At 38.7% G+C, this 144,179-nt stretch overlaps 1 protein-coding gene and 1 pseudogene across 1 annotated transcript; one reads left to right on the top strand and one right to left on the bottom strand.

Moving 5' to 3' along the window:
- Nucleotides 1-17,614: 17,614 nt before the first annotated feature.
- Nucleotides 17,615-17,733, bottom strand: LOC145091008 (5S ribosomal RNA; annotated as a pseudogene).
- Nucleotides 17,734-34,469: 16,736 nt separating this feature from the next.
- Nucleotides 34,470-101,381, top strand: LOC145089373 (uncharacterized). The gene is made up of 4 exons (XM_079027817.1): nt 34,470-37,729; nt 95,628-95,921; nt 96,015-96,498; nt 101,343-101,381. Exons 1-4 carry the CDS (start codon nt 34,470-34,472, stop codon nt 101,379-101,381), a joined length of 4,077 nt encoding a protein of 1,358 aa, XP_078883943.1.
- The last annotated feature ends 42,798 nt before the right edge of the window (nt 101,382-144,179 follow it).

Genomic DNA, 144,179 nt, shown 5'->3' with positions numbered 1-144,179 from the left:
TGTAAAGTGTACTCTTTCTCTGTCTAGTCTGTATGTACTGTAATGTCCTGCGTGTGCTAGCTGTAATGTGTGTTCTCTCTCTATCTAGCATGTATAGTAATGTACTGTAATGTTCTGCGTGTGCTAGCTGTAATGTGTGTTCTCTCTCTATCTAGCATGTATAGACTCATGAATGAACTGACTCGTGGTATGATTTCCGCATTCTAGTAATAGTATAAGTATCCTCCTAAACTACCCATATGGTAGTTTACTAGTAATGTAACTGGTACGTATGAACATGGAAGTATACCACCCAAGGGTATTGAACTGACTGGAAGAACCTTTATGACTATATATGTACACATGATATATAACTAATATTTAAACAACCTTCAGACGGATACCCGATACCTTACGAGACCACATCCCAATGGGGAAAAGGAAATAAAGTGGGCTAACTTTCCTAAGTCATTTAAACATGATGCAAACCCACAACTGTCAACAAAGGATCCAATTCATATGCCAGATGGACCAGTTACGAGGGCACGAGCTAAAGCATTAAAAGAGGCTTTAAATGGATTGATTAGAGAAGTTTGTACTCAAGAAAGTGTATGGAGACCCATTGGACCCAATCAAAGTTGGATTGCCATAATTCAAGTCCAAGAGTGATTTACAAGATCCAATAAGAGCCTTTATAAGCCCATTTCGTTTTTTCTATATTTTATTATGTAATTTTCGTTTTTATATATCCTAAATAAGTGTTGGGGAGATAAAAGGGTCTTAGGTTACATGAACCTTGTGATAAACCATGTCTAGGTTCATAGTTTTAAACTTGGGGGTTAAATGCCTTAAATTAAAGACACTTCTTTAATTCATGGCTCTTTAGGTGCTGATATGATTCATCTAATAACATTGTGAAAATGGACCACTTGCAAAGGCACGAGCTATAAAGCATTCAATAAGGCTTTAAACGGGCTGATTAGAGAAGTTTGTACTCAAGAAAGTGCATGAAGACCCATTTGACCCGATTAAGGTTGGATTACCATAATTCAAGTCCAAGAAAGATTTACAAGACCCAATAAGAGCCATTAACAAGCCCATTTCAAATTTTTATAATTTAATTATGTAATTTTCGTTTTTATTCTCCTAAATAAGTGAGTAGGAGTTGTAAGAGTCATATGTTACTTGAACCCTGCTCATAAGTATGTCTAGATTCATAGTTTTAAGTCATGTAATTTAATGCCTTAATGTTGATTGAATTAAAGTTGCATCTTTAATTCATGACTTTTGAGGTGTCTCCAAATCGCATATAAATAGGTTGCTTATGTTCTCATTTTGATCAATCAAGTTTAGAATAAAAACAATGTGAGTTTTATACTCTTTGTCGTTCTTTTTGGAACTTTAGGAACTTATCAAGTTATGTAACTTGTGGCGTTCAAAACTTATCAATCAACTTGGTGGGTTGGTTGTGGCGTTTCTATACCAAGGTTCTTGTCTCTTTATAGGCAATGGGTCGCGGTTTCCACCATCACATTACAACAACCAATAGAATGATCGGGCAAAGTGTGTTCAAACCTAGTTTTCGGGTGAGATCACATCATTTGGTATCAGAGCCAGATCTATTGGTTTGCATATCCCTTTTTTTTGTTTTTTTATCTTTCTTATTCTCGATTACATGGAATTCAAGATACACGTATTGGTAATGGGTCTTGTCACAGGTTGGCATGGTTCTTACTAGTGTTTATTGAATATCTAAGTTTTCATCTCCTCATCTATATTTCTTTTTATTGAATCAAGGTTCAAGTATTAATAGTGGGTCATATCACAAGTTGGTGTGGTTCCTATTATTGGGTTTTGGTTCAAGTTTTCTTATTTTTTTTCTTGTATTTGTTGAAAAGAAAAAAAAATCGATGAAAAAGAATGTCCGGAAAAAAAAAATAGAATAAAAAAAGAAAAGAAAAAAAATGTGAAGAAAGAAGATGAAGAGAAAAGAAAAAAAAGAAAGAAAGGGAAAATGAAAAAAAAGAGAGAGAGAAAGAATAAAATTCCAAGTACAACTTTTTTTTTTGCATGATGAACCATATTGAAAAAAAGGAGAATGATATGAGATGATTCGAGTACAAACAAAATGCTCAACATTATTTAGATTCGAGGTCGAATCATCTTCAAGAAAAGGGGAATGATATGATTCATCTAATAACATTGTGAAAATGGACCACTTGCAAAGGCACGAGCTATAAAGCATTCAATAAGGCTTTAAACGGGCTGATTAGAGAAGTTTGTACTCAAGAAAGTGCATGAAGACCCATTTGACCCGATTAAGGTTGGATTACCATAATTCAAGTCCAAGAAAGATTTACAAGACCCAATAAGAGCCATTAACAAGCCCATTTCAAATTTTTATAATTTAATTATGTAATTTTCGTTTTTATTCTCCTAAATAAGTGAGTAGGAGTTGTAAGAGTCATATGTTACTTGAACCCTGCTCATAAGTATGTCTAGATTCATAGTTTTAAGTCATGTAATTTAATGCCTTAATGTTGATTGAATTAAAGTTGCATCTTTAATTCATGACTTTTGAGGTGTCTCCAAATCGCATATAAATAGGTTGCTTATGTTCTCATTTTGATCAATCAAGTTTAGAATAAAAACAATGTGAGTTTTATACTCTTTGTCGTTCTTTTTGGAACTTTAGGAACTTATCAAGTTATGTAACTTGTGGCGTTCAAAACTTATCAATCAACTTGGTGGGTTGGTTGTGGCGTTTCTATACCAAGGTTCTTGTCTCTTTATAGGCAATGGGTCGCGGTTTCCACCATCACATTACAACAACCAATAGAATGATCGGGCAAAGTGTGTTCAAACCTAGTTTTCGGGTGAGATCACATCATTTGGTATCAGAGCCAGATCTATTGGTTTGCATATCCCTTTTTTTTGTTTTTTTATCTTTCTTATTCTCGATTACATGGAATTCAAGATACACGTATTGGTAATGGGTCTTGTCACAGGTTGGCATGGTTCTTACTAGTGTTTATTGAATATCTAAGTTTTCATCTCCTCATCTATATTTCTTTTTATTGAATCAAGGTTCAAGTATTAATAGTGGGTCATATCACAAGTTGGTGTGGTTCCTATTATTGGGTTTTGGTTCAAGTTTTCTTATTTTTTTTCTTGTATTTGTTGAAAAGAAAAAAAAATCGATGAAAAAGAATGTCCGGAAAAAAAAAATAGAATAAAAAAAGAAAAGAAAAAAAATGTGAAGAAAGAAGATGAAGAGAAAAGAAAAAAAAGAAAGAAAGGGAAAATGAAAAAAAAGAGAGAGAGAAAGAATAAAATTCCAAGTACAACTTTTTTTTTTGCATGATGAACCATATTGAAAAAAAGGAGAATGATATGAGATGATTCGAGTACAAACAAAATGCTCAACATTATTTAGATTCGAGGTCGAATCATCTTCAAGAAAAGGGGAATGATATGATTCATCTAATAACATTGTGAAAATGGACCACTTGCAAAGGCACGAGCTATAAAGCATTCAATAAGGCTTTAAACGGGCTGATTAGAGAAGTTTGTACTCAAGAAAGTGCATGAAGACCCATTTGACCCGATTAAGGTTGGATTACCATAATTCAAGTCCAAGAAAGATTTACAAGACCCAATAAGAGCCATTAACAAGCCCATTTCAAATTTTTATAATTTAATTATGTAATTTTCGTTTTTATTCTCCTAAATAAGTGAGTAGGAGTTGTAAGAGTCATATGTTACTTGAACCCTGCTCATAAGTATGTCTAGATTCATAGTTTTAAGTCATGTAATTTAATGCCTTAATGTTGATTGAATTAAAGTTGCATCTTTAATTCATGACTTTTGAGGTGTCTCCAAATCGCATATAAATAGGTTGCTTATGTTCTCATTTTGATCAATCAAGTTTAGAATAAAAACAATGTGAGTTTTATACTCTTTGTCGTTCTTTTTGGAACTTTAGGAACTTATCAAGTTATGTAACTTGTGGCGTTCAAAACTTATCAATCAACTTGGTGGGTTGGTTGTGGCGTTTCTATACCAAGGTTCTTGTCTCTTTATAGGCAATGGGTCGCGGTTTCCACCATCACATTACAACAACCAATAGAATGATCGGGCAAAGTGTGTTCAAACCTAGTTTTCGGGTGAGATCACATCATTTGGTATCAGAGCCAGATCTATTGGTTTGCATATCCCTTTTTTTTGTTTTTTTATCTTTCTTATTCTCGATTACATGGAATTCAAGATACACGTATTGGTAATGGGTCTTGTCACAGGTTGGCATGGTTCTTACTAGTGTTTATTGAATATCTAAGTTTTCATCTCCTCATCTATATTTCTTTTTATTGAATCAAGGTTCAAGTATTAATAGTGGGTCATATCACAAGTTGGTGTGGTTCCTATTATTGGGTTTTGGTTCAAGTTTTCTTATTTTTTTTCTTGTATTTGTTGAAAAGAAAAAAAAATCGATGAAAAAGAATGTCCGGAAAAAAAAAATAGAATAAAAAAAGAAAAGAAAAAAAATGTGAAGAAAGAAGATGAAGAGAAAAGAAAAAAAAGAAAGAAAGGGAAAATGAAAAAAAAGAGAGAGAGAAAGAATAAAATTCCAAGTACAACTTTTTTTTTTGCATGATGAACCATATTGAAAAAAAGGAGAATGATATGAGATGATTCGAGTACAAACAAAATGCTCAACATTATTTAGATTCGAGGTCGAATCATCTTCAAGAAAAGGGGAATGATATGATTCATCTAATAACATTGTGAAAATGGACCACTTGCAAAGGCACGAGCTATAAAGCATTCAATAAGGCTTTAAACGGGCTGATTAGAGAAGTTTGTACTCAAGAAAGTGCATGAAGACCCATTTGACCCGATTAAGGTTGGATTACCATAATTCAAGTCCAAGAAAGATTTACAAGACCCAATAAGAGCCATTAACAAGCCCATTTCAAATTTTTATAATTTAATTATGTAATTTTCGTTTTTATTCTCCTAAATAAGTGAGTAGGAGTTGTAAGAGTCATATGTTACTTGAACCCTGCTCATAAGTATGTCTAGATTCATAGTTTTAAGTCATGTAATTTAATGCCTTAATGTTGATTGAATTAAAGTTGCATCTTTAATTCATGACTTTTGAGGTGTCTCCAAATCGCATATAAATAGGTTGCTTATGTTCTCATTTTGATCAATCAAGTTTAGAATAAAAACAATGTGAGTTTTATACTCTTTGTCGTTCTTTTTGGAACTTTAGGAACTTATCAAGTTATGTAACTTGTGGCGTTCAAAACTTATCAATCAACTTGGTGGGTTGGTTGTGGCGTTTCTATACCAAGGTTCTTGTCTCTTTATAGGCAATGGGTCGCGGTTTCCACCATCACATTACAACAACCAATAGAATGATCGGGCAAAGTGTGTTCAAACCTAGTTTTCGGGTGAGATCACATCATTTGGTATCAGAGCCAGATCTATTGGTTTGCATATCCCTTTTTTTTGTTTTTTTATCTTTCTTATTCTCGATTACATGGAATTCAAGATACACGTATTGGTAATGGGTCTTGTCACAGGTTGGCATGGTTCTTACTAGTGTTTATTGAATATCTAAGTTTTCATCTCCTCATCTATATTTCTTTTTATTGAATCAAGGTTCAAGTATTAATAGTGGGTCATATCACAAGTTGGTGTGGTTCCTATTATTGGGTTTTGGTTCAAGTTTTCTTATTTTTTTTCTTGTATTTGTTGAAAAGAAAAAAAAATCGATGAAAAAGAATGTCCGGAAAAAAAAAATAGAATAAAAAAAGAAAAGAAAAAAAATGTGAAGAAAGAAGATGAAGAGAAAAGAAAAAAAAGAAAGAAAGGGAAAATGAAAAAAAAGAGAGAGAGAAAGAATAAAATTCCAAGTACAACTTTTTTTTTTGCATGATGAACCATATTGAAAAAAAGGAGAATGATATGAGATGATTCGAGTACAAACAAAATGCTCAACATTATTTAGATTCGAGGTCGAATCATCTTCAAGAAAAGGGGAATGATATGATTCATCTAATAACATTGTGAAAATGGACCACTTGCAAAGGCACGAGCTATAAAGCATTCAATAAGGCTTTAAACGGGCTGATTAGAGAAGTTTGTACTCAAGAAAGTGCATGAAGACCCATTTGACCCGATTAAGGTTGGATTACCATAATTCAAGTCCAAGAAAGATTTACAAGACCCAATAAGAGCCATTAACAAGCCCATTTCAAATTTTTATAATTTAATTATGTAATTTTCGTTTTTATTCTCCTAAATAAGTGAGTAGGAGTTGTAAGAGTCATATGTTACTTGAACCCTGCTCATAAGTATGTCTAGATTCATAGTTTTAAGTCATGTAATTTAATGCCTTAATGTTGATTGAATTAAAGTTGCATCTTTAATTCATGACTTTTGAGGTGTCTCCAAATCGCATATAAATAGGTTGCTTATGTTCTCATTTTGATCAATCAAGTTTAGAATAAAAACAATGTGAGTTTTATACTCTTTGTCGTTCTTTTTGGAACTTTAGGAACTTATCAAGTTATGTAACTTGTGGCGTTCAAAACTTATCAATCAACTTGGTGGGTTGGTTGTGGCGTTTCTATACCAAGGTTCTTGTCTCTTTATAGGCAATGGGTCGCGGTTTCCACCATCACATTACAACAACCAATAGAATGATCGGGCAAAGTGTGTTCAAACCTAGTTTTCGGGTGAGATCACATCATTTGGTATCAGAGCCAGATCTATTGGTTTGCATATCCCTTTTTTTTGTTTTTTTATCTTTCTTATTCTCGATTACATGGAATTCAAGATACACGTATTGGTAATGGGTCTTGTCACAGGTTGGCATGGTTCTTACTAGTGTTTATTGAATATCTAAGTTTTCATCTCCTCATCTATATTTCTTTTTATTGAATCAAGGTTCAAGTATTAATAGTGGGTCATATCACAAGTTGGTGTGGTTCCTATTATTGGGTTTTGGTTCAAGTTTTCTTATTTTTTTTCTTGTATTTGTTGAAAAGAAAAAAAAATCGATGAAAAAGAATGTCCGGAAAAAAAAAATAGAATAAAAAAAGAAAAGAAAAAAAATGTGAAGAAAGAAGATGAAGAGAAAAGAAAAAAAAGAAAGAAAGGGAAAATGAAAAAAAAGAGAGAGAGAAAGAATAAAATTCCAAGTACAACTTTTTTTTTTGCATGATGAACCATATTGAAAAAAAGGAGAATGATATGAGATGATTCGAGTACAAACAAAATGCTCAACATTATTTAGATTCGAGGTCGAATCATCTTCAAGAAAAGGGGAATGATATGATTCATCTAATAACATTGTGAAAATGGACCACTTGCAAAGGCACGAGCTATAAAGCATTCAATAAGGCTTTAAACGGGCTGATTAGAGAAGTTTGTACTCAAGAAAGTGCATGAAGACCCATTTGACCCGATTAAGGTTGGATTACCATAATTCAAGTCCAAGAAAGATTTACAAGACCCAATAAGAGCCATTAACAAGCCCATTTCAAATTTTTATAATTTAATTATGTAATTTTCGTTTTTATTCTCCTAAATAAGTGAGTAGGAGTTGTAAGAGTCATATGTTACTTGAACCCTGCTCATAAGTATGTCTAGATTCATAGTTTTAAGTCATGTAATTTAATGCCTTAATGTTGATTGAATTAAAGTTGCATCTTTAATTCATGACTTTTGAGGTGTCTCCAAATCGCATATAAATAGGTTGCTTATGTTCTCATTTTGATCAATCAAGTTTAGAATAAAAACAATGTGAGTTTTATACCCTTTGTCGTTCTTTTTGGAACTTTAGGAACTTATCAAGTTATGTAACTTGGGGGTTAAATGCCTTAAATTAAAGACACTTCTTTAATTCATGGCTCTTTAGGTGCTCTTCCTACACTATAAAAACGTGGTATTTGTATCAATTTGAAATCAATCAAGTTTTGAATACAATTTGTGAGTTTTTAACTCTTTTTCGCTCTTTGTGAACTTTAGAACTTATCAGGTTTTCATAGCTTGTGGCGTTAAAACTTATCAATCAATTTGGTGGGTTGATTGTGGCATTTTATACCAAGGTTCTTGTCTCTTTATAGACAATGGGTCGCTGTTTCCACCTTTGTTTTACAATTCTGCAACCAAAAGAACGATCGGGCGAAACGTGTTCAAACCTCAATTTTGGGTGAGATCACATCATTTGCTATCAGAACCAGTTCTTTGTGTTGCATATCTATTTTGTTTTGTTTTCTTGATTACTTGAGTTCTAAGACGCATATTGGTAGCGGGTCTTGTCACAAGTTGTCAAGGTTCTTACTAGCGACTTTTGAATTTCTAAGTTGTTAAACTTCTATATTCTACATTTCTTTTGTTTCCATTATGTTTTCATTTGGCTATTAGTTTCCTCAAAAAAAAATCAAAGGTAAAAAAAACGAAAAGAAGCAAAAAAAAAAGAGAGAGAGAGAGAGAGAAAAAAAAAAAGCAAAAAAAAAGGATTTACAAAGAAAAAAAAAGAGAAAAAAAAACAAAAAAAGGGAAAAAAAAGAAAGAAAGAAGAGGAGGAACAAGTAAAGCCTTTTTTTTTTCTATAAAGTCAATTTGAATTGCAAGTGTAGTCATTTTTTTTTCAAAAAAAAAAATAACCCATTGTTTGCTTCATAATTAGCAAAGCCAAGTTTGTTTGGTTTTCTTTTCGTGTATTGAGGTTACTTTAATTTGGATACAGTTTCTTTTGATTTGTTTGGTAAGTTTGAATTACTCAAGGCCACAAGTTCAAATTTGATAATTGCTTCTTTAGTTTGTTTAGAACTTTAAGAGTTAAAAGGGAGTGGTAAAAGGTTGTGTGGTGAGACTAAAAGAGGGTAAAAGCCATTCGAGGGATACACGACGGTTGAGTGAACTATTTTTGAGAGAAACACGTGAGCGAGTGTTGGGAGGAAGTAATTTATTATTATTTTTTTTTGTTTGGCAGAAATATAAGATGGGTGATCAAAACCCCCCACCAAACCTTCAAGTTCAAGCTGTGATGGATGAGATGCGACGTTTGATGACAAATGAATTTAACCAAGTACATGAAAGAATGGACCGAATGGAGGCACAAGTACAAAGAACTCGATCTCGAGCATCATCACAGGTTTCTAACAGGGAAGAGGAGGATGATGGTTGGGAACCTGAAAGGCGACCAAATAGAAGGAGGTCACGAAGAGATGACAATTTAAGTTCTATTAAAATGAAAGTTCCTTCTTTCAAAGGCAAATCAGACCCGGACGCGTACATTGAATGGGAGACAAAAATGGAGTTCATATTTGATTGTCATGAATATTCCAACCGTAAGAAGGTAAAACTAGTCGTAGTTGAGTTTTCTGATTATGCACTAACATGGTGGGATCAACTTCTAATCACTAGACAGAGAAATGGAGAAAGGCCTATTGAGACATGGGATGAAATGAAGAGTGTCATGCGAAGACGGTTTGTGCCAAGTCATTACTTTCGTGATCTCCACAATAAACTTCAAAGCTTAAAACAAGGCAACAAGTGTGTTGATGATTACTTCAAAAAAATGGAGGTTATGATGGTTCGTGCCAATATTGAGGAGGATCCTGAGGCAACCATGGCCAAATTCTTAAATGGCCTAAATCTTGAAATTCGTGATCGCGTTGAGATGCAACATTATGTTGAAATTGAAGACATGGTCCATATGGCTGTTAAAATTGAAAAACAATTAAAAAGAGGTGGCGGGTCTCAAAATAACACTTGGAAGGCTAGTACTTCAAAAAAATCAGAAAATACACCTACTTCTTCTTCTAATTCCAAATCTGATCCTAAAACAACGAACTCTTCAAAAGGAAAAACTGATTCTTCTACTTTTAGGAATCGTGACATAAAGTGTTTCAAGTGTTAAGGAAGGGGTCATATTGCGACTCAATGTCCAAATAAGCTTACCATGGTGATTAGAGAAAATGGCGAGATCGAAACAGATGAATCAGATTCTATAGTTTCACCGGAAGATTGTAGTGATGATGAAGAGGTGGCTGTTCAAGGTGATTTGTTGGTTGCAAGACGAGCTCTAAACATTCAATCCAAGGAGGGAGACGATGCCCAAAGGGATAATATATTTCATACTCGTTGCTATGTTCAAGGCAAGGTATGTAGTGTTATAATTGATGGTGGGAGTTGTACTAACGTTGCAAGTACTTCCATGGTTGAAAAGTTAGGTCTACCCACGATGAAGCATCAAAAACCATACAAACTCCAATGGCTCAATGATAGTGGTGAGGTGCGAGTTACAAAACAGGTGATGGTTTCATTTCGGATTGGAAGATATGAAGACGAGGTGTTGTGTGATGTTGTTCCTATGCAAGCTACTCACTTGTTGCTAGGTAGACCATGGCAATATGATAGGCACGTAAGTCACGACGGTTTCACTAACAAATACACTTTTGTTTACAAAACAAAATCAGTAACTCTTGTACCAATGTCACCAATTCAAGTTTACCAAGATCAAGTAAAACTTCAACAAGATGCGAAAAAAGAGAGCGAAGGAAAAAAAGAGAGTGAGAAAAAAAAGACGATGAACAAAAAAAATGAGTGAGAAAACAGAAGAAAATGAACAAAAAAAAAGAAAGTGAACAAAAAAAAGAGAGTGAAAAAAACAAAGAAAACATGAAAAAAAGAGGGAAAGAAAAAAAGGAAAATAAATATATTGCACTGGCAAAAAAAAAGTGAGATAACAGAAGCTTTTAAATCAGAAATGCATTTTGTGCTTCTTTTGTTCAAAGAAGCTCCAATAGCCACTAACATTTCGGCCGGAAATCTTCTGAGTGATGTTACCTCTCTCTTGCAGGAATTTGGAGACTTGTTTGCTGAAGATGTTCCAAATGGATTGCCACCAATTTGTGGGATTGAACACCAAATTGACTTTATGCCTAGGGCGTCTATTCCCAACAAACCAGCATATAGAACAAGCCCTGAAGAAACCAAGGAGCTACAAAGGCAAGTTAAAGAGTTACTTGCAAAGGGATTGGTTCAAGAAAGTATGAGCCCTTGTGTCGTTCCAGTCTAGTTGGTGCCAAAGAAGGGTGGTTCTTGGAGAATGTGCGTAGATTGTCGTGCCATCAACAATATTATGGTAAAGTATCGTCATCCCATTCCCCGACTCGATGATATGCTTGATGAGTTGTATGGAGCAAAACTTTTTTCCAAAATTGATTTAAAAAGCGGGTATCACCAAATTCGCATGAAAGAAGGTGATGAGTGGAAAACAGGTTTTAAAACAAAACATGGTTTATATGAATGGTTAGTAATGCCTTTTGGCCTAACTAATGCTCCTAGTACCTTCATGAGATTAATGAACCATGTTTTGCGTGAATATATTGGCAAATTTGCGGTTGTTTACTTCGATGATATTTTGATTTATTCAAAGTGTCTAAAAGATCACCTTGAGCATCTAACATGTGTTTTGAGTGTGCTTAGGAAAGAAAGGCTATATGCTAACTTGAAGAAGTGTACCTTTTGTACCGACCAAGTCGTTTTCCTTGGGTATGTGGTGAGCTCCCAAGGAGTGGTTGTTGATGAAGAAAAGGTAAAATCCATCCAAGATTGGCCAACTCCAAAGACTATAAGTGAAGTTCGAAGTTTTCATGGCCTTGCAAGTTTTTATCGCAGGTTTGTCAAACATTTTAGCACTTTAGCATCACCACATACAAAAATCATCAAAAAGAATGTTGGGTTTAAATGGGGCAAAGAACAAGAGCATGCTTTTCAACAACTCAAGTTTCACTTAACTCATGCTCCTTTGTTGTCTTTGCCTAATTTTGACAAAACATTTGAAATTGAATGTGATGCATCAGGAATTGGAATTGGTGCTGTTTTGATGCAAGAGGGTAAACCTTTGGCATATTTCAGTGAAAAATTAAGTGGGACAACTTTAAATTACCCAACTTATGACAAAGAGCTTTATTCTTTGGTCCGAGCATTGAAAACATGGCAACATTATATGTGGGCTAAAGAATTTGTAATTCATTCAGATCATGAGTCCTTAAAGTTTCTAAAAGGACAACACAAATTAAACAAAAGACATGCTAGGTGGATGGAGTTCATTGAGACATTTCCTTATGTCATCCGATACAAGAAAGGTAAGGAAAATGTTGTGGCTGATGCTTTGTCACGTAGACACTCTCTACTTTCTTCTCTAGATTTCAAAATTTTAGGATTTGAACAAATCAAGGAATTATACCACAATGACGTTGATTTTGGTCAGATTTACCAAGCTTGTGAACAATGCTCTTTTGAAAAGTTTTTCTTACATAATGCTTTTTTGTTCAAAGAATCAAGACTTTTCATTCCTAAATCTTCCTTGCATGAGCTTCTGGTTAGAGAAGCACGTAGTGGAGGCCTTATGGGACATTTTGGGATCGCAAAAACATTATCTACTTTGCAGGAACATTTCTTTTGGCAAAAAATAAAGGTGGATGTTGGAAGAATTTGTAATAATTGTATTGTGTGCAAGCAAGCCAAATCCAAGGTTCAACATCATGGTTTATATACTCCACTTCCGATACCAAGTGAACCATGGGTTGATATTTCAATGGACTTCGTGTTGGGTCTACCAAGATCCAAAAGTGGAAAGGACTCTATTTTTGTGATTGTTGATAGGTTTTCTAAAATGGCTCATTTTATTGCGTGCAATAAAACTAATGATGCATCTCACATTGCTGATTTGTTTTTTAGAGAAATTGTCTGGTTGCATGGAATGCCAAAAACCATTGTCTCATATCGGGATTCTAAGTTTTTGAGTTATTTTTGGAAAACTTTGTGGGCAAAATTAGCGACAAAACTCTTGTTTTCAACAACTTGCCACCCACAAACGGATGGTCAAACAGAAGTGGTGAATAGGACCTTGTCCACTTTGTTGAGGGCTTTAATAAAGAAGAACATCAAAACATGGGAGGACTGTTTGCCACATGTTGAGTTTGCATACAATCGTGCCACTCATTCTGCTACAAAAATGTCACCATTTGAAATTGTATACGGTTTTAATCCTTTGACTCCTTTGGATTTATCACCTTTGCCTTTTCCTGAGCAGGTAAACTTAGATGGAAACAAAAAGGCTGAATTTGTGAAACAGATACATGAGAAAGCAAGACTAAATATAGAAAGAACAACAGAGCAATATTCAAAACAAGCGAATAAAGGGCGACGCAAGATGATTTTTGAACCTGGTGATTGGGTTTGGTTACATATGAGAAAAGAACGATTTCCAGCCCAACGACGTTCAAAATTGCTTCCAAGAGGGGACGGCCCTTTCCAAGTTTTAGAGCGTAGCAATGACAATGCATACAAATTGGACCTACCGGGTGAGTATAATGTTAGTGCAACTTTCAATGTCACTAATCTAGCTCCATTTGATGTAGGTTCTAATTTGAGGACAAATCCTTTTCAAGAGGAGGGGAATGATGCAAACCCACAGCTGTCAACAAAGGATCCAATTCAAATGCCAGATGGACCAGTTACGAGGGCACGAGCTAAAGCATTCAAATATGCTTTAAATGGATTGATTAGAGAAGTTTGTACTCAAGAAAGTGTATGGAGACCCATTGGACCCACTCAAAGTTGGATTACCATAATTCAAGTCCAAGAGTGATTTACAAGATCCAATAAGAGCCTTTATAAGCCCATTTCGTTTTTTCTATATTTTATTATGTAATTTTCGTTTTTATATATCCTAAATAAGTGTTGGGGAGATAAAAGGGTCTTAGGTTACATGAACCTTGTGATAAACCATATCTAGGTTCATAGTTTTAAACTTGGGGGTTAAATGCCTTAAATTAAAGACACTTATTTAATTCATGGCTCTTTAGGTGCTCTTCCCACACTATAAAAACGTGGTATTTGTATCCATTTGAAATCAATCAAGTTTTGAATACAATTTGTGAGTTTTTAACTCTTTTTCGTTCTTTGTGAACTTTAGAACTTATCAGGTTTTCATAGCTTGTGGCGTTCAAACTTATCAATCAATTTGGTGGGGTGATTGTGGCGTTTTATACCAAGGTTCTTGTCTCTTTATAGACAACGGGTTGCGGTTTCCACCTTTGTTTTTCAATTCTGCAACCAAAAGAACGATCGGGCGAAACGTGTTCAAACCTCAATTTTGGGTGAGATCACATCAAAACACTACTTATGTATATATATATATATATATATATATATATATATATATATATATATATATATATATATATATATATATATATATATATATATATAGGCATGCAATTGACAATATAAAAGCATAAAATAAGTTTTGTAAAACCATTTAAAGTAAACTGTTTGGTAAAATAGCTAAAGAAGTAATAAATCCTTTTGTATGCTACTTATTAATCACATGTGATTAATATAATAACTAGCATGATTCAACTTGTGTCCCCCCCCACATAAAAACAATTAAAAACATTTAAATCATTGATTAAAGGGGTATGAACGCACCTGTAGCGAGTGGATCGGATGGAAGTGTCGGACAAGTGCTTGGTGTTAAGTGAAGACTTAAACACACACAATGGTCCTAATAACATAAAACAACATATGTATATATTCAATTAGTGACTATAACACTAATTTGACAAGTATAAGCATTCTAAGGCGTGGAAAACACTTTAGTCAAAGTGTTAGGATGCTATCGGGTTGCAACAAAGGAGTGTAAGGCTTTGTAAGTGAGTTTATGGTCCATAGACCATACTTGTTGGATTTTACGGCCCAGGGGAGTTTACTCCTGGCCGTAAACTCTCAAATGGGTCACCAAATGAAGCTTAAAGATATGATATCTTAAGTGGTTAGGTGTTCCAAGGCTTAAACAAGAGGATATGTGAGTTTAAGGTCCAAGAATGACCTTAACTTAAGTTTGCGGCCCAAGTACGAATTCCCCATGAGTTTATGGCCATAAACTCATGGTAGGAAGTACCATTTGATGTTTTTAGGTTCCTAGCTCATTGGTGATTGGTTCTATGTTAAGTTCTAGCCATGTGGAAGCATTAGGGGCACAATATCACCCCTTTATAGAGTTTACGGCCTAAGGACCAATCCTTATGAGTTTACGGCCGTAAACTCTATGGGAACATGGTTTCTTGGATGCTTAAGGTCCTTAACACTTCAAGGATATGATCTAAGCTGGGTTCTAGGCATAAGGAAGGAATTAAGGTGCAATTTGCCCCATTTATAGGGGTTTACGGCCCAAGAACATGTCTTGGCCGTAAACTCCTTTGTTCTTGTGTTTCCTTATGATTTCTAGGCTATAAACATGTTAAACCTAGTGTACAACGAGTTAAAACAAGAGCACTTACGATCTAGAAGCTTGAATGGTCGTTTCTGGCCAAGTACACTAGTGTGTGTTCTTGGTGTAACTTGAAAATCTACAAAACGGAAAGATTTCACGGATGAAATCCTATAAGATCACTAGATCATCTAAGATATCAACTAGTTAGGGCAAGATACTTACGAGTTTTGAAGATCGGGATGATACTTGAGAGGATTTGGGCCAAGGAAATGAAAGAAATGGACAAATGGCCTTCATCTTCACCATATAGGGTGAGTTTACGGCCCACATGGAGTTTACGGCCGTAAACTCCCATGTGGTGGCCATGAAGTCGTGGTTAATGTGCTTAAGGCTCGGTCTTTGTGCTATAAATTCAGCAGATAAACCCCGACACTTCTTCCTTAAGTGTACAAGGCTCATAACTCTCAAACGGACTCTAAATTGTGCTGAATGATAGCAGGAATGAGTTTGACTTTCTATTGACTTGGTATGTTGTACATAATGGAAATTTCGGGTTGTCACATCATCCCCCTGTTAAAGGGAATTTCGTCCTGAAATTAGAATTTTAAGTAAGGAAGTAGGCATGAATAATCGAGCAAGGAGATGGGGAACTTTCTAATCGATTTGCCTTCGTGATCATAAGTGACATTGGGTCCTCGGTTGGTATCCCAACGAACCTTCACTAATGGGCGATGGCGTTTGCCTCGTCCGTTTGACCACTTGGTCGAGGGTCACTACGGTTCTTCCACGAAGGCGAGGATCTTGTTGATCTCGATCTCGTCGAGTGGACTTACGAGAGTCCTAACGAAAAGGTACGGTTTCAAGTTTGAGCTGTGAAGGGTAAAATGTACGTTAGTAAGCTCGCGGAGTAGGTCTAGTCTGTGAGATACTGGACCGATTCCGGTAAGAATCTCGGAGGTCCTGACTATCTTGGATTTAGCTTTCCATGCGTTACGAAGCGTATTAAGCTATTCCCAGAGTGAGTTTTCCTAAAGAATTTGGTCTCTCACTAGGAATTTCAAGGTTTCTTGCTTATCTTCCCAGTCAAGGGCCACCCTCTGCTGGGTCAAAGTCGTAAGGGTTTCTGTAATTCGCGAGGAGTTCTGAATGGACTCCCGACAATAAGTCGGCGAGACCTAAAATTTGGCGAATTTCGTAAGCGTCTTCAGTGCCAACAATTTCTCAACGGTTTTGGATAAATTGACAAAGTACTCAAGAATTTCTACATCACTAATAGTGTGTCTTAGGAATTTGACTCTTCAATTCCAAAACTCGTGTTTAGAGAACTTCGCGAAAAGTTTCTTTGAGGGTAATGTTTCCATGGGTTCCTTCTTACTACGAGGGTAGATAAGTAAGTCATTACAAGGAGAATGACGAACTAATCCAAGTAAGAATGGCGTACCCTACCCATTAAGCTCATGAATGCTATGGGCGTATGATGTGATCTCACCCGAAAACTAGGTTTGAACACACTTTGCCCGATTGTTCTATTGGTTGTTGTAATGTGATGGTGGAAACCGCGACCCATTGCCTATAAAGAGACAAGAACCTTGGTATAGAAATGCCACAACCAACCCACCAAGTTGATTGATAAGTTTTGAACGCCACAAGTTACATAACTTGATAAGTTCCTAAAGTTCCAAAAAGAACGACAAAGAGTATAAAACTCACATTGTTTTTATTCTAAACTTGATTGATTAAAATGAGAACATAAGCAACCTATTTATATGCGATTTGGAGACACCTCAAAAGTCATGAATTAAAGATGCAACTTTAATTCAATCAAATTTAAGGCATTAAATTCCATGACTTAAAACTATGAATCTAGACATACTTATGAGCAGGGTTCAAGTAACATATGACTCTTACAACTCCTACTCACTTATTTAGGAGAATAAAAACGAAAATTACATAATTAAATTATAAAAATTTGAAATGGGCTTGTTAATGGCTCTTATTGGGTCTTGTAAATCTTTCTTGGACTTGAATTATGGTAATCCAACCTTAATCGGGTCAAATGGGTCTTCATGCACTTTCTTGAGTACAAACTTCTCTAATCAACCCGTTTAAAGCCTTATTGAATGCTTTATAGCTCGTGCCTTTGCAAGTGGTCCATTTTCACAATGTTATTAGATGAATCATATCAGCGTACTGGTCCTATCCGAGGGGTATCACTATGGACTCGAAGTGTCCGCATCGAGTTTGGAAGGTAGTCTTCGGGACATCCTTCCCTAACACTCGAAATTGCTGATATTCGGATCTCGGTCCATTTAATGGAAGTCCTGTCAAGGCATGCACCACAAGGATTTCCCAAGGTATCACCCATCCTAGTATTACGCTCGCCCAAGCACGCTTAACTGCGGAGTTCTAATGGGATCCGGTACATTAGTGTTGGTATGATCGCACCTACTAAAGTCTGTCTTCTTGAAGAATAAGGCTGGAGCTCTCAAAGGTGAGGAGCTTGGTCTTATCATTCTTATTGTTGAGTAGTCTAATTAGATACATTTGTATATCATTTCTTATCCGGGGTTGACTCCACGTTGAGTATCAAATCTAATGCACATAGTAAGTAAAGTAAACAACCATTACATTACATATATAGAAGTTTACATTTGTTTCAAAAGTAAGTTGTACAAGTGATACATAGTATATATGAACAAAATAAGACGTGTCTTGAACGCACTCCATCTTCACCGAAAGGAATCATCGGGTACCTGTCTAACGCGAACCTGAGAATACAAGCAGTTTGAAAATCAGCATAACGCTAGTGAGTTCATAAGCGGTTTTGTTTTGTGAAAAATGTACAAGTTCCTTTTCGTTTCTGAAAATGTTACACGCCAAGAAAATCCCATATTTTCTTAAAAGTTAGTTATTAAATCCCAAAATGTAATGTAAAGATGTACACTGAAAACATGTTTACCCTTAAGAAATGTAAAGTTTATTTATCTGGTTTGTTACACTTTTCTGGTTATGTACAAATGTTCCCCAGGAAAATCCCATATTTTCCTGAATGTTGGTTACCAAATGTGAAAGATGTATACTGAAAACCTGGTTATCCTTGTGAAATGTATTAGTTTTAACACATATATAAAACTAATATTTACAAAGTAAATTAATTACTTTATTCATTATTACTATTAAGTAAATCTCTGTTATCCTAATTGGGAGTTCCATAACCATATAATAGACTAGATATGGCAATAAGTAGTCCACATCACCTTATGACTTTCATCACCCTTGAACCATTTCGGTTCGGCTGTAGCTAGCAGCGAGGTGCGGGGTAGTCAGACCCATATAGATCTATACACTCAAGTCACGCTCCCTATATAAGAGATTCTGGTTACAGATGCGGTCCTCCACTTGCGTATCTCTGTGGAGTGTTCACTGAGGACGTGTCTCCAATTATATAGGATTAACAAATTTACTAGTAATAATACAATAATCCCCCACTCGCGTATCTCTGTGGAGTGTTACCGAGGACAAAAACAGTGTACTAAATTTTATGTTCAAATGTTCAAATGTCATAGTTTTAACTGATAAAATATGGAAAACCATTTGTGAAATATAAAACATAACAGCTTATAACTAATTTCACAAATAATGTGTATGACTTTCCTGCATGTTTCAAACGGTTATCTTTTACGGTTATTAGTGTTAAAAGCATATGAATTATGAAACACACATATGTAAAACAAGTTTTTAAGTACAAGTATCCCTTGTACTTTGCTTGTATTCCCCCTGAAAACATTGAAAAAGGGTAGGGGTATGAACTCACCAGTCGGGAAAACGTGACGGTTTGGATGCTAGTTGTTAGTTCGAGGCTTGATTACGCGCGAGGTTCCTATGTAATATGAAATGATATACAAATGTATCTAATTAGACTTTGAACCACTAATTAGACGTGAATATGCACTCCAAGACGTGAAAAACACTTCAATTCAAGTGTTAGGAGTGATCCGGGTAGCATCTAAGGGTGTGTAGGGCCTAAATATGGAGCTTACTCTTCAAAAGTAAACTCCTTGAGGAGTTTACGGCCCATTGACCATATCCCCATGAGTTTACGGCTGTAAACTCATGGATGGTGGGTTCTTGGATGCCAAATGGTCATACAATGCACATGGAAAGGTTCTAGGGTTGATTCCATGGCTTAGGAAGTGATCGGGACTTGAAATGGCCTTGGGAAATTAGTTTATGGTCTAAGGTGATGTTCTTGGGGAGTTTACTACCTTAAACTCATGAGTTTAAAACCGTAAACTCATGTTTGTCCATGAATCAAGGGCTTTGGTGGTTGTAATTCAATCACATGTGATTCTAGGTCCAAAACCAAGTTATTCAAGGGGTTAAAGGCACCTTAACACCCTTTGAAGGGTGTTTACGGCCTAAGGAGGTGGGTTTACGGTCCAAGAATGTTCTTGGGCCGTAAACTCAAGTTTATCCCATTTGATGATTTCACCCCTCAAATCTATGTGTTTAAATGTTCCAAACCCGAAATAGCAAGCCCCTAATTTATGTATTAAGCCTAAGGGTGGTTTGGGAGTGTTTGGAACTTGATTTTACAAGTTTAGAGGGTATTTACGGCCTAAACATGTGCTTGGGCCGTAAACCCTCTTTTATGCCCCAAAATTGATTATTTTAAGGTGCAAACACTCCTAGGCTAAATCCCCAATTAGTTTCCAAGCTTTTAGGGACAAATTTGGGTCATTTTGGCCTCTTTTTAGGGGTTTACGGCCTAAGGAAGGTCTTAGGCCGTAAACTCCAATTTAACAGCTTATAAGGTCGATTTTTGGGGTATAATCACAAGCCAAGATGTTTAGAATAAGTTAGGGTAAGGAGACTTATGATTTAAAGGCGTTTGGTTGCGGATTTGAGACGAAATCAGGCTTTATGAGAGAGAGTATAGAGAGAGAGTGAAAAAGGGGTGGAATGAAGTCCATTCCCCCTTATATATGGGTTGATGTTGGAGCTCAGTGGTATTCTACCCGATACTGCCGTTAGACGGGGCTTTTGGTCGCACCCAATTTAGTGGTCGTAATAAAATTTAACTTTTCCAAATTAATATGGAAATGTAATCTAAGTGTTTTTATTTATTTTATTACGACGAATAACGACATAGAATATAACTAAATAAAACCTTTATTTATTTTACGACCTCAAATTAACGGAACTTTTATAACGTGGAATATTCCGTTAACGGAAACGGGGTAATGTAACGGAATAACTTTGGGTTGTCACATCATCCCCCCGTTAGAGGGAATTTCGTCCCGAAATTCAGGTCTAGGCAAGGTAGTAGGTATGAATGATAGAGGCAGGAGGGTACTTCCTATTCGGTTTGTCCTCGCATTCCCAAGTGAATCTCTGGCCTGTGTTTGTCACTCCAACAAACCTTCACCTACGGGATACAGATTGCGTCTCGTGCAGTTTCCGACTGGTGTAACTACGAGGTTAGGGTTCTCAATGGTTTCTTTCAAGATGAGTGGGATACGAAGAGTGACGTCGGCAACACATATCGAGTCAAAGAAGTGGATCGATCTGGTGTGAAACTTGTGGAATATCCGAAAGTAGTAGTGGTCTGAAAAGGGTTGGACCAAATCTCCGTAAAGGATTTCGGATGGTCCAAAGCTCTCGGAAGGGTAGAGCTTTTCAGTACTTAGAACTTAGTGTACTTCTATGGTAAGATCATCACTGGCGTGACCGCCATTCCGAAGTTCCTAACGTTCTCTCATACTGGGAGTGTAGTCCTTCAGGTTGGTTCCTAGGAAGCTCGGGTTGTCTTTGGTTTCGCCTTTCCTGTTAATTGGCTTTTAGGGGCTTTCTAGATCATCGAATGGGTTGCGTGTCTACGGTTATCTGTTTGTTGTAGAGTGTCTATCTCGAGCTCGTGCAAAATGAACCTGCACTTCTGATGCTTGAGGTATTTCTAATGGAAACCCTCAGGGCCAGGGAGATAGGGTTTCACCTGAAAAGCGTTGGACTATCTTTGGGGTGATTCTACTATCTCTGCGTGAAATAGTATTCATGGAACACCTGATATTCAAATGAATCTTGTGAGACATGCCCAAATTTCCAAGGCGTTAGTTTATTCTAGTACGGAAAGCGCGTGCTCCTGTATAACCCATCGACTAACACCTAGAGTGGTGTAAAGTCTATAATATCTTCGGGATCTGGGTTATAAGGCTTGACGCAACTACTTCCACCTTTTGACCAAGTATTCTTGGCTGCGGAGGTTATCCTGTGGTTCTTGGTATTCTAGTGTTCACTTCGGAGAATGAAGTCTATCGTCCACAGGGCGACGACGATTTCCTCCATGCAAGAGGGTGGAGGTCCTAGGCACTGCTCGTCGGTAACAAGTGGACGAAGTGCCTGAGTAGTGCAAGCATCTACTGCAACTACTCTTCCGAAGGTTCTAAGTTTTCTTGGTCTAGGTCAAATCTAGTGAGTATAGGGTTCCATTATTCGGAACTTTAATCTCTTCACTAACTGAGGGTGTTAGTTATCATGTGAGCTTAACCGTTATGACAACAAATTTCGGATTTGTGTCATTATAGTAGCTCAACCCGCAGTGGTTATCTAGACTCCAACTCCTATTTTATGGAATAGGATGAAGGGCTTTACTATGAGGTTCATGGTAGAGCTCATACTTGGCTTAACCACTAATACTTGGTGTATGTAGGCTGTATATAATTGAGGTCGGCAGGATGTTCAGTTGTGCGACTCCACCCCAAACCCACAACCAAACGAGGAACAGGGAGTAGAGAGGAAGCACACATCTTAAATCTTTTTGATCTCAACTATATACCACCTTTATGCATATACCTGGTTATAGTGGCCAGTCTCATGAGTTCTATCCTCTGGGTTCACGAACCTGATGTGCGAGGTGCGAAGGGTCTTTCTGGGGAATCTACGAAGTATGCTTCGGATGGTTATCGTCTTCTGGAGTATCTTGTAGTGTCTTTCGCTTCAGTTTCCATATGACTAAGAGGGGTCGGTCAACAGCGCGCGGTACCCTTCTCTTGGGTACTTCGGAAGGTTTGAGATAAGAGGGACGACTGATGGATCGCATTAGGTTTGATTATTTGTATTATGTTTAGGTTCAGAAGAACCTTTATTTGCCGACATGGCTACAGAGAAAGTTCTTTTTACATAGCACTAGGGATGTACACATGGTTGCAATACGTCAAACCATGATCGATGGAGTCGTCGAAGTTGGCATACCTCGACATGGTATAAAATGAGGATCGATAGAGTCATGTGCCGAACAGGCACACAAGTTCTAGGCGTCTCGGGTTTCGTCCTTTGTATCACTGCCCCGGATACTTGGACTGATAGAGTCGACGCGGAACTATAGAGAGTCCTAAGTGTTTCCGAGTAGAGTACCTTTTCATGAATGGATTCTCACGAGGCATTTCTATAATCGCCTAACATATACTAGTCATGTATAATTAAGGTGGGGAGGACTGTTGACTGAGCGACTCCGCCCTAAATCCAAAACCAAACGAGGAACAGGAAATGAGGCGGCATTCACTCACTCTAGGTCTATCCATCTTAATTATACATGGCTGTAATGTATATGTTTAGTCATTATAGTTTTACCTGATGAATTTTAAATTTTATAATAGTGCTGCGACTTTCGCCTTAATGGGGAAGATATTTACATTTGAATTAGTCTTTTAATGTTTTCAGTTTAGTTATCTGAGATCGAGAGACGTACCAAAATCTACCGGGTTCCTTGATGCTTCTCCTAAGCAGTAGAGTTAGGCTCCTCCTGTTTCTTTGTTGTTTCCTTCTGTTGGGCAATCCTTCTTGAAGTGTCTAATCTCACCACATAAACGGCAAACTAGATTGGTCGTCACGTTGGTGATTGATGCAATACGCTCCACCGGAGTTCTGCATAGCGAGCAGTATGCCCCTTCATGTTGCACCTAGCACATAGGAGTTCCCGGCAAATACCATGATGATGGTAGCTACACTTGCCGCAGTGGGGAAGGTTTCCTAGGTATGGTCTTTTTGAAGTCAGGAGGGAAGGATGGAAAGGGGTATTGACCGCCTCAGCTCGTTGCCCTCCGGAAGGTCCTTGAGTCGAGGTACCTCCCTCCTCGATCTTGAGTTTTCTCTTTAGTGGAATCGGTTGAGGTTCTTGGGTGGCTGGGTATGCAGGGGTTGGTTGCTGTTGTCCATTGCTAGGATCGGAATTCCCGATAAGGCCCTTGCTAACATTGGCGTTGCTAGCATTCAGGTGAGCCATGACAGCTGCTACGGCTGCCGAGACTGCAGCTTGGAATGTAGCTTCATCGAATAAAAGAGTAGGTTTCTTGCTTGCGGACTGGTTATGCTTCTTTCGTGGCATGGTTTTCCCTACACGGAAAGGAACACAAGATAATGAGAGGCGATAGTTAACCCTGGACCTATCAGTCTTGTCTGTATTAGGTGTAAATTTTTCCCGTGCCTCTGGTACTGGTTGTCTGAGTGTCGACCTACATCCCTATGATGTAGTGCTGGTAATCAAGGTAGGAGTATGAGTATCGGAAAAGGCCATAAGATGCGAGTCGTTCCTACTACGTTACCTTTATACTGGGAAAGGTTTCACTCTCCGGCCTGGAAAGATTTGAGAATAGTTCGGAACGAAACCGCAGAAAGAGAGGCTAATGAAGGTTTATGGCTAAATATTCTCAATAGAGGTGTGGGGATCCGCTCTAATCGTGTGACTGGCGACGGGAAACGACGATTTACCTAACACATAGCGTGAGTAGTGTAACCACTAACTCACTAAATTGTATTATTTTAAGGGTGTATTAGCGTGACGAACACGAGGGTAAGACACTTCTTGGGTTCGATGTACTGGCTCCCTCTGTCTGCCTCGTATCTTTGATTGGAATCAGCGTTGGTTTCCTTCGGGTAGTTACCTAGGGTTCTTTTCTCATGAAGACACATTGAATTTCTACTCCACCTTACTCCCGAATCCGACTCCGGGTGTCATCACTTCATGATGGATGACTAGAAATTTCGAAAGTTTAGGTGAATTTCTCACCGATGTCCCTAAAAAGATATAGGCACTTGGTGAATTCAATAGTCTCAACCCAGTTCATTTATTTCCGAACAGTAAATCTTCTCAATGAACCTCTTCTGGGTCTGCATCAACTCTTCTGTCAAGCACTGAAGTGGATAGGGTTGTCTATAGGGTTCGCGCGAGAATGGAAATGTCTAAAGAATCCTAAAAGATTATTAACATTTCACTGGATAATCCATATCGAGTCCTGCTATGATTACACGGGGTATACAAATCATATATAGCTTAGATCCGATAGGCCTTCGAATATGTGATACTACTCTATATCCACATCGCAACGAGGAAAAGGAAGTAGAGCGAAACCACACATTCTTAGCCTATGGGATCCTTATTATATATAACCTTGGGAGTACACTCTCTGTAATTGTAGGTATATCAATAAGGATCTTTTTAGTTCTTCACACAAGGTTAGTTATGGATCCTAAAATACCCCTATGGTATTTTAATTTCTTCTTTGGTTCTTATCTTCTGAATATGGTTTTGGGATTAAAGTGAATCTTTTAGTGTTCCAAAATACTCCTATAGTATTTTTGACTTTATGTTTGGCTCTAGCATTCCTAGTTGGTAAGTTTCAGACCAGTTGCAACACCACTATCACTCCCAAGCACATGTTCATCGCATCTCGAATAAATATAGTTGATTAGGTTACATTTATTCCAGCTCACGATTACATAACTGCCCAGGTTTGACGGCAATGCTCAACATCCGAAGACTTTTATTATCGTTCTTCTTGTGATACTTGTGTTCGAGTGTTTAGATTCTGGATGTTCTTATACTTTGGTAAAATATGGTTATATTTTAAAGTATAATTCTTAGTTAGAGTGTTTTATCCCGTTGTATATATAGGCTGTATATCTTTTATGATTTGATATACTTAGCTCACTATAAACAATGCTCTGATACCAATCTGTCACACCCCAAAACCAGAATGGCGGAAACGTTCTGGGGTGGATGACATCATGTCAAGTATCACAACACATGCATTATAGTAATCAAATTACAACAACCATTGCATTAATAGTAATAGTTTTACATGGTTTACATTACAATACATCAAAGTAATACAAGTAATAATAATATGACATGGTTTGGAGGTGTTTATGGCCTAAGTATATGATTGAGGGGTGAAATGGAGTTTACGGCCCAAGCATATACTTAGGTCGTAAACACCTCCAAACCATGTCAAATGGTAGTTTTAATCCCCCCAAATGGCCTTATACTTCATTATAAATTACTAAGATTGAAATAAGGGCCTTAAACTTCTATAAAATCAAGGGATAGGAGTTCACGGCTGTAAACTCCCATAAGGGTGGTTCATGGGCCGTAAACTCCCATATGGTCCCTTTAAACACCTTAAATCCACTCATACAATTTAGATTTGGACCTAGCAAAATTCCACAATCAAGATAAAGCCTTTAAACATCCTAGAAACCCCTCACCATGAGTTTACGGCCGTAAACTCATTGAGAGTTGTCCCAGGGCCGTAAACATTATAAGGAGAGTTTACTCTTGGAGAGTAAACTCCATTCCTAAGCCATTCAAGCCCTTAAATGTTACCCGGGACACCCCTAACCCTTAACCAAAGTGTTTTCCGCTCTTAGGGTGCGTATACTTGTTTAATTAGAATTAAATGTACTAATTGTATGTGAACATATGTTATCATATGTTAAATAGGTCACTAAGTGTGACAACCGTCAATTTTCAGTCAAGTCAAAGTCAACTAAAGTCAACAAGTCAAACCGGTCAACTCAATTTGCCCGTAGGTACTAGAGTTTACGTTATGTAATTTCTAAACAGCTCTCTATTCTAATGAGAGATCATAAATCGAAAAGTGCGTACATCTAGATCTCCTTAACCTAAAACTGTGGTATGTGGCGAGCCAAACCAATAAAACAATGTATACTCATCGGGAGTATGCAAGATCCTTAAACAAGGCTTAACGGGGTTTACGGACCTTGCATTGCGAAGTCGGACACTCACATTCGTCACACACAAAACCGCTCTCAATCGTTTTCACTCCATCTCCTCTTATCGGAAATCTCTCCCAAATCTCTCTTTGTATGAGAAATCTCTCCAAGAATGTCAAATCTCTCCCAAATCTCTCTAAGTACGTGAAATCTCTCCCAAATCTCTCTTTGTATGTGAAATCTCTCCAGGAATGTCAAATCTCTCTAAGTATGTGAAATCTCTCCCATATCTCTCTTTGTATGAGAAATCTCTCTAAGAATGTCAAATCTCTCCAAAATCTCTCTAAGTACGTGAAATCTCTCCCAAATCTCTCTAAGTATGTGAAATCTCTCCCAAATCTCTCTTTGTATGAGAAATCTCTCCAAGAATGTCAAATCTCTCCCAAATCTCTCTAAGAATGTGAAATCTCTCCCAGATATATCTCAAAATCTCTCTCAACTTTCTATAATCACTCGGGGCATTCCGACCCTCGAATTTGGCGAAAACAGCCCAAAAGCGGAAGTCTATGCGAAAAACGGACTTGAGGAACCGAAACCCCTCTTAGGACCCGAAAGTCCTCTTAGGAACCGAACCCTTTTGAGCCAAAGGCTGCTGAACCGAACCCGAAAGGTCCTCTCGGGCCCGAACCTCGCCTACACACCCGAACCCGAACGTTCGGCACATTTCGGGTCTGATCACTTTCTCTTTTGAAGACCGAAGACCGAGCCTTTGCTTCTGAGTACACCGAGCCCTCGCCCCTTCGCTTCCTCGCCCCCTTCGCTTCGCGACAAGCAGTCTTAGGGACCGAACCCAGCCACAGGAGGACCGAGCCTCGGCCAGGACCGAGAGGTCTCGCTGGGAAGCCTCTTTTCTTCCGGTTTTCGACTAATTTTGCGTTTTAAGCCCGTTTTTAATTGTTTTAACACGGGGTTTTCACCCAAAACTTTATTTTAACATATGAGACCCCTTAATTAATGATTAATCACATTTTAAGGATAAAACCTTATCCAAAAGAGAGTAGGTGAAGTACAAGGGTAGAGGGTTGACTTTACCTTATTTTATGACACAAGCAACCACTCCCACACCCACTCCATGTCACTATTCACCACCAGCCCATCCCTAGTCACTTCATAAGTCCTTTCTCATTATTTTCAACCATTCCCACGTTCTTAGGGCTGGAACATCCACCCTCTCTCCTCACACTTCATTCATTCTCTCATTTTTCACCAAGAACCACACTCCAAACTCTCTCATCTTTCTCTCCAATTCGAGAATTTCAAGGCATACTCCAAGACTTTTCTCCTACAATTAGTAAGTATCATCATCTTTCTTATGATTATTACACACCCTCCTACTCAAAATCATAGATTGCTTACACAAACATCATCACATTCTTGTTAGATCTTCGAATCTTCAAGTGATTCTTCAAGTGTTCTTGGGTTGAACACTTCTCTTCTTCAACACTTACCTACTGAAATCACTCAAGGTGAGTTCATACCCCTACATTTTCATGTTTTCTCAAGTTTTTAGGGGGGGGGGGGAATACAAGTTAAAACACCAAGAACATAACTAAACTTTTTCTAACACCCTTCATCAGAAACGTTCAACTCCATTCACGGACTGTTTTGGACAACTTAAACATTTTTGTTTTCAAAACTGTTTTAGGTTTAAGTAGCTCAAGTTCTTAGATTTAAAATGACTACTTGCACATCTCCATACGATTTTTCTACAATTTATGGTGATTTTTACAAAACTGCCTATCATTTCAAACACCAATCCGGACCAGTCTGTGATTATGGACTATTTCACCCAAGTTGGAGGTTATTAAAAATCATGATAAAAATTATGAATAAACTAGACACATTTTGGGAACTCTCAGAATTTACGGATTTAGTTTTCGACTTCGTATGATTTTTCTATGACTTTTCTAAAACAGTGAAGAAAGGTTTAATTTAGTTAACATCATATAACTTTCATAACACTTTGTATTATGTTGAGCAAAGTGTATAATAATAAGTTCTAAGTATTGAATGTGTTTCTTTGTTAATTTTATCATCATAAACTGAAAATTTGTCATTCATAATAAGAATATTCATTCATTTGGGACACGTATATTAAGCTATAAAAAGCCTAGTTTATGGATTCATAGCACAAATGCGTTTCATAAAAGAGTTCTTATACATTACAAACGTTTTGGATAAACTATAATAGGTATAGTTTATGTATTATTTACTTCTCAAACTTTTTACCAAAGGTTTTCAGTTTAGATCACGTAAATCTGTTAATGAATAAATTTGTGAGTCATTCGCTTCGGGTTACTTCCAAAGTAACCAAATCAAAAAGTCATGTAAATTGTAACCAGAGTCTCTTGTGGGGAGAACGTGATAGTTGTGTATAGATCTATATTGGGTTTGACAAACCCACACCAGAGCTGCTTGCAACAACTAGACCGGTAGGTCTGTGGTGACAAGTGTCATTTCAGTTTCGCGACGCCTGAAGAACGTCGCAATTAGGAGGCCGTCTAAGTCAAGTATGCTTATGATAGCTCACATGTGGTATTAACAAATCATAAGATTTACGGGTTCTAACTTTAAATTAGTGAGTTATGTCGATTTAGCTTTCAGAAATTACTTTAAGTATGGGAAAAATACTTGTACGTCTTCATATTAAAAAGGGTTTTATGTTCATTTAAAATCACTTTTTATATCAATTACAAATATCGTTGTATATTTTCAGTCTTAATATTTAAGACTACACACCATTCATTACGAGAGTTTTTCTCAAATCAGAAAGAGTTTTACGCCAATTTGAAACCACTTTTATATCTTTAAGTATGACAAATACTAGTTCGATTTCGGTACTGGTATTTAGGACCACATAACTTATGTAAGGAAAATATTGGATTTTTCTTGGTAACATACATCTCTTTACAAAGATCGATTTTCAAACTCTTACCGTCAAAAGCTTATGAACTCACCAACCTTTGTGTTGACACTTTTCAAAACTACTTGTATTCTCAGGAATTCAGTGAAACAGGAAATCAACCACGTTTTGAGGATGGGATGTTAAATCATCAAACAGGTCATTTTGTATCATAATGTAATTGATTTGAATCATGTAAACATATACTTTGGTGTAACTTTTTTTTATTTATATTTATGATGGTTGTATTTACTTTGAGTACTATTATACTCGTTGTTGTGATACTCTACATGAAGTCCTCCACCCCCGGACGTTTCCGCCATCCTTGGTTTGGGGGTGTGACAGTAAGTGTGTCCAAGTCTTTACTTGACACCGAGCACCCAACCGGCACCTTCGTCGGATCCACTTACACCAGGTGAGTTCATATCCCTGAATGAACCTTTTAAATGTTTTTACATGTTTTATAGGGGGGATACAAGTTAAACATGTCAGTTATCATATCAATCACATGTGATTGATAACCCGCATGCACAAGGATTTACCACACTGTAAACTGTTTTACCGAGTAGGAAACTATAAATGGTTTTCTAAAATGTTTTCACTTGTTCAAAAACTCTTACTTATACTGTTTTATCAAAGTTCATTTTAAACTGGTTTATGAAAGGTTTCCAAAGAATTTCTAAAGGTTTTCAAACTTATTTTACCAAAGAATACGAAGTTATGATTTTCTTAAGTATAAAGGTTTTTTTCAAGGTTTTCATCAAAGTTCTCTTTCATGCCGTATACTCTTACTTGTTAGATATCGCTGCTTCGCTTTTACTTAGTTTAAACTCCTACTTGATAACATTTCCACTTCGTGATACACTTATATTTGGTAGCGCTTATACTTTACGATTCGGTTATTCACACTGTTCGCTTCTACTTTACGATTCGGTTATTCACACTGTTCGTTTACACTTCACAATTCGGTTATTCCACACTGCTCGTTTACACTTCACAATTCGATTATTCCACATTGTTCGTTCATACTTCACGATTCGGTTATTCCAAACTGTTCGGTTATACCTCACGATTCGCTTATACATCACGATTCGGTTATACTTCACGATACGTTTCCATTTGTTAAACACTCAGACGTAGTTAGATGTATGTCTGTGCTTGTATAGATGCATATAAATAATGATTGAAGGACTTAGGAAGGCTTGTCCGCCCTATTTCCTTTTCTTCATTGAGATGTGGTATGGTGGGATCGGATGGCTGTCCGAAGGTCGTTTGATTCATTAGTTATATATTATGTATGCAAGCATAGACATATAGGTTTACATTAGTCGGTTCAGTTATGAGTCTCTACCTCTAGTTCAGCACTTATATTGGAAACCCACTACCCACTATTTGGGATGCATCTTCGGGACACGACCTTCTCCGTCGTCTAGTTGGTAACCAGAGTCTCCTGTAGGGAGAGTGGACGTTGTGTGTATAGATCTATACGGGATTGACACCCCCGCACCCTGACTGCTAGCTACAGTCCACGGCCTACCAAGCCAAGGGATGACAAATGTCATATTTTATATAGACGCTTGCAGGGCGTCAGGTACTTTAGTGTCGGTTAGTATGGTTACGAGTATCCCAGGTTACCTTATAATTCATGGCCTTAAGGTAACTGTATTTTACACTGTATGCTGGAAACCCACTCTCAGAGTCACACGGTTTTTAGACCTTGCTAGTTGTATCTTTCATTTGATACTGTCTGGGGTCTGTATTCTCTGTTTTTAGACCTTACTAGCTGTATCTTTCATTTGATACTGTCTGGGGTCTGTATTCTCTGTTTAGACCTTGCCAGCTGTACCATTCATTTGGTACCGTCTGGGGTCAGTGTCTCCCTTTGTTAGATTGAGCCAGGCGTGTCGTTCGTCTGATACTTTCCTGGAGTCTATGATTCCTTTTGCCTTAGTCAGCAGTCTTCACTGCTGAGGCACATGTTATTTCCCTGAGTTCTCTTGCTTTCTTTAATAATCAAATTCTGCATTTTGATAATGATAGCGATTAAGGGAAAACTACTTTTTACCACATAACTCCGTCCAGTCTTGGTAGAAGACTGCTTTTATTAAAGAAAATAAAGGATTTTCTGGAAAAGACACTAATTTAATGGATACTCTAAAACTACCACTTTTATTAAAGTTATTTGTATAAAATGACACTAAATACTTATGAACTCACCAGCATTTGTAAAAATGCTGATACTCATTTTTCAAATAACTTGTATTCTCAGGTCAGCATTAGACAGGTACATCCCCGGAGCTTCTGACGAAGACAGTTTAGTACCAAGCTACACCTATTATTATTACCTGTATTACTTTGATGTATTGTAATGTAAACCATGTAAAACTATTACTATTAATACAATGGTTGTTGTACTTTGATTACTATAATGCATGTGTTGTGATACTTGACATGACGTCATCCACCCCAGAACGTTTCTGCCGTTCTGGTTTTGGGGTGTGAAGGTGTTTAAGGGCATTTTGACTCATTAACATGAGTTTATGGTCCATGAATGAGGGTTTATGGTGCAAGAACATGCTTGGGCCGTAAACTCATGTCCATACATCATATGATACGATTTTGGGGTCCTAAGCTCATGCATGTAAGTTTCTAGGCCGAATCTAAGCCCTAGAAGTGTTTTGGAGGGGTTTTGAGGCTTCAAAACCCTCATGTGAGGTGTTCACGGTTTTGGGAGGGTCCCCAAACCGTAAACACATGTCCATGGGTGTTTTTGAGTGATTCAAAGATAGATTTGCATGTCAATCAAGTTAGATAACAAGTTAGGGTAGATTGCTTACCAAATTGAGGCTTGAAAGGGGTTTTTCGAGTTCTAGAGAGAGAGTGTAGAGAGAGAACGTTTTTAGAGAGACATTAAATGCCTCAAAATGATGTCACTCAATCCCTTATATAGGGGTTGAGTTTGTGGCCAGGTGGAATTCTACCCGATACTGTCGTTAGACGGTGCTTTTGGTCGAACCCGATAAATTTGCCGTAATCACTATTTAAATGAAAATAATAATTTTCCAAAAAAATATGGAAAATATTTTAATGATTATAACACGTCCCGACACTTACGAAATCAAAATAAAGGTCGTGATAAAATTAATTTAACGCAAAGGTTAACGGAACAAATTGAATACGACGGTTTTATTCGATGGGAACGGTTTTAGTGACAGAATAAATTACAGGTTGTCACATATATATACTAAGAGTAAATAAACAATCGATTGTGCGCATTTGCCCTAAACTCACAACCCAACGGGGAACAGAAAGTAAGGCGGATAGCACACATTACATTGGTTGTTAGATCGTTGTCATATATAACCCTGGTGTATTCACTTGTTACTAATGGAGTTATTTGTAATGGTTCCTTTATATCTAATGAAGAGTTCTTTTAAGAAAACCTATATTTCTTATAATAAAATAATGACTACGGTGACTAATTTTATAATAGCTTTGGTTATACTGCTATATATAATCTGATATCGGGTAGAAAGTTAACTGGGTGAATCTGGCCTAATCCCACAATCCAACGGGAACAAGAAGTAAGGCGGAAAACACACATTTAACTATCTATTGGATGTTAGTTTTATATATAAACATGGTGTATAAACTAAGGTGTTATAGAGTTACTCACCTATAGTCTCTAAAACTGTACTGGCTTAATAAAAAGGATTAACCCTTATCTGGGAAATCTCTAGTTTTCTATACCAAAAGTACTGACTCTGAAAAGTATGTTTTGTACTAGAAAAATTGTATGTTGACTCTGTGTCCTATGACCTGATACATATCTGGTACCCTTATGATGACTTAATGTATACTAAGCATAAGTATATATAGATTCGGGTAGATAATAGATTGGGGGAACTCGGTTCAAGACCACAATCCAACGAGAACAGGAAATGAAGCGAAGGCACACATCCTATTAGCTGTCGGAATCTATTAGTTTATATGTATCCTATACTGTATACAATAAGGAATCATAAGATTAGCATTATGGTCCTAACTTTTAAAAGAAGCCTTCTACCAAGACTTGACTGTTTTGAAAGTAGCCTTCTACCAAGACTCGACTGTTTTGAAAGTAGCCTTCTACCAAGACCCGACTGTACGACTATTATTAATTTAATCTAATCTACGTCTCTGATTATGTGAATATGACACATGGTAAAGGTATTAATAATATTGAAACTGGAATTTTATATCCTTTTGTAATTGTCGTATTGACAGTGTAAGTACTATAGTATTTGTAATAAGTGACTACTTTTAGTACTATTTTGCCTTAATTGAGGGTTAAGGCATAATGTGATCGCTTGATCCTATGCTAGACGCTCCCTTGTCAAGAGATTCTAGGAACTACACGCGACCCCTGCATGAGTGCAAGCCACGAACATCCACATTACTATGATCATGTATACCGAATATAACTATTGATCCATGCATGGATCATGAAAGCCCAAAATGTGATGGATTAGTGATTACTAGTGGGCTAGAAGGTGGTTTGGGCTCAATGGTTGGGTTGTGCATGGTAACCCACAAATTGAATTAGGGTTGCATGAAGACTAGGGCAACATTTTTAAGGCTTCATAAGTGCTAAAAACGTTACTATTTGCTTCATAAAGCCTCCTAGCCGTTTTTGACACTCTTTGGTGGATTAGGGTTACACTTTAATGCTTATGATGACTCCTTAATGCTTCTTATGGCTCCTTAATGAAGCATAGCCGTTTTTTTTCATTCACAAGTCTCATGGACGTTTTTTTTGTGTTCTTTCAAGAGTTACCTTAATTTCTATTTACTAGTTTTAATGAATAATTGGTTGGTTGGCTTGTAACCACCAAATTTGTAATAAAGGCTTCATATAAAGCCAAATTATGCATGGAAAAAGTAATAGACGAATTTTTAAGAAAAAAAACCTTTGTTCAATTGGAATTATTGTTATAATTCACAAATTATCTTGTTAGGACGGGTTCTTGACTTGATACGAACTCAATCCAATAGGTCTTGGATTGTTTTCACCGGTATACAACTTAATAGGTCTTGAGTTGTTACTAATCTATCCATTTCTTTCCATTCATATATCATTTCTGGTTACTATTCCCTATTAATTTACCTAAACACTACCCTACTCACCAAATCAAGCCCATACACGTATCATAAGTGGTATCAGAGCGCATAATGGATTTTGATGATCCGGAGTTCCTACAAAATCTTCGTGAAGCATTAAGAAACATCCAAGAAGGTGGAAATCGAAGGCAACCCCGCCGTGGTGAACATAGGGTTGTGGAAGAATTCAAGGTGTCTGAATTGCCTGAATTTGTTGGTGGAACTGATCCTGAACGCTACTTGGAGTGGGAAAGGAAGATTGAAAGAATGTTTGAGTTCAAAGAAGTGGATGATGAAAAAAGCTGCAAGTATGCCATTCTCAAGCTAAGTGGTGGTGCTTCATTGTGGTTTGAAGGGCTTAAGGCCAAGAGAACCCGTGAAGGCAAAGAAAAAATTTGTTCTTGGCTTTCTCTAAAACGAAAGCTAAGAAAGAGATATGTTCCTTCTACTCATAGAATTGCCACTTACAAGAAGATTGCTGATTTGAGGCAAGGAAAAATGAGTGTTGGAGAATACATTGATGAATTTGAGAAGTTGTCCTTGATGGGGGATATTGAAGAAATTGAAGAACAAAAAATGACTCGTTTTCTAAAAGGGTTGAACTACAACATTGCCAATGTTGTGGAGTTATATCCTTATGCTGATTTTGGAACTCTTTGTGGTTTGTGTTTGAAGTTGGAAGGGCAGGCCAAAGCACGTTATGGTGGGAGTTCAAGTTCAAGTCTCGAAAGTCCCAAGTCAAAGTCGTGGTCCAAGCCCGAGTCTAGCAATAGACAAAATTCTGTTTCTACTCCTTCTGGTTCTAGTAGTGTTCCCGTTGCTCCTAAACTTACTAGTGGTACCAAAGAAACTAGTTTGGCGAAAATTAGATGTTTCAAGTGTCAAGGTTTTGGTCATTACCAAAATGCTTGTCCAAACAAAAGGGTGGTGACTTTAAGGGAGGCCATTGAATGTCGTGAAGAGTTGGAGGAAGAAGAGAGGTTGGCGGGTATTTTTTATGATACACAACAAGAAGAGGAAGAAGAGGAGGAGGTAGAGTATGAAGCACCGGTGTATGATACAGTTTTGGTGCTTAGAACCCTTAAAACTCAAGGGGTTCAAACCGTGGCTGATATGGATCAACGAGACCAATTGTTTCACACCAAATGTTTGGTTAGAGACAAGTGGTGTAGTTTGATTATTGATGGTGGAAGTTGTACTAATGTTGCTTCTAATGAAATGGTGATCAAATTGGGTTTGTCTACTACAAACCACCCAAAACCATATGTTCTTCATTGGTTGGATGATGGAAGCAAAATAAAGGTGACAAAACAGGTTAGAGTTGGTCTAACTATGGGGTCTTATGAAGATGAAGTGTTGTGTGATGTTATTCCTATGGATGCATGTCATATTTTGTTGGGGCGTCCTTGGCAATTTGATAGGGACGTGTTACATAGAGGGAGGAGCAATGAATATGAGTTGAAACACAATAATAAAAAAATTGTGTTAAAACCCATGTCCCCAACGGCCATAAGGTCCATGAATTCTAAACAAGTAAAAAAACCTAATCTTTCTATGTTTGCTAGTGAAAGGGAGGTGGAGCAAGTTCTTGACAAAGGTGATGTTATCTACATGCTTGTGGCCAAAGAGCATGCAAAGGTGGAGAAGATGGTGCATGGAGAAAACGCTATTGCTGATTTGCTTTTGGAGTTTCAAGATGTGTTTCCAAGCGAATTACCACCGGGTTTGCCTCCAATCCGTGGTATCGAACACCAAATTGACCTTATTCCGGGTGCTCCTTTGCCCAATAAAGCCGCCTATAGATGTAATCCGGAGGTGACAAAAGAGTTGCAAAAACAAATTGATGAACTCATGAAAATGGGTTATGTTCGTGAAAGCCTAAGTCCTTGTGCTGTTCCAGTTTTGTTGGTTCCAAAAAAAGATGGTTCTTGGAGGATGTGTGTTGATAGTAGGGTCGTTAATAACATCACCATAAAATACCGATTTCCTATTCCTAGAATTGATGATTTGTTGGACGAGTTGCATGGTTCTATTGTGTTCTCAAAAATTGATTTGAGAAGTGGTTACCATCAAATTCGTATGCGTGAAGGGGATGAATGGAAAACAGCCTTTAAAACTAAACATGGCTTGTATGAATGGACCGTGATGCCTTTCGGTCTAACTAATGCACCTAGCACTTTCATGCGACTAATGAATGAAGTGCTAAAATCTTTTTTGGGCAGGTTTGTGGTTGTGTACCTTGATGATATCTTGGTATATAGCAAGAGCTTGGAGGATCATTTGGTGCACTTAAAACAGGTTTTCGAGACGCTTAGAGCTCAAAAACTCTATGGGAAGCAAGAAAAATGTTCGTTTTTGGTGGAAGAAGTGGCATTTTTGGGTTTTGTGGTGTCAAGAAATGGCGTGTCCGTGGACCCATCCAAGACTGAAGCAATCAAGTCATGGCCTATTCCTACTAATATTTCTGAAGTTAGATCATTTCATGGTCTTGCTTCTTTCTATAGAAGATTTGTTCGTGATTTTAGCACCATTGCAAGTCCCATAACAGGTTGTTTGAAGAAAGGAGTCTTTGCATGGGGAGAAGAAGCTCAAAAGGCATTTGAGAAACTCAAGGCATTGTTGTGTGATGCTCCTATTTTGGCTCTTCCTGATTTTTCTCAACCATTTGAAGTGGAGTGTGATGCAAGTGGAGTTGGTATTGGGGCTGTTTTGATCCAATCCAAACGTCCTATTGCTTATTTTTCTGAAAAGTTGGGTGGTGCTCGTTTGAATTATTGCACTTATGATAAGGAGTTTTATGCTATTGTCCGTGCTTTAGATCATTGGAGTCATTATTTGCGTGCAAATCATTTTATTTTGCATTCTGATCATGAATCCTTAAAGTACATCAATGGGCAACAAAAGTTGAGCACAAGACATGCAAAGTGGGTGGAGTTCTTGCAATCCTTTCATTTCTCATGCAAATACAAGGATGGTAGAAGCAATGTGGTGGCTGATGCACTCTCGAGGCGTTACTCATTGTTGGTGACTTTGGATGTTCGTTTCTTGGGATTTGAAACTCTAAAGGACCATTATCAATCTGATATGGACTTTGGAGATATGTTTTTGAAATGTGCAGGTGGTCCTAATGGTGAATTTGTGATTCAAGATGGCTTTCTATTCAAAGGCAATCGCCTTTGTGTCCCAAAACATGCAATACGGGAGTTGTTGATTCGTGAAGCTCATGGCGGTGGTTTGGCTGGTCATTTTGGCATTACCAAAACTTTGCAGGTGCTTAAAGAACATTTCTTTTGGCCGAAGATGTTGGGGGATGTAACCAACATAGTGGGCAAGTGTGTTACATGTCATATGGCAAAAACAACTTTCAAGCATGGTGTTTACACTCCTTTGCCGGTTCCTATTCGTCCTTGGGAAGATGTGTCCATGGATTTCATTATGGCTTTGCCTAGAAATCAAAGGGGGAAGGATTCCATTATGGTGGTGGTGGATAGGTTTTCAAAAATGGCTCACTTTGTGCCATGTCATAAAACAAATGATGCCTCTAACGTGGCTGATTTGTACTTTAAAGAGGTGGTTCGTTTGCATGGTATTCCTAAAACAATTGTTTCTGATAGGGATTCCAAGTTTCTAAGTTACTTTTGGAACACTTTGTGGAGGAAAGTCGGTACTAAGTTACTTTTTAGTACATCCCATCATCCACAAACGGATGGGCAAACGGAGGTGACTAATAGAACTTTGGGTGCTTTGTTGAGAGGGTTGGTTAGCAAAACTCAAAAAGATTGGGACATCAAACTTGCACATGCTGAATTTGCCTATAATCGTTCTCCTACTTATGCTACAGGTCACTCTCCTTTTGAGGTGGTGTATGGTGTGAATCCTTACATGCCTTTGGATTTGATTCCATTGCCAAAGGATGAATTGGTTCACAAGGATGCTAATGACAAGTTGAAGGCTATGATGAAACTACACCAACAAGTTCGTGAGAAGTTTGAAGCCGTGAATGAGTTGTACAAACAGAAGTCCAACAAGCATAGGAAACCACGTGTCTTTCAAGATGGTGACTTGGTGTGGGTGTATATGAGGAAAGAACGTTTTCCTAACAAAAGGAAAAACAAGTTGATGCCAAGAGCTGAAGGTCCTTACAGAGTGGTGTCACGTGTCAATGATAATGCTTATAAGGTAGATTTGGGAGGAGACCATGGAGTGCATGCTACCTTTAATGTGGGAGATCTTTCACCTTATCTTGATGATGATGGACTTGATGAATTGAGGTCAATTCCTTTCAAAGGGGGAGGGGATGATCCATGCATGGATCATGAAAGCCCAAAATGTGATGGATTAGTGATTACTAGTGGGCTAGAAGGTGGTTTGGGCTCAATGGTTGGGTTGTGCATGGTAACCCACAAATTGAATTAGGGTTGCATGAAGACTAGGGCAACATTTTTAAGGCTCCATAAGTGCTAAAAACGTTACTATTTGCTTCATAAAGCCTCCTAGCCGTTTTTGACACTCTTTGGTGGATTAGGGTTACACTTTAATGCTTATGATGACTCCTTAATGCTTCTTATGGCTCCTTAATGAAGCATAGCCGTTTTTTTTTCATTCACAAGTCTCATGGACGTTTTTTTTGTGTTCTTTCAAGAGTTACCTTAATTTCTATTTACTAGTTTTAATGAATAATTGGTTGGTTGGCTTGTAACCACCAAATTTGTAATAAAGGCTTCATATAAAGCCAAATTATGCATGGAAAAAGTAATAGACGAATTTTTAAGAAAAAAAACCTTTGTTCAATTGGAATTATTGTTATAATTCACAAATTGTCTTGTTAGGACGTGTTCTTGACTTGATACGAACTCAATCCAATAGGTCTTGGATTGTTTTCACCGGTATACAACTTAATAGGTCTTGAGTTGTTACTAATCTATCCATTTCTTTCCATTCATATATCATTTCTGGTTACTATTCCCTATTAATTTACCTAAACACTACCCTACTCACCAAATCAAGCCCATACACGTATCAACTATCACAATGTAGAAGTGATTCATTGGTATAGTTAGATCCTGAACTTGTTCCATGCGATAGCATCTTATTATGTTCTGTTCTGTTATCGTGTATTGATATTGTATTTATGTAAATATATTCCATGTAAGCGTATCTATGTAGAAGTATTCATGTAAGCGTATTGTATTTGTATAGACTCGTGAACTGAACAGACTCTTTGTGTGATTCATTCTACTAGAAGTAATGAATAGCATTCTCCTAAACTATACCTATAATAGTTTACTAATGTTCTAACTGTACTGTCACTGAAAAGACTCATTTATTTACTAAGTTATGCTTATACTTTAAAAACGGAGTTTTGTATAACTATAAAGTAACAAAACCTTTAAAAGAGTTTTGGAATGTATTGACAACTTATAAATAACATGGGTAACATTTTGAAAGATGTTTGTAACAAACATTTACACAATTATCATTGTGTTCAACTTGTATTCCCCCCTTAAAACAGTTAAAATAGTTAAAAGATTCATTACGAGGTATGAACTCACTTATGTGGGTGATTCAAATGGGTATGCGCGTACGGATGAGAAGTTCCATGAATGAAGTCTCGAGACACAATAAGTCCTAATTGACATATAAGGACACATATTGACATGAATATAGTGTTTATAACAACTATATGAAAGGAAACACCTTCCGGGACTAGGAAACATCTTGACCAAATGTTGGAATCACATGTGATTCAACAAAGGAAGATAGAATGGCACTCACATGAGTTTACTACCATGGGTTTACGGCCCAAGGGAGTTTACGGCCATAAACTCATGGTTACTCATGTGTAAGTGCAAGTTTGAAGGCTAGGGGATGATTTAGGGACCTTAGCTCTACCCTAGGATGAGGAAAACCACATTCTTTGGAGTTTTTGAGGTGTTTACAACCCTAATGAGTTTACAACCATAAAATCATGGCCATTTATGTTTATGAGGGTTGTTTAGGGTCCTAAAGGTCATAATGAAGCATCCTAAATTCAAGTCTAAGCCTTAGGAAATGTTTGTGGCATCAAAACACCCCTAACTTGAGTTTTCAGCCCTTGGACCATTTTGGCTTGAGTTTGCGGCCGTAATCACCTATGGGTGATTGTATTTTGATTGTTTTGAGTCCTAAACACATCAAGGTAAAGTGCTAGGCTAGTCTCTTGGCTTAAGGAAGGCATTTAGGGCATTTTGGCACCATAAAATGGAGTTCACGGCCCAAGAACATCCTTGGCCATGAACTCACTTCTAGCCCTTGTTTCTTAATGATTATAAGGTCTAGACATGTCATGGGTAGTTCCATGTTTGGTTCCAAGGTCTATAGGGACATCGGGCACACTTTTGGCACTCAAATTTAGTGTTCACGGTCCAACAGGATCTTGGGCCGTGAACACCATTTCCTTGGTGTTTTTGGATGATTTTTCATGTTATCTAGGCATATATTACACTTTAATACACTCTAGGTTGAAGCACTTACAATTCGGGGTGATCGGGTGAAGATCCTTGAGAGAGAATTCGGGTTTTCTCTAGTTGGAAATGTAAGAAATGAACCCAAAATGGCTAAGTTTTACTTATATAGTCTTGAGGGTTTTTGGTCCCAATATCATTTTTGGACCGTAATATTCCAAACTCTTGAAGTTTTGGGCACTTATTGTTACATAGTAAACCCTAGGGTATCCTCTCTCCTGATATCTTCTGAAGCACTAACTTTAAAACACTCAAACTTATCCCAAAAGCTTGAAAGTTAGCAGAAATAGATTTGACTTCAATTGTAGTGGATGGTTTTACCGAATGGAAATTTTTGGGTTGTCACATCATCCCCCCGTTAGAATGAATTTCGTCCCGAAATTAGCTCTCTTAGCGTTACTACTGGGGTTACGCTCTTCTGATTTGCAGAATACTCACTCGTAGACCTAGCAACTTTGCCCTGGTGTTCTTGATAGGATTCATACTTTGTCCATCTATCATTACCTCATGTACACAAGCCATATATAATTAGGATTAGTAGGACTGTCGGATGTGCGACTCTGCCCTAGGTCCACAACCCAACTGGGAATAGGAGATATGGTGGAAACACACATACTAGATCTGCGTAATCATATTCATATACCACCCTTGCATATATACTAAATAATAATAGGCGGGCTGTATTCGTCCTTAGCCTTTGTGCTCGAACTTGGTCTGCTGGGCGAGTGGTATTTCGTGACGGTGTGCGGACATCTGATGATAAGGCTTCGGAGGACAAACTACTCTTCGCACGAGTACTTCAGGGGTTTAGAATGCGAAAGATAAAATTTTTGATTCAGGTCGGACTTTCGATATGAAAGATGAAAGTTTCAAGAACTTGCCGATCGAGGCGATAGAAACATATGAACTCAGTATGGTGAGGACCACGCCAACTCATGACAAAAGAAAACAATGGACTCTATACTGAACAAAGTTTTGGTCAAATGAAAGAAACGTTTGATAAACGACGATGTATCCATGGTATGATTGGTACTGTACTCTTAGTATGTTCAACAATGTACTCCTTGTAACTGATCTCGTGTTTCCTGTTTTCTATTTGAAGTTAACACTCCTATGTATTTGTCACACCCCGAAAACCAAAGGCGGAAACGTTCCCGGGGTTGACTCCATGTTGTGTATCAATTCCAATGTACATAGTAATCACAGTAAACAACCATTACATTACATATATCTGAAAGTTTACATTTGGTTCAAAAGTAAATTGTACAAAAGTTATACATATATCATATGAACAAAAGAGACGAGTCTTCGGAGCACTCCATCTTCAGCAAAAGATATCGCCGGGTACCTGTCTAACTTGGACCTGAGAATACAAGCGGTTTGAAAATCAGCATAAAGCTGGTGAGTTCATAAGCGGTTTTGTTTTGTGAAAATGTATCGATTTTCTTTAGTTTTCTGAAAAGATTTGATATTCAAGAAAATCCCATATTTTCTTATGTAAAGTAGTTAAGTTATCTTTCATTACAGTTCTGATACAGATATAGCTAACCCCAGGAAAATCCCATATTTTCCTAATTGTAAGATTGATTAGATAGCACATAGTATAGTTTAATTCACAAAACTATAATTTGGACAAACTATAAATAGAAAGTATTTTGAAAACCTTGGGACTACATCCCAAACCAGTTATAAGGTAATTCGATAAAAACCATGGGATCACTATCCCGAAAGTAGATATAGATAGCTCGATAAACCATGGGATCACTATCCCGAAACTAGATATATGATAGATTGATAAAATCATGGGATTATCATCCCGTATAAGATTTAGTTTCAATACCATGGGATTGCCATCCCGAACGAAATATGGACACAAGATCATGGGATTATCATCCCGAACGAGGTATAGACATAAAACCATGGGATTACCATCCCGAACGAGATATAGATTACAAAACCATGGGATTACCATCCCGAACGAGATATAGATTCTAAACGAAATCATAGATGTGAATAAGTTTATATTAATACGTATTGTGAGTCGGGTAACCATACTGATATGACAACGAGACCTCCTTGACGTTAGTCAGACGTCGAATGATATCCAGAATTTGTCACCCCAGGCGTGTCCGCCTAACTGTAGCTAGCAGTTAAGGTGTGGGATTGTCAGTCCTGAATAGATCTATTCACAAACTCTTCGCTCTCTCTCCAGGAGACTCTGGTTACACTTCCGGAGAGGATTTACTTGATCATCCATAAAGGGTAGTGACTATCTCACAAGCTAGTATTAAACTATTCACAGGATTCTCATACGATACCAAACATACAAAGATTTCAAGACATGATACATTTGAAAATAGATACATACAATGAAATTATCTGGCAAAAACATTCGAATGATACAGAGATAAACTGAATCAGACATAGTTTATCTAATAACTTAATACAGATATCAGTACACGATATAAAGAGAAACATAGAACCCCAAATTATTCCCATAATAATTTGATTAGTTTGGTTATTTTCTTAACTAAAATCCATTTAGTTGTAATTGATAAATCTTTCCTTATGCTCAACATAATACATAAGGAGTAAAAGAGTTTATAAGATTGCCATATATTATTTGAAACACATAAATGTTATGATTTGAAAACAGTTTTGGTTTGCTTGTATTCCCCCCATGAAAACAGTTAAAAACAGTGAAAAAGGCGTAGGGGTATGAACTCACCGGACGAGAAGTAGGACGGTTTGAATGCTAAGAGTTGATCCGGGGCTTGTAAATACACGAGGTTCCTAATTATAATGTAAAGATACACATTTGTATCTAATTAGGACTTAGTTTATTTATATGATAGGGACACTTGCTTCAAGTCGCGAAAACACTCCGATACGAGTGTTTGGAAGGACCCGGGTGGCGTTTAAGGATGGGAAATGACACTAGGGACTTGGGACTTGAGTTTACTCCCAATGAGTAAACTTTTAAATGAGTTTACAACCACAAAACACACACATACATGAGTTTACGGCCGTAAACTCATGTGGGTGTGGTTTTGGGTGTTTAAATGGCTTACATGGACATGGAAATGATTCTAGGCTTTGATTTAAATGCATGGAATGGATTAAAATCACTAAAATGATTAATTTAGGGGAGTTTACGGCCTAGCATAGGCTCCTGGCCGTAAACTCCTTAATCTTTATGAAAATGATGCTAAATGGTGCTAGAACAAATCACATGTGATTGGTAAAATTAATCCAAGGCCTAACATGAGTTTGTATGGGATTTTTGGGAGATTTATGGAGTTTACGGCCTATAAGACCCCCCTCATGGCCGTAAACTCTATTATATGATGCTATAATGTGTTTCAAGGTCTAAAACTTGCATGAAAGGACTTCTAAAATTCATCTAAGGGCCTTAGGGGTGTTTAGTTTGCATTCTAACACCAAAAATTTTGGAGTTTACGGCCCAAGAACAGGTCTTGGCCGTAAACTCTTAGAAACCCCATAAATGTTGTGTTTTAGGCCCTCAAAGTATTTTTGGTTGGTCCCTTGATTTATTCCAAGGCTTTTGGTGGTGTTGGATGGCTTTCTAACACCTTAGAATGAGATTTATGCCAAGTTTTATGGAGTTTACGGCCCAAGAACTCTCCTTGGCCGTAAACTCATCTAAGTCCCTCAAAATTAATGTTTCAAGTGTCCAAATGCAAGAATCAAAGTCCTATAATTCATATCTAAGCTGTAGGGGTGATTTGGAAGGGTTTAAAGTCATGAATAACACCATTTTAATGAGTTTACGGCCCAAGCTTATGCCTTGGCCGTAAACTCCTTCAAAGTCCACAAAGTTATAGTTTTAGGTGTTCTAAGTCCATATCTTGAAGTCCCTTAGCCATATCTAAAGTCCATTTGAGTCTAGGAAGGAGTTTAAGGGCTAAAAACCCTTCAAAATGATGTTTACGGCCTAGGCTGCCTCCTGGGCAGTAAACTCACATATATTGCCCAATTTCATGATTAAGTGTCTAATTTGGAAGCTAAACATGCTATAGATTAAGGCTAGGAAGGTACCTTAAGGATTTGAGGCCTTAAATTTGAGTTTTGGACACTTAATCCTTGGATTTAGGAGAGAGGTTAGAGAGAGAGTAGAGAGAGAAGGAAAAAGCTTCAAATGAGTGCTTAAACATGTTTATATAGTTCCTAAAACTTGGACACGGTGAAATTCTACCCGATACCGGCTTTAAACGATGCTTTGGGTCGCACCCGATTGAGTCTCCGTCACCCGACGAGGATATTTCTAAAACTTATGAAATAAATGTTTTGGGCTAAATTCATGAGTTCCAAAATGATTTGGACCCTCATTGAATGAAAATAGATATAAAATTTTAGTTAATTAAGCCCAAAACGATAACGGGACATTTCGATTTCCGACGAGTTATTCGGGTAGAACGGGTTTTCGGCGATGAACAACTTCGGGTTGTTACAGTATTGTACCGCTATGTGCGCATACATACAAATAAAAGTGCTTTATTAACTAAAGGGATACTTTTATACCATAATCCCCCTTGGTACCCCTATCATTGCCCGTCATATACAAGTTGTGAATTATTAAGATGGGCCAGGCAGTCGACTGAGTATCTCTGCCTCAAATCCTCAACCAATTAAGGAAAGGGGACCTAAGCGGAGTCACTCACTCTAAGTCTGCAACATCCTAGTTGCGCACAACCCTGATGTATATGGTGAGCCATAATAGCTTCTCTGACGGATCTTTTTAGTTCTCTTGAATACTGTGACCTATTTCAACATGTGAGTTGTTATAGTTACTTTTAAATTCCATCCCCAAATTTTAATCTTATATGAATATAAATTAATTTTAAAAGTAATAACCATTTTGAAAAAAAGTACCACTACTCGTCGACGACTCCGGGGTAGATTCTCCTACGGTGATCATAAGAATGCGTCCATCCGCTCCTGAGTTCCTTTTTATTGGGCAGTTCCTCTGATGGTGTCCAGTCTCACCACAGCCATAGCAGGCTTGGTTTTCTTCAGTTCCGAGGACTTGGGAGATCGGTTGAGCCGGTGCCCTGCAGTAACGGACTGTGTGTCCCTTTCTATGGCAGTTTAGACACTGCATTTCTTGGCATACTCCAGTGTGGTGAAAGTTACACTTTCCACACTTCGGAAGGTTTCCAGTATAACGACTGGCAGGTGCTGAAGCAGTAGGTGTCATTGCGGCGTACATAGTACTCGCTCGTTGCTCTTGCGAGGTGTCTTGTGGTGTTTGTTTCTCCTTCCTTTTGTTCCCTGACTTCTGATTATAGTCCTCTTCCCTCGATGACTCAGGAATAGGGACTTTTACGTTGTGGCGGACTCCATGATTGATGAGTCGCTGAGCCAAGCGTTTAGCACTATCGAACGTGGCTGGGTTAGAAGACAGCACATTTCCTTGGGTCGGAGCAGTCAGACCCTAAATGTACCTTTCTATCTTCTTGCTCTCTGAGGTAATCATCTTGGGACATAGAGCTGCTAGTTCGATGAAGATCCTTGAGAGAGAATTCGGGTTTTCTCTAGTTGGAAATGTAAGAAATGAATCCAAAATGGCTAAGTTTTACTTATATAGTCTTGAGGGTTTTCGGTTCCAATATCATTTTCGGACCGTAATATTCCAAACTCTTGAAGTTTTGGGCACTTATTGTTACATAATAAACCCTAGGGTATCTTCTCTCCTGATATCTTCTAAAGCACTAACTTTAAAACACTCAAACTTATCCCAAAAGCTTGAAAGTTAGCAGAAACAGATTTGACTTCAATTGTAGTGGATGGTTTTACCGAATGGAAATTTTTTGGGTTGTCACATGGTGATTTAAGGTCTTATTAGTCAAGAGAAAGCATTCTATGTTCAAGTCAAGTCCTTAGGAAGCATTATGGGCACAATATCACCATCTTATAGAGTTTACGGCCTAAGGACCATTTCCTTATGAGTTATGGCCGTAAACTCTATGTGGACTTGGTTTCTTTGAAGCTTAAGGTCCTAAACACTTCAAGGAAGTGATCTAGAATAGTGTTCAAGGCTTAGGAAGGGACTAAGGTGCACTTTGCCCCACTTATAAGGGTTTACGGCCCAAGAACATGCCTTGGCCGTAAATACCTTTGATCTTATGATTTCTTGGTGTTTTCTAAGTGTAAACAAGTTCATAACAAGCTAGGACAAGTCTATTTACAAGATAGAAGCCTGATTGGGTGTTTAAGGTCCAAGAACACTAGTGTGTGTTCTTGGTGTTTCTTGAAGATCTAAACAAACATGATTTTCATGGATGAAATCAATGTATGAAGCTAGTTAATAACGTGTATCAACTAATAAAGGGATAGAACACTTACACTTTTGATGATCTAAGGATGGAAAGTTGGTTGGTACTTGAGAGAGAATGGAGGAAAATCGGCCAAAGAAGTGAAGGAATGAAACAAATGGCCAAAACTTGATCATATAGGGTGAGTTTATGGCCCACATGGAGTTTACGGTCGTAAACTCCAGTGTGGTGGCCGTGAACTCAAGGTCATGGTGTTTTAGTCCTGATCTTTGTACTACAGCTTCAGCAGATAAACCCCAACACTTATCCCTTAAGTGTACAAGGCTCAAAACGCTCAAACAGACTCTAAATTGTGCTAAATGATAGTAGGAATGAGTTTGACTTTCAATGAAGTGTTTGACTGTACAGGATAGAAAATTTTGGGTTGTCACTTTGGATGTAAACGTTTGTATAAGTTTGAATGAAAATGTTTGTAAATGTTCAATGTAAATGTTTGTATATGTTTGAAAACCCCTAGAAAATCCCATATTTCCTACTAGTATAAAAAGTAGTTTTCTGCCAAGACCCGACTGTTTTGAATGTTTGTTTGTCTATAGCTTGCATTAACTTTCAAGTGGAACTATCACTTATGAAAGTAACGGGAAATTTAAGTACTCAGGGATCTTTTAAATTGACAACCTGCTTTACTGATTACCTTAAGACATATCTGTTTTATTAAGGTCATGATGTGATGAATAGTCCCCATACTATACGTTCTCCCTACAAGAGATTCGGGGAACCAAATGCGACTTCAACAACCAAGTTGCTAGTTGTGTAATTCACATTAAAGTAATATGATCATGTATACCCAATTCGTTATCACCTTTTGTTTAGAACAATGCGTTAGTGATCATTGGTATAATGAGATCCTAAAGTGTCCTTGTGTATAGTATTCTCTGTATGTAATTGTATATGATAGTATTCTCTATATGTACTTGTATATGATAGTATTCTCTGTATGTACTTTTATATGATAGTATTCTTTGTTATAGTTTCTCCTAAACTATACCTATTATAGTTTACTAGTAATTTATGTATATGAATAGATGAAAGTATATACCTTTGCTACCCAAAGGTACCGAACTAATTAAATAGTACTTTTATGTCTACATAGGTATACATAATATATAACTAATATTTAGACGACATTCGGACAAATACCCGATATCCTAAGGCCACATCCAAACAAGGAAAAGGAAATAAAGCGAGTTATCAGTCCTAAGTCCTTTACATATTACTTATATAACTATACATATATAGGCATGCATTGGACAATATATATAAGTTTGAAAGAAGTTTTGTAAAGCATTTGAAGAGTTTAATAATAAATATTGATGACTTGATGTCAATTTATAAAGCGATTAAAAGTAGTTTGTTTTGATAACATAGTTTAAAGGATAGATTAAGGGGTATGAACTCACCTGAAGTGAGTGATGCGAATGTAAGATCGGTAAAGAGTGCTAAGTGTCATGTGAAGACTTGAGCACACACGGATCCTATTTCACATATAATGACACATATATGATTACAATTAGTGTTTATAACAACTAATTATGTAATGGAACAACCTCAGGGACTAGGAAACACTTGTACTGAAGTGTTAAACCACATAGGGTTGCATATAGGGGAGTAGGGCCTCATATTGGAGTTTACGGCCCATATGGTAATATACACATGAGTTTACGGCCCATGGGCTTATGGCCCAATGTGTGACAACCTGATAATTTTACACTAAGCAATCGATCCCTATATCTATATTTCACTTGAATTTAGCATCTTGTAATAGTATATTGACTCCGCGCTAGTGTTTTAGGCTTAATATATCATAGATATGGACCTTAGGAAAGATTAGGAAGGGTGTTGCATCACAAAATCCAGCCAAACACACCAAGAGAGGTGTGTGCGGCCGCACACTAGTGTGTGCGGCCAAGCCAGCCGCACACCCAGCAGCAAACCCCTCCAGCCTCACACTCAACCCTATATAAAGTAGAGGACCCCCCCTTCCATTCACTTTTGGCTGCATCCTTTCTCACTCTATACTTTCTCTCTCTAGAAAACCACCCAAGAACACCTAGAAGACTCCCAAAACGTGAAGAACACCATAATTTTACTTGTCATAGAGGTGAAACACTTGAATCCAAGCCTCAAACTCATAATGTTCTTCATGTTCTTCATCCTATGAAGGAGTGCGGCCGCACACCTTCATCAGGCGGCCGCACACACACATAATACCCTCCAAAGTGAGAGTAAGGCCACAAAATCGACACATGGGACACGAAAAAGGAGTGTACGGCCGCATACCCCTGTGTACGGCCGCACACACACCTTGTACGGCCGCACACTCTAGTGTGCAGCCTCACTCACAAGTCTGGCTGCATACCCTAGCCGCACACTCACCTTTATGGCTATATACACACCCTAATACTCATATTTGGCCTTAAACTTGCATAGATCATTGGGTATAGAACATGGGACACTTAGTCTTAGTGATTCCATGCCCTTAGGAAGGATTTCCCCTCATGTTTAGTCATGAAAACACTTTAGCTCTAACTGTAACACCGAAAATTTTAAAATAATTTTTCACAATTTATAAAAACATTTCTCATTAATTTTTCATAAAAAACATCAGGTTTAAATCTCAATTCACATTACACAAAATCCCAAGATCAATGTACATATATCAAAGTCCCCTGCGTGTGTACAGATCAAGCCGCCGCCTTCCCACGGTCATCGCCAGTACCTGAAACAACAACACTAACACTGTAAGCACGAAGCTTAGTGAGTTCCCCAAAATACCACATAAAACACATATTAGCCACTCGAGGCTATAACTCTATGGGTCCGTGCACCCAACTCTGTGAACCCTCAGGTTCTAACTCTAGGAACCTTCCGGTTCCAACTCTGTAATCATGCACAGCATAAATCACATAGAAATAATGCAGTACAACACATAACATACATACACTAACACATAACTCTGATTACCTACTCAAGGTAAAGTATAGTGAGAAGACTCACCTCGCGGATCTCGATGACTCACAAATCCTGAATCCCTCGTGCCCGATCCTCTGAGCTATAATCCTCCTATAACATCATATGTCTCTAATTAACACTTTTTATCTCTAAGGTTGACTATCCCTAAGAAGTCAACACTGGTCAACTCTGGTCAACGGTCAACGGTCAACTTTGACCGGACTCGGCGAGTGCACGAGGGCAACTCGGCGAGTCTAGACGTTTTCACCAACTCTCTAGGATTCCCTTCTTACACGTCGAGTACTCCCCCTGACTCGACGAGTTCCACCTGGAAGAATCGCGGGGCCACCCCGACTCAACTCGCCGAGTCTCAAGAAAGACTCGGCGAGTCCCAGCTCGACTCAGACCACTTGACAACCCTCTCTAACTCGCCTTGACTCACTGAGTCAATACATGACTCGACTGGACCACTCACTGGTCGGTCCAAGGCAATCTTCAAGCTACTCGCCGAGTCTGCTCATCGGACTCGGCGAGTCCATGCCATGCAATCACTCAAACTTGCTTCTAAGGTCAGATCTGTTCCAACAACTCATAGATCTGGCCTTCCTAGAATGATTCACCACGTAAAGCCCCAGACTTTGTGCATAAACAACCTCTATACAATCATATATGAAGAATCATCAACAAATCCCACCACTCAAGGTCATAACCTCCATTGTTCTATAAAAAGCTTGATGAATGAGGCTCTCTGGACCTCTATGGATCCAGATCCGAAGTCTCATCACTAGCAAGGGACTATTTGGCCGTCCAATCAACTCAACCAGGTCACAAGAAACCCTAAAATCAATTATACTTCACAAAACAGGAGATGAGCCGAAATCATACCTTTAGATTGAAGGGGTAAGCTTCAAATCCACCGAATAGCAGTCCCCTTTGCCTCCTCTTGGCTAGAGCCTCCCTCTTCTTTGCTAAACAACACACAAATGTCAAGAAATGCTTCCTTTCTCTCTCAAATCGCTAAAGCACTCTAGGGTTTCTCTCTATGGACTGTTGGGTGCAAATGACGGCCATAAGGCCCTTTAAATAGGTCCCAAACCCGGGAAATTAGGGTTTCATTAAATAGCGTGGACTCGCCGAGTCCATATCCTGGACTCGCCGAGTCCAGACGAATCCCGCGTCCAGAATCGCGACCCTACTCGGCGAGTCTGAGCTCCAACTCGCCGAGTCCCCTCTCAAAACACCAAAAAAAATCAAAACAATAAAATACCTGGAAATCCGGGCTGTTACAACTCTCCCCCACTAGAACTAGACTTCGCCCTCGAAGTCTCGCTCTGAAAATAGCTCTGGATGCTGCTCCCGCATCTCGCGCTCCGGCTCCCAGGTCATCTCTGATCCCTTCCGGTGTTGCCACTGAACCAACACCAGAGGTACCTCCTTGTTCCTCAGTACCTTGATCTTCCGATCTCTGATGGCTACTGGTCTCTCGGCATAATTCAAGCTCGCATCCACCTGAATATCCTCTAATGGAACTACTGCCGACTCATCGGCAATACATTTCCTCAATTGCGACACATGAAAAGTGTCGTGGATTTGCCCCAACTCTGCTGGCAATTCCAAACGATAGGCTACCCGGCCTACCCTTGCAATCACGCGAAATGGCCCAATATGTCGGGGCCCCAACTTGCCCCTCTTCCTGAATCGAATCACTCCTTTCCAAGGAGAGACCTTCAGGAGAACGAAGTCGCCGACCTGAAACTCAAGCTCGGACCGGCGTCTGTCTGCGTAACTCTTCTGTCGGCTCTGGGCGGTCAATAACCTCTGTCTGACCTGCTGAATCTGCTTTGTCGTCTGAAGCACGATCTCTGTACTGCCCATCACTCTCTGCCCAACCTCTCCCCAGCAAATGGGGGTCCGACACCTCCTACCATACAACAGCTCAAAGGGTGGCATACCAATGCTCGAATGATGGCTGTTGTTGTAGGAAAACTCTGCCAAGGGTAAATACGCATCCCAGCTACCCCCGAAATCCAACACACATGCTCGAAGCATGTTCTCAAGCGTCTGAATCGTCCGCTCACTCTGACCGTCTGTCTGCGGATGATATGCGGTACTAAAATGCAATCTAGTACCCAACTCCTCATGAAATTTCTTCCAGAATCTGGAAGTGAAGCGCACATCACGGTCTGAAACAATCGAGATCGGCACCCCATGCCGAGATACCACTTCTCTCACATACAACTCCGCCAACTTCTCCGCTGAAGAACTCTCACTGATGGCAAGAAAGTGAGCGCTCTTCGTCAACCTATCCACAATCACCCAAATTGCATCAACTCCTCTGGCCGTCCTCGGCAATTTGGTGATGAAATCCATAGTGATCTATTCCCACTTCCATTCGGGAACCTCCAATGGCTGCAACTTGCCATGCGGCCTCTGGTGCTCGGCCTTAACCCTACGGCAGGTCAAGCACCTCTCAACGAACCATGCGACGTCTCTCTTCATACAGGGCCACCAATACTCTTTCCTCAAATCCAAATACATCTTCGTAGCCCCCGGATGGATCGAAAATTTCGACCGATGAGCCTCCTCCATCAAAGAAGTGCGCGTACCACCCACAAACGGTACCCAAATCCGACCCTGAAAAGTCATAAGCCCTCTCCCATCTGTAACGAATTCTGAAACCAAACCAACGACCCGTTCCCTCTTCTGCATCTCCGGCTGCACAGCCTCGGCCTGTGCCCCACGAATGGCATCCAATACCGGAGCTATCATGGTCAATCTCAAACATACATCTCGCAATGGAGTGCTCTCCGCCTTGCGGCTCAACGCATCGGCCACCACGTTGGCCTTGCCCGGGTGGTACAGGATCTCACAATCATAATCCTTGACCACATCTAACCACCTCCTCTGACGCATATTTAGATTGGGCTGATCCATCAAGTACTTCAAGCTCTTATGGTCCGTGTATATCGTACATCGAACCCCATATAAGTAGTGGCGCCAAATCTTGAGGGCGAACACTACTGCCCCCAACTCTAGATCATGCGTGGGATATCTCGTCTCATGAGGCTTCAGCTGCCTCGATGCATATGCTATCACATGACCCCTCTGCATCAACACCGCACCCAACCCCAAAATCGATGCATCACAATATACTACAAAATCCTCCATCCCTTCCGGGAGAGCTAATACCGGGGCTTCGCACAACCTCTGGCGAAGTGTCTCAAAGGAGGTCTGCTGCTCGGGACCCCATGAGAATGCAACACCCTTCCGGGTCAATCTGGTGAGCGGCACTGCGATCTTGGAGAAATCCTTGATAAATCTCCGATAATACCCTGCTAATCCAAGGAAGCTCCTGATCTCAGAGAGTGACTTTGGCACCTCCCAACTCATCACCGCCTCAACCTTGGCCGGATCGACCAGAATCCCTTCCTGGTTAACGAGATGTCCTAGAAACTGGACCTCCCATAACCAGAAATCACACTTGGAGAACTTTGCATAAAGCTTCTCCGATCTCAATACCTCAAGGACCTCCCTCAAATGCTCCTCATGCTGCTCTCTATATCTCGAATACACCAGAATATCATCGATAAATACAATCACCGACCGATCCAACATCGGCCTGCATACCCTGTTCATGAGATCCATGAACACCGCCGGGGCATTGGTGAGCCCAAAAGGCATCACCAAAAACTCATAATGCCCATATCGCGTCCTGAATGCTGTCTTCTGGACGTCCTCATCCCGCACTCTCACCTGATGATATCCCGACCTCAAGTCGATCTTGGAAAACCAAGATGCTCCCTGCAGCTGATCAAATAAATCGTCGATCCTCGGCAACGGGTAACGATTCTTGACCGTCAGCTTGTTCAACTCCCGGTAATCAATACACATCCGGTGTGAACCATCCTTCTTCTTGACGAACAGAATAGGTGCTCCCCACGGCGAGCTGCTCGGCCGAATGAATCCCTTCCCCAGCAACTCCTGAAGCTGCGAGGATAACTCTTGCATCTCTGGAGGTGCAAGACGATAAGGCACCTTAGCTATAGGCGCAGCCCCCGGAACCAAATCAATACCAAACTCCACTTGCCTCACAGGAGGTACTCCCGGCAGCTCCTCGGGAAAGACATCTGGAAACTCACGCACCACCGGTACCTCCCCAACTGAACTCGGTCTCTCGGAAGTCGCTCGTGTATCCATCACATACGCCACAAAACCCTTACAGCCCTGCTGTAGACACTGCCTCGCCCTAGCGGCCGAACAAAAGGCTGATCCCGAACGTGTACCCTCGCCGTACACCGAAAGAACTCCCCCACTAGGGTCTCGTATAGTCACCAGCTGACGCTCACAGTCGATAACCGCGCCGAATCGGCTCAACCAGTCCATGCCCACAATGACACAAACATCACCCATCGCAATAGGAATCAGATCAATCGGAAACTCAACCCCGAAAATCTCTAACACACATCCCTGGAAAACCTCCGTGGCACAAATCACTCTATCGTCAGCTATGGAAACTCTCAGAGGCCGACTCAATGCCTCACGACTAACACTGATATGCTGACCAAAGGCCAAAGATACAAAAGACCGACTCGCACCCGAGTCAAATAACACTAAAGCAGGTACGGAGTTCACAAGAAAGGTACCTACGCATAACATAATATAAGCATAACATCATATATCAAAAATAAATACACGAAAGGAAACATACCAGCCACAACATCGGGCGCAGCGCGGACCTCCTCCGCAGTCAACTGGAAGGCTCTCCCTCGGGCTCTCGGCGCCTCGGCCTTCACAGGCCGACTCTCTGTAGCTCTGATGGCGGCAGGAGCAGACCCCTGAGATGCTCCGCGCAACTGCGGACACTCGGCCTTCCGGTGTCCGGTCTGGTTGCAGTGAAAGCACACTGCAAACCCCTTGGGGCAGTCCTTGGCCATGTGCCCCTCCTTGCCACATTTGTAGCAAGACCCCGCTCGGCAAACTCCGTCATGACCCTTGCCGCACTTTCCGCAAGTGCGGCCCTTCTGGCTCCCTGGTCTGGGATCAGCAGGCTTGGCCCGCTTGGCGGCCGGCTGCGACAGTGCCGGTCGCCGATCCCTCCCCTGAGACTCCGCCTCCTCCCTGGCCTGAGTCTCAAGCTCAATCTCCCTCTTCCGGGCATTTGCCTGAAGCTCGGCAAATGTCCGGTACGAGGAGTTCGCAGCGAACTCCCGAATATCCCGCCTCAAGATGCTCAAGTAGCGGCTCATACGTGCCTGCTCAGTGGACACGTGCTCAGGGCAGAACATCGCCCTCTCGTGGAACATCCTCGTGATCGCTGTAACAGACTCAGTACCCTGCTTGAGGGTCAGAAACTCCTGTGCTAAACGCTCCCTCTCAACCTGGGGAACGTACTCATCCCGAAACATGGTGGTGAACCTCTCCCAGGTCACCGCAGAAATCTCAGCAGGCGTATATTGCGCCGTCACGAACTTCCACCAGTCCTTCGCTCCCAAGCGAAGCTGGTTCAGCGCGAACCGGACCTTCAAATGCTCAGGAGACGAGCAAGTGAAGAAACACCCCTCAATATCAGATATCCACCTCATAGCTGTCACCGGATCCTGAGTACCATCAAACTCCGGTGGTTTTGTGTTGCTGAACTCACGGAACAGCAACGCATCCCCACCCTGCGGCCTCGCAGCAGCAATCGCTGCGGTAGCCGCTGCATCCGCAGCCTCAGAAAGAGCGGCATAACGCTCATCAAACGTCTCAATCAATGTGGTCTTTATAGACCCAAACATCTCCGGTATCTCTGCCCTGATGGCCGCAACCACCTCCTCCTGAATGATCCGGCGGATCTCCTCCTCACTGGTACCACTGCTCTCGGGCATCAAACGAGTCCTCACCATGATCTACCTCTGAAATACAACATACGATAAATTAGAATCCATACGAGTATGCTCACACTCGTCAACTCTTTCCTCCTCGATTCTTGGCATTCCAAAGATTCTGACTTGGGCTGCACACCGCCCCGGTGCTTCCAGTAGTACGGGTCCAATACTACTGTCCGCACCGCACCGGAATACACCCCAAGTCCTTCTCTTTGGATCCCAGGTCTCAAGTACTCTATCATGCATAGACCACTCTCTAATAGATCTCTCATAAGCCCCTCGCTGCTACCTACTCACTCTCAAGCATCTCATAGCAGCTCACATCTCCCTAGGCTAAGGCATCACAAATCAGGCCACTCTAGTCCTAATAGTAATACCTAGCCTACTCTAGCATGCGGATACACCATATCAATATCACATAATATATAAAGGTATTTTGGGAAATCACCGTCCGGGCGCTGACTGATCGTACACACATCTCTTGCTCTGCGCTTTTCAAAAAAAATCTTTTACTCTTTTTGAAAATACATTTTAAATCCTCAGTTTGAGTTCAAATACGCCCGAAGGTGCACTCGAATCCCTCAAACCAAGGCTCTGATACCAACTTGTAACACCGAAAATTTTTAAAATAATTTTTCACAATTTATAAAAAACATTTCTCATTAATTTTTTCATAAAAACATCAGGTTTAAATCCCAATTCACATTACACAAAATCCCAAGATCAATGTAAATATATCAAAGTCCCCTGCGTGTGTACAGATCAAGCCGGCGCCTTCCCACGGTCATCGCCAGTACCTGAAACAACAACACTAACACTGTAAGCACGAAGCTTAGTGAGTTCCCCAAAATACCACATAAAACACATATTAGCCACTCGAGGCTATAACTCTATGGGTCCGTGCACCCAACTCTGTGAACCCTCAGGTTCTAACTCTAGGAACCTTCCGGTTCCAACTCTGTAATCATGCACAGCATAAATCACATAGAAATAATGCAGTACAACACATAACATACACATAACATACATACACTAACACATAACTCTGATTACCTACTCAAGGTAAAGTATAGTGAGAAGACTCACCTCGCGGATCTCGATGACTCACAAATCCTGAATCCCTCGTGCCCGATCCTCTGAGCTATAATCCTCCTATGTCTCTAATTAACACTTTTTATCTCTAAGGTTGACTATCCCTAAGAAGTCAACACAGGTCAACTCTGGTCAACGGTCAACGGTCAACTTTGACCGGACTCGGCGAGTGCACGAGGGCAACTCGGCGAGTCTAGACGTTTTCACCAACTCTCTAGGATTCCCTTCTTACACGTCGAGTACTCCCCCTGACTCGACGAGTTCCACCTGGAAGAATTGCGGGGCCACCCCGACTCAACTCGCCGAGTCTCAAGAACGACTCGGCGAGTCCCAACTCGACTCAGACCACTTGACAACCCTCTCTAACTCGCCCTGACTCACTGAGTCAATACATGACTCGACTGGACCACTCACTGGTCGGTCCAAGGCAATCTTCAAGCTACTCGCCGAGTCTGCTCATCGGACTCGGCGAGTCCATGCCATGCAATCACTCAAACTTGCTTCTAAGGTCAGATATGTTCCAACAACTCATAGATCTGGCCTTCCTAGAATGATTCACCACGTAAAGCCCCAGACTTTGTGCATAAACAACCTCTATACAACCATATATGAAGAATCATCAACAAATCCCACTACTCAAGGTCATAACCTCCATTGTTCTATAAAAAGCTTGATGAATGAGGCTCTCTGGACCTCTATGGATCCAGATCCGAAGTCTCATCACTAGCAAGGGACTATTTGGCCGTCCAATCAACTCAACTAGGTCACAAGAAACCCTAAAATCAATTATACTTCACAAAACAGGAGATGAGCCGAAATCATACCTTTAGATTGAAGGGCTAAGCTTCAAATCCACCGAATAGCAGTCCCTTTTGCCTCCTCTTGGCTAGAGCCTCCCTCTTCTTTGCTAAACAACACACAAATGTCAAGAAATGCTTCCTTTCTCTCTCAAATCGCTAAAGCACTCTAGGGTTTCTCTCTATGGACTGTTGGGTGCAAATGATGGCCATAAGGCCCTTTTAAATAGGTCCCAAACCCGAGAAATTAGGGTTTCATTAAATAGCGTGGACTCGCCGAGTCCATATCCTGGACTCGCCGAGTCCAGACGAATCCCGCGTCTAGAATCGCGACCCTACTCGGCGAGTCTGAGCTCTAACTCGCCGTGTCCCCTCTCAAAACACCAAAAAAAATCAAAACAATAAAATACCTGGAAATCCGGGCTGTTACACTAACTTATATATGTGTCACCGTATGATTAATAGGGGCTGCTTGCGTTCAAAACCTCCATTGACACTCATCAGCTATACGAATTGCAAACTTGAACCCTACAGTAAACGGTGAGTTCATACCCCTTAATGAACCTTTCAAATGTTTCCATATGTTTTAGGGGGAGGATACAAGTCAAATATACATTTTTATGAAAACCAATCACATGTGATTTACTATCCGTAGTTCAAATCACATGTGATTTATCACTATGCTTATTAAAAGAACTTTACGCTTTCAAAACTACTTTGGAAAAATAAACTATTTTCTAAATGCTTTCTTTGGTCAAGATTTTTTTTATTAAATTACTTTTCTTATAAAATGTATCTACACTAATATATTTATATAAGTAAGACTTGAAGGACTTAGGACCGATAAATCGCCTTATTTCCTGTTCTTGTTTGATGTGGGCTTAGGGTATTTGTTATCCGTACGACTGTCGTTGATTTCTTAGTTATATATCATGTATATTGGTGTTAGATACGAGCATTTTCATCTCATTCGATGCCTGTATTACTTAATTGCCAAGAACCATATACACTAAGTTAACTATAATAGGTATAGTTAAGGTCACTACTACTTGTTACTGCTACTACCGTACATACTATAATTCATACTATTACAAAACGATACACGAATAAGAGAACACACTATGAACTACATAAAAGACTACTACACTATATTACAAGAGAAAGCACTAATCCGGAAGATAACACACTAACTCTCTACAAGATACTCTACGCGCTACACACTATGACCAGAGCTTTCCAGAAGGAAGGTGATGCTACATGTATAGATCTATACGGGGCAGACACTATTAGATCCCGACTGTTAACTTCAGTCCGAGCCGAGCAGGCCCAGGGATGGCACTACCTCACTACGTTGTGTATAACCGGGAAGGTCATGGGATCCTCTATTACTCACACTATAGGTCACATACAAGGAATACACTATATCCACACTAAAATACTAAGACTAAAGTCTCAGTTAATATCTCGAAGTAAATAAGTATCTATTACTAATGGAAGTTCGCACCACTGTCACTGTCAGCAGACATAACTTTTCTTCTATCTACACTACATACTGGAGATTTAGTACCACACTTTTACAACAAACAGTTCTCAATGATAAAAATTACATGCAACCTAGAGTTTTTCACTTATGATGTATTTTCTGGAAAATATAGGATTTTCTAGAGTTTTCTACTGATTATAAGTGTAAATTGCAGCTTTTCACACTATATGTTCTAATACATTTTATATATTAACCACACTAAATTCTTATGAACTCACCAGCTTTATGCTTATACTCGTTTTCAAAATAACTTGTATCCTCAGGTCAAAGATAGACAGGTACAGGTGTAGCATTTTAGAGAAGATGGAGCATACAAGATCCATCCCTTACTTTTGTTATACTTTTGGTGTCTATTGAAACTTTACAGAACACACTTGTAATTAAACTCACTATGTAAATGAAATGGTTGTATGTTTCTTGTTTTTACTATTATGCAATTGTGATGATACCGTACATGACGTCCTCCACCCCGAAACGTATTCTGCCGTTATCGATTTTGGGGTGTGACAGATTGGTATCAGAGCCATTTTTTATAGTGAATCAAGTATATCAACCTATAAAAGATATACGAACTATAAACACTTCGGGACTAAAACACTCTGACCAAGAATATATACTGTTAAGTATTTAAAAGATTTAACTAAGTATATATACACACACCTCTGTAAAACACAAAAGTCAGTATCGCACTAGAATAGAACAAAATTATTAAGATTGTTGGACAACACAATTGGGCTTAGGGACATATAGTCACATCTGGGGGGATGTAACTACATTTTCTTGGGAGTGACTAGCATGTGCCTAAGTTTGGTTGTAGTGTTGTAACAAGTCTAAAACTTACCAACACTACCACAATAACGTTAGCATAAGAATACTATAGGAGTATTCTGTGCCGCTAAAACATACATATGTAAGAAACTAAAAAGGGTCGTTACTGGTGGAGCAATAATTGCTAAATGGATACTTTCCAGTTACCTGTGATTAGGGCGTTATAGACTTAGAATCTGTGATCTTTGCTTTACTTCCTGTTCCTTGTTTGGTTGTGGATTTACAATTAGGGTCACTTATTCGACGGACTATCCTGCCCCGGTCACATGTAATTAGTATGCATTATACAAGTATTGGTCTAACTCGTGACGATCATCTTATAAGTATTTTAGGTTAGTACGTCTATTAATCTTCCTTTCCCCTTTTCTCGCGTAGATATCATGGCTGGTTTCCACTTTCCCGACGATCCGTACTACTCAAATCAGGGCAATGGTGGATGGCTTGACGAAGAATCGGATGATGATCACCAGATCCCTCTGGATGATCACCGAGCAGAAGGCTTTTCGGATAGCTCCGACTCCGAGCCAGAAGTTAACAACCTACCCCCGGAAGCTCCAAACCCCAACCCCCGTCCGACATTTCAGGGTCCCACTCCCCTATGGGCAATATCCTTGAACCAATGGAGCGAGGAGCAGGGCCAGCCTTTACCTTACAATGGAGACCGAAGCTTCTACAACATAAGCGAAGGAGGATCAGCGGACCGAGTTCTGCCCATCATGGTCTGAAGGATTGCCAGGAATGTCGAGCAGGGTCAAGCAGCCATTGGTCGAGTTATAGAAGTGGATGCCAACTCGAATCTCAACACTGTTCGCATCCACCAACTTGAAGAAGCCATGGACAGGACAAGGAGGACCAACGAGGCCCTGCAGCAATAGCTAGCCACATCCCGAGCCGAAGTTAGGGAACTTTGAGCATGCCAAAGGACTCATGAACGACACCTTTAGGAAGTTACGTGGCAACTAGCGGATCTGAGGGTTAGCCCAACCAGTAACCGTCGCTCGTAGAAGACGTTTAGTTACCTCACTCTTTTGTTTAAAGGACTAGCTTTCCCTCTCTATGTTTCGTAGATCACTTGTTTGTAAACATTCCTAGCTTAAAAGTACTCTAACTAGACCTCTAAACTACCAACATTTTCCTTATGGTTTAATGTAAAACCTACTGTTAGGTCATTCTTCATGAGCTTGTATTACATCATTAATACTAGTAAATTGGCAGTTAACTACTCTATTGCTATGACTCTCATTCTGATCTTTGGATTATGATTATTTAATCCATGCAACGCTCTACGCATATTCACAATAGACTCTTACTATTGCTATCATTTCTATGGTCTTCCAGTGAAAGATGCCTCCTCGGAAGCATCCAAACAGAGGAAGACCAGCAACTCAAACCCCTCCTCCGCAGATTCATCCAAAACTTCTCTCGGATTGCGAAACCTCTCACCATGTTAACACAGAATGGAGTAACATTCGATTGGGAAGAGAAACAGGAGAAGGCATTTCATACCCTGAAGCGAGCCCTATGCACCGCACCAGTATTATCCCTTCCCGAAGGAACAGAAGATTTTGTTGTATACTGCGATGCATCGAATCAGGGGCTCGGTTGTGTCTTGATGCAGCGAGGCAAGGTCATCGCCTATGCCTCCAGACAGCTAAAGACACATGAGGTAAACTACACTACTCACGACCTCGAGTTAGGAGCAGTCGTCTTCGCACTAAAAATCTGGAGACATTACCTGTACGGCACGAAGAGCATAGTGTACACCGATCATAAAAGCCTCCAACACATACTGAACCAGAAAGATCTCAACATGAGACAACGTCGATGGGTCGAGCTACTTAACGATTATGACTGCGAAATTCGATATCACCCGGGGAAAGCCAACGTGGTAGCAGACTCCCTAAGTAGGAAAGAGTATTCTGGTCGAAGAACCAAGTCATTAACGATGACTATCCATTCGCATCTATCCGCACAGATCAAGGAGGCTCAGCTTGAAGCCTTAAAGCCTGAAAATGTTACGGGAGAATACCTGCGTGGAATGGATAAGAGTTTGGAGGTCAAGGGTGACGGAGCCTACTATCTCATGGGCCGAATCTGGACTCCGCGCCATGGAGGCTTCAGAGATTTGGTCATGGAGGAAGCACACAACACTCGATACTCCATCCACCCAGGTTCGGATAAGATGTATCTGGATCTCAAAAAGCTATAATGGTGGCCTAACATGAAGGCAGAGATTGCTACCTTCGTGAGTAAGTGCCTTACTTGCGCGAAGGTCAAGGTCGAATACTAGAAGCCATCGGGACTCCTCCAACAACCGGAGATACCGGAATGGAAGTGGGAGCGGATCACAATGGACTTCATAACCAAGCTGTCCAAGACAACGAGTGGGCTGGATACCATTTGGCTCATCGTAGACAGATTGACCAAGTCCGCACACTTCCTACCCATTAAAGAAACAGACAAGATGGAGAAACTCACAAGAACATACATTAAGGAAATAGTACGGCTGCATGGCGTCCCTATATCTATTATCTCTGATAGAGATAGTAGGTTTACTTCGAGATTTTGGCAATCACTGCAAAGCGCATTAGGGACGAGGTTGGACATGAGTACAGCTTACCATCCGCAGACAGACGGACAAAGTGAAAGGACTATCCAAACCCTGGAGGACATGCTGCGAGCCTGTGTGATCGACTTTAGTAAGGCATGGGACACCCGTCTACCTCTTGTAGAGTTTTCTTACAATAACAGTTACCACACAAGAATCAAGGCAGCTCCATTTGAAGCCATCTACGGCCGGAAGTGCATATCCCCTCTATGCTGGGCTGAGGTGGGTGACACTCAGTTAGCTAAAGGACGAGTTCCTAACAGCGCTCTCACGGGTTCGGAGATTATCAGAGAGACGACCGAAAAGATTGTGCAGATTCGCGAGCGATTAAAAGCCGCCAGGGATCGACAGAAAAGCTACGCAGACAAACGTAGAAAACCTCTGGAATTCCAGGTGGGAGACCATGTCCTTTTGAAAGTCTCACCTTGGAAGGGCATGATACTCTTTGGAAAGCATGGAAAGTTGAATCTAAGGTACATAGGACCTTTTGAGATACTCGCTAGAATCGGCCCCGTAGCTTACAAACTCAACCTACCCCATGATCTTAGTAACATACATCCTACCTTCCACGTCTCGAACTTGAAAAAGTGCCTATCCGACGAGACTCTTGTAATTCCACTTGACGAGATTGAAATCAACGAAAGTCTCAACTTCGTGGAAGAACCTGTGCAAATTATGGATCGAGAAGTCAATCGAACGAAGCAGAGTCGCATCCCAATTGTAAAGGTTCGCTGGAATGCTAAGCGAGGACCGGAGTTCACTTGGGAGCACGAGGATCAAATGAAAAATAAATATCCTCATCTTTTTGCTTAGTTAATATGTAATAGCTCAGTTGCTTGAACTATATTTCGGGACGAAATTCCCCTAACGGGGTGAGGATGTGACAACCTGATAATTTTACACTAAGCAATCGATCCATATATCTATAATTCACTTGAATTTAGCATCTTGTAATAGTATATTGACTCCGCGCTAGTGTTTTAGGCTTAATATATCATAGATATGGACCTTAGGAAAGATTAGGAAGGGTGTTGCATCACAAAATCCAGCCAAACACACCAAGAGAGGTGTGCACGGCCGCACACACAGCCGCACACCCAGCAGCAAACCCCTCCAGCCTCACACTCAACCCTATATAAAGTAGAGGACCCCGCCTTCCATTCACTTTTGGCTGCATCCTTTCTCACTCTATACTTTCTCTCTCTAGAAAACCACCCAAGAACACCTAGAAGACTCCCAAAATGTGAAGAACACCATTATTTTACTTGTCATAGAGGTGAAACACTTGAATCCAAGCCTCAAACTCATATTGTTCTTCATGTTCTTCATACTATGAAGGAATGCGGCCGCACACCTTCATCAGGTGGCCACACACACACATAATACCCTCCAAAGTGAGAGTAAGGCCACAAAATCGACACATGGGGCACGAACAAGGAGTGTACGACCGCATACCCTTATGTACGGCCGCACACACCCTGTAGTGTGCAGCCTCACTCACAAGTCTGGCCGCATACCCCAGCCGCACACTCACCTTTATGGCCATATACACACCCTAATACTCATATTTGGCCTTAAACTTGAATAGATCATTGGGTATAGAGCATGGGACACTTAGTCTTAGTGATTCCATGCCCTTAGGAAGGATTTCCCCTCATGTTTTAGTCATGAAAACACTTTAGCTCTAACTTATATATGTGTCACCGTATGATTAATAGGGGCTGCTTGCGTTCAAAACCTCCGTTGACACTCAACAACTATATGAATTGCAAACTTGAACCCTACAGTAAACGGTGAGTTCATACCCCTTAATAAACCTTTCAAATGTTTCCATATGTTTTAGGGGGAGGATACAAGTCAAATATACATTTTTATGAAAACCAATCACATGTGATTTACTATCCTTAGTTCAAATCACATGTGATTTATCACTATGCTTATTAAAAGAACTTTACGCTTTCAAAACTACTTTGGAAAAATAAACTATTTTCTAAATGCTTTCTTTGGTCAAGATTTTTTTTATTAAATTACTTTTCTTATAAAATGTATCTACACTAATATATTTATATAAGTAAGACTTGAAGGACTTAGGACCGATAGATCGCCTTATTTCTTGTTCTTGTTTGATGTGGGCTTAGGGTATTTGTTATCCGTCCGACTGTCGTTGATTTCTTAGTTATATATCATGTATATTGGTGCTAGATACGAGCATTTTCGTCTCATTCGATGCTTGTATTACTTAATTGCCAAGAACCATATACACTAAGTTAACTATAATAGGTATAGTTAAGGTCACTACTACTTGTTACCGCTACTACTATACATACTATAATTCATACTATTACAAAACGATACACGAATAAGAGAACACACTATGAACTACATAAAAGACTACTACACTATATTACAAGAGAAAGCACTAATCCGGAAGATAACACACTAACTCTCTACAAGATACTCTACGCGCTACACACTATGACCAGAGCTTTCCAGAAGGAAGTCGATGCTACATGTATAGATCTATACGGGGCAGACACTATTAGATCCCGACTGTTAACGTCAGTCCGAGCCGAGCAGGCCCAGGGATGGCACTACCTCACTACACTGTGTATGACCGGGAAGGTCATGGGATCCTCTATTACTCACATTATAGGTCTCATACAAGGAATACACTATATCCACACTAAAATACTAAGACTAAAGTCTCAGTTAATATCCCGAAGTAAATAAGTATCTATTACTAATGGAAGTTCACACCACTGTTACTGTCAGCAGGCATAACTTTTCTTCTATCTACACTACATACTGGAGATTTAGTACCACACTTTTACAACAAACAGTTCTCAATGATAAAAATTACATGCAACCTAGAGTTTTTCACTTACGATGTATTTTCTGGAAAATATAGGATTTTCTAGAGTTTTCTACTGATTATAAGTGTACATTGCAGCTTTTCACACTATATGTTCTAATACATTTTATACATTAACCACACTAAATTCTTATGAACTCACCAGCTTTATGCTGATACTCGTTTTCAAAATAACTTGTATCCTTAGGTCAAAGATAGACAGGTACAGGTGTAGCATTTTGGAGAAGATGGAGCATACAAGATCCATCCCTTACTTTTGTTATACTTTTGGTGTCTATTGAAACTTTACAGAACACACTTGTAATTAAACTCACTATGTAAATGAAATGGTTGTATGTTTCATGTTTTTACTATTATGCAATTGTGATGATACCGTACATGACGTCCTCCACCTAGAAATGTATTCCGCCGTTATCGGTTTTAGGGTGTGACACAATGAGTTTACAGCCGTAAACTAATGGTAACTAATACGATTTGGTGTTTAAGGTCCTATAGTTCACTAGGAAGTGTTCTAGACTTAGTTCCAAAGCTTAGGAAGGGGTTGTGACCATTTTGCACCCAAAAATTAGGGTTTACCGCCTTGGGAGATGCCTTGGCCGTAAACACCTTTCACTTGTGATTTCTTGATGATTTCAAGGTGTTTAACATGTGATCCAAGCATATATCAAGCTAAGGAAGGAGTACTTACAATATAGAAGCTTGAAAGGGTGATTAAGGTCCAAAAACACTAGTGTGTGTTCTTGGTGTTCTTGAAGATCTAACTCAAAATGATTGATTTCATGGATGAAATCAATGGATTGTACTAGATAATGAGATGTATCAACAAATCAAAGGATGAAATACTTACATTTTTGGAAGATTGAAAAGAAGATCTTATGATACTTGAGAGAGAAATGGAAGTTCTTGAACTTAGAATGAGAGAAATGAGAAAAAAAGAGTGTAAACTCATGTATTAGGCATGAGTTTACGGCCAAGAGGGGAGTTTACGGCCCAAACTCATAAAGTTTGGCCGTAAACACCTCATATAGTGTTTAAGGTTTGTTTGTTGCATAATGAACCCTAGAAGATACTTCCTGACACTTGATTCTTGATTGTACTAGGCTTAGAACACACAAACAGACTCTAAATAGTGCTAACAGTTAGCAGAAACAAGTATGAATTTGATTAAATTGAATGGGTGTATAAGATAGAAATTTCGGGTTGTCACATCTTGAGTTCCACAATAGAGGTCGATGCAATTTCGACAATCTTTGATGAGCATTGCTTAATTCTTGAGTTCCATAATAGAAGTCTTTGCAATTTAAGCGAATGGTTGATGAGCATTGTTTAATTCATGTGTTCCACAATAAAAGTCTATGCAATCAAAGCAAAGGGTTGATGAGCATTGTTTAATTCATGAGTTCAACAATAGAAGTCTATGCAATTTAGAAAAGCTTTGATAAGCATTGTTTAGATCTTGTATTCCACAATAGAAGTCTATGCAATTTAGCAAAGCTTTGATGAGCATTGTTTAATTCATGAGTTTATAATAGAAGTAGTCTATGCAATTTAGCAAAGCTTTGATGAGCATTTTTAATTCTTGAGTTCTATAGTAGAAGTCTATGCAATTTAGCAAAGCTTTGATGATTATTGTTTAATTCTTGAGTTCCACAATAGAAGTCGATGCAATTCAGCAAAGCTTGGATGAGCATTGCGTAATTCTTGAGTTCCACAACAGAAGTAATCTATGAAATTTACCAAAGCCTTAATGAGCATTGTTTTAATTCTTGAGTTCCACAATTAAAGTCTATGCAATTTAGCAAAGATTTGATAAGCACTGTTTAATTCTTGAGTTCCACAATAGAAGTTGTCTATGCAATTTAGCAAAGCTTTGATGAGCATTGTTTAATTCTTGAGCTCTACAATAGAAGTCTATGCAATTTAGCAAAGCTTTGATGTGTATTGTTTTATATATTGAGTTCCACAACAGAAATGATGTAATCTAGCAAAGCTTTGATAAACATTGCTTAATTCTTGAGTTCCAAAATAGAAGTAATCTATGAAATTTACCAAAACTTTGATGAGCATTGTTTAACTCTTGATTTCCACAATTGAAGTCTATGCAATTTAGCAAAGCTTTGATGAGCATTGTTTAATTCTTGAATTCCACAATATAAGTATTCTATGGAATTTAGTGAAGCTTTGATGAGCATTGTTTAATTCTTGAGTTCCACAATAGAAGTGTATGCAATTTAAGCAAAGGTTTGTTGATCATTGTTTAATTCGTGAGTTCCATAATAGAAGTCTATGCAATTTAGCAAAGCTTTCATGAGCATTGTTTTATTCGTGAGTTCCACAATAGAAGTCTATGCAATTTAGCAAATTCTTGATGAGTATTGTTTAACTCTTGAGTTCCACAATAGAAGTCTATGCAATTTAGCAAATTCTTGATGAGCATTGTTTAATTCTTGAGTTCCACAATAGAAGTCTATGCAATTTAGCAAAGCTTTGATGAGAATTGTTTATTCTTTAGTTCCACAATAGAAGTATATGCAATTTATCAAAGCTTTCATGAGCATTGTTTAATTCTTGATTTCCATAACAGAAGTCTTTGCAATTTAGCAAAGCATTGATGAGCATTGTTTAACTCTTGAGTTCCATAGTAGAAATAGTTTATGCAATTTAGCAAAACTTTGATGATCATTGTTTAATTCTTGAGTTCTACAATAGAAGTCTATGCAATCTAGCAAAGCTTTGATGAGTATTGTGTAATTTTTGAGTTCCACAATAGAATTCAATGCAATTTAGCAAAGCTTTGATGAGCATTGCTTAATTCTTGAGTTCCACAATAGAAGTCTGTGCAATTTTAGAAAAGGGTTGATGAGCATTTTTAATTCATGAGTTCCACAATAGAAGTCTATGTAATTTAAGCAAAGGTTGGATGAGCATTGTTTAATTCTTAAGTTTCACTATAGAAGTCTATGCAATTTTGCAAAGCTTTGATGAGCATTATTTAGTTCTTGTGTTCCACAATAGAAGTCAATGCAATTTAGCAAAGTTTTGATGAGCATTGTTTAATTCATGTGTTCCATAATATAAGTAGTCTATGAAATTTACCAAGGCTTTAATAAGCATTGTTTAATTCTTGAATTCCACAATTAAATTCTTTTCAATTTAGGAAAACTCTGATGAGCACTGTTTAATTCTTGAGTTCCACAATAGAAGTCTACGCAATTTATGAAAGCCTTGATAATCATTGTTTAATTCTTGTGTTCCACAATGGAAGTCTGTAAATTTAGCAAAGCTTTGATGAGAATTGTTTAATCCTTGATTTTGACAATAGAAGTCTATGCAATTTAGCAAAGCATTTATGAACATTTTTTAATTCTTGAGTTCCACAACAGAAGTAATCTATGAAATTTACCAAAGCTGTAATGAGCATTGTTTAATTCTTGAGTTCCATAATTGAAGTCTATGCAATTTAGCAAAGCTTTGATAAGCATTGTTTAATTCTTGAGTTCCACAATAGAAGTTTTCTATGCAATTTAGCAAAGCTATGATGAGCATTGTTTAATTCTTGATTTCTACAATAGAAGTCTATGCAATTTAGCAAAACTTTGTTGTGTATTGTTTTATAAATTGAGCTCCACAATAGAAGTGATGCAATCTAGCAAAGCTTTGATGAACATTGCTTAATTCTTGAGTTCCAAAATAGAAGTAATCTATGAAATTTACCAAAACTTTGATGAGCATGTTTAATTCTTGAGTTCCACAATTGAAGTCTATGCAATTTGTCACACCTCGAAAACCGAAGGCGGAAACATTTCCGGGGTTGACTCCACGTTGAGTATCAAATCCAATGCACATAGTAAGTAAGTAAACAACCATTACATTACATATATAAAAGTTTACATTTGTTTCAAAAGTAAAGTTGTACAAGTGATACATAGTATATATAAACAAAAGTGAGACGAAACTTCCACGCACTCCGTCTCCGCCAAAAGAAATCATTGGGTACCTGTCTAATGCGGACCTGAGAATACAAGCAGTTTGAAAATCAGCATAACGCTGGTGAGTTCATAAGCGGTTTTGTTTTGTGAAAATGTACAGGTTGCTTTCCGTTTCTGAAAATGTTACACACCAAGAAAATCCCATATTTTCTTAAAAGTTGGTTATTGAATCCCAAAATGTAATGTAAAGTTGTACACTGAAAACATGTTTACCCTTGTGAAATGTAAAGTTTAGTTATCTAGTTTGTTACACTTTTTTGGTTATGTACAAATGTTTCCCAGGAAAATCCCATATTTTCCTGAATGTTGGTTACCAAATGTGAAAGATGTATACTGAAAACCCGGTCATCCTTGTGAAATGTATTAGTTTTAACACATAAATAAAACTAACATATACAAAGTAATTTAATTACTTTATTCATTATTACTATTAAGTAAATCTCTATTATCCTAATTGCGAGTTCCATAACCATACAATAGACTAAATATGGCAATAAGTAGTCCACATCACCTTATGACTTTCATCACCCTTGAACCATTTCGGTTCAGCTGTAGCTAGCAGCCAGGTGTGGGGTAGTCAGCCCTGTATAGATCTATACACTCAAGTCATGCTCCCTATCTAAGAGATTCTGGTTACAGATGCGGTCATCCACTTGCGTATCTCTGTGGAGTGTTCACCGAGGACGTGTCTCCAATTATATAGGATTAACAAATTTACTAGTAATAATACAATAATCCTCCACTCGCGTATCTTTGTGGAGTGTTACCGAGGACAAAACAGTGTACTAAACTTTATGTTAAAGGTTCAAATGTCATGCCTTTAACTGATATAATGTGAAAAACCATTTGTGAAAATATAAAATATAACATTTTATAACATATTTCACAAATAATATGTTTACGTGTTCTGCATGTTCAAACGGTTATCTGTCATGACTATCAGTGTTAAAAGCATATGTAATATGAAACACAACATATGTAAAACAAGTTTTGAGTACAAGTATCCCTTGTACTTTTCTTGTATTCCCCTGATAACAGTGAAAAACAATGAAAAAGGATAGGGGTATGAACTCACCAGACGAGAAAACGCGACGATTTGAATGTTAAGTGTTGGTTCGGGGCTTGATAACATGCGAGGTTCCTATGTAATATGAAATGGTATACTAATGTATCTAATTAGACTTTAAAACACTAATTAGATATGATAATACACTCCAATGAGTGAAAACACTTCAAATCAAGTGTTTGGACTGACCCGGGTGACATCTACGGACGTGTATGGCTTAGGAATGGAGTTTACTCTTCAAGAGTAAACTCTTAGAAGAGTTTACGGCCCTAAGACCAAACCACATGAGTTCACGGCCGTGAACTCATGGTTGATGGGTTTTATGGTGTCAAATGGTCAATAACACTTGAGGGATGATGGTATGAATTTATCTAAGGCTTGGAAATGAATTTAAATCACCAATAACACCATAAAAGGGAGTTTACGGCCCTAAACAAGGAGTTTACGGCCGTAAACTCCTATATCCTTCTTATTTTGGTGATTTAATGGCTTTAGATCAATCATATGTGATTCAAACAATTTTTGCAAGCCTTAGGATGAATTTTAGGCACCATTTGACCTATGTGTTTGAGTTTACAGCCCTGGAACTTATTCATGGGGAGTTATGGCCTTAAACACTCAAATGGAAGGTTTTTATTATGTTTAAGGTCCCCAAATTGGTTGTGGTTGGCTCTAGGATTTATTCCAAGGCTAATGGTGTGTTTAAATGGCTTTTAAACACTTGGAAATGAGTTTACTCTCCATGAATGATGAGTTTACGGCCCAAGCATGTTCTTGGGCAGTAAACTCATGTTTACTCCTCAAAAATCATGTTTAAGGTATTCTAAGTCCGAAATGGTAAGCCATAAAATCGTATCTAAGTCCCAAAGTTGGTTTGGAGGGGTTTTAAGGCTCAAAAACCCTTTTTTTTAGTTACGGCCCAAGCATGCTCCAGGGCCGTAAACTCATGAAGATGGTCCTAAATCAATGTTTAACTCGGATTTGAAGGCTAAAGAGGTTGTATAACAAGTTAGGGAAGTTACCTTGAAGATTTAAAGCCTTAAATTGATGTTTTTGGACTTAGATCTTTGGTTGAGGAGAGAGGTTAGAGAGAGAGTAGTGAGAGAGAGAAAAAGCTTCAAATGGAAGATTAGATCACTTTAAATAGTGTTTAAGATTTGGACACGGTGGAATTCTACCCGATACCGACAATAGACGTGGCTTTTGGTCACACCCGATCAAGTTGTCGTAACCCGATAGGGTTGATTCTAAAAATATTCCGATTACTAGAATGGGGTGATAATACTAGTTCTAAATGCGTTGGAACACCCATTAATTCATAATAGCAATCTCGAATAAATGACTTAATTTAATAATGAAATCGGAAACGAATTTGGAAACGACGAATGAATTAACGAAAAGGGTTACGAAAAGGATTACAAATAATGGTATGAACTTCGGGTTGTTACATTATCCCCCCGTTAGAGGGAATTTCGTCCCGAAATTCAAAATTTAGATATGAATCATGGATCTGAAAAGAGATGTGGATACTTCTGTTTCATTGAGTCTTCACGCTCCCAAGTGAATTCCGGTCCCCGCTTGGCATTCCACCGAACCTTCACTATCGGGATGCGGCTTTGCTTTGTGCGTTTGATCTCTCGATCCATGATTTTGATCGGTTCCTCCACGAAGTTGAGGTTTTCATTGATCTCTATCTCATCTAAAGGAATCATTAGGGTTTCATCGGATAGGCACTTCTTGAGATTGGAAACATGGAAAACGGGATGGATGTTACTGAGCTCTTGGGGTAATTGAAGTTTATAGGCTACAGGACCGATCCTGGCGAGGATCTCGAAGGGTCCAATGTACCTCGGATTAAGTTTCCCATGCTTTCCAAAGCGTACCATGCCTTTCCAGGGCGAGACCTTCAACAGGACACGATCTCCAACCTGGAACTCTAGAGGTTTCCGTCTGTTATCAGCGTAACTCTTTTGACGATCTCGTGAAGCTTTCACTCGTTCCCGGATTTGGATGATCTTCTCGGTGGTTTCACGGATGATTTTAGGACCAGTGAGAGCACTCTCGGGAACTCGACTCTTGGCTAGCTGCGTGTCCCCTACCTCGGCCCAGCACAGAGGGGATCTACACTTGCGACCGTAGAGGGCTTCAAACGGGGCAGCCTTGATGCTGGTATGATAACTGTTGTTGAACGAGAATTCGATCAAAGGTATATATATGTGTGTCCCACGACTTTCCGAAATCAATGACACATGCTATAAGCATGTCCTTCAGGGTTTAGATTGTTCTCTCACTCTGTCCATCGTTCTAAGGATGATACGTCGTGCTCATGTCTAGTTTGGTTCCAAGGGCCTTCTGGAGAGACTGCCAGCATCTGGAGGTAAACCTGCTAACTCGATCAGAGATAATGGACACCTTAAATGGTGTTCACGGCCTATGAAACATGTGATCGACCTGTATCCTGTTACCGACTCTAGTAAAACGATGATGTAAGACGCCGTAAGAAATGACATTTGGCACTCGTAGACTTGCAAGTCCCATTATAGCGAGCAGCAAGGTGTAGGATAGTCAATCCAGTATAGATCTATACGCAAACTCATACGCTCCCCAATTAAGGAGATTCGGGATACAAAAACGGTCATGGCAGGAAGTGCCATGACCCGCTTAATGGTTCACATAACTGCATAAATGTACACGTAATGAATGTGCTAACTGAAAAGTGTACTCTTTCTTTGTCTAGCCTGTATGTACTGAAATGTTCTGTGTGTACTAGCTCTAACGTGTGTTCTCTCTCTATCTAGCATGTATAGACTCATGAATGAACTGACTCGTGGTATGATTTTGTGTTCTAATAATAGTTCGAGTATCTTCCTGAACTACCCCTATGGTAGCTTACTAGTAATGTAACTCGTACGTATGAACATGGACGTATACCCTTGCTACCTAAGGGTATTGGACTGACTGGAAGAACCTTTATGACTATATATGTACACATTACACATAACTAATATTTAAACGACCTTCGGACGGATACCCGATACCTTACCAGACCACATCCCAACGGGGAATAGGAAATAAAGCGGCTAGCCTTCCTAAGTCTTTTAAACATTGCTTATATAACTATACATACATAGGCAGCAACTGACAATATAAAAGCATAAAATAAGCTTTGTAAAACCTTTAAACATGATTACTATCTAAGAAAAGATCGACTTGATGTCAATCTATAAAAAGGGTTGAAAGCATGTGTTTGATAAAACAGTTTAAGTATAAAGAAACATTTTTTTGAAACACAGTTGTAAATGAGTTTGAAATGAAACATACAGTGTATAATGAATAGTTTAATAAGGAGTTTTAAACATATAAAACGTTTATATGAAAATCATTTGAAGAAAACTGTTTGGTAAAACGGCTAATGAGTAGTAAATAATTTGAATGCTGCTTATTAATCACATGTGATTGATATAATAACTAGCATGATTCTACTTGTATCCCCCCCATAAAATCATTTAAAAACATTGATTAAGGGGTATGAACTCACCTGTAGTGAGTGGTACGGATGAACTGAAAATGTAGGATTGCTAGGTGTCAAGTGAAGTCTTGAACACACTCTATGATCCTAGTTAACATATAATTTCACATATATGTATCAAATTAGTCTTTAAACAACTAATAAACAAAGTCAAGACACCCTAGGACATGTTAAACACCTTTAACAAGTGTTATAAGCCTCAAGGATTGCATCTAAGTGTTATAGGGAAAAGCTAGTGTGTGTAGGGTTCAAGGAAAACTCCCTAATGGATTTCACGGCCCTAAGGTCATCAAAAAATGAGTTTACGGTCGTAAATTCATGGGTTTATGGCTGTAAGATCATACTTACTTGACCATTTGATGTTTTGAGGCTTTACAAGACCCTAAGAAGCATTTCTACTTAATGGCAAAGTCTTTGGAAGAGATTAGGGCACTCTTTAACTCCTTTGAGGAGTTCACGGCCCTAGAACCAATTTCCTTAGAGATTAAGGTCGTAATCTCTCATGGAAAGGGTGTTTTTGGTGCTTTCAAGTCCCGAACATAACTAGGAATGAATCTAGGCTAGTTTTATTGTAAAAGGAAGGGACTAGGGCACACTTTTGGCCCTTAAAGAAGGGTTTATGGTCCAAGATGTTCTTGGGCCGTAAACTCTTTAATCTTGTGGGTTTCTTATGATTTCTTGGTTACTAGACACATATCAAGCCCTATAATACACATAGATAGAAGTACTCACGATTTGGGATGAAAGGCCGAAGATCCGTGAGAGAGAATTTGGCTTTTCTCTAGTTGGAAATGGAACAAATGAATATATATGGCTAAGGACCATATATATACTCCTGGGGTTTTTGGCAGAAAATATTTTATTCAGGCAGTGAACTCTAATATCATAGAGTTTTGGAATAACAGAGTTGCACAATACCCTAGTGCATCCTCTCTCCTGATATCTCCTTAAGTGTAAATCCTGAAATACTCAAAGTTATACTAACAGTCTGAAAATTTACTGCAACTGTTCTAACTTCTATTGACTTGATATTGATTGTACAGAATAGAAATTTCGGGTTGTCACAAACAATCACCCTAGATCTTCAAAACTAGTATCTATTCATCCTTTATTAGTTGATACACCAGTTAATCTAGCATTCTCTCATGATTTCATCCACAAAAATCATGTTTTCTTAGATCTTCAGGAAACACCAAGAACACACACTAGTGTTCTTGGCCAAAACTGATCCTTCAAGCTCCTAGATTGTAAGTACTCTTGTTCTAACTTGTTATGTACTAGAACTAACATGTTTAGGTATCAAAAACATCAAGAAAACAAGGATTGGATGAGAGTTTACGGCCAAGGATCACCCAAGGCCGTAAACTCCCTTATATGGTGCAAAGTTGCCCTAAATTCCTTCCTTATGCTTGGAAACTACCCTAGACCTTTACCTTGACGTGCTAAGTACTTGAAAACATTAAAATACCATCATCCATATGGGTTTACGGCCGCAATCACATGGAGAAGTGGTCCATGGGCCGTAAACTCCATTTAAGAGTGTATTGATGCCACAAACACTTCCTAAAGCTTAGACTTGAAGTTAGGATGCTTCATTATGACTTTTAGGACATCAAACCACAAAATGGTAGGAGTACCAAGAGTTTACGGCCATAAACTCATGGGTTTATGTCGCACCCCAAAACCGGAATGGCGGAAACATTCTGGGGTGGATGACATCATGTCAAGTATCACAACATATGCAGTATAGTAATCAAAGTACAACAACCATTGCATTAATAGTAATAGTTTTACATACGTTACATTTTATAGAGACATCAAAATAATACAAAAACTAGTATAGATGCAGCTCGGTTCTAGGCTGACTTCACAAAAGCTCCCGGGTGTACCTGTCTATTGCTGACCTGAGAATACAAGTTATTTTGAAAGCGAGTATCAACATTTTTTATAAATGCTGGTGAGTTCATAAGTATTTAGTGTCATTTGTGTAAGTAAGTATTTTATTCAAAATAACTTTATGAAAAGTAGTAGTTTAGAATCTACGGTGTATTAGTGTCTTTTCCAGAAAATCCTATATTTTCTAATTAAAAGCAGTCTTCTACCAAGACTCGACAGTGTTATGTTTTAAAGAGGAACTTTCCCTGAAATACTATCATTACCAAAATACGGTATTTGACTTTAAAGAAAGTAGGAGAATATCACCAGTAAAAATACTAGGGGAAAATAACATATGCCTCAGCAGAAATACTGCTGACTAAGGCAAAAGAAATCATAGACTCCAGGAGAGTATTGAATGAATGATACGCCTGGCTCAGTCTAACAAAAGGAAACACAGACCCCAAACGGTATCAAATGAACGATACGGCTAGCAAGGTCTAAAACAATGAAAAACAGACCCCAGACAATATTAAATGAACGATACAGCTAGCAAGGTCTAAAACAAAGAAACACAGACCCCAGACAGTATCAAATGAACGATATAGCTAGCAAGGTCTAAAACAAAGGGAAATCCTAAGTGGGTTGTTTCAGAAATACAGTGTTAAATTCTCGTTACCTTAAGGCCATGAATTATAAGGTAAACATGGAGATACTCGTAACCATACTGATTGACACTAGAGTACTTGACGCCCTGCAAGCGTCGGAATAAATGTGACATTTGTCACCCCTTTGCTTGGTAGGCCGAGGACTTTAGCTAGCAGTCAGGGTGTGGGAGTGTCAGTCCCGTATAGATCTATATACACACAATGCTCGCTCTCCCTCCAGGAGACTCTGGTTACCAACTTGACAACGCGGAAATCCGTGTCCTGAAGATGCATCTCGTATTCTGAATTCTATTAGAGGTGCTGGAGTAATGATATAGACTCACGAATGAACTGACTCCTTTGGAATTCTCGTACTAGAAAGAGTAAATAGAAACCTTTTAACTATTCCTATAATAATTACTAGTGTCTCTGATCTATGAATGATGAATGGAATGATACCCTTGCTACCCAAGGGAAATGAACTGGTCGATGTAAACCTTTATGTCTATACGTGTATACATGATATATAACTAATGTTTAAACGCCCTTCAGACGGATATCCGATACCCACCAGACCACATCCCAATGAGGAAAAGGAAATAGGGCGAACTAGCCTTCCTAAGTCTTTTAAACATTATTTATATAACTATACAAGTACAGGCATGCATTTAACTAAGTAGAAGCCTAGAAGTATAGAAGAAAACTTTGGTAAAACCTTTGGAAAACCTTTAAAAATAAGAATTTATGACTTCATATCGTTATGTAAAACAAGCTTTGAAAACCGTTCATAAACACGTTTTGAATATAATTTGATAACACAATATAAGTAAAGAAAAACTTTGTTTAAAACACTGTTGTAACTGGTTTAGAAGTAAAACATACAACACGAGAGACAATTTGAGAAAAGATTTAAACAAGTAAAGACATTTTGGAAAACCGTCTATAGTATTATGCTTGGTAAAACAGCTGAAAGTGTGATAAATCTTTGTGCATGAAGGTTATTAATTACATATGATTGATATGATAACTAGCATGTTTTAACTTGTATTCCCCCCCCCCCATAAAAGCATGTAAAAACATTTAAAAGGTTAATTATGGGGTATGAACTCACCTGTTGTAAGTGGATCGGGCGGAGGTGCCGGTTGGGTGCTCGGTGTCAAGTAAAGACTTGAACACACTTAGTGACCTATTAACATATGATGACATATGTTTACATACAATTAGTAATTATAATACTAACTAAACACGTATATGCATCCTAATGTGCGGAAAACACTTTGGTCAAGTGCTAGGAGTGTCCCGGGTAACATTTAAGGGTGTGTATGACTTGTATATGGATTTTGCTCTTCAAGAGTAAACTCCTTATGGAGTTTTCGGCCCAAATGACCAACTCCCCATGAGTTTACGGTCGTAAACTCATGGTGGGGGTGTTCTAGGATGCTTAATGGTCTTAAACTCTAGAGGGGTGATCCTAGACTTAGTTTTAAGGCATTGGAATGGATTTTGAACAACATAAGTACCATTTGAGGAGTTTACGATAGTAAACTAGGAGTTTATGGCCATAAACTCTTACATGCCCTTTCCTTATGTGTATTAAGGTCTTAAATGGAAGGGTATAAAGTTCTATGCATTTTTCTAAGCCATAGAGGGAAGTTAGGGCATCATTTGGCCTCCTTTTGGGAGTTTACGGCCCATGGACCAATCCTAGGGGGGTTTACGGCCGTAAAATCCTAATTCCTTGGTTTAATTGATGTTTAAAGCTCCTACTTCAATTGTGGTTGATTCTAGACATTTACCCAAGCCATAGGAGGTGTTTGAGGGCAATTCTAACACCTTAAAAAGTGTTCACGGCCCTTGAAGAGGGGTTTACAGTCCAAGAGTGTTCTTGGGCCGTAAACTCAAGTTTACTCTCCAAAATGCAAGGTTTTAGTGTTCTAAGCTCGAAGGTGTAAGTCCACAAGTCATATCTAAGCCCTAGGAGTAATTTAGAGGGGTTTTGGGGCTTCAAAACCCCACTTATGGGTGTTTACGGTCCAAGAGTGTTCTTGGGCCGTAAACACATGATTTGGCCCCTATTGGATGTCTTAAACACGAATTTGCATGTTAAATGAGCTAAACAACAAGTTAGGGTAGATCACTTACTAGTTTGGGGCTCGAAATGGGCGGTTTTTGGATCGAAAGCAACTTCTAGAGAGAGAGTGTAGAGAGAGAGTGAAAAATCTCAAATGGAGTCCACTCACCCTTATATAGGGGTTTGAGTTTATGGCTCGGTGGAAATCTACCCGATACTGACGTTAAACGGGGCTTTTGGTCGCACCCAATTAAATGGTCGTATTTTGACTTGGTTGTAACTAAAATTTTTCAAGAAATTATTGAGGGCGTTTCTAACTTTTTTCAACCCTTACGAAGTCATAATAAGTCCCAATTCAATTAAACTAGTCCAAAAGGGTAACGGACAATTAATAAAGTGGTTTTATTAACTAAAGATGTGGTTAAAAATGACGGGATAAATTTCGAGTTGTCACAGTTTACGACCGTAAACTCTAATGGAGTTGGTCTCATGACCATAAACACCTTTAGATGCCATTTCACTTCCCTTTGATGAATCACATGTGATTCCAACACTTGATCAAGGTGTTTCCTAGTCCCAGAAGGCGTTTCCTTTCATATAGTTGTTTATAAACACTATATTCATGTCAATATGTGTCCTTATATGTCATTTAGGATTTATTATGTCTCAGGACATCATTTGTGGAACTTCTCATCCTTACACGCATACTCGTTTGAATCACCCCCATCAGGTGAGTTCATACCCCTTAATCAACGTTCTAAATGTTTTTAAATGCTTTTATGGCGGGGGGGGGGGGGGGAAGACAAGTTAAATCATGCTAGTTATTATATCAATCGCATGTGATTAATAACCAGCATACAAATGGATTTACTACACTTTTAGCTGTTTTATGAAACTGATTACTTCAAATGGCTTTCCAAAACGTTTTACTTGTTTAACAACTTTTTATTAAATTGTACTACGTTCTGTATATTTTCTTCCAAACTCTGTTATACTTTGTTATCAAAGGAATTACTTTTGAAATGCTTTATAAAATGACATCAAGTCATTATTATTTATTTATTGTTCAAAACCCTTAAATGTTTTACAAAGCTTCTTTTATACTTTTAAATTGTTAAAATCATGCCTATATATGTATAGTTATATAAGTAATGTTTGAAGGACTTAGGAAGGCTAGCTCGCCTTATTTCCTTTTCCTCGTTGGGATGTGGCTTTAGGGTATCGGTTATCCGTCCGAAGGTCGTTTAACTATTAGTTATATATCATGTATACATATATAGACATAAAAGTACCCTCAGTCAGTTCAGTACCTTTGGCTAGCAAAGGTATACCTTCGTTGATACTTGTACATTACTAGTAACTATTATAGGTATAGTTAGGAGATACTACTTGCTATTCCTATTACAAGGAATTACACCAGAGTCAGTTCATACATGAGTCTATACTAAATGCTATATGAAGAGATACACTTACATGGATACACTTACATGGATAATTTTACATAGATACCCTGCTAAAAGCTTGCCTGTATATGTATAGTTATATAAGTAATGTTTAAAGGACTTAGGAAGTCTAACCCGCTTTATTTCCTTTTCCTCATTGGGAAGTGGTCTGGTGGGTATCGGGTATCCGTCCGAAGGTCGTTTAAATATTTAGTTATATATCATGTGTACATATACGGACATAATAGTTCTGATCATACAGTTCAGTACCTTTCGGTAGCAAAGCTATACGCTCATATATCCCTTGCTTACTTTCTTTCACTTAGGTCTTGGTAGAAGACTACTTTTAAAACAATCTAGTTTTGGTAGAAGACTACCTTTTTATACTAATAGGAAATATGAGATTTTCTAGGGAATTCAAACGTTTACACTTTTACTTATAAGACTTTTCATTAATACTTATATAGATAACGACATTAAATACTTATGAATTCACCAGCTTTAAAGTTGATACTCGCTTTCAAAATATGTAACACCCCAAAACCAGAACGGCGGAAACGTTTTGGGCTGGATGACGTCATGTCAAGTATCACAACATATGCAGTATAGTAATCAAAGTACAAAATCATTGCATTAATAGTGATAGTTTTACATAAGTTACATTTTATAGAGACATCAAAGTAATACAGAAACTAGTATAGACGCAGCTCGGTTTTAGGCTGGCTTCACAAAAGCTCCCGGGTGTACCTGTCTATTGCTGACCTGAGAATACAAGTTATTTTGAAAGTGAGTATCAGCATTTTTATAAATGCTGGCGAGTTCATAAGTATTTAGTGTCATTTATGTAAGTAAGCATTTTATTCAAAATAACTTTATACAAAGTAGTAGTTTAGAATCTACGGTGTATTAGCGTCCTTTCCAGAAAATCCTTTAATTTCTAATTAAAAGTAGTCTTCTACCAAGACTCAACAATGTTATGTTTTTTTAAGAGAAATTTTCCCTGAAATACTATCACAACCAAAATAAGGTATTTGACTTTAAAGAAAATAGGAGAATATCACTAGTAAAATCCTAGGGAAAATAACATATGTCTCAGTAGAAAGTACTGATGACTAAGGCAAAAGAAATCATAGACCCCAGGAGAGTATCGAATGAATGATACGCCTGGCTCAGTCTAACAAAAGGAACTACAGACCCCAGACAGTATCAAATGTACGATACGATACGGCTAGCAAGGTCTAAAACAAAGAAACACAGACCCCATACAGTATCAAATGAACGATACAGCTAGCAAGGTCTACAACAAAGAAACACAGACCCCAGACAGTATCAAATGAACAATACAGCTAGCAAGGTCTAAAACAAAGAAACATAGACCCCAGACAGTATCAAACGAACGATACAGCTAGCAAGGTCTAAAACAAAGAAATACAGACTTCAAATAGTATTGAAGGAACTAAACAGCTAATAAAGTCTAAAACGTTCGGTAACCCTAAATGGAATGTTTCGAAGTACAGTGTTGATTCTCATTACCTTAAGGCCATGAATTATAAGGTAAACATGGAGATACTCATAACCATACTGATTGACACTAGAGTACTTGACACCCTGCAAGCGTTGGAATAAATGTGACATTTGATACCCCTTGGCTTGGTAGGCCGTGGACTGTAGCTAGCAGTCAGGAGACTCTGGTTACCATCTTGACAACGGGGAAATCTGTGTCCTGAAGATGCATCTCGTATTCTGAATTCTATTAGAGGCGCTGGAGTAATGATATAGACTCACGAATGAACTGACTCCTTTGGAATTCTCGTACTAGAAAGAGTAAATAGAACCTCCTAACTATTCCTATAATAGTTACTAGTGTCTCTGAAATATGAATGGTGAATGGAAGGATGCCCTTGCTACCCAAGGGAAATGAACTGGTCGATGTAAACCTTTATGTCTATACGTGTATACATGATATATAACTAATGTTTAAACGACCTTCGGATGGATATTCGGTACCCACCAAACCACATCCCAACGAGGAAAAGGAAATAGGGCGAACTAGCCTTCTTAAGTCTTTTAAACATTATTTATATAACTATACAAGTACAGGCATGCATTTAACGAAGTAGAAGCATAGAACTATATAAGAAAACCTTGGTAAAACCTTTGGAAAACCTTTAAAAATAAGAATTTACGACTTGATATCGTTATGTAAAACAAGCTTTGAAAACCATTCAAAAACACGTTTTGAATATAATTTGATAACAGAATATAAGTAAAGAAAACCTTTGTTTAAAACACTGCTGTAACTGGTTTAGAAGTAAAATATACAGCACGAGAGACAATTTGAGAAAAGTTTTAAATAAGTAAAGACGTTTTGGAAAACCATCTATAGTATTATACTTGGTGAAACAGCTGAAAGTGTGATAAATCCTTGTCCATGCGGGTTATTAATCACATATGATTGATATGATAACTAGCATGTTTTAACTTGTATTCCCCCCCCCATAAAAGCATGTAAAAAAATTTAAAAGTTTAATTCAGGGGTATGAACTCACCTGTTGTAAGTGGATTGGGCGGAGGTGCCGGTTGGGTGCTCGATGTCAATTAGAGACTTGAACACACTTAGTGACCTATTAACATATGATGACATATGTTTACATACAATTAGTAATTATAATACTAATTAAACACGTATACGCATCCTAATGTGCGGAAAACACTTTGGTCAAGTGCTAGGAGGCTATTGGGTTGCAAATAAGGGAGTGTATGGCCTAGTTAGGGAGTTTACTCTTCAAGAGTAAACTCTTTATAGAGTTTACGGCCCTAAGACCATATCCCCATGAGTTTACGGCCGTAAACTTGTGGGTGGTGTGCTCTTGGGTGATTTAAGGTCTTATCTCACTAGGGGAATTAGGCTAGGTTCAATTCTAGGGCATAGGGAGTGGTTTAATCACCAAATGGACAAGTTTATGGAGTTTACGGCTATAAACAAGGAGTTTACGGCCGTAAACTCTTCCATGCCCTTTCCTTTTGTGTATTAAGGTCTTAAATGATAGAGAATAAAGTTCTATGCATTTTTCTAAGTCGTATAGGGAAGTTAGGGCATCATTTGGCCTCTTTTTGGGAGTTTACGGCCCATGGACGAATCCTAGGGGGTTTACGGCCGTAAAGTCCTATGTCCATTATTTCTTTGATGTTTAATGCCTTTACTTCAATGGTGGTTGCCTCTAGACAATCCCAAGTCATAAGAGGTGTTTGAGGGGTATGAACTCACATGTTGTAAGTGGATCGGGCGGAGGTGCCGGTTGGGTGCTCGGTGTCAACTAGAGAGTTGAACACACTTAGTGACCTATTAACATATGATGACATATGTTTACATAGAATTAGTAATTATAATACTAATTAAACACGTATACACATCCAAATGTGCAGAAAACACTTTGGTCAAGTGCAAGGAGGTTATTGGGTTGCAAATAAGGGAGTGTATGGCTTAGTTAGGGAGTTTACTCTTCAAGAGTAAACTCTTTATAGAGTTTACGGCCCTAAGACCATATCCCCATGAGTTTACGACCGTAAACTCATGGGTGGTGTGCTCTTGGGTGATTTAAGGTCTTATCTCACTAGGGGAATTAGGCTAGGTTCAATTCTAGGGCATAGGGAGTGGTTTAATCACCAAATGGACAAGTTTAAGGAGTTTATGGCTATAAACAAGGATTTTATGGCTGTAAACTCTTCCATGCCCTTTCCTTTTGTGTATTAAGGTCTTAAATGATAGAGAGTAAAGTTCTATGCATTTTTCCAAGTCATATAGGGAAGTTAGGGCATCATTTGGCCTCCTTTTGGGAGTTTACGGCCCATGGACCAATCCTAGGGGGTTTACGGCCATAAACTCCTATTTCCAATGTTTCTTTGATGTTTAATGCCTTTACTTCAATGGTGGTTGCTTCTAGTGATTTTCCCAAGTCATAGGAGGTGTTTGAGGGCAATTCTAACACCTTAAAAGGTGTTCACGGCCCTTGAAGAGGGGTTTATGGTTCAAGAGTATTCTTGGGCCGTAAAATCAAGTGTACTCTCCATATAATAAGTTTTTGATGCTCTAAGCTCGTACATGCAAGTCTATAAGTCATATCTAAGCCCTAGGAGTGATTTGGAAGGGTTTTGGGGCTTCAAAACCCAACTTATGGGTGTTTACGGTCCAAGAGTGTTCTTGGGCCGTAAACAAATGACTTGGCCCCTATTTGATGTATTAAACACGAAGTTGCATGTTAAATGAGCTAAACAACAAGTTAGGGTAGATTACTTACTAGTTTGGGGCTCGAAATGGGCGTTTTTAGATCGAAAGCAAGTTGTAGAGAGAGAGTGTAGAGAGAGAGTGGAAAGTCTCAAATGGATTCCACTCACCCTTATATAGGGGTTTGAGTTTGTGGCTCGATGGAAATCTACCCGATACGGACGTTAAACGGGGCTTTTGGTCGCACCCAATTAAATGGTCGTATTTTGACTTGGTTGTAACTAAAACTTTTCAAGGAATTATTGAGGATGTTTCTAACTTGTTTCAACCCTTATGCAGTCATAATAAAAAGTCCCAATTTTATTAACCTAGTCCAAAAGGTTAACGAACAATTAATAAAGCGGTCTTATTAACGGAAGATGTGGTCAAAAATGACGGGATAAATTTCGGGTTGTCACATCATCCCCCCGTTATAGGGAATTTCGTCCCGAAATTAGGGTTTAGGTAAGGAAGTAGGCATGAACAATCGGGCAGAGGTATAAGGGCACTTCCTATTCGGTTGGTCCTCGCACTCCCAAGTGGACTCTAGCCTTTGCAAACAAACCTTCACTTACGGGATGCGGATTTCGCTTCGTTTAGTTAGTGATTCCTACAGGTTCGTCTACGAAGTTAGGGTTCCCAATGGTTTCTATCAAGATGAGTGGGATACAAAGATTGACGTCTGGCAAACACTTTTCAGGTCTACAAAGTGGATTGATTTGGGGGTGAAACTTATGGAATTTCCGAAGGTAGTCGTGGTCTGATGAGGGTTGGACCAATTTTGTAAAGGATCTCGGATGGTCCTAAGCTCTCGGAAGGGTAGAGTTTTTAAGTACTTAGAACATAGTGTACTCCTATGGCGAGATCATCACTGGCGTGATCGCCATTCTGAAGTTCCAAACGTTCTCTCATACTAGGAGTGTAGTCCTTCAAGTTGGTTCTTAGAAAGCTCGGGTTGTCTTTGAATTCGTGTTTCCTGTCGATTGTCTTTCGGAGGTTTTCTGGATGATCGGATGAATTGGATGTCTACAGGTATCTGTTTGCAGCAGGGGTCTATCTCAACCTAGTGTGAAATGAACCTGCACTTCTGGTTCTTGAGATGTTTCTAACGAAAACCCTCGTAGTTGGCGAAATAGGGTTTTACCAGACGATTGTTTAGAAAGTTTTTAAACTTTTCATCATCGTCTAGTTGACACTTTCACAATATGATTCCTAACGGGAAAGAATCATGCTCTTACTTGCTTTGTTATTTCATGAATAGCAAGCTCTGCTCAGGGCTAACTCAATCCTCAAAGATTTTCTGAAGTGTTGGACTACCTCGGGAGGTGGTTCTACTATCTCTGCGCGAGATAGTATTTTTGGAACACCTAGTAGTTCCCTGAGTCTCTAAGACATGCTCATTTCTCTAAAGTGTCGGTTGCTCTGATACCAATCTGTCACACCCCGAAAACCGAAGGCGGAAACATTTCCGGGGTTGACTCCACGTTGAGTATCAAATTCAATGTACATAGTAAGTAAAGTAGAACAACCATTACATTACATATAAAAGTTTTACAATTGTTTTCAAAAGTAAAGTTATACAGTTGTGTTACATAGTATATATATATATATATATATATATATATATATATATATGAACAAATGAAACGGGTCTTCTGAGCATTCCGACTTCGAGCAAAAAGGATCTTCAGTACCTGTTCTAACGTTGACCTGAGAACACAAGCGGTTTTGAAAATCAGCATAACGCTGGTGAGTTCATAAGTAGTTTTGTTTTTGTGAAAATGTTCGTGTTTCCTTTCTGTTTCTGAAAATGTAACATACGCCAAGAAAATCCCACATTTTCTTAAAAATTGTTTGTTGTTTCACGATTACAAAGTATAGTAGGTTTGTACACTGTAAACACGTTTACTCATGTGAAAAATGTATAGTTTGATTATCCGGTTTGTTAAACTGTTCTTTCATTTCAGTTGCAGAAAGCGCGTACTCTTGTATAACCCATCGGCTAACACCTAGACTGGTGTCAAGTCTATAATCTCTTCGGGATCTGAGTTATAAGGCTTAATGCAACCTACTTTCGCACTTTATTCAAGTATTCTTGGCTGCGGAGGTTATCCTGTGGTTCTAGGCATTCTAGTATTCACTTCGCAGAATGCAGTCTATCGTCTACAGGGCGACAGTGACTTCTTCTACGCGAGGGGGAAAAGTGTCCTAGGCACTACTTGTCGGTAACGGGTGGACAAATTGCCTGAGTAGTGCGAGCACCTTCTGCAACGACTCTTCCGAGGATTCTGAGTTTTCTTGATTTAGGTTAAGTCTAGAGGTATAGGGTTCCGTTACTCGGAACTTCTAATCTCCTCATCCACTCTTCTCAGAGTTTAACTTATCGCAGCTTTCAGATTTCCCAGATATCCGCTGAGATGCTCAATTCGGGGGATTAAGCGTGGATGGATGGTCGCAGTCAATGTCCTTGACTCTTTCGACTCAGATTTCTTTACCAACTGAGGGTGTTAGCTACTATGTTGGCTTAACCGGGATGACAACAAATTTCGGATTTGTGGTCATTATAGTAGCTCAACCCGCAGTGGTTCTCTTAACTCTAGTTCCTATTCTATAGGATAGGATGAAGGGTTTTACTATGAGGTTCGTGGTGGAGCTCATACTTGGCTTAACCACTAATACTTGGTGTATGCAAGCCATATATAATTGAGGTCGACAGGATGTTCAGTTGTGCGACTCCACCCCAGACCCACAACCTAACGAGGAACAAGGAGTGGGGAGGAAGCACACATCTTAAATCTTATTGATCTGAATTATATACCACTCTAGTGCATATACTTTATAGTAGTCATCCCCATGAGTTCTATCCTCTAGATTTCAAGAACCTAAATGTGAGGTGTGAAGGGTCTTTCTGGGGGATCTACGGAGTATGCTTCGGGTGCTTATCGTCTTCTGGAATACCTGCAGTGTGTTTCGCTTCGGTTCCTATCTGTCTAAGAAGGGTTGGTTAACAGCGCGCGGTACCCTTCTCTTGGGTACTTCGGAAGGTTTGAGATAATAGGGACGACTGACGGATCTCATTAGGTTTCATTATTTTTAGGTTCGGAAGAACCTTTATTTGCCGAAATGGCTATGGTGAAAGTTCTTTTTACACAGCACTAGGGATTTACACATGGTTGCACAAAGTCGAACCATGATTGATAGGGGCGTCGAAGTTAGCATACATCGACATGATATAAAATGAGGGTCGATAGAGCCATGTGCTGAACGGGCACACAAGTTCTAGGCGTCTCGGGTTTCGTCTCGTGTATCACTTTCGCGGATACTTGGACCGATAGAGTTGATGCGGAACTGTAGAGGGTCCTGAGTGTTTCTGAATAGGGTACCTTTCATGAATGGATTCTCACGAGGCCTTTCTGTAATTGCCTAACATATACTAGTCATGTATAATTAAGGTGGGAAGGACTGTTGACTGAGCGATTCCGCCATAAATCCACAACCAAACGAGGAACAGGAAATGAGCCATCATCACTCACTCTAGGTCTATCCATCTTAATTATACCTGGCCTTAACGTATATCTCAAGCCATTATAGCTTTACTTGATGAAATTTTAATTTTTATAACAGTGTTGCGACTTTCGCCTTAACGGGGGAGTATCTACACTTAGAATTAGCCTTTTAATGTATTCGGTTAGTTATCTGAGATTGAGAGACGTACCAAAATCTACCGGGTTCCTTGATGCTTCTCCCTAGGCATTTAGAGTTAGACTCCTCCTGCGCCTTTGTCGTTTCCTTTAGTTGGGCAGTCCTTCTTGAAGTGTCCAATCCCACCACATAGATGGCATACTGGATTGGTCGTCACATTGGTGGTTGATGTAATAAACTCAATCGGGGTTCTGCAGACGCGAGCGGTATTCCCCTTCATGTTGCACCTAGCACAAAAGAGTTCCCGACAGATACCATGATGATGGTAGCTACACTTGCTGCAGTGGGGAAGGCTTCCTAGGTATGGTCTTCTTGAAGTCAGGATGGAAGGGTTGACAAGGGTATTGACTGTCTCAGCTTGCTGACCTTCGGAAGGTCGTTGGGCCGAGGTACCTCCTTTCTCGCTCTTGAACTTTCTCTTTAGTGGAGTTGGCTGAGGTTCTTGAGTGGTTAGGTATGCAGGTGTTGGTTGCCATTGTCCATTACTAAGATCGGGAGTCCCGATAGGGCTCTTGCTAACATTGGCGTTGTTAGCATTCAGATGAGCCATGACAGCTGCTACGGCTGCCGAGACTGCAGCTTGGAACGTAGCTTCATCGAATAGGAGAGTAGGTTTCTTGCCAGTGGATTGGTTACGCTTCTTTGGAGGCATGGTTTTGCTACACGGAAAGGAATACAAGCTGGTGAGAGACGATGGTTAACCCTGGACGTATCTATCCTTACTATATTAGGCATAAATTTTTCCCGCGCCTCGGATGTTGGTTGTCTGAGTGTCGACCTACATCCCTATGATGTAGTCCGGGTATCAAGGTAGGAGTAAGAATATCGGAAAGCCATAAGATGGGGGTCGTTCCTACTAAGTTATCTTTATGCTAGAAAGTTTCACCCTCCGACTTGGAAAGATTTGAGGGAAGTTCGAAACGAAAATCACAGAAGAAAAAGGCTCATGAAGACTTATGGCTAAACATCCTCAATCGAGGTTTTGAGATCCGATCTAGTCGTATTACTTGCGACGGGAAAAGGCGATTTACCTAACACATAGTGTGAGTAGTGTAATCACTAACTCACTAAACTGTATTATTTTATGGATGTATTAGCGTGACGAATACGAGGAAAAGACACTTCTCGGGTTCCATGTACTGGCTCCCTCTATCTACCTCATATCCATGACTGGGATCGGCGTTGGTTTCTTTCGGGTAGTTGCCTAGGGTTCTCTTCTCGTGTAGACATATTGAATTTCTACTCCGTCCTACTTCCAATCCTGACTCTGGGTGTCATCGCTTCATGATGGATGACCGGAAATCTTGGAAGTTCAGGCGAATTTCCCACCGATGTCCCTAAAAAGGTATATGCACTTGGTGGTTTCAATAGTCTCGACCTAGTTCATTTATTTCCGAATTGGAAATCTTCTCAATGAACTTCTTCTGGGTCTGAACCAACTCTTCTGTCGAACACTGAAGTGTATAGGGTTTTCTACAGGGTTCGTGCGAGAATGGAAATGTCTAAAGAATCCGAAGAGATTATTAACATTTCACTGGGTGATCCATATCGAGTCCTGCTACAATTACATAGGGTACACAAATTATATATAGCTTAGATCCGATAGGCCTTCGAATATGTGATACTACTCTATATCCACATCCCAACGAGGAAAAGGAAGTAGAGCGAAACCACACATTCTTAGTCTATGGGATCCTTATTATATATAACCTTGGGAGTATACCCTCTGTAATATCGATAAGGATCTTTTTAGTTATTCACACAAGGTTATCTGTGGATCCTAAAATACCCCTATGGTATTTTAATTTCTTGTTTGGTTCTTAACTTCTGAATATGATTCTGGGATTAATGTGAGTCTTTTAGTATTCCATAATACTCTCATAGTATTTTAAACTTTATGTTTGGCTCTAGCATTCCAAGTTGGTAATTTTCAGACTCGTTGCAACACCACTATCACTCCCAAGCACACGTTCATCACATCTCGAATAAATGTAGTTGATCAGGTTACATTTATTCCAGCTTACGATTACATAACTGCCCAGGTTTGACGATAATGCTCAACATCCGAAGACTTTTATTTTTGTTCTTCTTGTGATACTTTGTTCGAGTATTTAGATTCTGGATGTTCTTATACTTTGGTAAAATATGGTTATATTTTAAATTATAATTCTTGGTCAGAATGTTTTATCCCTATGTATTTATAGGCTGTATATCTTTTATGAATTGATATACTGAACTCACTATAAACAATGCTCTAATACCAATCTGTCAAACCCCACAACCGGAATGGCGGAAATGTTCTGGGGTGGATGACGTCATGTCAAGTATCACAACATATGCAGTAAAGTAATCAAAGTACAACAATCATTGCTTTAATAGTGATAGTTTTACATAAGTTACATTTTATAGAGACATCAAAGTAATACAGAAACTAGTATAGACGCAGCTCGGTTCTAGGCTGGCTTCATAAAAGCTCCCGGGTGTACCTGTCTATTGCTGACCTGAGAATACAAGTTATTTTGAAAGCGAGTATCAACATTTTTATAAATGCTGGTGAGTTCATAAGTATTTAGTGTCATTTGCGTAAGTAAGCATTTTATTCAAAATAACTTTATAAGAAGTAGTAGTTTAGAATCTACGGTGTATTAGCGTCCTTTCCAGAAAATCCTATATTTTCTAATTAAAAGCAGTCCTCTACCAAGACTCGACAGTGTTATGTTTTTAAGAGAAATTTTCCCTGAAATACTATCACTACCAAAATAAGGTATTTGACTTTAAAGATAGTAGGAGAATATCACTAGTAAAATCCTAGGGAAAATAACGTATGTCTCAGCAGAAAGTACTGCTGACTAAGGCAAAAGAAATCATAGACCCCAGGAGAGTATCGAATGAATGATACGCCTGGCTCAGTCTAACAAAAGGAACTATAGACCCCAGACAGTATCAAATGTACGATACGACTAGCAAGGTCTAAAATAAAGAAACACAGACCCCAGACAATATCAAATGAACAATACAGCTCGCAAGGTCTACAACAAAGAAACACAGACCCCAGACAGTATCAAATGAACGATACAGCTAGCAAGGTCTAAAACAAAGAAACACAGACCCCATACAGTATCAAACGAACGATACACCTAGCAAGGTCTAAAACAAAGAAATACAGACTTCAAACAGTATCGAAGGAACCAAACAGCTAGTAAAGTCTAAAACGTCTGGTAACCCTAAGTGGAATGTCTCGAAGTACAGTGTTGATTCTCATTACCTTAAGGCCATGAATTATAAGGTAAACATGGAGATACTCGTAACCATACTGATTGACACTAGAGTACTTGGCACCCTGCAAGCGTCGGAATAAATGTGACATTTGTCACCCCTTGGCTTGGTAGGCCATGGACAGTAGCTAGCAATCAGGGTGCGGGAGTGTCAGTCTCGTATAAATCTATACACACAATGCCCGCTCTCCCTCCAGGAGACCCTGGTTACCATCTTGACAACATGGAAATCCGTGTCGTGAAGATGCATCTTGTATTCTGAATTCTATTAGAGGCGCTGGAGTAATGATATAGACTCACGAATGAACTGACTCCTTTGGAATTCTCGTACTAGAAAGAGTAAATAGAACCTCCTAACTATTCCTATAATAGTTACTAGTGTCTCTGAAATATGAATGGTGAATGGAAGGATGCCCTTGCTACCCAAGGGAAATGAACTGGTCGATGTAAACCTTTATGTCTATACGTGTATACATGATATATAACTAATGTTTAAACGACCTTCGGACGGATATTCGGTACCCACCAAACCACATCCCAACGAGGAAAAGGAAATAGGGTGAACTAGCCTTCCAAAGTCTTTTAAACATTATTTATATAACTATACAAATACGGGCATGCATTTATCGAAGTAGAAGCATAGAAGTATAGAAGAAAACCTTGGTAAAACCTTTGGAAAACCTTTAAAAATAAGAATTTACGACTTGATATCGTTATGTAAAACAAGGTTTGAAAACCGTTCAAAAACACGTTTTGAATATAATTTGATAACACAATATAAGTAAAGAAAACCTTTGTTTAACACACTGCTGTAACGGGGTTAGAAGTAAAATATACAGTACGAGAGACAATTTGAGAAAAGTTTTAAGTAAGTAAAGACGTTTTGGAAAACCATCTATAGTATTATACTTGGTGAAACAGCTGAAAGTGTGATAAATCCTTGTGCATGCGGGTTATTAATCACATATGGTTGATATGATAACTAGCATGTTTTAACTTGTATTCCCCCCCCCCCCATAAAAGCATGTAAAAAAATTTAAAAAGGTTAATTCAGGGGTATGAACTCACCTGTTGTAAGTGGATCGGGCGGAGGTGCCGGTTGGGTGCTCGATGTCAATTAGAGACTTGAACACACTTAGTGACCTATTAACATATGATGACATATGTTTACATACAATTAGTAATTATAATACTAATTAAACACGTATACGCATCCTAATGTGCAGAAAACACTTTGGTCAAGTGCTAGGAGGCTATTGGGTTGCAAATAAGGGAGTGTATGGCCTAGTTAGGGAGTTTACTCTTCAAGAGTAAACTCTTTATAGAGTTTACGGCCCTAAGACCATATCCCCATGAGTTTATGGCCGTAAACTTGTGGGTGGTGTGCTCTTGGGTGATTTAAGGTCTTATCTCACTAGGGGAATTTGGCTAGGTTCAATTCTAGGGCATAGGGAGTGGTTTAATCACCAAATGGACAAGTTTAAGGAGTTTATGACTATAAACAAGGAGTTTATTGCCGTAAACTCTTCCATGCCCTTTCCTTTTGTGTATTAAGGTCTTAAATGATAGAGAATAAAGTTCTATGCATTTTTCGAAGTCGTATAGGGAAGTTAGGGCATCATTTGGCCTCTTTTTGGGAGTTTACGGCCCATGGACGAATCCTAGGGGGGTTTACGGCCGTAAAGTCCTATGTCCATTGTTTCTTTGATGTTTAATGCCTTTACTTCAATGGTGGTTGCCTCTAGACAATCCCAAGTCATAAGAGGTGTTTGAGGGCAATTCTAACACCTTAAAAGGTGTTCACGGCCCTTGAAGAGGGGTTTATAGTCCAAGAGTGTTCTTGGGTCGTAAACTCAAGTTTACTCTCCATATAATAAGGTTTTGATGTTCTAAGCTCGTACATGCATGTCTACAAGTCATATCTAAGCCCTAAGAGTGATTTGGAAGGGTTTTGGGGCTTCAAAACCCCACTTATGGGTGTTTACGGTCCAAGAGTGTTCTTGGGCCGTAAACACATGACTTGGCCCTATTTGATGTCTTAAACACGAATTTGCATGTTAAATGAGCTAAACAACAAGTTAGGGTAGATTACTTACTAGTTTGGGGCTCGAAATGGGCGTTTTTGGATCGAAAGCAAGTTGTAGAGAGAGAGAGAGTGTAGAGAGAGAGTGGAAAGTCTCAAATGGAGTCCACTCACCCTTATATAGGGGTTTGAGTTTGTGGCTCGGTGGAAATCTACCCGATACTGACGTTAAACGGGGCTTTTGGTCACACCCGATTAAATGGTCTTATTTTGACTTGGTTGTAACTAAAACTTTTCAAGGAATTATTGAGGGTGTTTCTAACTTGTTTCAGCCCTTATGAAGTCATAATAAAAAGGCCCAATTTAATTAACCTAGTCCAAAAGGTTAACGGACAAGTAATAAAGCGGTCTTATTAACGGAAGATGTGGTCAACAATGACGGGATAAATTTCGGGTTGTCACAAAATAACTTGTGTTCTCAAGTCAAAAATAGACAGGTACCGATGCAAGGTTTAGAGAAGACGGAGCAGTCAAGACTCGTCTTTTATTTTGAGTATTCATTATGTTGTTTTTACTATGAAAGAATACACTTGTAAGTAAAATTATACTAATAATGCAATGGATGATGTTGTTGCTTGTTTACTACTTTACATTGTTGTGATACTGTACATGACGTCCTCCGCCCCCAAAAGTTTCTGCTGTTCCGGTTTTGGGGTGTGACAGATTGGTATCAGAGCATTGTTTATAGTGAATTAAGTATATCAACCCATAAAAGATATACTAACTATAAATACAATGGGATTAAAAATACTATGACCAAGAGTTTATACTTTTAAATAATAAAATATTTGATTTGGTATACGTGCCTGCATTCATACTAAAATCCATGTCACAAGGACAAGAACAAAAGTATTACGATTGTTGAATATCACAATTAAGCTTGGGGATGTATGGTCAGTCCTGGGAATGGCATAGCCTGATCAACTATGCTGGTCCGAGGAGTGATTAGCATATGCCCAAGAATGGTTGTGATGTGACAACAAATCTAAAAACTTACCAACATTTCCACAATGAAATACCATAGGGGTATTTAGTGCTACTGTAATTACTTATCTGAGAACTAAATAGATTTTTATTAGTATGTCAATAGTTGTTTAAGTGGATACACTAAGGTTATATGTACTAGGATATTATAGACTTTGAATCTGTGGATCTTTGCTTTATGTTCTGTCCTCGTTGAGTTGGGGGCTTAGAGTTAAGGTCACTTATTCGAAGGTCTATCCTATCCTAAATATATATAACTGGTATGCACTAAAAAAGTATTGAAGCAACTAATAAGGATCATCTTATAATTATCTAAGTTAGTTCGTCTATTTAGTTAGTTCTTATTATCCCATTTCTCATGTAGATATCATGATTGGATCCCATCCCCACGACAACCTGTACTACCCTAACCACGATAATGTTGGATGGCTCAGAGAGGAGCCAGAGAATGATCACCCAATCGCTTCGAATGATCACTCTACTGAAGACTTTTCTGGTAGTTCTCGTCGCCGATAGAATCTCATGGACTTCTCCTTCGGATATAACCTAGTTTATGTAAAAATCTAGTCTAATTTCCTATAATTGTAAATCTTAGATCTATTAGGTCTTGATTAGGTCGTTGACCTGTCAAAACTTTCCCATCAATGGTTAATATAAGGCCTACTCCTAGGCCACTTTTCCAGAACATGTTACATCTATAATTCTAGTATTTTTGACAGATACCAAATCGTATGGACATTATTGCTCAAATGCCTTCACCTTTCAATACTAGATCCTCATTCAAACGTGTTATTAAATTGTGCTGTTGGACTATGGAGAGTTAGTCCGTGAGTCACCCTCCTTATTCATTTATTCTTACCGTGTTGACATCTTTTAATCGTATAGTCAAAAGATGCCGCCTCGCAGGAATCCAAGGCGTAACCCTAATAAAGAAACGCCTATACCACCACCTCACCCACCTCCTCCTTTCGACACTGCCATGTTCCAAGCAGCCTTCACGGCAGCAGTAGCAGCTCTCGTGTCAGCCATCAATACTCTTGTCCCTAGTGGATCGGGAACGGGTGCACCTCCTTCTCATCATGGCGAGAGCCATGGGCATCCCCGGGAATGCACCTACAAGGATTTTACGAATGCTAAACCCCGAAACTTCAATGGAACTGGTGGGGTTATGGTCTTAAGGTAGTGGATTGAAAAGACAGAAGCAGTCTTTGAGATCTGTGCCTGTCCAGCGGGCAACAAGGTCAAGTTTGCTACTTATACCTTTTTTGACAGAGCGTTAACTTGGTGGAATGGCCATGTTAAGTCTCTGACTATTGTAGTGGCAAATTCTATCAGCTGGGAAAACTTGAAAGCCATGCTGATGAGAGAGTATTGTCCTCGAGGGGAAATTCAAAAGCTCGAACAGGAACTTTGGAGTCTTGAAATGGTTGGTACCGATATATCAACCTATACGGGTAGATTCTGTGATCTGGCAAACCTGTGCCCGGATATGGTTGCCCCTGAGAGCAAGAAATTAGAGAGGTATATTTGGGGGCTGTCTCCCCAAATTCAGTCAAGCGTGTTAGCATCAAGGCCCGATACTTTCGATAGTGCCAAAGAACTAGCACAATCTCTGATTGACCACGGAAACCACCGGAACGCAAAAGTTTATGTACAAGATCAACAAGAAGGAAACAACAACAAGAACAAGAGGAAAGACGAGTCCTCACAAGGATCCTCAAGGAAACAACAACAAGTTACAGTCAATGCTGCTACAGTACCTACAATAGTCTCTACTAACCCATTACCAGCAAAGCAATATGCGAGTAATCTCCCAAAGTGCAACAAATGCAACTATCACCACCATGGACCTTGTCGAGAGATGCAGTGCTTAAACTGCAACAAAAAGGGACACACCATATGTTACTGCAAGAATCCAGCAAGACCGATCAACCAAGTACCCAACGCTGGTATGACCTAGGCTTGCTACAGTTGTGGCAAGGTGGGTCACTACAAAAGAAACTGCCCAGAGGCAGCGAATGCTGGCACAGACGGAAGGATGCTAACGATCACCGCCGAAGGAGAGACTGCTCCGGACCCATGTTAGAGTATAATCTACGGCATTCATTGTAACCGACTCATAAACTGTTTAGAACTAGTGCAACTAGAGTCTTATCTTTTGCGAGGTCCTGTCAGTTAAGGGATCCCCGTGCTGCGTATACATGTCTTTTGTAGTATACCTAGTCCGCAACAATAGTCTTGTAGTAAATCTATAATACTATAACTCTGTTAAGAGTCGCACTGTTGTGTTTTGTCTGTAACGCCGTTTGATCAAATCTAGTGCCTTTATTTCCAAGTCATTCTGATTTCATCATACGACTAGAGTCCATTCGATCCTCACGATACCAGGATTCGTGCGTAAATCTTTTTCTCCGAAATCATCTTTGTAGTAAAGTCGTCGTTCCAGAACTCCAAAGTACTCATGCGTAGAGTACCTCATGTTTCTAATCCTTTCCGAAGGAACCAGCAAACCTCCCCGAAATACCACTCGTCCAGCAGACCAAGTTTGAGCACAGAGGCTATGGACGAATGCAGCCCACCTATTACTAATTAGTGTATACGCAAGGGTGGTATATGATTATGATTACGTAGACTTAGTATGTGTGTTTCCGCCCTTTCTCCTGTTCCTTGTTGGGTTGTGGACCTGGGGCAGAGTTGCACATCCGAACGTCTTACTAATCCTAATTATATACGGCTTGTATACACGAGGTAATGATAGATGGACCAAGTATGCATCCTATCATGAACAGGAGGGCGAAGTTGCCAAGTCTACGAGTGAGTATTCTGCCAATTGGAAGAAAGCAACCCCAGTAGTATTGCTAAGAAAGTTAATTTCGGGACGAAATTCCCTCTAACAGGGGGATGATTTGACAACCCGGAAATTTTTAATTTATAAGCTCAGCCAGTCAACACAACTGAGTGTCAAAATCATTAGTATAGAGTTCTAGCCTGGTTACAGGCCATTCTAAGGAGTTTTGAGCCTAACACACTTCAGGAATAAGTGTTAGAAAGTACCTGCTACAACCACAATGTATCAAAACGAACCCTAACCCCATCTAAATGAGTTCGCGGCCACAAGACCATGAGTTTACAGCCATAAACTCATGTGGCCGTAAACTCAAGAGTATATATAGGGCATTGGGTCATTTCTTCTCATTTCTTCAGTTCTTGGCCGAATTTTCCGTCATTCTCTCTCAACTATCATAAAAACAATCACCTTAGATCTTCAAAACTAGTAAGTATTCATCCTTTATTAGTTGATACACCACTTAATCTAGCATTCTCTCATGATTTCATCCACAAAAATCATGTTTTCTTAGATCTTCAGGAAACACCAAGAACACACACTAGTGTTCTTGGCCAAAACCGACCCTTCAAGCTCCTAGATTGTAAGTACTCTTCTTCTAACTTGTTATGCTCAAGAAACAAGGATTGGGTGAGAGTTTACGGCCAAGGATCACCCAAGGCCGTAAACTCCATTTTATGGTGCAAAGTTGCCCAAAATTCCTTCCTTATGCTTGGAAACTAGCCTAGTCCCTTACCTTGATGTGCTAAGTACTTGAAAACATCAAAATACCATCATCCATATGGGTTTACGACCGCAATCACATGGAGAAGTGGTCCATGGGCCGTAAACTCCATTTAAGAGTGTATTGATGCCACAAACACTTCCTAAGGCTTAGACTTGAAGTTAGGATGCTTCATTATGACTTTTAGGATATCAAACCACAAATTGGAAGGAGTGCCATGAGTTTATGGCCGTAAACTCATGGGTTTACGACCATAAACTCTAATAGAGTTGGTCTCATGACCATAAACACCTTTAGATGCCATTTCACTTCCCTCATGTGATTCCAACACTTAATCAAGGTGTTTCCTAGTCCTGAAAGGCATTTCCTTTCATATAGTTGTTTATAAACACTATATTCATGTCAATATGTGTCCTTATATGTCATTTAGGATTTATTGTGTCTCGGGACATCATTCGTGGAACTTCTCATCCTTACACGCATACCCGTTTGAATCACCCACATCAGGTGAGTTCATACCCCTTAATTAATGTTCTAAATGTTTTTAAATGATTTTATGGAGGGGGAACACAAGTTAAATCATGCTAGTTATTATATCAATCGCATGTGATTAATAACCAACATACAAATGGATTTACTACACTTCTAGCTGTTTTATCAAACTGATTACTTCAAATGGCTTTCTAAAACGTTTTACTTGTTTAACAACTTTTTATTAAACTGTACTACATTCTGTATGTTTTCTTCCAAACTCTGTTATACATTGTTATGAAAGGAATTACTTTTGAAATGCTTTATAAAATGACATCAAGTCATTATTATTTATTTCTTATTCAAAACCCTTAAATGTTTTACAAAGCTTCTTTTATACTTTTAAATTGTTAAAAGCATGCCTATATATGTATAGTTATATAAGTAATGTTTGAAGGACTTAGGAAGGCTAGCTCACCTTATTTCCTTTTCCTCGTTGGGATGTGGCTTTAGGGTATCGGTTATCCATGTGAAGGTCGTTTAACTATTAGTTATATATCATGTATACATATATAGACATAAAATTACCCTCAGTCAATTCAGTTCCTTTGGCTAGCAAAGGTATACCTTCGTTGATACTTGTACATTACTAGTAACTATTATAGGTATAGTTAGGAGATACTACTTGCTATTCCTATTACAAGGAATTACACCAGAGTCAGTTCATACATGAGTCTATACTAAATGCTATATGAAGAGATAAATATACATGTATACACTTACATGGATACTTTTACATAGATGCCTTGTTAAAAGCTTGCCTGTAAATGCATAGTTATATAAGTAATGTTTAAAGGACTTAGGAAGGCTAACCCGCTTTATTTCCTTTTCCTCGTTGGGATGTGGTCTGGTGGCTATCGGGTATCCATATGAAGGTCGTTTAAATATTTAGTTATATATCGTGTGTACATATACGGACATAATAGTTCTGATCAGTCAGTTCAGTACCTTTGGGTAGCAAAGGTATACGTTCATATATCCCTAGTAAGCTGTTATAGGTATAGTTTAGGCTTATATATGATTTGGTAATAAATATGGATTTCGACCTAGCGATTCGTTGCGGAAGTCACCTTTAGTTCCAAACGTAGAATAGGGACTACCAATCATATTATTACTTACTTACAATGGGTCTCGTGAGAAGACTACTTACTTACAGCGGGTCTCGTGAGAAGACTACTTACTTACTTACAGCGGGTCTCGTGAGAAGACTACAGACATACAGCGGGTCTCGTGAGAAGACTACTTACTTACATCGGGTCTCGTGAGAAGACTACTTACTTGCTTACTTTCTTTCACTTAGATCTTGGTAGAAGACTACTTTCAAAACAGTCTAGTTTTGGTAGAAGACTACCTTTTTATACTAATAGGAAATATGGGATTTTCTAGGGAATTCAAACGTTTACACTTTTACTTGTAAGACTTTCTTTTCATTAATACTTATATAGATAACGACATTAAATACTTATGAATTCACCAGCTTTAAAGCTAATACTCGCTTTCAAAATAACATGTGTTCTCAGGTCACAAATAGACAGGTACCGATGCAAGGTTTAGAGAAGACGGAGCAGTCAAGACTCGTCTTTTATTTTGAGTATTCATTATGATGTTTTTACTATGAAAGAATACACTTATAAGTAAAATTATACTAATAATGCAATGGATGATGTTGTTGCATGTTTACTACTTTACATTGTTGTGATACTGTACATGACGTCCTCCGCCCCCGAATGTTTCCGCCGTTCCGGTTTTGGGGTGTGACATTCTACAATAGAAGTCTATGCAAATTAGCAAAGCTTTGATGAGTATTGTTTAATTCTTAAGTTCGACAACAGAAGTCGATGCAATTTAGCAAAGCTTTGATGAGCATTGCTTAATTCTCAAGTTCCACAATAGAAGTCTATGCAATTTAAGCAAAGGGTTGATGATAATTCTTTAATTCATGAGATCCACAATAGAAGTCTATGCAATTGAAGCAAAGGTTTGATAAGCAATGTTTAATTCGTCAGTTCCACAATAGAAGTCTATGCAATTTATAAAAGCTTTGATGAGCATTGTTTAATTCTTGAGTTCCACAATAGAAGTCTATGAAATATAGCAAAGATTTTATGAATGTTGTTTAATTCTTGATTTCCACAATAGAAGTCTATGAAATTTAGCAAAATTTTCATGAGTATTGTTTAATTCATGAGTTCCATAATAGAAGTAGTCTATGCAATTTAGCAAAGCTTTGATGAGCATTGTTTAATCCTTGAGTTCTACAGTAGAAGTCTATGCTATTTAGACAAGCTTTGATGAGTATAGTTTAATTCTTAAGTTCCACAATAGAAGTCGATGCCATTTATCAAAGCTTGGATGAGCATTGCTTAATTCAATAGATCCACAATAGAAGTAATCTATGAAATTTACCAATTCTTTAATGAGCATTGTTTACTTCATGAGTTCCACAATTGAAGTCTATGCAATTTAGCAAAATTTTGATGAGCACTGTTAAATTCTTTAGCTCCGTTATAGAAGCCTACACAATTTAGCAAAGCTTTGATAAGAATTGTTTAGTTCTTGAATTCCACAATAGAAGTATTCTATGCAATTTAGCAAAGCTTTTATGAGCACTGTTTAATTCTTGAGTTCCACAATAGAAGTCTATGCAATTTAGCAAAGCTTTGATAAGAATTGTTTAGTTCTTGAGTTCCACAATAGAAGTATTCTATGCAATTTAGCAAAGCTTTTATGAGCACTGTTTAATTCTTGAGTTCCACAATAGAAGTCTATGCAATTTAGCAAAGCTTTGATAAGCATTGTTTAATTCTTGAGTTTAACAATAGAAGTCTATGCAATTTAGCAAAGCATTGATGAGCATTTATTAATATTTAAGTTCCATAATAGAAGTAGTCTATGCAATTTAGCAAAGATTTGATGAGCATTTTTTGATTCTTGAATACTACAATAGATATCTAAGCAATTTAGCAAAGCGTTGATGAGTATTGTTTAATTCTTGTTGTCCGGAATAAAAGTCGACGCAATTTAGCAAAGCTTTGATGAGCGTTGCTTAATTCTTGAGTTCCACAATAGAAGTAATCTATGAAATTTATCAAAGCTTTGACCACCATTGTTTAATTCTTCATATCCACATTTGAAGGCTATCTAATTTAGTAAAGCTTTGATGGGCATTGCTTAATTCTTGAGTTCCACAATAGAAGTCTATGCAATTTAGCAAAGCTTTGATAAGAATTGTTTAATTCTTGAGTTCCACAATAGAAGTATTCTATGCAATTTAGCAAAGCTTTGATGAACATTTTTTAATTCTTGAGCTCCACAATAGAAGTCTATGCAGTTTAAGCAAAGGTTTGATGAGCAATGTTTAATTCGTGAGTTCCACAATAGAAGTCTATGAAATTTAGCAAAGCTTTGATGAACATTGGTTAATTCTTGAGTTCCACAATTGAAGTCTATGCAATTTAAGCAAAGGTTGGATGAGGATTGTTTAATTCTTGAGTTTCACAATAGAAGTCTATGCAATTTAGCAAAGCTTTGATGAGCATTGTTTAATTATTGAGTTCCGGAATAGAAGTCTTTGCAATTTAGCAAAGCTTTTATGAGCGTTGTTTAATTCTTGATTTCCATAATAGAAGTCTATGTAATTTAGCAAAGCATTGATGAGAGTTTTTTAACTCTCGAGTTCCATAATAGAAGTAGTCTATGCAATTTAGCAAAGCTTTGATGACCATTGTTTAATTCTTGAGTTCTACAATATAAGTATATATGTAATTTTGCAAAGCTTTGATGAGTATTGTTTAATTCTTGAGTTCCACAACAAAAATCTATGCAATTTAGCAAAGCAATGATGAGCATTGCTTAAGTCTTAAGTTCCACAATAGAAGTGTATGCAATTTAACTAAAGGGTTGATGAGCATTGTTGAATTCATGAGTTCCACAATAGAGGTGTACGCAATTTAAGCAAAGGTTTGATGAGCATTGTTTAATTCTTAAGTTAAACAATAGAAGTCTATGCAATTTAGCAAAGCTTTGATGAGCATTATTTAATTCTTGTGTTCCACAATAGAAGTCAATGCAATTTAGCAACGTTTTAATGAGCATTGTTTAATTCTTGAATTACACAATTGAAGACTTTGCAATTTAGCGAAACTATGATGAATACTGTTTAGCTCTCGAGTTCCACAATAGAAGTCTACGCAATTTTATCAAAGCCATGATAAGCATTGTTTAATTCTTGAGTTCCACAATAGAAGTGTATAAATTTAGCAAAGCTGTGATGAGAATTGTTTAAATCTTGATTTCGACAATAGAAGTCTATGCAATTTAGCAAAGCATTGATGAGCATTGTTTAATTCTTGAGTTCCATAATAGAAGTTGTCTATGCAATTTAGCAAAGCTTTGACGAGCATTGTTTAATTCTTTTTTTTTTTTTTTGAAAAGAGCCAAAGCTCAGCAAATTTTATTAAAAAGAATAAAAGAATACAAATACATATAAAAAATTAAAAACAAACAAACCCCTAACCAAACCAACCTAGCCATAACCAACTCCCCATCCACTTTTTAAACATATCAACTAAGCTCCAAAAGTCCCAAAAAACCTTAATGTTCATATGCTTACACCAAGGACTTATTAGAAGTGGGAAAAAAGGTAACTTCACCCCATTGCAAAAACCATCCCACCAATCACCATTAAGACCAAAGCAAGGGGTAAGGCCCTTAAAAAAACCCACAGTCCAAAAGTGAAAACTTAACAAATAACCCCATAAAAGATCAAACCCAAACATCCTACATACAAAATTAAAGTACCAAAAAATACAAAAAATATAACCCAAAATCCACTGCAAAAGCATCAAGAACTCATTCCAGCAACTTCTGTCAACTTTCAGCCCTTGTATCCCTCCTTTATTGTACTCTCTTTTATCCTTCATCCTCCAAATGTGACTCAACATAATGGCCTTCCTGCTATAAACATTCGTACTATCCAAATTCACTACAAACAGCTTCATAATCAGCTTCATAACTCCTTTTCTGCAAACATAAAAAAAACCCACACTGGACTACACAATACCACCATATTATCAAACCCAGTTGCATACTTGACATGGCATCAATCACATGTCTAGGATTTTCCATTTGAATAATCTCAATTAAGATCATATCCAAACAAAAAATCCCAAAGGTACATATCACAAAATTCAAGAGCAAGCTCTTAAACCAGTGAATTAATCCGTCAATTCCTTGAAACCCGTCAATTCCTTTGAACCTATCATTCCGAAAAAACCCCCAATACAAACCTCCCATAAGAACAGTCAAACAATTCAACATCTCCATATTATCCCAATCCTCAAAACAAACAGGATCACAACAGCTACTCCTAACAAAAAAATTCAAAAAACCCATCAATTTTTTCCAAAAATACCCCATATCTGTAAAATTTCCCTGCTGACCATAACATTCATCTTCCTCAACCCTAATAACTTCAATTGAATTTCTTTCTCAATACACAAAATAACTCCTTCATTCGATTTTCTCAATTTACTAAAAATTCTTGAATTTCTTTCTTTCCAAATGTGAGAAACACAGCTAGCAAACACCCATTTTTTGATCAAAATCTCAATAGATCTCAAATTTAAGACTGAAGACAATTTAAGAACAAGATCATTCCAATTAGAATAAGATATGTCAATTCCAGCCTTAGAACAACAATGTTTCCATATACTATGCGAGAATTCACATTGAAAGAAAAGATGGTCATGAGAATCAGGAATTTTTAAACAGAAAGGACATAGTAAAGAACCTGATTTCTCCCAGCATTTAACTCGATCTTGAGTTTTCAGACGATTCAGAACAGCAAGCCATAAAATAAATGCATTCCTGGGAATACAATTACTATACCAAACACAGCTAACCCAATTGACTTTACTTCCAAAATTATTGATATCTCTCCAAACTTGCTTGCAAGAAAATTTTTTATTCACACCATTCATATCCCTCCAAACAGTAATATCCTTTTGATTACCAATATTACAAAACATGGGAGCATCTTTCAGACCAGGAAATTTAATTACCCAATCAACAGGCCATCTATAAGTATCATTAGTCAAAACATCACTGACTAAAGAATTTTCACTAAATCCATTTCTAAACCAATCCCTCCTTGATATAATTGTACTTAATATGCCAATTGGGTGCCACCAATCATGCCATAAAGAAGTATTTCTACCATCACCAACACATGAGACAATATGATGTCTAACAGTTTTTCTCAATTCCAAAAATCTTTTCCAAGTCCAATTCATACTTTTCTTCTGCCAAATCTCCCAGAAATTTCCATCACCAATGTAGTTTTCTCTCACCCACTGAACCCACAGAGAATTCTTGTTACTAATCAGATTCCAAATGTGTTTAATTAATAAAGCATCATTCCAGAATCTTAAGTCTTTAATTCCCAGCCCCCCATTTATTTTTGGCTTACAAACATCACTCCATTTAACTTTAGCTTTTCCTCTAACCACTTCTCCATTAGCCCACAGAAAGTTTCTACAAATCATTTCAATCTCCCTAATAGTAGCTATAGGAATTTTGAAAATTGAAGCCCAATACACATGAATAGAAGTCAGGACAGAATTTATGAGCTGTAATCTTCCAGCAAAAGAAAGCATCTTGTTTTTCCAATTACACACTCTCAATTTAATCTTATCAACAAGAGCAAAACAATCTCTTTTGAAAAGCATATTCACACACATGGGAATCCCAAGGTATTTGAAAGGAATTTTACCAATGTCAAAAGGTAAAATTCCCAAAATAATCCTTCTCATGTTTGGCTTCACACAGCTAAAAAAAATTTGGCTTTTTTCCATGCTAGCTTTCAAACCAGAAACAGAATTAAAATCGTCAAGGGCAGCTTTTATGACTCTAGCAGAATTGCCATTACCAAAAGAAAACACCAACAAATCATCTGCAAAACATAAGTGTGTAATCCTCTGAGAATCACACTTGCAATGAAATTTGAAACATTGGCTTTCTTCAATTTTCTTCACCAGGATTAGATTAAAAACCTCCATAACCAACGTGAATAAGTAGGGAGATAGAGGATCTCCTTGCCTTAACCCCCTCTTTCCTTCAAAATATCCATGGTCTTCACCATTAAAATTCAGCATAAACCAAGGGGAAGAAGTGCATGCCATAATCCAATTAACCATGACAGGATGAAATCCAAATCCAAGAAGAATTCTATTAAGAAATTTCCAGTCAACAGTATCATAGGCCTTTTGTATATCAATCTTTAAGGTACATTTAGGCATTCCTTTTTTATTTTTGTATCCCACCATCAATTCTTGAGCAAGGAGAATATTGTCAAGAATTGATCTTCCTTGAATAAAAGCAGATTGGTTATGACTAACTATATCACTTAAGCTGCCCCTTATTCTGTTTACTATTATTTTACTGATACATTTATAAAAAATGTTGCAGCAGGCAATAGGCCGAAAATCAGTAACTTTCCTTGGTTCTTCCACTTTAGGAATCAACACAATCCTAGTAGCATTAATACCCTTCAATAATTTTCCTGTCCAGAAAAATTCCCTCACAGCTTTACAAATATCTGTCCCAACAATACTCCAAGCACTCTTAAAAAACTTAGAGGAAAACCCATCAGGACCAGGAGCATGATTGTCAGCAATATCAAACATAGCTACTTTAACTTCTTCATCTGTGACCACTCTTATCATATTCATTGCCACTTTTTTATCCAACTTATTAATAAAAAACTCATTATTAAGTATAGACAAATCAGTGGCAACTTCACATCCCAAGAAATTCTTAAAATGATTAATAAATTTCTCTTTCATAGCCTTCCCCCTGATCCATCTTCCGTCTTCATCAAGCACCATCAAAATTCGATTCCTGTTAATCCTGCTTTTCAAACAACTGTGAAAAAACTTAGTGTTATTATCCCCATCAGAAAGCCATTTGATCTTAGATCTTTGAGAAAGCAGCTTTTCTTCATCATTACAAGCAACATTATATTCAAAAAGAATATTAGCATGATCCTCCCGATATGAAGCATTAAACGGCTCCTGATCAATTTTCAACTGAATATTTCCCAATTGCTCCCTTAGATCCTTAATTTTCCTTCCCGACCCTCTGAATTTACTACACAGCTGTTTACACTGACTCTTCAACATTTTCAGTTTCTGAGTAACTTTGAACATAAAAAAGCCTTCAATATTTGAGGACCAGATATCCTTCACCATAGGCAGAAATTCTTCTTTATCCGCAATGAAATTAGCAAATCTAAAGGAAGATTTCCATCTCAATTTATCATTAGGAATGAAAAGAATAGCAGGACAGTGATCAGAAGTTCTGTATGGTTTAAATGCAGCATAAGCTGAAGGATAATCAGAAATGAATTTCGTGTTGACCATAATCCTATCCAGCTTCTTTAAAATTCCTTTATTCCCAGAAGGCGATTTATTCCAAGTGAATTGAAACCCAGTGCTATTCAAGTCTTCAACTTCAATAAAATTGATACATTCTCGAAAATCATCAACTCCTTTCAGACATCTCGAGCATCCTTCTGAATAATCGGAATCTTTTAACACAACATTGAAATCACCCAAAATACACCAAGCTTCCTTTTTCACAGTTAAGCTGAATTTTTTCAAATCTTCCCATAAAACCCTTCTTTCAATATAACCGGAAGCAGCATAGATGAAGGAAAAAAACATGCTATAATTAGAACCAGAAAATTTGACAAAGCAATGAATCACCTGTTTCGATTGAGATAAAACCATAACATCAAATAATTTTGGATCCCATCCAACAATTATTCTAGTACCAACATCACACTGTTTGTTATTAGAAACCCAATCCCAGTTTCCAAAAGATTTACTACACACATTCTTTAAATTTGAAATTTTGACATGGGATTCAACAACAGCACACATTCCCAGCTTATTATCCCTTATAACATCCATAACCTCTTTTTGCTTAACAGCTTTATTTAACCCCCTAACATTCCATACACCAATCGACATCATTGACTAATAACATGATTTTTGGCATTTACCACCTCAAATGCCTGAGATAATCCACTAATACTACTGCTATCATTATTCCTCTTGCTATCCATCTTCTTTTCAGCATTAACCATCACAAGATCTTCACTGCTAATGCCCATGTTATGAATCTCATTATATTTCAATCTGTTGTCATTAGTAGCAGAGAGAGTGCAATTCAGATCATCAAATTGAACACCAATTTTATCTCTTTTATCATCCTCTTCCATTCCAATTATAGCTTCCTCATCAATCAATCCCAAAACTTCAAAGCTATTTTTATTGCTGCTATCAGTTTCCTTATCACTCTTCTTAATCTCAGCCATATCATTGACATTCTTCTTTATAGTCACCTGTCTTTTGTCTCCTTTATTTACCTGATCATTATTATTATACTGTCCAGAACCCACCTTCTCAAATTTTTTATTCTTCTCCAAATTCCAATGCCCCACTCCTTTGTTATTCCAATTCCCATTTTGTCCCCAACCATTTCCACTTTTGTTCCCATATTGTCCCCTAAACTTATTCCCCACTCTTGAGAAATTACTCTTCCCTTTATTTTTCTGATTACCTATATTAGCAGCTTTCCACATAGAATTGCTAGTACCTTCTCCATCTTTAATAATTTTATTTTTCCTATTAGTAAATTCTGTAAATCCTTCATCATCAATCACATTTTTCCCTTTATCTTCCTTGCTAATCCCACTGCCACCATTTTGCATAGATTTAGCACCCATCATACTAGCCATACAGACCTTATCTATGTGCCCAAACACTTTACAATGACTGCATCTAGATGGCATCCAAGCATATTCCACATCAAAGCTTTGAATAACAGCAGAATTAGTAACAAAATCCCACGTTGAGATATCAATGTTTCTTTTCCATTCTTTATCAGCTGATATTTCGATAAGGATCCTAGCATAAGCATTTCTCCCTTTATGTTCCAAACACATCTCCTCAGTAAAAGAATCAAACGCAAGAGGAATTCCCAATTTACTAGCAATAATGCACAGATTATCCCCACTCCAAACCTCCAAAGGTAAGTCATAAATCTTGACCCAAACCGGAATCTTATTATGTCTATTTTTAGTTAAAGTCAAACCTGGTCTCCATCTTTGTAGAAATAAAGGCATATTATTGAACATTAGCCATGGACTTCCTTCAAGAATAGATAACATCCCTTGTTCATCACTGAATTTAAAAAAGAAGAATCCTTTATTATTCATGAATACCTCTTCAAGACCCACATTCTTCCATAGCCTTCTTACCTCCTTTTGAATCACTGGAAAAGCCAATTTCTTATCAATCATATATCCATATAAAGTATTCACATAAGGAATACTCGCATTTTTTAGATTTTCAATTGGGATAATAACAGGACCATCTTCTTCACCTTTTTCCCCTGGAATATATCTAACATCAATCTTACCCTTATGCCTATTCCCTTTTAACACACCAGCATAAGAGTTCTTTAAATTCCCCTGCACATCCTTCTCCATCGAATTTCCAATTTTAGCTGCTCCCAAAATAGAAGGAAAGGTATTAATACTATTAATAACAGTGCCTGCAACCAAATTCCCATTATTATCATTACTAATATTATTAATATCCTCCTCTTCCATCATTATTTCCTCATCTTCACTAGTTTCCTCCTCACTTGAATTAACTTCCCCCTCTTCATCTTCTGAACTCTCTTCTTCATTATCATCTCCCAACTTATTCTCCGTCTTATCCACTTTCAAATCATCCATATCCATATTCTGAATTATACCCTTATCAACTCCCTTTCCCACCTGTCCTTCTTCCTTCAATTCATTCAGAAACTGAAATCCCACTCCTGGAATGAAATCTTCATTATTATTAGCCCTTTTCTTCCCATCAGTTATTATCTTCACAACTTCATTATCTTCCCTATTAGAGTTATTCTGAATTTTAACATCCATCACCGATATGGTAGGGTTCACATTAACCATTTCACTAGTAACATTCTTCAATTCAGAGATTGGACTCAAAACTTCATTATTCATTATCAACCCATCCCAATTTTTCATCAAATTAGCAGTATTACCAGTTGGGATAGAAATAACATGAGAACTTACCTTTTTAGAATCACCAGACAACCCTTTCTTCAATTCCTTCTCCTTCCCATCAGATCCCGGTATAGAAATGTTAGAATCCGACTCAAAAACTGAGACAGATTCCGATTCTTCTCCCGTTTCCTCTTCTGAACCATCTTCATTGAAGAACTCTTCAGTATCCATCGGAGCTAATTTATCCACCTTCTTCCTAGCTCTGTTCTTAATCCTGAAAGATTTCCCCTCCATTTTCCATCCCGCTTTGCTAATCCCAGATGCAACAGCTCCAGTCACACTTGGTTTGCGACGAGCTTTATAGATCGTGGCAGATGATTGTTCAATTACCCCAGGAGGAACAAGATCATTCACCTCCATTTCAGTTTTTGTATAACGAACTGCAGCACTTTTATCCGGAGGTTTAACCTTCACGTCCTTCAATCTATCCGACTTGGAAGATGCTCCCATTAAATCAACAGAATTAGGAAAGAAATTGCTTCACCGATTAAAAGAAATTCGTCGGAAAAGCAGCGCCGATGAATCTAAGCTAGATCGCACCACCGTCAGAAAGAATCAGGATAGCATTGTTTAATTCTTGAGTTCCACATTAGAAGTCTACGCAATATAAGAAAAGCTTTGATGAGCATTGTTTGATTTATTAGTTCCACGAAGTCTATGCAATTTAGGAAAGCTTTGATGAGCATTATTTCATTCTTGAGTTCCACATTGGAAGTCTATGCTATTTAGCAAAGCGTTGATGAGCATTGTTTAATGAATTCCACAATAGAAGTAACCTTTGCAATTTAGCAAAGATTTGATGAGCATTGTTTAATTCTTTAGTTTCACAATAGAAGTTTATGCACTTTAAGCAAAGCTTTGATGAGCGTTGTTTCATTCTTGCTACAATAGAAGTCTATGCAATTTAGCAAAGCTTTGATGAGTATTCTTTATCTCTTGAGTTCCACATTAGAAGTCTATGCAATTTAAGCAAAGCTTTTGTGTGCATTGTTTAATTTTCGAGTTCCACAATAGAAGTCTACGCAATTTAGCAAAGCTTTGATGAGCATTGTTTAGATCTTGTGTTCCACAATAGAATTCTATGCAATTTAAGCAAATCATTGATGAGGATTGTTTAAATCTTGAGCTCCACAATAGCAGTATATGTAACTTAGCAAAGCTTTAATGATCATTGTTTAATACTTGAGTTCCACAATAGAAGTCTATGCAATTTAAGCAAGTCTTTGATGAACAGTGTTTGATTCTTGAGTTCCACAATAGAAGTCTTTGCAATTTAGCAAAGCTTTGACGAGCATTGTTTCATTCTTGGGTTCCACATTGGAAGTCTATGCAATTTAACAAAGCATTGATGAGCATTGTTTAATTGTTGAGCTCAACAATACGAATGTATACACTTTAAACAATGCTTTGATGAGGATTGTTTCATTCTTGAGTTCCACATTATAAGTCTATGCAATTTAGCAAAGCTTTGATGAGCATAGTGTAATTCTTGGGTTCCACAATAGAAGTAGTCTTCGCAATTTAGCAAAGCTTTGATGACCGTTGTTTAATACTTGTGTTCCACAATAAAAGTCTGTGCAATTTAAGCAAATCTTTGATGAGCATTGTTTCATTCTTGAGTTCCACATTAGAAGTCTATGCAATTTAAGAATGTTTTGATGAGCATTGTTTAATTTTAGAGTTGCACAATAGAAGTAGCCTTTGTAATTTAGTATAAGTTTGATGAGCCTTGTTTACTTCTTGAGTTCCATAATAAAAGCCAGTGCAATTATAGAAAAGCTTTGATGAGCATTGTTTCATTCTTGAGTTCCACATTATAAGTCTATGCAATTTAGAAATGCTTTGATGAGCATTGTTTAATTCTAGAGTTGCACAATAGAAGTAGCCTTCGTAATTTAGCATAGTTTTGATGAGCATTGTTTAATTCAAGAGTTGCACAATAGAAGTAGCCTTTGTAATTTAGCATAGTTTTGATGAGCATTGTTATATTCTTGAGTTCCACAATAGAAGTCTATGCAATTTAAACAAGGCTTCGTAATTTACCATAGTTTTGATGAGCATTGTTTCATTCTTGAGTTCCACATTAGAAGTCTATGCAATTTAACAATGCTTTGATGAGCATTGTTTAATTCTAGAGTTGCACAATAGAAGTAGCCTTTGTAATTTAGCATACTTTTGATGAGCATTGTTTTCTTCTTGAGTTCCACAATAGAAGTCTATGCAATTTAAACAATGATTTGATGAGCATTATTTCACTCTTGAGTTCCACATTAGAAGTCTGTGCAATTTACCAAAGCTTTGATAAGCGCTGTTTTATTCTTGAGCTCCACTATAGAAGTCTATGCAATTTATCAAAGCTTTCATGAGCATCTTTTAATTCTTGTGTTCCAAAATAGAAGTCTATGCAAGTTAAGGAAAGCCTTGATGAGCATCATTTAATTCTTTAGTTCCACAATAAATGTCAATGCAATTTTAGCAAAGCTTTGATGAGCATGGTTTGATACTTGAGTTCCACAATAGAAGTCCATGCAATTTAGAAAAGCCTTGATGAGCATTGTTTCATTCTTAAGTTATGCAATAGAAGTCTATGAAAATTAAGCAAAGCTTTGAAGAGCATTGTTTCATTCTTGAGTTGCACATTAGAAGTCTATTGATTTTAGCAAAGCATTAATGAGCATTGTTTAATACTTGTGTTCCACAACAGAAGTCTATACAATTTAAGCAATGCTTTGATGTGGATTGTTTCATTCTTGAGTTCCACAGTAGAAGTTTACGCAATTTAGCAAAGCTTTGATAAGCATTGTTTAATTCTTGAGTTCCACAATAAAAGTCTATGCAGTTTTAGCAAAGCATTGATGAGCATAGTTTGATACTTGAGTTCCATAATAGAAGTCCATGCAATTTAGAAAAGCTTTTATGAGCATTATTTCATTCTTATGTTCCAAAATAGAAGTCTACGCAATTTAAGCAAAGCTTTGACGATCATTGTTTCATTCTTGAGTTCCACATTAGAAGTCTATGCAATTTAGCAAAGCTTTGATGAGCATCATTTCATTCATGAGTTCCACAATAGAAGTCTATGCAATTTAAGCTAAGCTTTGATGAACATTGTTTAATTCTTGAGTTCCACAATAGAAGTCTATGCAATTTAACAAAGCTTTGATAAGAATTGTTTAGTTCTTGAGCTCTACAATAGAAGTATTCTATGCAATTTAAGAAAGCTTTTATGAGCATTGTTTAATTCTTGAGTTCTACAATAGAAGTCTATACAATTTAGCAAAGCTTTGATGAGTATTGTTTTATATATTGAGTTCCATAGTAGAAGTGATGCAATTTAGCAAAGCTTTGATGAACATTGCTTAATTCTTGAGTTCCAGAATACAAGTAATCTATGAAATTTACAAAAACTTTGATGAGCATTGTTTAATTATTGAGTTCCACAATTGAAGTCTATGCAATTTAACAAAGCTTTGATGAGCATTGTTTAATTTTTTAGTTCCCAAATGGAATTCTATGATATTTGAAAGCTTTGATAAGCATTGTTTAATTCTTGAGTTCCACAATAGAAGTATTCTATGCAATTTAGCAATGCTTTGATGAGCTTTGTTTAATTCTTGAGTTCCACAATAGAAGTCTATGCAATTTAAGCAAAGGTTTCATGAGCAATGTTTAATTCGTGAGTTCCACAATAGAAGTCTATGCAATTTAGCAAAGTCTTGATGAGCATTGTTTAATTCTATAGTTTCACAAAAGAAGTCTATGCAATTTAAGCAAAGGTTTGATCGACATTGTTTAATTCTATAGTTTCACAAAAGAAGTCTATGCAATTTAAGCAAAGGTTTGATCGACATTGTTTAATTCTTGAGTTCCACAATAGAAGTATATTCGATTTAGCAAAGCTTTTATGAGCATTATTTAATTCTAGATTTCCATAATAGAAGTCTATGAAATTTAGCAAAGCAATGATGAGCATTTTTTACCTCTTGAGTTCCATAGTAGAAGTAGTTTATGCATTTTAGCATAGCTTTGATGAGTACTGTTTTATTGATTGAGTTCCACAATAGAAGTGATGCAATTTAACAAATCTTTGAAGAACATTGCTTAATTCTTGAGTTCCACAATAGAAGTAATCTACGAAATTTACCAAAACTTTGATGAGCATTGTCTACTTCTTGAGTTCCACAATTGAAATCTATGCAATTTAGCAAAGCTTTGATGAGCATTGTTTAATTCTTGAGTTCCACAAAGAAAGTCTTTGATATTTAGCAAAGCTTTGATTAGCATTCTTTAATTCTTGGCTTCCCCAATAGAAGGATTCTATACATTTTAGCAATGCTTTGATGAGCAATGTATAATTCTTGAGTTCCACAATAGAAGTCTATGCAATTTAAGCAAAGGTTTGATGAGCAATGTTTAATTCGTGAGTTCCACAATAGAAGTCTATGCTATTTAGGTAAGCTTCGAGGAGCATTATTTAATTCTTGTGTTCCGCAATAGAAGTCAATGCAATTTAGCAAAGTTTTGATGTGCGTTGTTTAATTCATGAGTTCCACAATAGAAGTCTATGCAATTTAAGCAAAGGTTTGATGAGCAATGTTTAATTCTTGAGTTCCACAATAGAAGTCTATGCAATTTAGCAAAGCTTTGATGAGATTTGTTTAATTCTTGAGTTCCACAATAGAAGTCTTTGCAATTTAGCAAAGCTTTTATGAGTGCTGTTTAACTCTTGATTTCCATAATAGAAGTCTATGTAATTTAGCAAAGCATTGATGAGCATTGTTTAACTCTTGAGTTACATAATAGAAGTATTTATTCAATTTAGCAAAGATTTGATGAGCATTATTTAATTCTTGAGTTCTACAATAGAAGTATATGTAATTTACCAAAGCTTTGATGAGCATTGTTTAATTCACGAGTTCCGCAATAGAAGTCTATGCAATTTAAGCAAAGGTTAGATGACCATTGTTTAATTCTTAAGTTCCACAAAAGAAGTCTGTGCATGGAGTGGCGGTGGGTCCTAGGCACTACTCGTCTGTAATGGGATGGACGAAGTGCCTGAGTAGTGCGAGTATCCCTTGCAGCTACTCTTCCAGTGTTTCTGAGTTTTCTTGATCTAGATTAAATCTAGAGAGTGTAGGGTTCCGTTACTCGGGTCTTCTAATTTCCTCATCCACTCTCCTCAGAATTTAAGCTATTACAGCTCCCAGGTTTCCGGGATCTCTGCTGAGATGCTTAATTCGTGGGATTAAGCACGAATGGATGGTCGTAGTCAATGCTTTGACTCATACGACTTGGGTTGCTTTCCTAACTGAGGGCGTTAGCTACTATGTTGGCTTAACCGGGATAACAAAAAAATTCGAATTTTTAGTCATTTTAGTAGCTCGAACCGCAGTGGTTCTCTCGACTCCAACTCCTTTTCTATGGGATAGGATGAAAGGTCTTATTATACGGTTCGTGGTAGACCTCATACTCGGTTTAATCACTAATACTTGATGTATACAAGTCGTATATAATTGAGATCGACGGGTGTTCAGATGTGTGGCCCCACCCCAGACCCACAACCAAACAGGGAACAGGGGGTAGGGAGGAAGCACAGATCTTAAATCTTATTGATTTAAATTATATACCACTCTAATACATATACTCCATAGTAGTAAGTTAATTCCATGAGTTCTTTCTCTTGATTCACGAACCTGGTTGCGTAGTGCAAATGGTCTTTCCAGAGGATCTATTGAGTAGGCCTCAGGCGGTTTTTGTCTTCCATAAAATCTGCGGTGTCTTCTGCTTCTAGTTTTAATATCCAAAGAGGGTTTGGTCAACAACGCGTGGTGTGACAACTTGAAATTTCCAACCGTATAAACCTCATCTACTCATTAGAAGCTAGTTCAGTTTCAGTGAATTTCAAGCTTTTCCGAACAAGTTTGTGTACATTAGGGTTATGTTTTAGATGATATCAGGAGAGTGGATACTCCTGGTTTTGTGAAACTTGGGCATTTCAAGTTTCATACTGTTACAGTCCAACATCAGGAATGAAAATATTTTCTGCCAAAATATTCCAGGACTATAAATAGTTTTCTGAATTAAATTAATTCATTATTCACAATTCCAAATAGAGAAAAGCCATATTCTCTCTGACAGATCTTCGGGTTTTCATCCCAGATTGTGAGTCTACTTTTCTATATGTGTTTCAATACTTGTTTAATGCTTGTTAACACAAATTACATGTCTAGATGTCAAGATCCGGGAGTTTACCGCCCAAGATCGTTCTTGGGGAGTAAACTCCAAAATGGAACTTTAATGCTTTCTAGACCCATCCGCATGTTAGGGGACTTATCAAGGACATTGTGTATGATCTTTATAGCCTAGAAATCATCCAAGAAACATAAGTTCTAGGAGTTTACGGCCAAGGAACTCCCTTGGGCCGTAAACCCCTTTTTAAGGGCAATTAGTGCCCTAAACTCCCCCTTATGCTTAAAGACCTTTACCCCAAATTGCTTGTGCTTATTTTAGGCATCAAAAGACATCAAATACATAAGTTTCTAGGAGTTTACGGCCAAGGAACTCCCTTGGGCCGTAAACCCCTTTTCAAGGGCTTAAATGCCCTAAAACTTTCCCCAAATGCTTAAGGACTTTAACTACTAGTGCTTGTGCTTGTTTAGAACATCAAAAGCCCATAAAAACCATAAGTTTTTAGGAGTTTACGGCCAAGAACCCTCTTGGTCCGTAAACCCCATTTTGTGGGACAAAAATCATTCCAAGCTACCCTTAAGCCTTTAGACAATTTACCTTGCACCTTTGGGACTAGAATGGAGAGTAGAACAAATAGAAATCACTCCTTGAAAGGAGTTTACGGCCAAGGAACATGACTTGGGCCGTAAACTCCAAGTGAAGGCACCAAAGTGTGCCTCTTGCCCCCATTAGCCTTAGATAAAATCATGGATGCCATTCTTGATTTTTAAGTGCCTCAAATCAATTTATTTCCTAGAGTTTACGGCCGTAAACTCTAAGGTGAAGGACCTTAGGCCGTAAACTCCCTTATGGAGTGTTCTAAAGCCTTAAAACTACTTCATGCATTATTCCAATAAAGATAGGAGTGTTCTAAATACAAGATAACACCACAAAACACCCAAAAACACCATTTGAGGAGTTCACGGCCATAAACCTATGAGTTTACGGCCGTAAACTCCAAGGTGTGGGGTTTGTTGGATGGTGAACTCCTATACAAGGCCCTTTGATGTTTCAAACCCTTTTGCCTTGTCCCGTAGCAACTTAGATGCAACCATTTGAACCCTAAACACTCATAAAAGTGTTTAAATGTCTGCTAAGTGTCTTAACTTATTTATTTAAGTTAGTATATGTCTAATTAGTTATATATATGTTTATTATATGATAACTAGGCTCGTGCGTGTAAACCAGTCTCCGTTTGTCACCTAGCACGGTAGCCGACACTGCAATTCAAACGACTCACCACAAGTGAGTTCATACCCCTTGAATCAACCTTTGAAATGATTTGAAGTGTTTTAAATACTTTATGGGGGGGAATACAAGTCAAATACTTATAGTTATTGCTTCAATCACATGTGATTGCATTTAATCACATGTGATTAATAACTAGGAAAACAACGATTTTTACCACTGTTCAAACTGTTTTCAACTGCTTTACTATTGAAATGTTTTACAAACTGTTTTACTATCCAAACTTACTTATAGACTGTGATTCAATCAAATTCTTCTTATATTTAAACTGTTTTATCAACTTATGCTTTCAAAATGATTTATAGATCGACATCAAGTCAATCTTCTCTTGAAATTATATTTATGCTTCAAAATGTTTTATGAAAACTTATTTATGCTTTATATATACAATTGCATGCCCATATATGTATAGATATATAAATAATGTTTAAAGGACTTAGGAAGGCCATCCGCCCTATTTCCTTTTCGCGCCTTGAGATGTGGTCTGGTGGGATTTCGGGTGACCATCCGAAGGTCGTTTCAATATTACTTATATATCATATATACATATATAGACATAAAAGTACTTCCATATTCATACTCTTCAGTACATCATTAGCTGGTTACCATCGGGGTAACGCAGGAACAATACATATGCAGATATACTAGAAACAATACATATACAGATATACTAGAAACAATACATATACAGATATACTAGAAACAATACATATACAGATATACTAGAAACAATACATATACAGATATACTAGAAACAATACATATACAGATATACTAGAAACAATACATATACAGAGATACGAGAAACAATACATATACAGATATACGAGAAACAATACATATACATAAATACGTAATAATTGTGATCCACTGTATCGGGCATGCCTTAAATGTCATGGCCCGAGTTGTAGCCAGAATTCTCTTGGAGGGAGAGCGTGAGTTTGCGTATAGATCTATACTGGATTGACTATCCTACACCTTGCTGCTAGCTATAGCCGGACCTGCAGGTCTGCGGGTGCCAAACGTCATTTCTTATTACGACCGTTCATTAGGTCGTTGATTATCAGTCGATAGCATGGTGCAATTAATCACAATATACCTTAATATAAATCCGGTTTAAGGTAGTAGTATTTAGTACAGCAGTAGTCTTATTATACAAAGCTACAGTACTACAATGATTTACCCATTACATATTTTAGTGATAATCTCACTTAAGCATTAGTGTACAAACTATATTTTTAACAAATGATAGTTATACTTGGGTAATCACACACACGTACAACAGAAAAGTTTACAAAACAGCCTAGCCTTGGTAGAAGGTTACTTTTATAGAAAATATAGGATTTTCTGAGAGATTCAAACTTTTACAAACACTTTCAAACATTTACTTACATTTTTACCAACTTATACATTGAGACAGGTTCAAACGTTTTTACAAGAAACATTGACACTAAAATACTTATGAACTCACCAGCTTAATGCTGATAAACTCTTTCAAAATAACTTGTATTCTCAGGTCATCAGTAGACAGGTACCGAGGCCAGCTTTTGAGAAGATGGAGTGCATTCAAGACTCATCTCATATTATTTTGTGTTTCATTATTTTTGGTGTCTATAACTGTACAGAACACACTTGTATTGAAATTATATATTTAATGCAATGGATGATGTTGTTTGCTTATTTACATTTACTGTGTTGTGATACTGTACATGACGTCCTCCGCCCCGGAACGTTTCCGCCGTTCTTGGTTTTGGGGTGTGACAGATTGGTATCAGAGCATTGTTTATAGTGAATCAAGTATATCAACCCATAAAAGATATACTAATCTATAAACCCAAAAGGGACTAAAACACTCTGACCAAGAGTCTATACTTTAAATAATAAAATATTAAATTAAGTATACTAGTCTACATTTATACTAAAATCAGTGTCACAATGACAAGAACAAAAGTATTACGATTGTTGAATATCACAATTGAGCTCGGGGATGTATGGTCAGTCCTGGGAATGGCATAGCCTGATCAACTATGCTGGTCCTAGGAGTGATTAGCATATGCCCTAGAATGGTTGTGATATGTTAACAAGTCTAAAAACTTACCAACAATACCACAAGAAGATCAGTACAACTTAACCTTAAAATACTATAGGTGTATTTTGTGCTATTAGTTACACGTATACTATATTCTTATACCTCTCTTCTCGCGTAGATCTAAATGGCTGGATTCCATCATGGCGACCCGTACTTTCCCAATGAAGGCAATGCCGGGTGGATCGATGAAGAGCCCGAAGATGACCATCCAATCCCTTTGGATGATCACCTCGCAGAAGGCTTTTCGGATGGATCCGACTCCGAGCCTGAAGTCAACAACCTACCGCTTGTAGGTCAAGCCCTGAACAACAACCCTCGACCAGCGTTTCCAGGTCCTACTCCCATGTGGGCAAACAATCTGAATCGCTGGAGTGATGAGCAGGGTCAGCCCTTGCCATACTTTGGGGACCGAACCTTCTACAACATCAGCGATGGTGGCTCTGCTGACAGAGCTCTGCCGGTGATCATCCGCAGAATAGCTCGTAATGTCGAGCAAGGTCGAGCAGCCATCGACCGGGTCATGGAGATTGATGCCAATTCAGGTGTCAATACAGTCCGCATTCGCCGTCTTGAAGAAGACATGGAACGGACCCGGAGAACCAACGAAACTCTGCAGCAACAGCTGGCTGCCTCCCGTGCTGAAGTCTTAGAACTTCGAGCTCGTCAGAGAGCTTAGGACCGACACCTTCAAGAGGTGTTTCGCCAAGTGTCCGACCTCAGGGATCGCCCGAGGAATTCCCATCGCCATTAGATGATGTCTAGTACATCTCTGTATTTTGATTTAGGGATAGCCTTGAACTTATGTGCTCTAAGTAGCACTTGTCTGTAAATATTCCTAACTTTTGGTACTCTAATTAGGAATCTAGGACTGTCAGTATTGTCCTTATGGTATGATGTAAGACCTACTGTTAGGTCGACTTTTTCCTTGAACTTATTACATCAGTAATACCCGTACTATTGAGATCTATATAATCTGTGGGAAAAATTTGTACACTTGTGTATTCCTACTAATATTTCTTATTGTGATTTCAAACACTCATTCAAACTGTTGGGCTATGGTTAGTTAGTCCATGGGTCACTCTCACGTTGCTTACCAAATTGATTCTTATCATCCTTCTTGTTTTTATGAACTTATAGCTGAAGGATGCCTCCTCGCAAATCTCCTCGGAATAGGAATAATCCTGTACCTCCACCGCCTCCACCACCTGCGGTCATCGATACTGTAGCTCTGAATGCTGCCGTAGCTGCAGCAGTGGCTACTGCCATGGCTCAGTATCACTCATCGGATGCTAGCAGAGGTGGAACCCCTGTGGAATCTATCCCAGTTGAAATCCCTGTGCGCTCGAGAGAGTGCTCTTACAAGGATTTTACAAACTGCAAGCCGAAGCCTTTCTATGGCACCGGCGGAGTCATTGCTCTCTCGCAATGGTTCGAGAAGACTGAATCAGTCTTCGAAATCTGTTCGTGCCCTGCAGCATTCAAGGTGAAATATGCCGCATGCACCTTCGAGGATAAAGCCCTAACGTGGTGGAACGGCCACGTCAAAGCCCTAACTCTCGTCGTGGCTAACGACATGGGCTGGGCAACAACGAAGGACCTCATGACTGAGGAGTACTGCCCTAGGGGCGAAGTCCAGAAGTTGGAACATGAACTCTGGAATCTAACTATGAAGGGCACCAACGTGATCGCTTACACTGCCTGCTTTAGCGAACTGGTGGCCCTATGCCCCAATATGGTTCCCACTGAGGGGAAAAAGATTGAGCGGTATTTATGGGGGCTAGTGCCTCCGTACCAGGGGAACGTCTTAGCATCCAACCCTGCTACCTTCGACAGTGCCAAGCGATTGGCACAAAGACTTATTGACCATGGAGTCAAGACCCCTGCAGCCACAACCACTCTAGCCATCCCAGAACCCTCTAAACCCGCTAGCAACAAGCGGAAGTCCTGGGATGAGAAGAAGAAGCAGCGTGCTTCAAAGAAACGGCAAATCGTAGCAGTACATGCTGCGGTAGCCCCTACTCCTGTTACTGCTCCGGGGAAGCAGTACTCGGGAAGTTTGCCGAAGTGCAATAAATGCAGCTTCCACCACAACGGCACCTGCCGTGAAATGCAGTGTACTAACTGCCACAGGAAAGGACACACCGTCCGATTCTGTAGGTTCCCGGCGCAACCGATCTCCCAAGTTCCTGGCTCTGGCGCGAGCCCAACTTGCTATGGATGTGGCGAAACAGGCCACTTTAAAAGGGACTGCCCTAAGGCGAGGAATACTGGAGGAGCAGGGAGGGTACTAGCAATAGGCCACGGGGAAGCAGTTGCTGACCCGACAGTGGTGACCGGTACGTTCCTCCTTGATAACTCCTATGCATGCATTCTGTTCGATAGTGGAGCGGAGCGAAGCTTCGTAAACCACAAATTTGCTCGCATGCTTAAGCAACAACCACACGCACTTAATGAACAATTCACAGTAGAAATGGCCAATGGGAAAACTGAAAGTACTAATAGCATATATTTAGGTTGTCTTCTCACCTTAGATAACCATTCATTCCCGATCGACCTTATGCCGGTCTCAATAAAAAGTTTCGACGTTATTATCGGCATGGATTGGTTAAGTCTTCATCGCGCCGACATCATGTGCTACGAGAAAGCAGTCCGACTAAACCTCCCGTCTAACGAAACGCTTATAGTCTACGGCGACAAACCTGGTGCGAGTCTTCGCATTATATCTAGTATTCAAGCACGGAAATATCTGCGCAAAGAATACCACGCATTTCTTGCTCACGTCGTCGACACGAACCTAGAAACGAAAGAACTGAAGAAACTCCCAGTAGTGAGCGACTTTCCCGACATTTTCCCAGAAGAACTACCCGGGTTACCTCCGCAACGACAAGTCGAGTTCATAATCGACTTGGTCCCTGGAGCTACCCCAGTAGCCAAGTCGCCCTACCGTTTAGCACCAGCCGAGATGCAAGAACTCTCTGGTCAACTTAACGAACTGCTCAGCAAGGGCTTTATAAGACCAAGTTTCTCACCTTGGGGAGCACCGGTCTTGTTCGTTAAGAAGAAAGACGGATCATTCCGTATGTGTATTGACTACAGAGAACTCAACAAATTGACGATCAAAAATCGTTACCCTCTGCCGCGCATAGATGATCTATTCGACCAACTGCAAGGGGCGAGCTATTTTTCCAAGATTGATCTGAGATCCGGATATCACCAGTTACGAGTGCTCGAGGAGGATGTGCCAAAGACAGCCTTCCGAACTCGTTACGGACACTACGAGTTCGTGGTGATGCCATTCGGATTGACCAATGCGCCCGCAGTCTTCATGGATCTGATGAATAGAGTATGCCGACCTTACTTAGATCAGTTCGTCATCGTTTTCATTGACGACATCCTGATCTACTCCCGAAGTAAGAAAGAGCATGGTGATCATCTGCGACAAGTTCTAGAGACATTACGAAAAGAGAAACTTTATGCGAAGTTCTCGAAGTGTGAATTTTGGATCCGAAGAGTCGAATTCTTAGGACACGTGGTAAGCGAAGAGGGAATCCACGTGGACCCATCCAAAATAAAAGCCATTGAGAACTGGTCAGCACCAAAGACGCCTACAGAAATTCGTCAATTTCTAGCTCTCGCTGGCTACTATCGCAGGTTCATTCAGAACTTCTCGTGAATAGCGAAGCCTCTTACAACCCTGACCCAGAAAGGCGTGGCCTTTGACTGGGAAGAGAAGCAAGAAAGAGCGTTCCAAACGCTCAAACGAGCCTTGTGCACCGCACCGATACTATCCCTTCCAGAAGGAATAAAAGACTTCGTAGTCTATTGCGATGCATCCAATCAAGGACTCGGATGTGTTCTGATGCAGCGAGGTAAGGTCATCGCCTACGCCTCGAGACAGTTGAAGACACATGAGGTTAACTACACGACCCATGATCTTGAACTAGGAGCAGTAGTGTTTGCTCTGAAGATCTGGAGACATTACTTGTATGGAACGAAGAGCACTATCTTTACCGACCACAAGAGTTTACAACACATTTTCGATCAGAAGGAGCTCAACATGAGACAACGACAGTGGGTTGAGCTACTCAGTGATTACGAATGCGATATTCGTTATCATCCGGGTAAAGCCAACGTAGTAGCAGACGCCCTAAGTCGGAAGGAATATTCTGGTCGCAAGGTCAAGTCATTATCAATAACCATCCATTCACACTTGACTGAGCAAATTCAGGCAGCTCAACTAGAGGCCATGAAACCTGAAAATGTGTCGAGTGAATCCCTTAGGGGAATGGACAAGAACTTTGAAGCCAAGGGTGACGGAGCTTTATATTTCATGAACCGGATCTGGACACCGAAACACGGTGGTTTCCGAGACGTGATCATGACCGAGGCTCACAACACTCGGTATTCCGTCCACCCAGGTTCAGATAAGATGTATCTGGATCTGAAAAAGCTATACTGGTGGCCTAATATGAAAGCAGAGATTGCTACCTTCGTGAGTAAATGCCTTACTTGCGCGAAGGTTAAGGTCGAGTACCAGAAGCCCTCTTGTTTACTGCAACAACCAGAGATTCCAGAATGGAAGTGGGAGCGGATCACTATGGATTTCATAACCAAGTTACCCAAGACAACGGGTGGACTTGACACCATATGGGTCATCGTTGATAGATTGACCAAGTCTGCACACTTCCTGCCTATCAAAGAAACCGACAAGATGGAGAAACTTACGAGAACATACATTAGGGAAATTGTACGGTTGCATGGTGTACCTATTTCCATTATCTCCGATAGAGATAGTAGGTTCACTTCAAGATTTTGGCAATCCCTACAACATTCCCTAGGAACAAGGCTGGACATGAGCACAGCCTACCATCCACAGACCGACGGACAGAGTGAGAGGACCATTCAAACATTGGAAGATATGTTGCGAGCCAGTGTGATTGATTTTGGAAGACATGGGATACTCATTTACCCCTTTTCGAATTTTCCTATAATAACAGTTATCACACGAGCATCAAGGCTGCTCCATTCGAAGCTCTCTACGGCCGCAAGTGCAGATCCCCTCTGTGCTGGGCTGAGGTTGGTGATACCCAATTAGCGAGAGGGCAAGCTTCCGACAGTACTCTCACTGGTCCAGAAATCATTCGGGAAACGACAGAGAAAATCGTTCAAATCCGTGAACGATTGAAAGCCTCTAGAGACCGACAGAAGAGCTACGCCGATAAACGAAGAAAACCTTTGGAATTTCAGGTGGGAGACCGAGTCCTTCTCAAAGTCTCACCCTGGAAAGGCCTGATACGCTTCGGCAAGTGTGGGAAGCTTAATCCGAGATACATAGGGCCTTTCGAGATTCTTGCCAGAGTCGGCCCCGTAGCTTACAAACTTGATCTACCCGACACACTTCGCAACGTACATTCTACATTCCACGTATCTAACTTGAAAAAGTGTCTGTCCGACGAGACTCTCGTAATCCCACTCGACGAGATCGAGATCAACGAGAGCCTCAACTTCGTGGAAGAACCTGTAGAGGTCATGGACCGTGAGGTCAAGCAGACGAAACAAAGTCGTATCCCTATCGTGAAGGTTCGCTGGAACGCCAAGCGAGGACCGGAATTCACTTGGGAATGCGAGGATCAGATGATGTTGAAATACCCTCATCTTTTCGCTTAAATTGTTTGTAACTTTTATTTGCTTAAATTCTAATTTCGGGACGAAATTCCCTCTAACGGGGGGATGATGTGACAACCTGAAATTTCCAACCGTATAAACCTCATCTACTCATTAGAAGCTAGTTCAGTTTCAGTGAATTTCAAGCTTTTCCGAACAAGTTTGTGTACATTAGGGTTATGTTTTAGATGATATCAGGAGAGTGGATACTCCTGGTTTTGTGAAACTTGTGCATTTCAAGTTTCATACTGTTACAGTCCAACATCAGGAATGAAAATATTTTCTGCCAAAATATTCCAGGACTATAAATAGTTTTCTGAATTAAATTAATTCATTATTCACAATTCCAAATAGAGAAAAGCCATATTCTCTCTGACAGATCTTCGGGTTTTCATCCCAGATTGTGAGTCTACTTTTCTATATGTGTTTCAATACTTGTTTAATGCTTGTTAACACAAATTACATGTCTAGATGTCAAGATCCGGGAGTTTACCGCCCAAGATCGTTCTTGGGGAGTAAACTCCAAAATGGAACTTTAATGCTTTCTAGACCCATCCGCATGTTAGGGGACTTATCAAGGACATTGTGTATGATCTTTATAGCCTAGAAATCATCCAAGAAACATAAGTTTTAGGAGTTTACGGCCAAGGAACTCCCTTGGGCCGTAAACCCCTTTTTAAGGGCAATTAGTGCCCTAAACTCCCCCTTATGCTTAAAGACCTTTACCCCAAATTGCTTGTGCTTATTTTAGGCATCAAAAGACATCAAATACATAAGTTTCTAGGAGTTTACGGCCAAGGAACTCCCTTGGGCCGTAAACCCCTTTTCAAGGGCTTAAATGCCCTAAAACTTTCCCCAAATGCTTAAGGACTTTAACTACTAGTGCTTGTGCTTGTTTAGAACATCAAAAGCCCATAAAAACCATAAGTTTTTAGGAGTTTACGGCCAAGAACCCTCTTGGGCCGTAAACCCCATTTTGTGGGACAAAAATCATTCCAAGCTACCCTTAAGCCTTTAGACAATTTACCTTGCACCTTTGGGACTAGAATGGAGAGTAGAACAAATAGAAATCACTCCTTGAAAGGAGTTTACGGCCAAGGAACATGACTTGGGCCGTAAACTCCAAGTGAAGGCACCAAAGTGTGCCTCTTGCCCCCATTAGCCTTAGATAAAATCATGGATGCCATTCTTGATGTTTAAGTGCCTCAAATCAATTTATTTCCTAGAGTTTACGGCCGTAAACTCTAAGGTGAAGGACCTTAGGCCGTAAACTCCCTTATGGAGTGTTCTAAAGCCTTAAAACTACTTCATGCATTATTCCAATAAAGATAGGAGTGTTCTAAATACAAGATAACACCACAAAACACCCAAAAACACCATTTGAGGAGTTCACGGCCATAAACCTATGAGTTTACGGCCATAAACTCCAAGGTGTGGGGTTTGTTGGATGGTGAACTCCTATACAAGGCCCTTTGATGTTTCAAACCCTTTTGCCTTGTCCCGTAGCAACTTAGATGCAACCATTTGAACCCTAAACACTCATAAAAGTGTTTAAATGTCTGCTAAGTGTCTTAACTTATTTATTTAAGTTATTATATGTCTAATTAGTTATATATATGTTTATTATATGATAACTAGGCTCGTGCGTGTAAACCAGTCTCCGTTTGTCACCTAGCACGGTAGCCGACACTGCAATTCAAACGACTCACCACAAGTGAGTTCATACCCCTTGAATCAACCTTTGAAATGATTTGAAGTGTTTTAAATACTTTATGGGGGGGAATACAAGTCAAATACTTATAGTTATTGCTTCAATCACATGTGATTGCATTTAATCACATGTGATTAATAACTAGGAAAACAACGATTTTTACCACTGTTCAAACTGTTTTCAACTGCTTTACTATTGAAATGTTTTACAAACTGTTTTACTATCCAAACTTACTTATAGACTGTGATTCAATCAAATGCTTCTTATATTTAAACTGTTTTATCAACTTATGCTTTCAAAATGATTTATAGATCGACATCAAGTCAATCTTCTCTTGAAATTATATTTATGCTTCAAAATGTTTTATGAAAACTTATTTATGCTTTATATATACAATTGCATGCCCATATATGTATAGATATATAAATAATGTTTAAAGGACTTAGGAAGGCCATCCGCCCTATTTCCTTTTCGCGCCTTGAGATGTGGTCTGGTGGGATTTCGGGTGACCATCCGAAGGTCGTTTCAATATTACTTATATATCATATATACATATATAGACATAAAAGTACTTCCATATTCATACTCTTCAGTACATCATTAGCTGGTTACCATCGGGGTAACGCAGGAACAATACATATGCAGATATACTAGAAACAATACATATACAGATATACTAGAAACAATACATATACAGATATACTAGAAACAATACATATACAGATATACTAGAAACAATACATATAAAGATATACTAGAAACAATACATATACATATATACTAGAAACAATACATATACAGAGATACGAGAAACAATACATATACAGATATACGAGAAACAATACATATACATAAATACGTAATAATTGTGATCCACTGTATCGGGCATGCCTTAAATGTCATGGCCCGAGTTGTAGCCAGAATTCTCTTGGAGGGAGAGCGTGAGTTTGCGTATAGATCTATACTGGATTGACTATCCTACACCTTGCTGCTAGCTACAGCCGGACCTGCAGGTCTGCGGGTGCCAAACGTCATTTTTTATTACGACCGTTCATTAGGTCGTTGATTATCAGTCGATAGCATGGTGCAATTAATCACAATATACCTTAATATAAATCTGGTTTAAGGTAGTAGTATTTAGTACAGCAGTAGTCTTATTATACAAAGCTACAGTACTACAATGATTTACCCATTACATATTTTAGTGATAATCTCACTTAAGCATTAGTGTACAAACTATATTTTTAACAAATGATAGTTATACTTGGGTAATCACACACACGTACAACATAAAAGTTTACAAAACAGCCTAGCCTTGGTAGAAGGTTACTTTTATAGAAAATATAGGATTTTCTGAGAGATTCAAACTTTTACAAACACTTTCAAACATTTACTTACATTTTCACCAACTTATACATTGAGACAGGTTCAAACGTTTTTACAAGAAACATTGACACTAAAATACTTATGAACTCACCAGCTTAATGCTGATAAACTCTTTCAAAATAACTTGTATTCTCAGGTCATCAGTAGACAGGTACCGAGGCCAGCTTTTGAGAAGATGGAGTGCATTCAAGACTTATCTCATATTATTTTGTGTTTCATTATTTTTGGTGTCTATAACTGTACAGAACATACTTGTATTGAAATTATATATTTAATGCAATGGATGATGTTGTTTGCTTATTTACATTTACTGTGTTGTGATACTGTACATGACGTCCTCCGCCCCGGAACGTTTCCGCCGTTCTTGGTTTTGGGGTGTGACACGTGGTACCCTTCTCCTGGGTACTTCGGAAGGTTTGGATAATAGAGACGACTGACGCTTCGCATTAGGTTTTCTTATTAGGTTTAGAAGAACCTTTATTTGATGAATAGGCTATGGTGAAAGTTCTCTTTACACAGCACTAGGAATTCTCACATGGTCGCACCAAGTCAAACCATGATTGATGGCAGTGTCGAATTTAACAAACATCGACATGATATGGAATGGAGATTGATAGGATCATGTGTTGAACAGGGCACACAAGTTCTTAGCGTCTCGGGTTTCGTCCATGGTATCACTACCGCTGATACTTGGACCGATGGAATTGACGCGGAACTCGAGGGGGTCCTAATGTTTCGGAATAATGTACTTTTCAAGAATGGATTTCTTGTGAGGCTTATCCATAATTGCCTAGTATACACTAGTCAGGCATAATTAAGGTTACAAGGATTGTTGACTGAGCGACTCCGCCCTAAATCCACAACCCAACGAGGAACAGGAGATGAGGCAGCATCACTCACTCGAGGTCTATCAATCTTAATTATAAATGGCCTTAACGTATATACTAGGCCATCATAGTTTACCCTGATGGGTTTTTGAGTGTTAGAATAGTGCTGCGACTTTCACCTTAACGAGGGAGTAATTACAATTAGAATTAATCATTTAATGTTTTCGGTTAACTGCTTAGGATTAAGAGACGTACGAAAATTTCTATCGAGTTCTTTGATGTTCCTTTAGGCATTAAGGTTAGACTCCTCCTACGCCCTTGTCATTTCTTTCCGTTGGGCAGTCCCTGATGAAGTGCCCAATTTCACCACATAGGTGGCATACTAGACTGGTCCCCTTATTGGTGGTTGATGTAATGAACTCAACCGGGGTTCTACAGAAGCGAGCGGTATGCCCCTTCATGTTGCACCTAACACAAAAGGGTTCCCGACATATACCATGATGATGGAAGTCACACTTGCTGCAACGGGGAAGGTTTCCTAGGTATGGTCTTCTTGGAGTCGAGATAGGAGGGTTGACAGAGGCATTGACCACTTTAGCTCGTTGCCCATCGGAAGGTCCTTGAGTCGAGGTACTTCCCTCCTGGTTCTTAAACTTTATTTTCAATGGGTTTTGTCACACCCCAAAACCAAGAACGGCGGAAACGTTCTGGGGCGGAGGACGTCATGTATAGTATCACAACACAGTAAATGTAAATAAGCAAACAACATCATCCATTGCATTAAATATATAATTTTATTACAAGTGTGTTCTGTACAGTTATAGACACCAAAAATAATGAAACACAAAATAATATGAGATGAGTCTTGAATGCACTCCATCTTCTCAAAAGCTGGCCTCGGTACCTATCTACTGATGACCTGAGAATACAAGTTATTTTGAAAGAGTTGATCAGCATTAAGTTGGTGAGTTCATAAGTATTTTAGTGTCAATGTTTCTTGTAAAATGTTTGAACTTGTCTCAATGTATAAGTTTGTAAAAATGTGAGCAAATGTTTGAAAGTATTTGTAAAAGTTTGAATCACTCAGAAAATCCTATATTTTCTATAAAAGTAACCTTCTACCAAGGCTAGACTGTTTTGTAAACTTTTCTGTTGTAAAAGTGTGTAATTACCCAAGTATGACTATCATTTGTTAAAAATATAGTTTGTACACTAATGCTTAAGTGAGATTATCACTAAAATATGTAATGGGTAAATCATTGTAGTACTGTAGCTTTGTATAATAAGACTACTGCTGTACTAAATACTACTACCTTAAACCGGATTTATATTAAGGTATATTGTGATTAATTGCACCATGCTATCGACTGATAATCAACGACATAATGAACGGTCGTAATAAGAAATGACGTTTGGCACCCGCAGACCTGCAGGTCCGGCTGTAGCTAGCAGCAAGGTGTAGGATAGTCAATCCAGTATAGATCTATACGCAAACTCACGCTCTCCCTCCAAGAGAATTCTGGCTACAACTCGGCCATGACATTTAAGGCATGCCCGATACAGTGGATCACAATTATTACGTATTTATGTATATGTATTGTTTCTCGTATATCTGTATATGTATTGTTTCTCGTATATCTGTATATGTATTGTTTCTAGTATATCTGTATATGTATTGTTTCTAGTATATCTGTATATGTATTGTTTTTAGTATATCTGTATATGTATTGTTTCTAGTATGTCTGTATATGTATTGTTTCTAGTATATCTGTATATGTATTGTTTCTAGTATATCTGTATATGTATTGTTTCTAGTATATCTGTATATGTATTGTTTCTAGTATATCTGTATATGTATGATCCTGCGTTACCCCGATGGTAACCAGCTAATGATGTACTGATGAGTATGAATATAGAAGTACTTTTATGTCTATACATGTATATATGATATATAAGTAATATGGAAACGACCTTCGGATGGTCACCCGAAATCCCACCAGACCACATCTCAAGGCGCGAAAAGGAAATAGGGCGGATGGCATTCCTAAGCCTTTTGAACATTATTTATATATCTATACATATATGGGCATGCAATTGTATATATAAAGCATAAATAAGTTTTCATAAAACATTTTGAAGCATAAATATAATTTCAAGACAAGATTGACTTGATGTCGATCTATAAATCATTTTGAAAGCATAAGTTGATAAAACAGTTTAAGTATAAGAAGCATTTGATTGAATCACAGTCTATAAGTAAGTTTGGATAGTAAAACAGTTTGTAAAACATTTCAATAGTAAAGCAGTTGAAAACAGTTTGAACAGTGGTAAAAATCGTTGTTTTCCTAGTTATTAATCACATGTGATTAAATGCAATCACATGTGATTGAAGCAATAACTATAAGTATTTGACTTGTATTCCCCCCCATAAAGTATTTAAAACACTTAAAATCATTTCAAAGGTTGATTCAAGGGGTATGAACTCACTTGTGGTGAGTCGTTTGAATTGCAGTGTCGGACACCGTGCTAGGTGGCAAACGGAGACTGGTTTACACGCACGAGCCTAGTTATCATATAATAAGCATATATATAACTAAGTAGACAAATAATAACTTAAATAAATAAGTTAAGACACTTAGAAAACATTTAAACACTTTTATGAGTGTTTAAGGTTCAATTGGTTGCATCTAAGTTGCTACGGGACAAGGCAAAAGGGTTTGAAACATCAAATGGCCTTGTATAGGAGTTCACCACCGAACGAACCCCATACCTTGGAGTTTACGGCCGTAAACTCATAGGTTTATGGCCGTGAACTCCTAAAAGGGTGGTTTTGGGTGTTTTGTGGTGCTATCTTGATCCTAGAACACTCCTAGCTTTATTGGAATAACACATGAAGTAGATTAAGGCTCTAAAACACTCCATATGGGAGTTTACGGCCTAAGGTCCTTCACCTTAGAGTTTACGGCCGTAAACTCTAGGAATTTAATTGATTTGAGGCACTTAAACATCAAGAATGGCATCCATGAATTTATCAAAGGCTAATGGGGACAAGAGGCACACTTTGGTGCCTTCACTTGGAGTTTACAGCCCAAGTCATGTTCCTTGGCCGTAAACTCCTTTCAAGGAGTGGTTTAGATGTGTTCTACTCTCCATTCTAGTCCCAAAGGTGCAAGGTAAATTGTCTAAAGGCTTAAGGGTAGCTTGGAATGCTTTTTGTCCCTTGAAAAGGGGTTTACGGCCCAAGGGAGTTCCTTGGCCGTAAACTCCTAGAACTTGTGTTTCTTGGATGCTTTTTGGCCTATAAAGATCATACCCTATCTCCTAAACAAGTTGTCTAACAAGGTATCGGGACTAGGAAGCCATAATGTTCCATTTTGGAGTTTACTCCCCAAGAACGATCTTGGGCGGTAAACTCCCGGATCTTGTAATCTAAACATGTTATTGTTGATAACAAGCATTAAACAAGTATTGAAACACATATAGAAAAGTAGACTCACAATCTGGGATGAAAACCCGAAGATCCGTCAGAGAGAATATGGCTTTTCTCTATTTGGAATTGTGAATAATGAATTAATTTAATTCAGAAAACTATTTATAGTCCTGGAATATTTTGGCAGAAAATATTTTTATTCCTGATGTTGGACTGTAACAGTATGAAACTTGAAATGCCCAAGTTTCACAAAACCAGGAGTATCCACTCTCCTGATATCATCTAAAACATAAACCCTAATGTACACAAACTTGTTCGGAAAAGCTTGAAAATCACTGAAACTGAACTAGTTTCTATTGAATAGATGAGGTTCGTACAAATGAAAATTTCAGGTTGTCACAGGTTTGGTTGGGGTTCTTGGGTTCCTGTACACACCGGTGTTGGTTGCTGCTGTCCATTGCTTTGATTGAGATTCCCGATGGGCTCCTGCTAACATCGGCGTTGTTAGCATTCAGATGAGCCATGACAGCTGCTACGGCTGCCGAAACTGCAGCTCAGAACGTAGCTTCATCGAATTGAAGGATCGGTGTCTTACTAGTGGGTTGGTGACGCTTCTTCGTAGGCATGGTTTTTCCTACAAGAAAAGGAACACAAGTTGATGATAGATGATGGTTAACCCTGGACGTATCTTTCTTTACAATGATAGGCATACATTTTTCCGCGCCTCGAGTTATGGTGATCTAAGCGTCGACCTACATCCCTATGATGCATTCCGGGTAACAGGGAAGGAGTAAGTGTATCGGAAAGCTATAAAATGGGTGTCGTTCCTACCGAGTTATCTTTAAATTGGAGAGGTTCACTCTCTAACTTTGAAAAGACTTGAGAGAAGTTCGGAACGAAGATCATAGAAGAAAAGGCTCATGAAAACTTATGGCTAAACACTCTCAATCGAGGTTTTGAGATCCGATCTATTCGTATTTAATTGCGACGGGAAAGACGATTTGCCTAGCACATAGTGTGAGTAGTGTAATCACTAACTCACTAAATTGTATTATTTTATGGATTTATTAGCATGACGATAAGGAGGAAAAGACACTTCTCGGGTTCCATGTATTGGCTCCCTCTGTCCACCTCTTATCCCTGACTGGAACAGGCGTTGGCTTTCTTCGGGTACTTATCTAAGGTTCTCTTCTCTTGTATGCATATTGAATTTCTACTCCATCTTACTTCCGTTTCTGAATCTGAGTGTCATCACTTTATGATGGATGACTGGAATCTCGGAAGTTCAAGCGAATTTCCACTGCTGTCCTTAAAGGTATATGTACATGGTGGTTTCAACAGTCTTGTCCCTATTCATTTATTTCCTGATTGGAAACCTTCTCAATGAACCTCTTCTGGGTCTGAACCGACTCTTCTGTCGATCATTGAAGTGGATAAGGTTTTCTAAAGGGTTCGTGCGAGAATGGAAATGTTTAAGGAATCCTAAGAGATTATTAAAACATTTCACGAGGTGATCCATATCGAGTCCTGCTGCAATTACATAGGGTAAACAAATTATATATAACTTAGATCTGATAGGCCTTCGAATATGTGATACTACTTTATATCCTCATCCAAACAAGGAAAAGGAAGTAGAGCGAAACCACACATTCTTAGACTATGAGATCCTCACTATTCTCACACCCCAAAACCAAGAACAACAGAAACGTTCAGGGGTGGAGGACGTCATGTGAAGTATCATAACAGTGTACAGTAGTAAACAAGAAACAACATCATCCATTGCATTAAAAGTAAAGCTTTAATACATGTGTGTTCTTTCATTGTAATAAGACACCAAAATATGTAATGAAAATAAAAGACGAGTCTTGTCTGTGCTCCGTCTTCTCAAAACCTGGTCATTGTACCTGTCTACTGGTCACCTGAGAATACAAGTTATTTTGAAAGAGTAGATCAGCATAAAGCTGGTGAATTCATAAGTATCTAAGTGTCATTACTCTATTTTGGAAAGCTATTATGAATGCCATGTAAAGTTTTGATTGAAATATTTGATATAAGTGTGAAAACCCTATAAAATCCCATGTTTCCTACTAGTATAAAAGTAGTCTTCTACCAAGACCCGAATGTTTTGAATGTAGTCTTCTACCAAGACCTGAATGTTTTGAAAGTAGTCTTCTACCAAGACTTGAATGTTTTGCTGTAACAAAGATGGTTTTTCCCCTGCACGACTACTATTAACAATATATAGTCTACCTCATCGTTTATGTGAACGTATCACAAAATAAAAGTAATAGGGAAAATATAGCCATATAAGTATTATCCTTTTGTATTAGGATAAACACAACATCGCGACTGCCGAAAAGTACTAACCTTGAACCTCCGTAGATGTTCATTTTCCTCTATAGCTAACAGCAGGTCGAAGGAATGGTTGGTCCCGTACCTCTGTTGCTAACAGGTGGGTACCGGAATGTTTAGTCCCGTACTAGGATAGACAGAATTAATCTACACGTATAGTATGTAATAGTATCTCATCATATAGTATCTAGGTATAAGTATCCATGTAAGTGTATCCATGTAAGAGGATCCAGGTAAGTGTATCTCTTCATATAGCATTTAGTATAGACTCATGAATGAACTGACTCTGGTGTAATTCCTTTGTAATAGGAATAATGTTTTGTATCCCCTAAACTATCCCTATAATAGTTTACTGGAATGTATCTGTGGTCCAAGAAGGTTATACACCCTTACTACTCAAGAGAGTGGGAACTGAATGAAGAATGAAAGTTGTCATATCAATATATATATATATATATATATATATATATATATATATATATATATATATATATATGAGCATAAGTGTATAGATATAGATTTGACCAAGGACATGAAAGAGGTTTTGTATAACATTTAACAGTTTTGAATAATAAATAACAATGACTTGATGCCATTTTATAAAACATTTCAAAAGTAATTCATTTGATAACAAAATGTTTTAAGACAGAAAACCATTTCATGTATCTCATTTTGAAGTATGTGAAATCAGTTGGATGAAAACACAGTTATGAATCACATATGATTGATTCTATAGCATGTTGTTTTCTACTTGTATCCCCCCCCCCCCATTAAAGCATTTAAAATCATTTAAAACATTGATTAAGGGGTATGAACTCACCTGTAGATGGTGTTTTGGATGAACTGAACGATGTAGGATTGCTAAGTGTCAAGTGAAGACTTGTACACACTCAAAGATCCTAGTTAACATATAATCACACATATATGTATCCAATTAGTCTTTAAACTACTAATTGACAATGTTAAGACATCCTAGGACATGCTAAACACCTTATATAAGTGTTATAAGTCCTAAGGATTGCATCTAAGTTGTTGTAGGACAAGGCTATTAGGTTTAGGGTTCCAAAGGACCCCTTTCTTGAGTTTACTCCCCAAGGACCTTAACCCATTGAGTTTACGGCCGTAATCTCCTAATCTTTTGATCATTTTGATGGTTTGAAGCCTTACATGTCCCTTAGAAGTATTTCTACTTGATGGTTTAGTCCTTGGAAGAGATTAAGGCACCATTTCCCTCCTTTGAGGAGTTCACGGCCCTAGAACCAATTCCCTTTGTGTTTGCGGCCGTAATCTCATATTGACCATGGTATTTTTGTGCTTTCAAGTCCCATACACATTAAGGTATGAGTCTAGACTAGTTTCACAAGGAAAGGAAGGGACTAGGGCACACTTTTGCCCCTTAAAGAAGGGTTTACGGTCCAAGGTGTTCTTGGGCCGTAAACTCTTTGATCTTGTTGTTTCCTCGTGATTTCTTGATGTATAGACATATAACAAGCCCTATTATACTCTAATATGGAATCACTTACAATTTGGGATGAAAGAATGAAGATCCTTGAGAAAGAATCGGGTTTTTCTCTAGTTGGAAATGGAACAAATGAATAAAAATGGCTAAGGGCCATATATATTCCCCTTGGGGTTTATGACCGCAAACTCCATGTTTGGGTTGTAAATTCCAATTTCTTGGAGTATGAAATGTTATTGTTGCACAATAAACCCTAGGGCATCCCCTCTCCTGGCATCTCCTAAAGTGTTAATCATAGAACACTCAAACTTATCCCAAATAGTCTGAAAATTAACAGTAACTGTTCTGACTTCTATTGACTTGGTATGTTGTACAGAATGGAAATTTCGGGTTGTCACATCATCCCCCCGTTAGAAGGAATTTCGTCCCGAAATTAGAATTTAAGCAAATAAGTAGTTACAAATAACTAAGCAAAAAGATGAGGATATTTCAGTTTCATCTGATCCTCTCATTCCCAAGTGAATTCAGGTCCTCACTTGGTGTTCCAGCGAACCTTCACTATCGGGATACGACTCTGCTTTGTTTGCTTGACCTCTCGGTCCATGATCTCTACTGGTTCTTCCATAAAGTTGAGGCTCTCGTTGATCTCAGTCTCGTCGAGTGGGATAACAAGAGTCTCGTCGGACAGACACTTTTTCAAGTTCGAGACATGGAAGGTAGAATGTACGTTACTGAGTTCGCGCGGTAGATTGAGTTTGTAAGCTACGGGGCCGATTCGGGTAAGAATCTCGAAAGGCCCTATGTATCTTGGATTGAGCTTCCCACGCTTTCCGAAGCGTATCAAGCCCTTCCAGGGTGAGACCTTCAGTAGAACACGGTAGTTCCTAGGGAACTTTGTAGCGACTGCGAGAACCTTGAAGTGAATCTACTATCTCTGTATGAGATAATGGATATGGGAACACCGTGCAGTCGTACAATCTCCCTAATGTAGGTTCTCATAAGTTTCCCATTTTGTCGGTTTCTTTGATGGGTAGGAAGTGTGCAGACTTGGTCAATCTGTCGACGATGACCCAAATGGTATCAAATCCACCTGTTTTCTTGGGGAACTTGGTTATGAAGTCCATAGTGATCCGCTCCCACTTCCATTCTGGTATCTTCGGTTGCTACAGAAGACCGGAGGGTTTTTGGTATTCGACCTTTACCTTCGCGCAAGTAAGGCATTTACTTACGAAGGTAGCAATATCTGCTTTCATGTTAGGCCACCAATATAACTTTTTAAGATCCAGATACATCTTATCTGAACCTGGGTGGACGGAATAACGAGTGTTGTGTGCCTTGGTCATGACCAAGTCTCTGAAGCCACCGTGTTTCGGTGTCTAGATCCGATCCATGAGGTATAAGGCTCCGCCACCCTTGATTTGCAAGTTCTTATCCATCCCTCTCAAGGATTCACCCGCCACATTTTCAGGTTTCAAAGCGTCGAGCTGAGCCTCCTTAATTTGCGTGGACAAGTGTGAATGGATAGTTAGAGTCAAAAATTTGACTCTACGACCAGAGTATTCTTTCCGACTGAGGGCGTCAGCTACTAAGTTGGCTTTACCCGGATGATAACGAATTTCGCACTCGTAATCATTGAGTAGCTCGACCCACCGTCGTTGTCTCATGTTGAGCTCCTTCTGGTCGAAAATGTGTTGTAGACTTTTGTGGTCTGTAAAGATCGTGCTCTTTGTACCCTACAGGTAGTGTCTCCAGATCTTCTGAGCAAACACAACTGCTCCTAGTTCAAGATCGTGGGTGGTGTAGTTAACCTCATGTGTCTTTAGCTGCCTCGAGGCATAGGCGATGACCTTACCTCGTTGCATCAGAACACATCCGAGTCCTTGATTTGATGCATCGCAATAGACAACGAAGTCTTCTATCCCTTTAGGGAGGGATAGTATTGGTGCGGTGCATAAGGCTCGCTTGAGTGTCTGGAATGCTCTTTCCTGTTTCTCTTCCCAGTCAAAGGCCACGCCCTTCTGGGTCAATGTCGTAAGAGGTTTCGCTATGCGGGAGAAGTTCTGAATGAACCTGCGATAGTAGCCAGCGAGACCTAGAAATTGACGAATTTCTGTAGGTGTCTTCGGTGCTGACCAGTTCTCAATGGCCTTGATTTTGGAAGGGTCCATGTGTATTCCCTCTTCGCTAACAACGTGGCCCAAGAATTCGACTCTTCAAATCCAAAATTCGCACTTAGAGAACTTCACGTAGAGCTTCTCCGATCGTAATGTTTCCAAGACTCTGCCGAGATGTTGACTATGTTCTTCCTTACTTCTAAAGTAGATGAGTATGTCATCGATGAAGACAATGACGAACTAATCCGAGTAAGGACGACACATCCTATTCATTAAATCCATGAATATTGCGGGCGCATTAGTTAATCCGAACGGCATCACTACGAATTCGTAGTGCCCATAACGAGTTCGGAAGGCTGTCTTGGGAACATCCTCCTCTAACACTCGTAGTTGGTTATATCCTGATTGTAGATCTATCTTCGAGAAGTAGTTGGCTCCTTGAAGTTGATCAAATAAATCGTCTATGCGGGGCAAGGGATAGCGATTTTTAATGGTAAGCTTGTTGAGTTCCCTGAAGTCAATGCACATACGAAAGGATCCATCCTTCTTCTTGACGAACAAGACCGGTGCTCCCCATGGTGAGAAGCTTGGCCTAATGAATCCCGTCTTGAGAAGTTCGTTAAGCTGACTGGAAAGTTCCGGCATCTCTGCCAGTGCCAGATGGTAAGGAGATTTGGCTACGGGAGTAGCCCCTGGCACTAAGTCGATTCTGAACTCGACTTGGTGTTGTGGTGGTAATCCGGGAAGTTCTCTTGGAAAGATGTTAGGAAAGTCGCGTACTTCGGGGATGTTCTGAATGTCTTTTACTTCTTGACTCGTATCGATGATGTGCGTGAGGAATGCATGATATTCCTTTCGTAAGCACTTCTGAGCTTGGATGTACGAAATGATGCGAATGCTCGTACTAGGTTTGTCACCATAGATAACTAAGGTTTCGTTGTTAGGAGGGTTAAGACGAACTGCTTTTTCAAAGCACATGATGTTGGCGCAAAGAAGACTCAACCAATCCATGCCGATAATAACGTCGAAACATTTAATTGGGACTGGCATGAGGTCTATCTTGAAAGTATGGCCATCTAAAGTTAAAGTACAACCTACGTATATGCAATTAGTACTTTCCGTTCTCCCATTGGCCATTTCTACCATGAATGATTTATCTAATGTACATGGTTTTTGTTTAAGTAGGTGTGCAATTTTATGGCTTACGAAACTTTTCTCTACACCACTGTCAAAAAGTATGCAAGCATAAGAGTTATCGAGGAGAAACGTACCATTAACTATCGTAGGATCAACTATGGCTTCCTCGTGGCCTATGGCCATAACTCTTCCTACTCCGCCAGCCATCCCCGCCTTAGGGCAGTTCCTCTTGTAGTGGCCCACCTTGCCACAACCGTAGCAAGCTTGGCCCACACTGGCGTTAGGAACTTGGGCGGTCGGCCCTGCTGGAGTTTTGCATAAACGAGTTGTATGCCCCTTCCTGTTGCAGTTAGAGCACTACATTTCCTTGCAAGGTCCGTGGTGATGGAAGTTGCATTTGTTGCACCTCGGAAGATTTCCAGCATAAGTTTTTGCTGGTAAGGGTTTGCAGGGACAACAGGGGTTACTGTGGCAGCATTGATTGCCACAAGTTGTTGTCTCTTTGAGGACTCTTGCGAAGCCCCGCTTTCCTCTTATTTCACCCCTTCTTCTTGTTGCCGTTGTTGTGTCCTTTTGTGGCTGGGGCGTAGGGATTGTCGGGTTGTGGCGTTTCCCGTGATCTATGAGAGATTGTGCCAGCTCCTTGGTGTTGTCAAAAGTGACAAGCTTGGATGCTAACACACTTGACATGATCTGGGGCGACATTCCTCAGATGTATCTCTCTATTTTCTTGCTCTCGAGAGCAACCATATCAGGGCATAGGAGTGCCAGATCACATAATCTATTCGTCTAGGTTGATATGTCGGAACCAACCATTTCTAGACCCCAAAGTTCCTGTTCGAGTTTTTGTATTTCCCCTCGAGGACAGTACTCTCTCATCAGCATGGCTTTCAAGTTTTCCCAGCTGATAGAATTTGCCACTACTATAATCAGGGACTTAGCATTGCCATTCCACCAAGTTAATGCTCTGTCAGAAAAAGTACAAGTAGCAAACTTGACCTTGTTGCCCTCCGGGCAGGCGCAGATCTCAAAGACTGTTTCTGTCTTTTCAATCCACTGCCTTAGGACCATAGCCCCACCAGTTCCATTGAAGTTTCGGGGTTTAGCATTTGTAAAGTCCTTGTAGGTGCATTCCCTGGGATGCACATGGCTCTTGCCATGGTGAGAAGGAGGTGCACCCGTTCCCGATCCACTAAGGACAAGAGCATTAATGGCTGACATGGCAACTGCTACTGCAGCCGTGAAGGCTGCTTGGAACATGGCAGCGTCGAAAGGAGGAGGTGGTTGAGGTGGTGGAGGAGGTGGTGGTATAGGCGTTTCGTTACTAGGGTTACGCCTTGGATTCCTGTGAGGCGGCATCTTTTGACTATACGATTAAAAGATGACAACACGGTAAGAATAAATGAATAAGGAGAGTGACTCATGGACTAACTCTCCATTGTCCAACAACACAATTGAATAGTACGTTTGAATGTGGGTTTAGTACTGAAAGGTGAAAGCATTTGGATAATAATTTCCATGAGATTAGGTATCTGTCAAAAATACTAGATTATAGATGTAACGTGTTCTGGAAAAGTGGCCTAGGAGTAGGCCTTACATCAACCACTGATGGGAAAGTTTTGACAGGACAACAGCGTAATCCAGACTTAATAGACCTAAGATTTATAACGATAGGAAATTAGACCAGAATTTTACATAAACTAGGTTATATCCGAAGGAGAGGTCAATGAGATTCTATCGATGTTGAGAACTACTAGAAAAGTCTTCAGTTGAGTGATCATTCGAAGGGATTGGGTGATCATTCTCTGGCTCCTCTCTAAGCCATCCAGCCTTGTCGTGGTTAGGGTAGTACGGGTTGTCGTGGGGATGGAATCCAACCATGATATCTACGCGAGAAAAGGGATAATAAGAACTAACTAAATAGACGAACTAACTTAGATAATTATAAGATGATCCTTATCAATTGCTTCAATACTTTTTAGTGCATACCAGTTATATGTAGTTAGGATAGGATAGACCTTCGAATAAGTGACCCTAACCCTAAGCCCCCAACCCAACGAGGACAGGACATAAGGCAAATATTCACAGATTTTAAGTCTATGACATCCTAGTACATATAACCTTAGTGTATCGACTAAGCAACTATTGACATAATAAAAAAAATCTATTTAGTTCTCAGATAAGTAATTACAGTAAGACCAAATACCCCTATGGTATTTCTTTGTGGTTGTGTTGGTAAGTTTTTAGACTTGTTGCCACATCACAACCATTCTTGGGCATATGCTAATCACTCCTTGGACCAGTATAGTTGATCAGGCTATGCCACTGCCAAGACTGACCATATATCCCCAGGCTTAATTGTGATATTCAACAATCATAATACTTTTGTTCTTGTCGTTGTGACACCGATTTAAGTATGAATGCAGGCACGTATACTTACTTAAATATTTTATTATTTAAAAGTATAATCTCTTAGTCAGAGTGTTTTAATCCCAATGTATTTTTAGTTAGTATATCTTTTATGGGTTGATATACTATATTCACTATAAACAATGCTCTGATACCAATCTGTCACACCCCAAAACCAAGAACGGCGGAAACGTTCAGGGGTGGAGGACGTCATGTGAAGTATCATAACAGTGTAAAGTAGTAAACAAGCAATAACATCATCCATTGCATTAAAAGTAAAGTTTTAATACTTGTGTGTTCTTTCATTGTAATAAGACACCAAAATATGTAATCAAAATAAAAGACGAGTCTTGTGTGTGCTCCGTCTTCTCAAAACCTGGTCATCATACCTGTCTACTGGTGACCTGAGAATACAAGTTATTTTGAAAGAGTAGATCAGCATAAAGCTGGTGAATTCATAAGTATTTAAGTGTCATTACTCTGTTTTGGAAAGCTGTTATGAATGCCAAGTAAAGATTGAAACATTTGATATAAGTGTGAAAACCCTATAAAATCCCATATTTCCTACTCGTATAAAAGTAGTCTTCTACCAAGACCCGAATGTTTTGAATGTAGTCTTCTACCAAGACCTGAATGTTTTGAAAGTAGTCTTCTACCAAGACTTGAATGTTTTGCTGTAACAAAGATGGTTTTTCCCCTGCACGACTACTATTAACAATATATAGTCTACCTCATCGTTTATGTGAACGTATCACAAAATAAAAGTAATAGGGAAAATATAGCCATATAAGTATTATCCTTTTGTATTAGGATAAACACGACATTCCGACTGCCGAAAAGTAGTAACCTTGAACCTCCGTAGATGTTCATTTTCCTCTATAGCTAACAGCAGGTCGAAGGAATGGTTAGTCCCGTAAAGGTACCCCTAGTATAAGTATTAACCTTAGGCATCCGTAGATGTTCATTACCTCTATTGCTAACAGGTGGGTACCAAAATGGTTAGTCCCGTATAGTATCCTTTTGTACTAGGATAGACAGAACTAATCTACACGTATAGTATGTAATAGTATCTCATCATATAGTATCTAGGTATAAGTATCCATGTAAGTGTATCCATGTAAGAGGATCCAGGTAAGTGTATCTCTTCATATAGCATTTAGTATAGACTCATGAATGAACTGACTCTGGTGTAATTCCTTTGTAATAGGAATAATGTTTTGTATCCGCTAAACTATCCCTATAATAGTTTACTGGAATGTATCTGTGGTCCAAGAAGGTTTATATGTCACACCCCAAAACCAAGAACGGCGGAAACGTTCCGGGGCGGAGGACGTCATGTACAGTATCACAACACAGTAAATGTAAATAAGCAAACAACATCATCCATTGCATTAAATATATAATTTTAATACAAGTGTTCTGTACAGTTATAGACACCAAAAATAATGAAACACAAAATAAAATGAGATGAGTCTTGAATGCCCACCTTCTTCTCAAAAGCTGCCCTCGGTACCTGTCTACTGATGACCTGAGAATACAAGTTATTTTGAAAGAGTTTATCAGCATTAAGCTGGTGAGTTCATAAGTATTTTAGTGTCCATGTTTCTTGTAAACACGTTTGAACCTGTCTCAATGTATAAGTTTGTGAAAATGTAAGTAAATGTTTGAAAGTGTTTGCAAAAGTTTGAATCACTCAGAAAATCCTATATTTTCTATAAAAGTAACCTTCTACCAAGGCTAGACTGTTTTGTAAACTTGTCTATTGTAAAGTGTGTGATTACCCAAATATAACTATCATTTGTTAAGAATATAGTTTGTACATTAATGCTTAAGTGAGGTTATCACTAAAATATGTAATGGGTAAATCATTGTAGTACTGTAGCTTTGTATATTAAGACTACTGCTGTACTAAATACTACTACCTTAAACCGGATTTATATTAAGGTATATTGTGATTAATTGCACCATGCTATCGACTGATAATCAACGACATAATGAACGGTCGTAATAAGAAATGACGTTTGGCACCCGCAGACCTGCAGGTCCGGCTGTAGCTAGCAGCAAGGTGTAGGATAGTCAATCCAGTATAGATCTATACGCAAACTCACGCTCTCCCTCCAAGAGAATTCTGGCTACA

Source organism: Lactuca serriola, chromosome 2, assembly GCF_051521515.1.
Source record: "Lactuca serriola cultivar US96UC23 chromosome 2, Lser_US96UC23_V15, whole genome shotgun sequence".
Taxonomy (NCBI): domain Eukaryota; kingdom Viridiplantae; phylum Streptophyta; class Magnoliopsida; order Asterales; family Asteraceae; genus Lactuca; species Lactuca serriola.
This window is presented reverse-complemented; position numbering and strand designations above follow the sequence as displayed.

What these genes read in the sequence shown, in the direction of transcription:
- LOC145089373 (XM_079027817.1), top strand. Translation starts at nt 34,470, where the DNA reads ATGGATTTTGATGATCCGGAGTTCCTACAAAATCTTCGTGAAGCATTA. An exon ending in GTAACCAACATAGTGGGCAA is followed by an intron (nt 37,730 to 95,627) that starts GTGTGTTACATG and finishes TTAATCGTATAG; the next exon opens with TCAAAAGATGCCGCCTCGCA. An exon ending in GGTGGGGTTATGGTCTTAAG is followed by an intron (nt 95,922 to 96,014) that starts GTAGTGGATTGA and finishes CTTTTTTGACAG; the next exon opens with AGCGTTAACTTGGTGGAATG.